This window comes from Hippopotamus amphibius, chromosome 13 (genome assembly GCF_030028045.1).
Source record: "Hippopotamus amphibius kiboko isolate mHipAmp2 chromosome 13, mHipAmp2.hap2, whole genome shotgun sequence".
NCBI classification, from domain to species: domain Eukaryota; kingdom Metazoa; phylum Chordata; class Mammalia; order Artiodactyla; family Hippopotamidae; genus Hippopotamus; species Hippopotamus amphibius.
Genome location: NC_080198.1, coordinates 73,510,741 through 73,654,919, shown reverse-complemented (window position 1 = coordinate 73,654,919; position 144,179 = coordinate 73,510,741). Strand labels below are relative to the sequence as shown.

The 144,179-nt window shown below is 39.1% G+C and overlaps 2 protein-coding genes and 1 pseudogene across 2 annotated transcripts; 2 read left to right on the top strand and 1 right to left on the bottom strand.

The window, feature by feature from the left end:
* Nucleotides 1–16,501: 16,501 nt before the first annotated feature.
* Nucleotides 16,502–16,891, bottom strand: LOC130834499 (60S ribosomal protein L34-like; annotated as a pseudogene).
* A 40,127-nt stretch (nt 16,892–57,018) lies between these two features.
* Nucleotides 57,019–96,096, top strand: LOC130835237 (cGMP-specific 3',5'-cyclic phosphodiesterase-like). The gene is made up of 4 exons (XM_057706663.1): nt 57,019–57,247; nt 78,428–79,016; nt 87,925–88,014; nt 95,974–96,096. Exons 1-4 carry the CDS (start codon nt 57,126–57,128, stop codon nt 96,019–96,021), a joined length of 849 nt encoding a protein of 282 aa, XP_057562646.1. The 5' UTR covers nt 57,019–57,125; the 3' UTR covers nt 96,022–96,096.
* Nucleotides 96,097–98,891: 2,795 nt separating this feature from the next.
* On the top strand, nt 98,892–101,897 carry LOC130834498 (mitotic spindle assembly checkpoint protein MAD2A-like; the record flags this gene model as incomplete). The annotated part of the gene is made up of 3 exons (XM_057704643.1): nt 98,892–99,043; nt 100,044–100,147; nt 100,872–101,897. Coding segments are annotated over 3 exons (429 nt in total), but the record flags the coding sequence as incomplete, so codon positions are not given.
* Nucleotides 101,898–144,179: the final 42,282 nt, after the last annotated feature.

Sequence of the window (144,179 nt, the reverse complement as noted above, 5' to 3'; positions counted from 1 at the left end):
ATCAAGCACACCAGACTCAAAATTATTTTTAATACTCAAAATCCAGATTTGTAAATAGATATCAAATAATCTGCAAAATAAGACTTTAAAGCTCAATACACCTATTGGATAATATTTTCTTTAATTTGGCAGTGCATACTGCTTTATTTTTTTTCTCTCCAAAGAGAAAAGTGCACAAAAAGGGAATTAGCTTAAAGTTCAGTAAGCTAATACCACTTTTCTATTTGTAAGAAAAAAATATATATTTATAACTTTAAGTAATGGAAGTTAAAAGTGTTTTGTCTGTTATAGTTTGTCTCCTCTGTATGAAACACCAGCATTAGCAATTCCACAAGCATTGTCTTCCACAAGCATCTCTTGTGGAACTTATCTTGGAGCTAAATATAAGGATTGAAAATAATAAAATAGAGCCTACTTAAGGTTTTTACATCTATGTTACTTATCAATAGTAGTTTAATAAATATTTCTTGTATTTTAATTAGAACTTTCATTAGGTGACTGGTTTCTGGGCCACATGAAACAATTTTCACTTTTCAACTCATACCACTTTTCCATGCTAAAATCCATTTCTACTCTGTGGTATTTCAAATATGGTGTAAATGATCAAAATGCAAGCAGTTGAAGTTATTGTCAATTCTTTATACTAGCATGAGTTGCATAGATTTATCATCAGTTCTAGACAACAGCATTACTTTAATATAATTTCTGCAGTTTTATGGTTTACTGATATGTTTAATTGCACAGAAGTTGTCCAGTAGTATAAATTAAACAGCTGTGTTTTTTGGTTGAGATCACCATGTTAATAAAATTATGAGCTTCTAAAATGTCTTGTCAGATTGTAGTAATTTAAGCTGTTTTTCAATTTACATGATCATTTGAAAATTTATTACTTTGAACTTTAAAAAGTATATGTGACAAAGCTCTACTTAAGCTTAAGAGAAAGTAAGCAATGCCTACTCAAAGTGTTTCTGATGAGCCTCATTGAAAGCAACTCATTTAGAAAGCAGACTAACCACCTACCTCATTAAAGTTGAAATAGTTAGCATAACAATGTATCAAGTTCCAAATCCTATCATCATCTCTCTGAAAACTAAAACAGTGGGTATGAAATATAAGTAAAGTAAAAATTGGCAGATAGAGATAATATATCTAATTATTGTTGCATACCCTAAATTGCTTATTTTGTCAAGGTACAAAATGTACTGCGCAGAAAAAAACTATCCATAAAATATATTTAACCAATTGTTTACACTTTCCTTTGCACAAACGAATCCCCAAAGCTCTAAACTCCTAAATATATACAATCCCAACAGCTCTCACAAACACAATACAAGCAAGACAAAATAGCTGTCTATGTAAAGTACTAAGCATATACCATTTACCATTTGAAAAAAAAAATCAAAATCAAAGTCATCTCCTGATATAAACAACAGGTTAAAAAATTGACTAAGCTCAATAATTTTAAATGCCCTCAAATGAAGTTTATACTTCTGAAATAGATTAAGGATAATTCTCTCTCTCTTCCCCCTCTTTTTCACACATGCACACAAACTTGATGCTAGTCATGAAGTAGCTGTACTTTAGTTTTCTGTTTCTAAATATATATATTTTCCCTGTGTGCCTAAAATAACCACCTTAAATAAAATAAATAAGACAAAGTCAAAAGAGAAATGATCACATGGAAAAAACATCTACTTGCAACACATACCACAGAAGAGGCTTAATTTTCTTACTATATAAACACTCCTACAATTAGTAACAAAAACACCAAAATCCCAAGAGAAAAATAGCCAGAGGAGAACCGAAGAATACCAGTAAAGGAATACACAAACAAGTCTTAAATAGATGAAAATCACCAGCAATAGGAAGCACTCATTTTTCCACCCCCACCACCCTGAGCCTCTCCTTAGTAGATAGTGTCTTAAGTTCTTCTTCCGGTTTTCCTGTGTTGGTATAGTATTCTCCCCTCCGATATGAGGCTTTAATAGAATCTGTTTTTATCAAGCAAATATCCACCACTTGAGTCAATTCATTCTGCCCAATAGTTTCAAGCTCCTCCTTAGATTCCAAATATCTTTCTCACAGCACATACCATTTCTCAGATAGTGCTCTATGCTGACCTTGCAGACCTTCATATACTATAATACTAAAGTGCCAGATCTACTCTGTTGGAAAATAACACTTTTTTTTACCCTCCTGGAAATGTGCTACTCTGGATCTTGCTGGATCCTAACTCCTCTACTTAGATTGGAAGTAGAGAGAAAAGACTTACAGAATCAGAAACCGGGGAAGAAACCCTTGAGCTAAGTAAATCTTCCCCATTTGGCCTGCTTCCTTTCTTGAAACAAGCTACCCATAAAGCATATATTCGGGTCTACTCCTTGGGAGAGGGGCCCTGTGGGAGGGAGTCCTGACCAGCCCCATGGCTGGAGAATAATGAACTTCAACCTGGGCTTTAGCATAGGAAAACAGACTCCCTGCAGTTAGGCTCATTCATACTCCATATCAGCATTTCCCATTGGTATTTTCTAGGGCCCTTGGTCTTGTTTGGTTTTGCCTGGTTCTGAGAAAATTTGACTGTACTCCCCCAAAGAACCAAATACACACAAGTTCCTCTCAAAAAGAGGCAGATGTTATTTTAAAATCAAAAGTATATATAAAATAGATAACCAATAAGGACCTACTAAATAGTACAGGGAACTATACTCAATATTTTGTAATAACCTATAAGGGATGAGAATCTGAAGAAGAATATGTGTGTGTGTGTGTGTGTGTGTGTGTGTGTGTGTGTGTGTGTAGCTGAATTCCTGTGCTGTCCACCTGAAACACGATATTGTAAAGCAACTATACTTCAATAAAAAAATGTCTCATTACAATCTACAATATTGTTGTGATTGCTCTTTAGTACTAATTTCTCACCCTTGCTTGTTTCTCATATATGTTACAATGAAAATTTCTACAAGAATTGTTATACCTGTACAGTTTTAATACTATCTCATAGCCAATACATTTCTCACAGATATAAAAATTTTCATGTACTTTTACTGTCTTCAATTTTTTAGAGCAATTTTTTTTCAATTTGTCAAAACAGACTATTAGTGTTAACCAAGTTAAATCAAATTTAAATGAATTCAGACAGCTTAACACAGGAATATATTCATATGCAAAGCACACAGTCAAATCAGAGAAGTTAATATAAGAAGTTTTAGAGAAAGGAAATCACATCAAGTGCAACTTAACCTAATTGAGACTGATTTTAAATCACTTTTATTTCAAAGGTAGATTTAATCTTCCAAGGATAGCTTTTATTTCAACATGAAAATCAGAGCCCTTTGACTCTTTTTCTCCCCCTCTTCATCTTGTTATTTTAATCTACTAGGTGGGTGAATTTCTGTCTGGCAAGATTTCATTATCTTCTGCTTTGATTAGGAATCATTACAATTTGTAGTATTTTCTTCACCTCCTTTGAAAGAACTTCAATTTCTGTTGGTTTAATAAATATGCTATCCCTTTCCATTTCTAAAGGGAAATTGTACCTAGCATTTTTGAATAATTCTTACAGAGTCAATAGCAGACATTTTCATTACATTTAACAATATGTAACAATTTTTATTGAATGGCTACTGTGTGATGAATGCTAAGTGCCACATGTCAAAATGTCCTCCTAATGCTAACACAAAAAAATAAACAATTACAACTAAGGACTATTCTGACAGTAGCATGCAGCAATTTGAAGGGGATTTGAAATATATATTTGAAGAATTAGTAAATGAAGTTTGAAAAATTGATGTCTAAGTCAGTTTCTTAAGATGAATATAGTTTATCCAGGTAATGTGTGTAGTGGGTCCAAAGAAATATGGATAATTATATAATAGTTCTGTCTATAATGTTAATAATCCATTGTTATTAACCATCTTTGCTCAGTTCCTATGACTTCGTTATGCACAAATTCTACCCATTTTTCTTTTTCTCTTGCTTAGTCCATATTGATTTGTTGATGTTGTTTGTATACACATATGCAAAAGGCTATGCATATATTGGTTAAGAGTGAGAACTGGGACTTCTGAACCACTACCTGTATCTGAATCTCAGCTCTGTCATGTGTAACCACTGTGACGTTGGGCAAGTTCTTTAACATCTCAATGCTTCAATTTCCTTATCCATAAAATAGGATCAACAGTGGTATCAATCACAAAGGGGAGATGTGATGATAAAAATAATTAATATATGCAGAATGCAGAGAAACAAATTTGTACATAGTAAACTCTTTATAAGTGTTTGCTATTATATTAGATACTAGATACTAATTTTAGTGGCAATCTGCCACTAAGAGCTGTCTAAAAGCTGTCAGACACCTTTTCTATATTTCAATTGAAAAGGAAAATTAGAAACTTACACTCAGCTAAAAATAACTCCATGCACCTTCTGCTTTTGTAAAATATGCTTGCTGTGCCAAAAAGGAAAAACAAAAACAGGATGACCTAGCAATCAAATGTAACCATGGGATGTTTTGCTAAATATGGAATGTTCTGCACCTGCTCTTGTAAGTTTCTGTTTGGAAACTGCCGTGCTCTGTAAACCAAGTAACCAATCTACCAATGCTAACTATAAACATGTGCACAGACCCCTATAAAAGTAAAGCTCACCCTGAGCTCAGGGCCCAAAACTTTGGAGTGTTAGCTCATCTGGGGCCGCCAGCTTAATAAACCTGAGTTCTCCAACCCTGCAAGTGTGGTGCTTGGTTTCTCGATGGACCGATTTCTGCAACATTTCTGGAGGCCCCAGCGAGACCAACCATGCTTGCCCCTTGAGCCTCCAGACTGGTGGCTCAGCTGAGTCAGAGCACAGGAGCTCTGAAAAGAACAAGGAGGCACACTACCTGACAGTATCCCAGGTTCTCTTTCAGAATGGTGCACTGACTCTCCGGGAGGCTGGGCCCCAACCGGACTCATTGGAGGGACAGACCAACTCACCAGGAACAGCCACAGGAGCAGGTAAGGCCCCAGGGCACTGAACCCAGTCAGGTCCCGTCTCCGGATGGAAGAGGAGCTTGATCACCTCCTATGGTCTTCAGTAAGAAGACCACCAGTTAGGGATCTTCCCAGAGGGGGGAGGCACTGTGATAAACTCTGGTCTGAATGTGTGTGTGAGTGAGCGCCCTGGTTCATCCTCATTCCAGGGCGAGTGTGTGGCTCCACGGCTTTCATGGCTAAGGAGTCTGAGTGGGCCCTAACCTGCAGTTCTGTGGTGACCTCATACGGCTCAGGGCAGTGTCTGTCTGGGGGACCTGGTCCCTCTCTGTGAGTCAGATCCAGGCCAGGAGTTTACACTGGCCCGCCAAAGCTAAGAGGCACCTAAGTTCCCCATGGGGACATGGCCAGGCGGGCACCTGAATGGTCTCCTCTTTTGTGGGGGCACCCACCCTTGTTTGTTTTTGCACCACCAATGCAGGGCAGGATAGACGGGTGGGGGAAGACAATTGATTACTGATTTGATTTAGACATTCTAAAGAACAAAAATTACCTACTATTATATCCAAAAAGACATTAATTCTATGAATATGCCAAAGTCAATGTCTGTATTTGTTGAACATGTTACAGACTCTGTTTACTGATTGATATCTCCAACTAACCTTCTATTTTTGCAGAAATGCACAATGTCTAATTGTATGCAACTGGATATAAACTTCAAAAGTGCTTACTTGGGTTATTCTCTTTTGGGAAAGGAAATTTCTATGAATATAACCAAGGTTTCTCTTTTATCTAGTTTTAAAATAGTTGAAAACATAAAGCAGTGGATGATCTATATTTGAACAGATTTCCTAGTGGGATCTCAGAGCTTAAATACTGTTACCAGGATTGCAGATGGTCAGTCTATGTGATACAGCCTATCAAATTACCGATTTCATACATGGGCAGATGGCAGAGGGGCCTGGCAGAAGCTCAGGTTTCAGGTTGTGAGAGAGAGAGAGAGAGAGTGTGTGTGTGTGTGTGTGTGGTGTAACTGCTAAAGAACAAAGGTCTTTTCCTCTGAAAGGCAAAAATAATTGCAAAGGTTACCTAGGCCATATTTGTCAGCCCAACACTGAAAACTAACTCTTGAGTCTTGGACTTATGCATGAAAAGAATACTTTACCTAACTAAAACAAAACAAAACAAAAAATTGTAAGGCTGCTGATTTACCTAAACTATGGTATCAATTTTCTATAAAAACCAAAAATAAAACAATGGTGAACACATGAAATAGTTGAAGGATGATTCAATTTGTAAAAAAAAAATTGGAATTTAACATTAATTTTTACTCTTTGAAAACTGGAGAATTATATTCTTCATTAGTGAGAAATAGATTGTAATTTTAAAAAATGTGCGTCTTTCCATGTATAAGAATCTAAAATACTCTTTTTTATAACCTCCCATTCTCTGTCTTTTTATGCTATTTGAAAATAGCATTTGAAACTATACATTTGAAACTATCTTCCCTTGACCTCCCAGAACTTGGATTCCAATCAGTCTTCTTCTAATTCTTTTTAATTCCTCTTGCTGATTGATCCTTTCACAATCAGTGAAACTTAGTGTCCAGCAGGGCTTTATTCTGGCTTATTTTCGCAGCCTGCATACTCTTCCTTACAGATTTCAAATTTCTAGTTCCAGAATTCACCTGCCTTCCCAGCTTCCCATCTATTCTGAGTAGGATATATATCATCTATTGATGAAGCCTAGAAGTGTTTACAAAAACTATTGGAATACAATATAAAATTCAACTAAAAATAAGTTTAAAAAAAGTTTTACCAGCATCAAGGAACAAAATTTGAAATCTAAGACTTTGTGATTAAACTTATTGACCTGTTCCAAGCATTTTTAAAATTCAAGAATAATAAGTTAAGAAAACTAACATGGTTATTATTAGCAGAAGGAGAGACGAACTCAAGGTTGAGGGGTTCCCTGTCACTGAAGTGAGCAGGACCAAAAAGCATCAAGATATACACTCTGTAAATATGAAATTGTCTGTTTAGTTCACTGCTGTAAGCCTGCCACCTATAATCATGGTAGCCTATAGTAGCTGTTTAATCAATATTTTCCCAATGAATGGATAAATACAATACTCGAAAGGAGGACTATTACTGACAGTGTGTATGATGGATATTCTAGCAAACTTTTTATTAAATTCCATTTTCTTTAAAATGTAGTTTTAAAAATGGCTAGTTTGGGAATGAACTTGTCCAGTGTGTTATTCTTCCTTCCTCTAACTGAATATAATCATCAAATTCTATGACAACATCATAAACCTTGTATCTAGCAAGGGTACATTTGAAGAAAGTGTTGAATGATAACATGTGCTTTTACTTCTTGACTGGATCAGATTAGTATCAATTGTCTTTGTGTTTAAAGCAAAATGTTTTATGCCTCTTTGAATTTATTCTTTCCAGCTCATTTATTGTTGATGGAGAACACAAAGTACCAATCATAATTTTCTTGTAACATGGATATCCTGTTATCAATGGCAATGCTGAGATTATCAGAGTAAAAAGGAAGTGTGTAGAGAGGTCCAATTAATAGTAATGCTTAAGCAATGCTTCGGTGCAGTTTTTAGAAAGCTTGCTTTGACAGATAAATGTGTTTTTTCTTATATTGTGCTTAGTATTAATTAAAATTTTGTAATTGGCTCTTTTTTTGTTTTTGTTTTTTGAGACAAAAAACAATTTTTTTATTGCAGTGTTATGATTGGGTTAGTTTGACCACATGCCCGGTCTCCAGTTGGGAAAAGATGGGAAACCTAATAGTCCCACTTGATTTTATCCAAAGGAAGATAAGTTTCCCGAAGGACATTGGGTACTAATAGAGAAAAGAATTATTTTTTGGTCTGATTGTTTTATTAAACAGCTGTTTTAATTATGTATTTTATATACAGTTAGAATTTCAGTGTCAGAGAACTAGGAAGCAAGAATTAAAAGAATGGAATGAAAATCTTTAGCCAAGTGATAAAAAGACTGAGAAGAGTTGGAGTTCATTCATTTTAGTGATATCACTTAATGATATAAAGAATCCATAGTATTTACACTGCAAGATTACAATTTTATGTTTCTATAATACTGACAGAATATAACTGATTTTTGTAATATCACTTATATAATAAAAGTTTGTCTGCAATTTTTTTTTAAAGAAAATTCAATATTGAGAACGTATGGTCATATATTTTTGACATTGTGTAAAGGAACTCCACACTGTTTTTTGGTAAATTTAGTTTTTCTGAAAACATTACCAAAGACAGGCAACTATGGCATCTATATTACTAAAAGTATTTACCTTCATTTCAAACAAGTTTTTTTGTTTTTAAATTTTATTAAAGTATAGTTGGTTTAAAATTTCTGGTGTACAGCAGTGTGATTCAGTTATACATATATATATTCTTTTTCATATTCTTTTCCAGTATGGTTTATCTCAGGATATTGAATATAGTTCCCTGTACTATACAGTAGGACCTTGTTGTTTATCCATCCTATGTATAATAGTTTGCATCTGCTAGTCCTTAACTCTAATCCTTCCCTCCCCCATCCCCCCGCCCCCCCACTCCCCAGCAACCACAAGTCTGTTGTCTACATCTGTGAGTCTGTTTCTGTTTTGTAGATATGTTCATTTGTGTCATACTTTAGATTCCACATATGTGATATCATATAGTATTTGTCTTTCTCTTTCTGACTTACTTCACTCAGTATAATAATCTCTAGGTTCATCCGTGTTGCTGCAAATGGAATTATTTGATTCTTTTTTTGACTGAGTAATATTCTATTGTATGTATGTATGTGTGTGTGTATATATATATATATACCACATCTTCTTTATCCATTCATCTGTCAATAGACTTTTAGGTTGTTTCCATGTCTTGGCTATTGTAAATACTGCTGCTATGAACATAGAGGTGAATGTATCTTTTCAAGTTACAGTTTTGTCTGGATAGATGCCCAGGAGTGGGATTGCTGATCATATAGCAACTCTATTTTTAGTTTTTTTTTTGAGAAACCGCCATACTGTTTACCATAGTGGCTGCACCAATTTACATTTCCACCAACAGTGTAGAGGGTTTCCTGTTCTCCACACCCTCTCCAGCATTTATTATAAAACAAGATTTTTTTTTGAGAGAAAAATAAGATTAAAAGAAATTTTTTTTGAAGTTACCTGTAGGAGGAAAACTTTGAACTCAGTGGCGTCTAGTATGTATGCTGAAGAGAAAAGTAAGGAAGATAACTTGTCCTGTTGTATTTCCTTAGGCCATTAGAAGCATAGCAACAATTACCTTGAGTTTTACAAATCCCTGGGCTAATCCTTCAGTGATTGGCTTGTCAAATTAGCTCTATAAATATTATGTGAATGAGTAAAAATTAAATTAATAAATACAGAAATTAAAATACAAACATAACTTTTACAAAATAAACAATGATTACTTCAATGAGGAATGACATTAATACATATGCATTGATAGTAGAAAAACATTACTTTTCACAATGTTTACTCTTTTGAAATTTATTTAAATGATTTTCAAAAATTTACACTTACATATTGACATAGAGAAAATAATATAACCTATACTAGACTACAAAATTGGCTGCAAACTCTTGCCCTCCCAAGAAGAGATAGATTTTCTTCCCTTGACTCTGTATTGGCCACACAGCTTTCTTTGGCTAACCACGCATTAGTAAGTATGTCATAAGCAGAGGCTTGAAACATGTTTATTAATTGGTGTTTATTCTTTTGTGACTCTTGGAAGTCTTCCAGCACTGTGTAAAAACACCCCTGGAGAGCCTGATAGAGAATGAGTGTTTCTTCTGAGCAGGGACACAAGCAGTCTCTACCCCTCTAGCCATGACCCTGCTCCCTGCTGTCCTGGTAGCTAACTGTAGTTGCAAGTGTAAGACCAGGTGAACCAGATGAACTGCCCAGCTGAGGTAAAGAGTCATTATTTTAATCTATCAAGTGTGAAGTAAAGTCGGCCCTCCATATTCATGAATGTGGAGGGCCAACTGTACTACGCCATTCTGTATCAGGGATTTCAGCATCTGTAGATTTTGATATCTGAGGGGTTCCTGGAAACTATCCCACCCCCCAACACTGAGGGATGACTGTAGTTTGTTACATAGCACTAGATAAGTGATACAGAAATTGGTACTTAGAAACAGTGTTCCCATAGCAGGAACAGAAAACTTGTGGTACTGGATGGAAGAACAATGGAAAATTATTAAAGATGCTGTTAGCCTTTTCACTCTCCTGGGCTCCTTCTTCTGTTCCTTTCAGACTCGATAAGGATTCCATCTATTAACTTTGGGACTGTAGTACACAGGGTTTCAAAAGCAGTGTGTTGCATTGCTAACAATTTCTGCCACTGGTATTCCATGTGGATAAGCGAGAAGAGGGACAACTTGTCACTTCTAGTTACCTCCTGACAAAGAGAAAACTTCCATAGTGCACATCCTACCAACTGAGATTCTTTTTAAAACACTCCTAATAAAAAACAGTTGTATCTAAATCATGACTGTTTAGTACTGTTAGAAACAGTGTCTTTTAATTACCATCAAAATGGTTTCTTGCTTACACGAAGGAATTAAGATCATCGAGGGGCACTGGGGAAATTCATAGAAGAAAATCAAATTCTCCTACTTTATATTTTGCTTTGAATTTGTCCACTGGCTATTTAATGGATACTGAAGATTACCTTAAATATAACTTGGGAGTTTTTGGAGTGAACTTGGGCTTGTTACATGAAGTATATCCATTAAAAAAATCACTTTATAATGTTTCTGTGAATATTAAATGAAATTAAGTGTATAAAGAACTTCCTGAAAAACTTATATTGTCATATGAATTTCGATGATGATATCAATGGACATGTCAATACCTGAAGTTATACATGCTGAAATTGTCTTAATTCCCACATATAATGTGTGATCATGTTAGTCAATAAATTTCTATAATTGGGGGAAAAAAAGTGCTGTTAACAAAGCCGGGAAAAATGTTAGGCAAACTTTGTGGATGCTGAAAGTTGTCAAGTAAATGGCATGATGAAAAAAGGTCAAAACTGTCAGAGACAATAACTTGAAGACTGAAATGAACTAATGAACTTGTCATTGGCAACATGATTTCCAAGCAGAATGCTGAAACTGTCTATTGTTTTCTTTTATCTGCCTAAAATAAATATGTTCCAGGAAGAGAGAGATGAGCTAAGGCAAGTATGATTCAGTTCGCAAGAAGAATTTAGAGGGAATGTAAATGGGCCAGAATGTGATGAGCTGGAAAATGAAACTGTTTGTCTTCAGCTAAGGGAAGATTCTTAAAATAAATAAAAAACTGGAAGATGAAATCCAAAGCATTACCGATGAAACTTGGCATTAGGGTCATGATGATCACAGCAGAGTCATGGCATCAGATCAAAACTAGGGTGTTAGCTTTAGACCCTTTGTTAAGACCTCTGAAGATTTAAGTAGTTGGATATGTTCAAAATAGAGAAAAGTCTGTCTGGAAAACAAATAGTGATGTAGCTTTTATCAAGTGCAATGGTCTATTATTTGATACATAGCTAGCCTACAAAGATTTTTAAAGGGAGTTTTGTCAATTAAAAGGATCCCAGCTTGAAATAAAGGGACTGAGAAAATTGCATAAAAGCCTCTGGACCTTTTATTTTCTATGGACAGAAAACAGGCTGAGTAACCCTCTCAGCTTTTCACATAGAAAAGGTAGAATTTCTCAAAGGACGAAGCCAAGAGCCTAGTATGTGGAGTTAAGAGCCAGCTGTGGGGAAAAAAAAGATATTCTTTTCTTTTTTTTTTTTTTAAATAATAAACATTATGATCAGGTTATTTATTAAGGAGGTAACCACACATACAAGTTTGGCTATAGAAATGTTTGCATATCAAACTTCATGTGATCTAAAAGGACCATGCATAATGTCAAAAATTATACTGTAGAGAATCAGTTGTGAACGGGGAGCCACTTGCAAGGAAATGGCTAGATCCTGTCCCCAGGGTAAGAGAACCTGGCAACATCTATCCAGGAGTAATTTATAATGGCTATGGACCAGTGACTGCTATGTGCCTCTCATTCATCCTCTCTGTGAACAGGTGTCAGTTGCAGTTATGTTGCCCCTCTTTCACCATTGTATCATGTGTATGTGTGTGTGTGAAGGGGACAGATAGCAGATAACTCGCCTTTTTAGTTCATAGCGCCATGAATTAAGAGGAACTACCATCTGTATTCACATTAATATAGACCATGAGATCCTTTACTTCAAGCTTGCAGTGCAATTCAGTGAAATTCTGGAGGATCCTGGGGTAGAAATGAGCATATTTCAGGCAGGAGGAATGTGAACAACTATGATGAGGAGAATTGCGACGTTTTTGCAGAAATGATTATAATACTTTGAGCTTCTCCCATCAACAGATGGAATCTATGTCCCCATGTTCACCTCTTGAATCTGGATTAGCCATATGCCAAAGGCTTTTTAGCAAGTATGGTACAAGTAGAACCTTGAAAGATGCTTGCACATTGGACTTTACCTCTTGAGGGCTTTGAATCCCTCCTTCCACCTTTTGAGCAAGCCTGGGGTAGCCTCCTGGCAGACAAAGCTACCCTAGATAGGGCCTCACTACAGAGACCAGACCCATGAAGATCTGGCAGTTGACTACAGATAAAAGTGAGCCCAGGAGAGACTTAGCAGTAGAACCAATCAGTTAAACTCATCCAGAAAATCAAGAGCTTAAATAAATGGTGTGTTTTGAGCAAAAGAAGTTTTGGAGTTGTACAGGAAAAACTAACTGTTTAGCATCATCCTCGATTTAAAGTTGCTGACATTTTGTTATGTTTTCCTCCAGTGTTTTTTTGTAAAAAAATAAAATAAAACATTACAAATTAATCTGAAGTGAGAACCTTCTCTTTCCTTCTCTACCCAGAAGTAACCACTATTGGGGAGTTGGCTTGTTTTATTTTTATGCACATAACATATTTAAAATTGTGTAAACAATACATAATGTTGTTTTATAGTTTTAACATGTTACATAAATGAGATCCACTGCACTTTTATTTACTCTATCTTTTAATTTAGAAAAATGAATATGGTTTGGAACTATAGCCATTCATTCATTCATTTTTTAACACTGATTGAAAGAAATTCACAGGACATGCAGTAGTTGCTGGAAATCTTAAAAATGTATGAAAACTGGTCACACTGGACCAGTAGAATCATAGAGCAGCTAGGGTGACATCTTTTACATATTAAGTTACTCTTTGGTTGGTGAAATTCTGTAGTTTCTGTTCATTTCATTCAGAATGAAAGTCAAAGTCCTTACAATGGCCTATGAGGCCCTTTGTGATCTCCCCAGTCTTTTTCACTTCTCTTACTTCATCTTCTACTATTCTTACCCATCCTTACTCAGACAATAAATAATGGAAGACTGCACATAAATTCCCTAGCCTCCTTTCCTTCAAATGGGCAATTCTAGAATGTACTCTATACATGTTTCAAAGTCCCTTCTGGACAGAATCCGTGTTGTCTATGGTAATGACCTCAGTAAGCTGCCTTTAATAGGCTTTGCCTTCCTCCCTGTCTCATTCTCCCTGCTCTATCATCCAGCTTCCTGGAATTACCTCTCAAGTAGACCCAATTTCCTTGCACTGGGTACCTTGTCTTTGTCACTTCCTAAGGTGAGACCATTCAAGAATCTTTAATCAAGCCAGGAAGAGACTCCCTGGGCAACAGGAGAAGCTGTTTCTACCAGGTGAGGTGACTTGGTGGGGTTTGAGGGCTTGAGAATTTGGAATTATCTCTGTCCTTCCAAAGCCTCCAGTGTGGTTTGTCATCTGACACATTCAACTCAATCCCTGAATTTCGAGCCATCTTCGACTCTTCTCTTTCTTTCACACCCTTTCTCAGCTCTGGATTAAAATATATTCAGAATCTGATCACTTCTCACTTTGTTGCAAACACTCTGGTCGAAAACAAAGATATCATTTCTCTAGTGAAATTTTGCGATAACCTCCTAACTGATTGGTTTACAATCCTGTCTCGCTATAGATTATATTTCACAAAAGAGCAAGAATGATCAAACATAATTCAGACCATTTCAAACATCTCATTTCTCAATACTCTGCAAAGGTTTTCCATCCCTATTAAAGTTCAACACTCTCATCATCAACTCTCCCCCACCCCTTTTAACCTATTGTATATGGCCCTACATGATTTTGCCTCTGCTATCCCTTGAACTTACCTTTTACACCTTAGCTTAGGCTGTTAGGTACATGTAACATGCCAGGTACATTTCCTCCTTAGCATCTTTGTACTTGCTATTTCCTCTATGTAGAATGCTCTTCTCCTATTGAAACCAATAGGCATCATTTAGGGGGGATCCAAGGAGCCCAGTCCTTTATGTCTCAGCACAGAAAGAATTCAGCAAGAGGCAAAGTGACAGATAAGAAGTGACTTATTAGAATAGGATGCTTGTGAGGCTTACAAGTGGTGGGCGAGAGGGTGCTGCCCCGAGAACCTAGTGAGCTACAGTTTTATAATCATAGGAAAAGTGGGGAGGGGGAAATGAACACTTTCTTCCTCATTCTTGAGTAGATGGCACTCTCCCATCTTCAGCTCCTCCTCTGGGTCGGGCAGGGTAGTTTTTTTGTCCCTACATGGACAAGCTAGGACTGTCACAACACTATGAAAAAATTATTTCAGGTGTCAGTACAATGAGTGTCTTTCATTTTGAAATGACACCTTTCCATAAATTATTTTTTTCTGTGCGCAAAAAGCACATCCTAGGGATCATTAACTTATTGAACTCACTGGGCAGGATGTGGGTCTCAAGCCACCATTGTTATTGTTTTGGGGTATGTCTTGTGCTTCTGTTGCATGGTTTTGTTGCTAAGCAAGCCTGGTTGATTTTGTGTTTAAGCAAACTTGTTTTCTTGAACAATTATTAATTTACAGGGGTGTCCATACTTTATTCTACTTACAATCCCCTAGTGGGATTAATTATTTAATCACTTACTTTGTCCCTTTACTCTGTCCCTATCACTATTATCTATATGACATAATGCCTAACTTCCTTCAGTTTTCTACTTTAATGCTATCTCATTAGAGAGATGTGGTAAACTGAAAATATGCTGCTCAGGTTTTGTACCCTTGGAAACATAACTGACCGATGTCCCTGACTGGTTCCACTACCATCTTGAGTCAAGGCTATGATTCCTGTGGTCTGTTTCAAGTCAGTGGCTGACTGTAATGGGAGTACTACTGCTGGCCCATTCCTGCAGAATGAGAAAATCCTCACACAGCTGACTTTGGCTAGAGAATTATCTGCCTTGGCATAATGTTTTTAAAAAACTGCTATATCCTGAGATTTCCTGTGCTCAGATATTCTTTCTTGGCCCTCTCTTTCACAGGTGGTTTGAAAGCTCTCTCTACCTTCTCTGGCTCTGCCTCTTAATCTTTCACAGGTATTTTCCTTAATACGTCTGTTGCTTGTCTAATCTCGTCCTGGTGTCTGCTTCACGGAGTATCCAGACTAACAGGGCATTCCCTGATAATTTTCTGTAAAATTTTATCATCATTCTAGTTTCCCTAGCCCGCTTCATTTTTCTTATTAATACCTCTCCTGTTATCTATTCTCTGATCCTTGAAGGCAGAGAACTTACCTATTTCTTTAGCTTCTATAATGCAGCATCTGTATTAGTGCCTTTCACGTGGTTGACTAGAGATATCTGTTGAATGAATAAATGCATAACGAAAAGAGGCCTAAAGCAGCTGTGGATTCTGCCTATCCTGAAACACAGTAATGACAACAGCAGGTTCTGTGTTGCTAAACAGTCCTGTTGCTAAATGACAAAAAAACATTTTAAGCACGTCATGAGAATCTTTTGCTTATCTGGTAATGGTCGAATAATAATTTAAAACTTTGAGCGGTTAAATTATTTTTTAAACTCTCCTGGGCTGCTAGAAGCAATCCGTGCACAAAAGAGCCTTGGTATTTTTGATACTCATTAAAATGGTGTAAATAGTAAACAATGAATCCTCAAAAGGTTGCTCTAATAGACACTTGGTTCGAAGGACCACAGTGATGAGTTAGGTCAATGTTTGGTCACTATGTGCTGTGAAATACTAACGTCCCTTTTCTAATGCTAATCAGTTCTCTACTTACTGACTTCAAAGTCACTCAAATGAGATGACCCATTTCAAATTCCCACTTTTATCTTTTTTTTTGGAGTGCTGGATGCCTGAATCTTCCTCTGAAGTCAATTACTCTGTTGGTCATCCTCCCTACTATAAGCCAACAGACTCCACTCTCACAAGTTTAAGCAGGAAGTATTTATCAACATATATTAATAACCTTCAAGGAACAATTCTCAGACCATACCACAGAACTAGGTAGTTGAGCAACTACAACTCTGACCCCCCACTACTTCCATCACAATTAGGAAAGGACTGTCATAATCATTTATCTTATTTTATTAGCTTTTAAATTGTTCTGTTACTCAAAAAAGGCTTTATTTTTTAATTTCGGTTTCTGATTCTGTTCTCCTGCCTTCATCACTTTCACAATGTTTCTGTTCCTCAATAAGGAAATCACACTTGACCCTGGCATGGACTTAATTTAGCACATATGCATCCAAAGTAGGCCCACTGACATTTTTTTCTTTGTTTTAAACTACCTTCTAAGAACTTCAGGTCTCACAGCATGAACCCCTTGAAGTCAGCCTGGGAACAGGCCATATGCAGATTTTGGTGCTTTTGCAAACTTCCTGTTATAAAGGTAAACAATTCTATTACCAGAGGTTTAGGACAACCTAGGTTTGTTAGAGGCTATATTGTCAGATAACTTACAATAATTATACATCAAACACTGGACCATTCTGAATGCCTTTAGGCATATCTCTGGAGGAACAAAGGGTCACCAGTATTGCCACCCTCATGAACTCACTGCCCTTGCCTCTGTGTGCTCCAGCAAGTTGGGTGCCTTATACCTGACTGGTTTTCTGATATAACTTACATATGACTCGGAGACTCACACAGGTGCATCAAGTTGGCAGAACCTAAGTCCTATGTCTGCAAGGTAGCAGAAAATGTGATTGGAAATGTAGGGTTTCAATTTGTGGAAAGTAAGATTCACAATTTAGGCAGCTATTGTGTTGCAAAAATCAGTCCATCAAGAAACCAAGCACCACACTCGGAGGGTTGGAGAACTCAGGTTTACTATGCCGGTGGCCCAAAACGAGCTAATGCTCCAAAGTTCTGGGCCCTGAGCTCAGGGTGAGCTTTACTTTTATAGGCGTCTGTGCACATGTTTACAGTTAGCATTGGTAGATTGGTTACTTGGTTTACAGAGCACGGCAGTTTCCAAACAGAAACTTACAAAAGCAGGTGCAGAACTTTCCATATTTAGCAAAACATCCTATGGTTACATTTGATTGCTAGGTCATCCTGTTTTTGTTTTCCCTTTTTGGTGCAGCAGGCATATTTTACAAAAGCAGAATGAGCATGGAGTTATTTTTAGCTGAATGCAAGTTTCTAATTTTCCTCTTCAATGCCCCCTCTTGATGCCCCTTAAATCTTGTAAGGCATCAACATGATGATCTTCTAAGCCCAGGGGCTGATAACCTCTCAGGGCTGGAAGGTGTGCAGTGGCCCTCCTATCTGTGGTGGCCTCAGCTAGGCTGGAAACTATCCTCATGAATAATGGCAAGAGGCAAGGTAAAAAAAGGCAGGTCCCGAGGAGGAGTAGGACTATCCCCACAAGAGTTTTGAATCCCCCTAGTTAAGAAAACCAACCCCCAAATAGCTCTTTGGGATCCCATCCCTTCCAAGTCTAGACTGGACATGAACTATTTTAGTCATCTTGTCAGTTATTTCTTCTATAACCTTGCCCTTATCATCTATCTGTAGGCAATAATTACTGAGGTTGAACTTCCCACAGACGCCCCCTTCTACAGCCAGTAAGTAATCTAGGGCTAGGCAATTCTGATAAATAGCACCATGCATCTTGGTTTGTTGTCCTGCCAACAAATTAAGAGCCTTGACCATTTCATTAGTAATGATTTCAACCATAGCCTGGAGCCGGATAATTCTGTTAAGCATGTAAATTGGGGTTTGGTAGCCCCAGGACCCATCTTTTGCCCAAGGGGCTGGCCCATAATATTGGATTATGCGTTCAGGAGGCCACTCATCATCTTTCCAGTTTCCAATCTGTAGAGACCTGTACTTCCTGGTGAGGCCTCTGCCTTCATAAGCTGGGACCCCTAATGATTCACCTTGGGCTAAGGGAAGTAGGAAAAAGGAGGGGCGGATAGTCCCCACTATGCATGCCCCTGACCAACTGGCTGGCAAAACTGAATATGCGTTAGCCCCACATAGCCAATATAATCCTTCTGGAGCAGGCCACTGACCTTCAGTGGACAAGTCATTCCATCTGGTCTTTAAATTGGGGAAGCTTGCTAGAGGGTGAGGATTAGGCTCTATACAGTTTGGGCTTCCCCACCAGTCAGAAGTGTGAGTAGTTGTGTTATAGTGTTTTTGGCCTAGGCAAGTGAGGTTTCCTACTGGAACGTTGAATAATGGGCCCCACCATGCCAGACAGTTCCTGCCGATTATGGAAGTCTTTAAATGCCAAACCCTGACCCTGGTTTTCTTGACTTCCCCTGAGTTGTTGAAGGGTCTCTGGGGATCTAATTCTTTAGCTTCCCAGGGCCAATTGGTCTCCCATATTAGTTCTTCCACACACATAGCAGGAAGTAATCATCAATGTCTGGACTATGGTTTCTGCTAGGGCTAAGAATAGGTTTTTAGTTTTGACTGAAACAGGAGGAGGACTACTTTCTATCTCTTCATAAAAAGAATGGAAGAGCTTGTGTGTAGAAGCCCGGAGTGGAACAGAAATACTCTGGAAATTTAACACAGTTCCTAGGTCAGCACCTCTCCCATTGATATAAATACCGATTTTCAGAACATTTTTCTATTTTGAGTCTTTGGGGTTGAAGACAATGAAATTGACAGGAGTACCTGTCCCTAATTTACAATTGGGGCCAACAGTTCCCTTTTGAAGAAGAGCTATTTTGCTTTGATTCTCCCAGTTTGCCCATGTGACACAGCTCCAGTAAGGGCAATAAACCCAGCGGTCACCACAGTAGGAGGAGTGGGCTTAGGCCTGTTCACACATATATTTGTCATTGAGCCTGTACTCCCATTGCCACGACAAGCCCCCACATCCTGTAGTTACCCAAGGGTTACCCTGCTAACAGCAGCACACACATCAAAGTGTACCGACACCAGACACTCTAGATTTGTAATTCGTGTCCGGCTGGTCAGAAGCCCCTTTGTTGGTGCTGGACCTCTAACCAGTCTTCACTGGAGGGGGATCGGGGGTCAAAACAGGTATATTGGCCTGCTTGTTGACAAGTAGAATAGGTTGTTTTGTTATGTTCACAGGTTCCTTGGACCTCCCCTTGGCAGGAGAAGTGAGTATGGTAAAGCAAGGTCCAAGTGACACCCTGACCTGATCTAGTCTTGCAGATGCATGGAGTACATGAGAGGTCTATTTTACTCTCCAATGTACTAGAGCTCAGTAGAATATAAATTGCTACTACACAAAACATTTGATCCCACTTAATAATTCCATTACTTTTGGGTAAATTGTAGCCAAAACAACCCCTTGTGTTCAGCCTACAGAAAACATCAAGGCCAGTGGTGCAACCAATCCCTACAAGGCAGAGTGTCACCGTCACCCTGACTCTCAGATGTCCCTGGTCGAATTCCTCAAGCTTCCGCCGTGCATAGACCAGTCAGCCCTGATGTGACTGGAGCAGGGCTGAAGATCTCAGGCATTATATGTCCAAATGGCCCTTTTGCCCTAGGGCCCTCCACCAAGATTATTTTCTTAAAATTTTAAGGCTCACTCTCCCCTTCCATCAGCTGACTCTTTGAGCCAATTTATTGAGGAATTAGGTTTTCCCTCAAAAGACTTTCCGCATTTGCTAGACAGACCTGTACCTCCCTCCTTCTTGGTCCGCTGGACCAGTCTGTGCAGAGTGGCACACTCTGATGTGTTCTTATATACTTCCGGATTCTCATTATGAGGCTTCCTTCCTCTGTCACCTTTCCTTCATAATCCCCTGATTTCCCAAGGATTTCAGGCTCTTCACTTAGGCGAGGAGTATGCATACTTGCTCCTGCCACCTGCTCAGTGCCCTCGAGAGGGTCAATCACCCTAGACCCCCTCTAGAGCCCCACCTGAAGTCATTCCTCCACAAACCCCATTACAAGGGACTGCCTCCTTTCAGCCCCATCTCCCTGAGACATTTAACGATCAGGGCCATCTTCAAAGAGGCATGTACGTGTGCTGTTAACATAAGTTTACATAGTTACTTTCAGTAAATTTAATCACTGGAACTGAAAGAAAGCTGCCTATGCAGCAGTATTGAATGGAGCACTTACAATGTATCTGTAGCATAAGTGGAATGTGCTAGGGAAAAGAAAATTCGAAGATAACTTCAGGAAGAGTTCCATGGCAAAAATAATTTCTACAAATCACATAAAGAACTGTTTGTTTCCTCTCATAAATGTACAGTGAGAATATCTGGTTTAAGTTGTAAAAGATACACACAAAGGCTATCCATAAAGTATTTAATTAATTATACATTTTACAAAGGTACATTTCTATGTCTAGTTACTAATAGTATCAAAATGCCTTAGTGTTCCCCAATCTTATAAAACTTAATATTCAAGAATGGGTTTGATTTCACTGTTTGTTGTCCATTAAAAAAAAAAAACAGCTTCAATTAATCCAAACATATTCCTTATATTATTAGGCATTAGAGAAACACTGAAGCATCTGTGGCTCCAACAATCCTTCTTTCTAACTCTGGGCACCTACGTGCCAACAGACAACGCAGAGTGGAGCAGACAGTAAACACCTGCTCTTCAGGATCAGTGATCATTAACCATGGAGCTCTTCCTAGCAATTCTCTTCCACTCTGGATCTTACCTCCTTACTTCTCTATTCCGCCCCCCCTTAGCCAACTTCCCTGATCACTGCTGTTTGTTTCCTTAAACCTTTAACATCTTCCAGCTCTCTCCTCTCATCTAGATTTCCTGTGGGAGCCTCCTGACCACCTTGCTCAATTGTCACTTCGTACCTCAGGATGACAGTCTGTGTCTTAACTCTCCTACAAGATTCAAAGCTCCTCAAGGGTATACACATTTTATGCTTCAACCATACAAACTATTTTGCTAATTACATTACTCAGTAAATTTAAGTCAGTCTCTAGGGCCATCTGATTTCAGCATCAAATTCACTGGACTAGATCAAAAATAGTCAGAAGATTTTAATCCGCAGGACCCTCCGGTTTATTGGAACTGGCTGCCTGAAAAAAGACTGCATAGCAATACCTGCCATGTCTGTGGGAGGCGGGAATAATGACACACGTGCAAATGTCTGCTCCCCGAGACTAAGTGATCTTGGCACGAATTAAATACAAGACGTTGCAGCTTCTCACCCAATTGTTTTCAGAAGATTCTGCAGAAAAAGAAGGCGGAACACTCCCAAACTCATTCTATGAGGCCACCATCACCCTGATACCAAAACCAGGCAAAGATGTCACAAAAAAAGAAAATTATAGACCGATATCACTGATGAATATAGATGCAAAAATCCTCAACAAAATACTAGCTAACAGACTCCAACAGCACATTAAAAAAATCATACATTATGATCAAGTGGGGTTTATCCATGGGATGCAAGGATTCTTGAATATACACAAATCAATCAACGTGATACATCATATCAACAAACTGAAGGATAAAAACCATATGATCATCTCAATAGATGCAGAAAAAGCTTTTGACAAAGTTCAACATCCATTTATGATAAAAGCTCTCCAGAAAATGGGCATAGAAGGAAATTACCTCAACATAATAAAAGCCATATGTGAAAAACCAAAAGCCAACATCGTTCTCAGTGGGGAAAAACTGGAAGAATTCCCTCTAAGAACAGTAACAAGACAAGGGTGTCCACTCTCACCATTATTATTCAACATAGTTTTGGAAGTTTTAGCCACAGCAATCAGAGAAGAAAAAGAAATAAAAGGAATCCAAATTGGAAAAGAAGAAGTCAAATTGTCACTCTTTGCAGATGACATGATATTATATAAAGAAAACCCTGAAGACTCTACCAGAAAACTGCTAGCACTAATTGATGAGTTTAGTAAAGTAGCAGGATACAAAATTAATGCACAGAAATCTCTTGCATTCCTATACACTAACAACGGAAGAGCAGAAAGAGAAATTAAGGAAACTCTCCCATTTACCATTGCAACCAAAAGAATAAAATACCTAGGAATAAACCTGCCTAAGGAGGCAAAAGATCTGTATGCAGAAAACTTTAAGACATTGATGAAAGAAATCAAAGACGATACAAACAGATGGAGGAACATACCATATTCCTGGATTGGAACAATCAACATCGTGAAAATGACTGTACTACCCAAAGCAATTTACAGATTTAATGCAATCCTGATCAAATTACCAATGGCATTTTTCACAGAACTAGAGCAAGAAATCTTATGATTTGTATGGAAACGCAAAAGACTCCGAATAGCCAAAGCAATCTTGAAAAGGAAAGACGGAGTTGGTGGAATCAGGCTTCCTGACTTCAAACTATACTACAAGGCCACAGTGATCAAGACAGTATGGTACTGGCATAAAAAGAGAAAGGACAATCAATGGAATAGAATAGAGAACTCAGAAGTAAGCCCAAACACATATGGGCACCTTCTCTTTGACAAAGGAGGCACGAGTATACAATGGAAAAAAGACAGCCTCTTCAATAAGTGGTGCTGGGAAAATTGGACAGCAACATTTAAAAGAATGAAATTAGAACACTTCCTAACACCATACACAAAAATAAACTCCAAATGGATTAAAGACCTACATGGAAGGCCAGACACTATCAAACTCCTGGAGGAAAACATAGGCAGAACACTCTATGACATCCATCAAAGCAAAATCCTTTCTGACCCACCTCCTAGAATCACGGAAATCAAATCAAGAATAAACAAATGGGACCTCATAAAACTTAAAAGCTTTTGCACAGCGAAAGAAACCATAAACAAGACTAAAAGGCAACCCTCAGAATGGGAAAGAATAGTTGCCTATGAAACAACGGACAAAGGATTAACCTTCAAAATATACAAGCAGTTCATGGAGCTTAATACCAAAAAAGCAAATAATCCAATCCACAAATGGGCGGAAGACCTAAATAGACATTTCTCCAAAGAAGACATACAGATGGCCAACAAACACATGAAAAGATGCTCAGCATCACTAATCAGTAGAGAAATGCAAGTCAAAGTCACAATGAGGTGTCACCTCACACCGATCAGAATGGCCATCATCACAAAATCTGGAAAGCACAAATGTTGGAGAGGGTGTGGAGAAAAGGGAACTCTCCTGCACTATTGGTGGGATTGTAAGTTGGTACAACCACTATGGAAAACAGTTTGGAGGTTCCTTAAAAAACTACAACTAGAACTACCATATGATCCAGTAATCCCACTACTGAGCATATACCCAAAGAAAACCATAATCCCAAAAGAAACATGTACCATAATGTTTACTGCAGCACTATTTACAATAGCCAGGACATGGAAGCAACCTAAATGCCCATCAACAAATGAATGGATACAGAAGATGTGGCATATATATACAATGGAATATTACTCAGCTATAAAAAGGGATGAGATGGAGCTCTATGTAATGAGGTGGATAGACCTACAGTTTGTCATACAGAGTGAAGTCAGTCCGAAATAGAAAGACAAATATTGTATGCTAACTCACATATACGGAATCTAAAAATGGTACTGATGATTTCAGTGACAAGAACAAGGACGCAGGTGCAGAGAATGGACTGGAGAACTCGAGGTCTGGGAGGGGCCGGGGGGTGAAGGGGAAGCTGAGACGAAGCAAGAGAGTAGCACAGACATATATATACTACCAACTGTAAAGTAGATAGCCAGTGGGAAGCTGTTGTATAACAAAGGGAGTTCAACTCGAGGATGGAAGATGCCTTAGAGGACTGGGACAGGGAGGGTGGGGGGGACTCGAGGGAGGGTGGGGGGGGAGTCAAGGGAGGGAGGGAATACGGGGATATGTGTATAAAAACAGATGATTGAACTTGGTGTACCCCCAAAAAAATAATAAATAAATAAATAAAATTTAAAAAAAAAAAAGAAAAGATGACTAGCTACAAATTTCAATATAACTTATTAAATAAACAAAGAAAGTGAAGTGACTGATAAGGTGGTCAGGATAGGCTTCGTAAGAGCAGGAAGGATTAAAAAATAGACATGCATGAACCCACTGAAATAAAGGAGTTGTACAGGTTTGGAGCAACTAGGAACAGACTTTTAAGTAAAGAAAAGCAAGTCTGAGGACTGACTCCACCTGACTTCAAAACTTACTATAAAGCTGCAGTGATCAAGACAGTATGATATTCATAAAAGAATAAAAAAATAAATCTATGAAACAGAATACAGAGCCTAGAAATACTTACACAAACATAGACAATTAATCTTTGACAAAGGCAGCAAAGGACAGTAGAAGAAGGATAGTCTTTTCAACAAATGATGCTGGAATAATTGGACATCCACACGCGAAAAAAAAATGAATCTAGACACAGACTTTACACCTTCCACAAACATTAACTCAAATGGATCACACTAAAATGCAAAACCACAGAACTCCCAGAAGATAACACAGAAGAAAATCTAGGTGACAAGTATGATGATGATATTTTAAATACAACACCAAAGTACAATCCATGAAAGAAATAATTGGTAAACTGGACTTCATGACAATTCAAAACTTCTGCTCTGCAAAAGACAATGTCAAGAGAAGGGAAAGACAAGCCACAGGTTACGAGAAAATATCTGCAAAAGGCAGATCTGATAAAGGACTCTCATTCAACATTTACAAAGAATTCTTAAAACAGCAATAAGAAAATGGAGAATCTAATTGTTAAAAATGGGCAAAAGGTCTTAACAGACACCTCACTAAAGAAGATATACACATGGCAAGTAAGCATATGAAAAGGTGTTCAATATCACATGTCATTAGGGAATTGAGATTTTTTATATATTTATTTATTTATTTATTTATTCTTGGCTGCATTGGGTCTTCATTGCTGCGAGGGCTTTCTCTAGCTGTAGCAAGGGTGGGCTACTCTTTGTTGTGGTGCACAGGCTTCTTATTTCAGTGGCTTCTCTTGTTGCAGAGCACTGGCCCTAGGTGCTTCAGTACTTGCGGCATATGGGCTCAGTAGTTGTGGCTGGCGGGCTCTAGAGTGCAGGCTACGTGGTTGTGGCACATGGGCTTAGTTGCCCCGTGGCATGTGGGATCTTCCTGGACCAGGGATCAAACCCATGTCCCTTGCATTGGCAGGCAGACTCTTAACCACTGTGCCACCAGGGAAGTCCCAGGAATTGAGAATTAAAACAATGACATACCACCACACACCTTTTAGGATGGCCAAAATCCAAAACACTGACAACAGCAAATACTGGAGAGGATGCAAAGCAACACAAATTCATACACTACTAGTGGGAATGCAAAATGATGCAGCCACTTTGGAAGAGAGTCTGGCAGTTTCCTACAAAACTAAACATACTCATCTCACACAATCCAGGAATCACTGTTCTTGGCATGTACTCAAATGCTGAGATCTATGTCCACATGAAAACCTGAACACGGAAACTTACGGGAAATTTATTTATAACTGCCAAAACTTGGACGCATTCAAGATGTCCTTTAGAAAGTGAATGGATAAGTACACTGTGGTATAAACAGACAATGGAATATTATTCAGTGCTAAAAATGAGTTACCAATTCATGAAAAGACAAGGAAGAAACTTAAACACATACTACTAAGTGAAATAAGCCAGTCTGAAAGGGCTGCCTACACACTGGATGATCCCTCCCAACTATCTGAATTCTGGAAAAGGCAAAACCATGGAGACATAAAAAAATCAGTCGTTGACAGTATTGCAGGGAGGCAGAACACAGAGGGCTTTTAGGGTAGTGAAAACACCCTGTATGATACTACAATGGTGGATACATATCATTATATATTCATCTAAAAACACAGAATGTGTAATACCAGGAATAACCCCTCATGTGAACTATGAACTCTGGATGATAAAGATGTGTCCATGTACCTAAATAGACATTTCTCCAAATGAGATATTCGGATGGCCACCAGGCACATGAAAAGATGCTCAATATCACTAATTATTAGAGAAATGCAAATCAAAAATACAATGAGGTAGCACCTCACAACAGTCAGAAAGGCCATCATTAAAAAGTCGACAGGGCTTCCCTGGTGGCACAGTGGTTAAGAACCCACCTGCCAATGCAGGGGACACGGGTCCAATCCCTGGTCCGGGAAGATCCTACATGCCGCAGAGCACCTGAGCCCGTGCGCCCCAACTACTGAGTCCGCACCCTGCAACTACTGAAGCCTGCCAGCCTAGAGCCTGAGCTCCGCAGCAAGAGAAGCCACTGCACTGAGAAGCCTGCGCACCACAACGAAGAACAGCCCCTGCTCATTACAACTAGAGAAAGCCCGGGCCCAGCAACAAAGACCCAATGCAGCCAATAAATAAATAAATAAATAAATAAATAAATAAATAAATAAATACATAAATAAATTTTAAAAATGGTGTTCTTCAAGGTTTAAAAAAAAAGAAAAAAAAAGGCTACAAATAAGAAATGCTGGAGAGGGCCTGGAGAAAAGGGAACCCTCCTACACTGGTGGTAGGAATGTAAATTGGTGCAGCTATTCTAGAAAACAGTATGGAGGTTTCTTAAAAAAACTAAACATAGAGTTGCCATGTGACCCAGCAATCCCAGTCTGGGGCCTCTATCCAGAAAAAACTGCAATTTGAAAAGATACACGCACCCCAATGTTCACAGCAGCACTATCTACAGTAGCCAAGACATGCGAGCAACCTAATGTCCATCTACAGAGGAGCACATAAAGATCTGCTACATGTATACAATAGAATACTTACGGGGCCATGATAAAGAATGAAATAATGCCATCTGAAGCAACATGGATGGACCTGGAGATTATCATACTAAGTGAAATAAGTCAGGAAGAGGAAGACAAACACCAGATGATGTTACTTACGTGTGGCATCTAAAATAGGATACAAATGAACCTATTTACAAAACAGAGACAGACTCATAGACATAGAAAACAAATTTGTGGTTACCAAAGGGGAAAGTGGGTGGGGAAGAGATAAATTAGGAGTTTGGGATTAGCAGATACAAACTACTATATATGAAATAGATAAACAAGGTGTTACTGTATAACACAGGGAACCATATTCAATCTCCTGTAATAGAGTGGGAAGACAAGGGGTAGGGAAATCAAAGGAGGAAATCTAAAGGCCTCAAGGAATGTTGTAAAAGTATAAAGGAAGTCCTAATCCTACACTTGTTCATTGATCCTGAGTTCATAATGATATAATGTTAATTAATAGTTTATTTAAATATTAATGAAGGGGGCAGAGTCAAGATGACAGCCTGGGAAGACTCAGAGATCACATCTCCCCACAAATAGATCAGTTGCCAGATGCAAGCGGGGGACCTGAGACCCAAGCAGACTGCGGGAACCCCGCAGCAACCAGGTAGGACCTGGGGCAAGTCAGGGGGGCGGGGAAGGGGAAGCCACACTGGACCAGCGCCCCTGGGGGGTGGCTGGGGGAGGTCTGGAGGGACCGTTGAGGGCTGGGGAGATCAGGAAACTGCAACTGGGTTTCTCCCACCCAGGAGGCCAGGAGGCCTGCTGAGCTCCCCAGCTGGAGGGCCTGCTGGGCCCCCCAGCAGGGTCCTCCACCCTCCAAGGCCCCCGCTGGGCTGCCTGGGTCCCGGGGGTGTGCGAAGGAGGGAGGAGGGGTGAGGAGGTGGAGAGGCGGACAGGTGGGGTGGGGGCCTTGGGGTTGGGGGATGGGGAGGCGAGAGGGCACTTTGCCTGCCCTCTTGGCCAGGGAGGCCGACTGGGCTCCCAGGCTTGGTCCTTTACTCTGCAGGCCCCCCTCCGGCACGAGGATCCTGGGGGTGTGGGGGGGTGGGGAGGCAGACAGTGGGGGTGGGAAGGGATCTCTCCAGGTCAGAAGAATAGGGGAGGCACCGCTGGGTATTTCTTCTGGGCGGGTCCTCCACCTTCCAAGGCTCCTCCAGGCCGTTGATCCTAGAAGTACAGGAGGGAAGCGGTGGGGGGAAAAGAAGAGCGACAGAAGAGGGGAGGGATGCTCTGGGATCAGAGGATCAGGGGAGGAGTGGAAGGCATTTCCGCTGCCCACTGGCCCAAGAAGCCTGCTGGGCTCCTGAGGCTGGTCCCTCGGTCTCTCTGGCTGAGTGGGTCGTACAAGCCTGGGAGGGAGGGAGGAGAGGAGAAGAGGAAGAGAGGCAGACAGCAGTTGGGGGGGACCTTGCAGGACCAGAGGATCAGGGGTAGACACTGCGGGAAATCTCCCTACCCACTTGGCAGCGGGAGGCCTGGTGCGCCCCCAGGCCTGGTCTTCGGTCCTCCAGGGGCCCCTCTTGGTCTCACTGGTCCTAGGGGTGTAGAAGGAAGGCAGGGAAGAAGAGCAGAGGCAGGCAGGGGAGGGGGCCTTCTGGGATTGGAGGATCAAGGGAGGCGGAGAAGGTATTTCCCCTGCCTACTAGCTCTGGGAAGCCTGCTAGGCTCACAGACCTGGTCTTTCACACTCCAGGCCCCCTCCAGCTGCTTGGGACCTAGGAGAGTGGGGGGTGGGGGAGAGGAAGAGAGGCAGACAGGAACCTTAGGAGACTGGGAGATCTGGGGAAGTGCCGCAGGCGTTACCCTAGCCCAGTTGGCCCTGAGAAGCCTGTTGGGCATCAGAGTCTGGTCTCCTGCCTTTCAGTGCCCCCTGCAGCTGTGAGGGTCCTAGGGGAATAGAAGAGAGGGGGTGAGGAAGAAGAGAACCCAAGGGGGAGCGACCCTCCAAGATTGGAGAACTAGGGGAGGTGCCTAGCATTTCTCCCACCAACTCGGGCCCAGGGAGCTCACTGGGTACCTTGACCTGGTCCTTTGCCCGCAGGACCAGAGGCATTCCTGGGCCCCTCTGCCTCATTGGGCCTAAGCCCCATTCCCCACCACCCCCAAGGCCTTTTCGAAGTGTAGGCCCTGCCCACTGCCTAACTCCACCCCCCCCGCCCCACCATCCCTTGTCTAAGCCCCACCCCCACAGCCAAGGCCTTTTCTGGCTTTTTTTTTTTCTTTTTTTTTCTTTCCACCTCCTCACTTAGGCTATTGCAGTTGTTTTACCTTCCAGCTGTTGCTCCATTTTTTTAAAAATTTTTTCTAACACATCTGTTAGTTTCCTATTATTGTATTTTTTATCTTGCTATTGTTCTGCTATTCTCCTACCTTTTTTTTTAATTGTTTTCATTTTCCTGCTCCACATGGCTTGTGGGATCTTGATTCACAAGCCCAGGGTCAGGTCTGAGCTCCTGAGATGGGAGCTCTGAGTCCAAAACATTGGACTAGCAGGGAAACCCAGTTTGCAGGGAATATTCATCTGAGTGAGGTCTCCCAGAGGTTCTCAACTCAACACGAAGACCCAGCTATACTCAACAGCCTACAAACTCCAGTGCTAGAAACCTCAGACCAAACACCCAGTGGGAGAGGAACACAATCCCACCCATCCAAAGTGGGGGAAAAATGAGGTGACAAAAAAATATGTCACAGATGAAGGAACAAGGTAAAAATACACAAGACCAAATAAATGAAGAGGAAATAGGAAAATTGCCTGGAAAAGAATTCAGAGTAATGATAGTAAAGATGATCCAAAATCTCGATAACAAAATAGAGAAAATACAAGAAACAGTTAATAAGGACTCAGAAGAACTAAAGAATAAACAAACAGTAGTAGATAACAAAATAACCGAAATTATAAATACTCTAGATGCTACAAACAGCAGAATAACTGAGGCAGAAGAATGAATCAGTGAGTTGGAAGATAGAAAGGCGGAAATAACTGCCACAGAGCAGGAAAAAGAAAAAAGAATGGAAGACAGTCTCAGAGACCTTAGTGACAACATTAAGCCAACCAACATTCAAATCATAGGCATCCCAGAAGAAAAACAAAGAAATGGTCTGAGAAAATATTTGAAGAGGTTATAGTGGAAAACCTCCCCAACATGGGAAAGGAAATAATTCATCAAGTCCAAGAAGTGCAGAGAGTCCCATCTAGAATAAACCCAAGGAGAAATACACTGAGGCACATATTAACCAAACTAATGAAAATTAAACACAAAGAAAACATATTAAAAGCAGCAAGAGAAAAGCAACAAATAACATAGAAGGGAAAACGCAAAAGGATAACAGCTTGTGTTTCTGCAGAAACTCTGCAGGCCAGAAGGGAGTGGCAGGATCTATTGAAAGTCCTGAGAGAGAAAAACCTACAGGCAAGAATACTCTACCCAGCAAGAATCTCATTCAGATTCCATGGAGAAATCAAAAGCTTTACAGACAAGCAACAGCTAAGAGAATTCAGCACCACCAAACCAGCCTTACAACAATTGCTAAAGGAACTTTTCGAAGCAGGAAATACAAGAGAAGGAACAGATCTACAAAAACAAACCCAAAACAATGAACAAAATGGGAACAGGAACGTACATGTCAATCATCACATTAATTGTACATGGATTAAATGCTCCAACCAAAAGACATAAACTGGCTGAATGGATACCAAAACAAGACCCTTACATATGCTGCCTACAAGAAACCCACTTCAGACCAAGGGACATATATAGACTGAAAGTAAAGGGATGGAAAAAGATATTCCATGCAAATGGAAGTCAAAAGAAAGCTGGAGTAGCAATACTCATATCAGACACATTAGACTTTAAAGTAAAGACTATTACAAGAGACAAGGAAGGACACTACAGAATGATCAAGGGATCCATCCAAGAAGAACATAGAACAACTGTAAATATCTATGCACCCAACATAGGAGCACCTCAATACATAAGGCAAATGCTAACAGCCATAAAAGGGGAAATCGACAGTAACAGAATAATAGGAGCAGACTTGAACACCCCACTTACATCAATGGACAGATCATCCAAACAGAAAATAAATAAGGACATGCAACCTTTAAATGACACATTAGGCCATCTCGACTTAATGAATATTTATAGGACATTCCATCCCAAAACTACAGAATACACTTTCTTCTCAAGTGCACATGGAAAATTTTCTAGGATACATCACATCTTGGGTCACAAATCAAGCCTCAGTAAATTCAAAAAAATTGAAATCGTATCAAGCATTTTCTCTGACCACAATGACATGAGACTACATATCAATTACAGGAAAAAAACTGGAAAAAATACAAACAAATGGCGACTAAACAATATGCTATTAAACAACCAAGAAATCACTCAAGAAATCAAAGAGGAAATCAAAAAATACCTAGGAAAAAATGACAATGAAAACACAACAACCCAAAATCTATGGGATGCAGCAAAAACAGTTCTAAAAGGGAAGTTTATAGCAATACAGTCCTACCTCAAGCAACAAGAAAAATATCAAATAAACAACCTAACCTTAACACCTAAAACAATTACAGAAAGAACAAAAAAACCCCAAAGTGAGCAGAAGGAAAGAAATCATATAGATCATATCAGAAATAAATGCAAAAGAAATGAAGGAAACAACATCAAAGATCAATAAAACCAAAGCTGGTTCTTTGAGAAGATAACAAAATTGATAAACCATTAGCCAGACTCATCAGGAAAAAAAGGGAGAAGATTCAACATAGTTTTAGAAGTTTGAGCCACAGCAATCAGAGAAGACAAAGAAATAAAAGGAATCCAAATTGGAAAAGAAGAAGTCAAATTGTCACTCTTTGCAGATGACATGATATTATATATAGAAAACCCTAAAGATGCTACCAGAAAAGTGCTAGCACTGATAGATGAATTTAGTAAAGTAGCAGGATACAAAATGAATGCACAGAAATCTCTTGCATTCCTATACACTAACAACGGAAGAGCAGAAAGAGAAATTAAGGAAACTCTCCCATTTACCATTGCAACCAAAAGAAGAAAATACCTAGGGATAAATCTGCCTAAGGAGGCAAAAGATCTGTATGCAGAAAACTATAAGACACTGATGAAAGAAATCAAAGACGACACAAACAGATGGAGGGACATACCATGTTCTTGGATTGGAAGAATCAATATTGTGAAAATGACTATCTTACCCAAAACAATTTACAGATTCAACGCAATCCCGATCAAATTACCAACGGCATTTTTCACAGAACTAGAACAAGAAATCTTACGATTTGTAGGGAAACACAAAAGACCCCGAATAGCCAAAGCAATCTTGAGAAGGAAAGACGGAGTTGGTGGAATTAGGCTTCCTGACTTCAAACTATACTACAAGGCCACCATGATCCAGACAGTATGGTACTGGCCCAAAAATAGAAAGTGAGATCAATAGAACAGAATAAAGAACTCAGAGGTAAACCCAAGCATATATGGGCAGCTTATCTTTGACAAAGGAGGCACGAATATACAATGGAAAAAAGACAGCCTCTTCAATAAGTGGTGCTGGGAAAATTGGACAGCAACATGTAAAAGAATGAAATTAGAACACTTCCTAACACCATACACAAAAATAAACTCCAAATGGATTAAAGACCTACATGGAAGGCCAGACACTATCAAACTCCTGGAGGAAAACATAGGCAGAACACTCTATGACATCCATCAAAGCAAGATCCTTTCTGACCCACCTCCTAGAATCACGGAAATAAAATCAAGAATAAACAAATGGGACCTCATAAAACTTAAAAGCTTTTGCACAGTGAAAGAAACCATAAACAAGACTAAAAGGCAACCCTCAGAATGGGAGAAAATAGTTGCAAATAAAAAAATTGAGGGAGCAATACTCTTCCATATATACAGAATTTTTATTCTGCAGCTTTAGAATTTTTCGGTCAGGAGATTTTTGCAATCCTGTCTTTCAAATTCATGGTGTGTTTTCAGCCTCTTTGCAAAAAAGAATTATATACCAGCTTGGTCACTCTGTGGCTGCTGCTTTTTATGTCAGGCTATAACTTTGGAAATAGTATCAGATATTTTATTTGCCTCCCGCATTTGTTACTGTTCATTTCAGATTATGTTTTTTTCTAATGTGTTATTCAGCCAGACTTTAACAAGCACTATCCTTACTCAAGGTACTTTTTACACATCTTTCATATATTATTGGCACATATGTAGTTCATGAATTTGGTGGAGGAGATAGAGTTTAAGGCGAATATGCTGGGCTATCTGATAAAACGATTTGTTTGGAGTGAGGGATTAATTAGAACAAAATCGGAGCTATGCAAACCCTTGTTATATTACATTTTCCATTTATATTAAATCTTGACTGTGTTCCTAGACTAGCTATATTCAAGCATCTGACTAATATTCTTGCTTCACTTGCCATTTGATTCAAATGTGATCATAATTGATGCTTATAAACCCAATAATGTGGTTAGAGACTCATCTCCTATAACCAGCTAGGAAAAATTCCTGAGCCTTATAAAGCTATCTCCTCATTTATAAAAAAGAAAGAAAAACTACCTCACTGAATTGTGGGAAGATTTAAATGCGATGAACTGTGTAAAATCATGGAGCAATGTTTGACATAAAGTAGGCCCTCCATAAAGGTTAAGCAACTTCTGGAAAAGGCCTGTTGCTGGAGTGTCCCAATTAAAGAAGTTAACCTTCAAAGGAAATGAAGCGTATAAACACAAATCCTTTAATCTTATAGTATTGCAAGATTATTTGTTTGTTTTAGTGACGGGCAAGAGTAAAGAATATATAAATTGGTATAGTTTCAAATTCCCAAAAATACATAAAGAGAAAGGTAGACATCTTTAAAAATTTTTTCTAACCGAACACAAACGTGTATCTACTATGGCCTACTCCACAAACCCAGAGGGAAAAAAAATTATGCATATCTCTTATTTGGTTCCTGTTAATCCACTGGGTCGTCTTTGGTTACCTGCATCCCTCCCTAAATGCCACAGCTCTTGTCAGACACCCTCTACAAATAGCCACCCTCAGAGTTCTGGTCACTTCTCCCTTTCCTTCAGACCGGGAACAGGTAATGGTTCTCCGCTGTTGCTAGTTCTGAAGTTCTACATAATCCTTATTTTTGGTTTCTTTAAACACTCCCACAGTTTTAAAAATAATCCTTTGAATCAGTTGGAGTTTACCCTATATTTTCTTCAGAGATCCTGACTGAAACAATTAAATAAGGACGCAAGCCAGGTTCTCCAAAATAAGAACTCCTACAGGTGAAACCACATTTCATTTTGTGGGTAGCATTTCCTCTAAGCACCCCTGGAATCAGAAGGAGGATAGGGAGCTGTGAAGGGTATTCCAGGCTACAGACCCACTAGGCCCGCATAGGAGTGAACGAGCCTTCACGTGGTTCCCACCCCGGCCTCCACGTCTTCCACCTGGGACTCCAGGTGTAGTGGATTAGAGACCCTGCTGTACCCCATCTGAATTCCTGACCCACAGAAACCATGAGACAGAAATACTTATTATTGTTGCTTTAAGCCACTGCACTTCGAAGCACCCTGTTACACAGCAACAGATAACTACTACGCTTGTCCTCTCCGGCGTCTGTCCTCTGAGGAGGTCCCAACCTCTTCCTCTTTTTCACTGTCCATCATCTCTGACACCTGTGAGAATAGGCAGCGCCAGCGCTCACTGACCCTAATGACACAGCAGACCAGGGTGACTCATTTCTCCTGTTCTCTAAGCCTTTCCTGACAAGACTTCACAGCATAACACAGTGGTAAAGAGTGCACACCCTCTAGCTGAACTGTGTGCCTTCAAGTAAGCTCTGCCACTTACTAGCAGTAAGCCCTTGAACCAATTATATAACCTCTACATACCCCAGTGTCTGCATCTGTAAAATGGCGATAATAATAGCACATGGTTGATAAGGTTATTAGGATTAAACAAATTATTATTTGTATATTGTTCCAGAGTGCCTGGAATATAGAAAGTGTATATTTTATAGAATATAAAATAATATAAAACATATATACTATATAATATAAATATGTTATAGATATAATTATATCTATATATAGATTACATACATATATAGATTCTATCAATATAATATTATATAGCTACGTAGTCTATATAGACTATATAATATCTATCTAATTAGATATATCTAATATATATATCGAATCTATAGATTATATTGATAGAATCTATATATAGATATAATTATATCTATAATTATATATTAAAGATATATAATATATATAATATAAATAAAAGAATATAAAATAAGACAGTATGCCAGAAAATGACCAATTTCCCCACAAAGCAACAATGGGAAGACTCACTGAATCCAGAAAACCTAAATAAAGGATGGCCTGAAAAACCTGGTCTCTTCTAAAATATTCTAAAGTATTTTGTTAAGGGTAACATGCTAATTACCTGATATGAATACACACACATATGCTTGTGCTAATTTGTCTCTGGCTTTCTAAAGCATAATTTTGGACATCCTTAACATAGACTGTTAGCTTTCTCCTCTGTTCTTTAATAAATCTTGAGATATGTACATCAGCTCTGGTATATAAGCTAAGATCCTGACAGGAAACAGATGCCATTCTCAAACTGGGTAATTCAGGAGAATTTAATTAAGGGACATTTTTGAAAGGTGGACAAGATTTCTAAAAGTCAATAACAAAAGACAGTACAGTTAGAAATGGCAGGGAGCCATTAGCTCCCATAGGCGGTAAGGCAAGAGTAGTTCTCTGGAGAGGGCTGTCTTGAAGAGATTTTGGCAGAGGGACACAGCCAACCAGGGCTGACCCAGTTGGGAGGTTACCAGGTGTTTGGTTATTTATTGCTGTGAAACAATAATCATGTATTGTACTCACAATATTGTGGGTCACTAACTCTGGCAGGGCATAGCTGAAATGGATTATTTTTGCTTCACCAAAGCCTGGAGTCTCAGCTGGGGTGGTTTGAACAGCTGGAGATGTTTGAGACAGCTCAACAAGGGTCATATATCTGGGGCCTCGGTACGGTTGTTGGCTGAGTTCCTTCATTCTTCTCTATGATATATCTGCTGGGATTGCAACGTCCTCCAAGATGTTGTCTTCACTCACGTTTCTGCCTTGGAAGGCTGGAACAGCTAGGGGATGGCCAGCTTCGCTCTTTCTCCATGATCTCTCCCTATGGCTTCCTCCAGCAGGGAAGTCTCAGGGTAGTCGACTTCTGACAAGACAGCTCAGAGCTCCAAGAGTGAGGGCTCCAGGAGACCTAGGTAGTAGGGGCTGCAAGGCTCCTTGTGATGCCCTAGCCTTAGAAGTCTCAAAATGTTACTTCCACTACATGCGATTGTTCAAGCAAGTTACTTAGGCCAGCTCTGATTAAAGGGGAGAGGGGAATTAGACTCCACTCGTCAAATCTTCAACTGGAGAAATAGCACAAAAACCCTTGACAGCATGTTTAGTTTAGCATATCCGGTTATTAAAGATTCTGAGCTCATTTCCTCCTGGCCTGCCATCTCTTGCTGATGCTCTCTATAAACCAAGACAACCAATACCCAGAGGGCAAAGGAGCTTGTTTTTTTTAATCCTACTAAAATTTAAAAATTTGAGAAAATTTACAAATTTATAAATATACAAATTTATATTATTTTACTTTTATAATCACATGTCATATATTTATTGTTTGTTAATATTGGGTTGGTCAAAACATTCATTCGGTTAGTGAATATGTTGTTCAATAAAGTGCTCTGTGAAAATGAAAAATGTCTTTTAGTTTTACTTAAAACCAAATGAACTTTTTGGCCAACACAATACATTCTTATATTCATATTATTTTCTTCATTGAAATACAGTTAATTGACAATGTTGTGTTAGTTTCGGGTGTACAGCAAAGTGATTCAGTTTTATATATATATGTGTATACAAACACACACACATATATATTCTTTTTTCAGATTCTTTTCCCTTATAGGTTATTACAAAATACTGAGTATAGTTCCCTGTGCTACACAGTAGGTCCTTGTTGGTTATCTATTTTATATATAGCAGTGTGTATATGTTAATCCCAGATTCCTAATTTATCCCACCCTCCCCCCTTTCCACTTTGGTAACCATCAGTTTGCTTTCCATGTCTGTGGGTCTATTTCTGTTTTGTCAATAAATTCCTTTGTACCATTTTTTTAGATTCCACATATAAGTAATAGCATATATTCATCTTTGTCTGACTTACTTCACTTAGTATGATCATCTCTAGGTCCATCCATGTTGCTTCAAATGGTATTATTTCATTCTATTTTATGGCTAATATTCCATTGTATATATGTACCACATCTTCTTTATCCATTCATCTGTCGATGGACATTTAGGTAGTTTCCATGTCTTGGCTATTGTAAATAGTGCTGCAATGAACATTGGGGTGCATGTATCTTTTTGGGTTATAGTTTTCTCCAGATATATGCTCAGGAGTGGGATTGCAGGATCATATGGTAGCTCTGTTTTTAGTTTTTTAAGGAACTTCCATACTGTTCTCCATAGTGACTGTACCAATTTACATTCCCATGAACAGTGTAGGAGGGTTCCTTTTTCTCCACATTCTCTCCAGCATTTATTGTTTGTAGACTTTTTGATGATGGCCATTCTGACCGGAGTGAAGTGGTACCTCATTGTAGTTTTCATTTGCATTTCTCTAATAATTAGCAAAGATGCTGAGCATCTTTTCATGTGCCTGTTGGCCATCTGTATGTCTTCTTTGGAGAAATTTCTATTTAGGCCTTCTGCCCATTTTTTGATTGGGTTGTTTGTTTTTTTGTTATTGAGCTGTATGAGCTGTTTGTGTATTTTGGAAATTAATTTCTTGTTGGTCTCATTGTTTGCAAATATTTTCTCTCATTCTGTGGGTTGTCTTTTTGTATTGTTTATGGTTTTCTTTGCTGTGCAAAAGCTTTTAAGTTTAATTAGGTCCCATTTGTTTATTATTGTTATCTCCATTACTCTAGGAGACAGATCCAAAAAGATATTGCTGCAATTTATGTCAGAGTGTCCTGCCTGTGTTTTTCTCTAGGAGTTTTATAGTATCCGGTCTGACATTTAGGTCTTTGGTCCATTTTGAGTTTATTTTTTGTATGTGGTGTTAGAGAATGTTCTAACTTCATTCTTTTACATGTAACTGTCCAGTTTTCCCAACACCACTTATTGAAGAGACTGTCTGTTCTCCAGTGTATATTCTTGGCTCCAGAGGAGCTTGTTTATGTAGTCTTTATGGGTCAGCCTTCTGGGAACAGAGTAGGACCTGAAGGAACAAACAGAAGATATCCAGCATATCCAATGACTCTCCAAACCCTCAAAAAGGCTTTCAAGCACTGTGCTAGAGTTATATAGGAGTTTGTTCTTGAGAACATGGGAATGACCAAGAGGAGAGAATCATATAAGCCCTTCATTGCATTTGTATTTCCTATTATTGTACCTTTCATTCTTCCAGACTTAATCTGTGTTCATATAGAAGTGTTCTTTGGTGTGGGCTAGAATTTCATTCCCTACATACCGTCAATTATGGTACTGCAATTTCCCATCTACAGGGAAAAAATAGACTTACCTCCAACTGGAATCCCACCATTGGAATATTCTTGCAAATCATTCTTACACAGGGTGGGTAGCAACATGTTAGTCTGTGTGTGCTAGCATGCTGAGGCTTGGGATGCAGTACATTTGTGCCTCAGGAGTCTAGCAACATTAGATACTGTGTCCCCTTCCATCGTGAGGTTCTATTTAAAAAAATTTTTTTTGGACGGAAGGCAGGGAACGGTAGAGTATCAGGTGAAGGCCTTAAACTCATACTGTACATCATTTTCTGTTTGGTTTATCTTCAGAATCAAATAGTTACTTCCTTTTTCAGCAAAGACTAGTAAAGGAGCATTCTCCTTCTATACCTTCCAGAATGTTTTGCTGTCCAGTAATTTTTAAATATATTATAGTTTCCTTTTAAACTAAGTCTTATCACAGTTTTCCAGATTCCCCAAGTCAGAAAGAGCTTTTTCCTCCTGAACTATCCACACACTTCCAGTAACAAGTGATGTAAGGCATATTCATTTCGCAACACGATGTCTGACCCTTTTCATCCTGGAATTAGGTGATTCTGAAGAATGTGTGGTAGGAATATTCATATAAGTCTCTCCCACACCAGGGCAGCGAGCAAAAACTTCACAATGAAAAGAATTGACTTTGAACCAGATAAAGATATCTCCCTTAAACCAAACTAAATGTATTCCTAACTGAACGTCCTCTTCGCTGAATCCCCAAAATGCCTTCAGCCACTCCAGTGATATTGCTGACATCTGAGGAGGAAATTTTGGGTGTAAAGAGTCCGTTGGGGGGAGAAAAAGATGGCGGCGAAGTAGAGAGACGTGGAGTGCATCCCTCTCCACAGATGCATTGGGAATGCACGGAAGGAGGCAGTCATTCCCACAGAGAACCAGCTGAACACCAGCAGACGGCCTCGGACACCGGAAAGGGCTGCGGAGAACCTGACATAGCCGACTGAATATTCGTCTAATCCAATACTTGGACATTAGTCTGAGGCTTGGACAGTCTTCTATAAACACCTCTATCACCAGGACAAGCAACCCCAAAAGCTTGGACAACCATGAGGAAACAAAGAAACACCATGCAGGCAAAGGAGCAGGAAAAAAACCCACAAGACCAAATAAATGAGGAGGAAATAGGAAAAATGCCTGAAAAAGAATTTAGAGTAATGATAGTAAAAATGATACAAAATCTCGATAACAAATTAGAGAAAGTACAAGAAACAGTTCATAAGAACTCAGAAAAACAAACAGCAATGGATAACAAAATAACTGAAATTAAAAATACTCTAGATGCTCTAACCAGCAGAATGACTGAGGCAGAAGAACGAATAAGTGAGTTGGAAGATAGAATGGAAGAAATAAACGCCACAGAGCAGGAAAAAGATAAAAAAATAAAAAGACTAGAAGACAGCCTCAGAGACCTCAGTGATAACCTTAAACGTACCAACATTCGAATTATAGGCATCCCAGAAGAAGAAGAAAACAAGAAAGGGTCTGTGAAAATATTTGAAGAGGTTCTAGTGGAAAACTTCCCCAACATGGGAAAGGAAATAATGAACCAAGTCCAAGAAGCACAGAGAGTCCCATACAGAATAAACCCAAGGAGAAATACACCAAGACACATATTAATCAAACTAATGACAATTCAACACAAAGAAAAAATATTAAAAGCAGCAAGAGAAAAGCAACAAACAACATATAAGGGAAAACCCATCAGGATAACAGCTGACCTTTCTACAGAAACTCTGCAGGCCAGAAGGGAATGGCAGGATATACTGAAAGTCCTGAAAGAGAGAAACCTACAGCCAAGAATACTTTACCCAGCAAGAATCTCATTCAGATTTGAGGGAGAAATCAAAAGCTTTCCAGACAAGCAAAAGTTAAGAGAATTCAGCACCACCAAACCAGCCTTACAACAAGTGCTAAAGGAACTTCTCTAAGTAGGAAACACAAGAAAAGGAAAACACCTACAAATACAAACCCAAAACAATTAAGAAAATGGTAATTGGAACACACATGTCAATAATCACTTTAAATGTAAATGGATTAAATGCTCCAACCAAAAGACACAGACTGGCTGAATGGATACAAAAACAAGACCCTTCTATATGCTGCCTACAAGAAACCCACTTCAGACCAAGGGATACATATAGACTGAAAGTGAAGGGATGGAAAAAGATATTCCATGCAAATGGAAGTCAAAAGAAAGCTGGAGTAGCAATACTCATATCAGACAAATTAGACTTGAAAGTAAAGACTATTAAAAGAGACAAGGAAGGGCACTACATAATGATCAAGGGATCCATCCAAGAAGAACATATCACAATGGTAAATATCTATGCCCCCAATATAGGAGCACCTCAATACATAAGGCAAATGCTAACAGCTATAAAAGGGGACATCGACAGTAACACAATTATAGTGGGAGACTTGAACACCCCACTTACATCAATGGACAGATCATCCAAACAGAAAATAAATAAAGACACACAAGCTTTAAATGACACATTAGACCATCTCGACTTAATTGATATTTATAGGACATTCCATCCAAAAACGACAGACTACACTTTCTTCTCAAGTGCACACGGAACATTTTCCAGGATAGATCACATCCTGGGTCACAAATCAAACCTCAGCAAATTCAAGAAAATTGAAATCATATCAAGCATCTTCTCAGACCACAATGCCATGAGACTAGATATCAATTACAGGAAAAAAACTGCAAAAAATACAAACACATGGAGGCTAAACAATTCACTATTAAACAACCAAGGAATCACTACAGAAATCAAAGAGGAAATCAAAAAGTATCTAGAAACAAATGACAACGAAAACACAACAACCCAAAACCTATGGGACGCAGCAAAAGCAGTTCTAAGAGGGAAGTTTATAGCAATACAGTCCTACCTTAAGAAACAAGAAAATGATCGAATAAACAACCTAACCTTACACCTCAAACAACTAGAGAAAGAAGAACAAAGAAACCCCAAAATGAGCAGAAGGAAAGAAATCATAAAGATCAGAGCAGAAATAAATGAAAAAGAAAGGAAAGAAACCATAAGAAAAATCAATAAAACTAAAAGCTGGTTCTTTGAGAAGATTAACAAAATTGATAAACCATTAGCCAGACTCATCAAGAAAAAAAGGGAGAAGATGCAAATCAACAGAATTAGAAATGAAAAAGGAGAAGTCACAACGGACACCTCAGAAATACAAAAGATCATGAGAGACTACTACAAGCAACTATATGCCAATCAATTGGATAACCTGGAAGAAATGGATACATTCTTAGAAAAATACAATCTTCCAAGACTGAACCAGGAAGAAATAGAAACCATGAACAGACCAATCACAAGTACAGAAATTGAGGCAGTGATTAAAAATCTCCCAACACACAAAAGCCCAGGACCAGATGGATTCACAGGCGAATTCTATCAAACATTTCGAGAAGAGTTAACACCTATCCTTCTCAAACTCTTCCAAAATATTGCAGAAGGCGGAGCACTCCCAAACTCATTCTATGAGGCTACCATCACCCTGATACCAAAACCAGGCAAAGATGTCACACAAAAAGAAAACTACAGACCAATATCACTGATGAATATAGATGCAAAAATCCTCAACAAAATACTAGCTAACAGACTGCAACAGCACATTAAAAAAATCATACACCACGATCAAGTGGGGTTTATCCCTGGGATGCAAGGATTCTTCAATATACGCAAATCAATCAACGTGATACATCATATCAACAAATTGAAGGATAAAAACCATATGATCATTTCAATAGATGCAGAAAAAGCTTTTGACAAAGTTCAACATCCATTTATGATAAAAGCTCTCCAGAAAATGGGCATAGAAGGAAATTACCTCAACATCATAAAAGCCATATATGACAAACCAAAAGCCAACATTGTTCTCAATGGAGAAAAACTGGAAGAATTCCCTCTAAGAACAGGAACAAGACAAGGGTGTCCACTCTCACCACTGTTATTCAACATAGTTTTGGAAGTGTTAGCCACAGCAATCAGAGAAGAAAAAGAAATTAAAGGAATCCAAATTGGAAAAGAAGAAGTAAAATTATCACTCTTTGCAGATGACATGATACTATATATAGAAAACCCTAAAGACTCTACCAGAAAACTGCTAGCACTCATTGATGAGTTTAGTAAAGTAGCAGGATACAAAATTAATGCACAGAAATCTCTTGCATTCCTATACACGAACAACGGAAGAGCAGAAAGAGAAATGAAGGAAACTCTCCCATTCACCATTGCAACCAAAAGAATAAAATACCTAGGAATAAACCTGCCTAAGGAGGCAAAAGATCTGTATGCAGAAAACTTTAAGACATTGATGAAAGAAATCAAAGATGACATAAACAGATGGAGGGATATACCATGTTCCTGGATTGGAAGAATCAACATCGTGAAAATGACTGTACTACCCAAAGCAATTTACAGATTTAATGCAATCCCGATCAGATTACCAATGGCATTTTTCACAGAACTAGAGCAAGAAATCTTACGATTTGTATGGAAACGCAAAAGACCCCGAATAGCCAAAGCAATCTTGAGAAGGAAAAATGGAGTTGGTGGAATCAGGCTTCCTGACTTCAAACTATACTACAAGGCCATAGTGATCAAGACAGTATGGTACTGGCACAAAAATAGAAAGGAAGACCAATGGAACAGAATAGAGAACTCAGAAGTAAGCCCAAACACATATGGGCACCTTATCTTTGACAAAGGAGGCACGAGTATACAATGGAAAAAAGACAGCCTCTTCAATAAGTGGTGCTGGGAAAATTGGACAGCAACATGTAAAAGAATGAAATTAGAACACTTCCTAACACCATACACAAAAATAAACTCCAAATGGATTAAAGACCTACATGTAAGGCCAGACACTATCAAACTCCTAGAGGAAAACATAGGCAGAACACTCTTTGACATACATCAAAGCAACATCCTTTTTGACCCACCTCCTAGAATCATGGAAATAAAATCAAGAATAAACGAATGGGACCTCATGAAACTTAAAAGCTTTTGCACAGCAAAAGAAACCATAAACAAGACTAAAAGGCAACCCTCAGAATGGGAAAAAATAATTGCCTATGAAACAACGGACAAAGGATTAACCTCCAAAATATACAAGCAGCTCATGCAGCTTCATACCAAAAAAGCAAATAACCCAATCCACAAATGGGCAGAAGACCTAAATAGACATTTCTCCAAAGAAGACATACAGATGGCCAACAAACACATGAAAAGATGCTCAACATCACTCATCATCAGAGAAATGCAAGTCAAAGCCACAATGAGGTATCACCTCACACCAATCAGAATGGCCATCATCACAAAGTCTGGAAACAACAAATGTTGGAGAGGGTGTGGAGAAAAGGGAACTCTCCTGCACTGTTGGTGGGACTGTAAGTTGGTACAGCCACTATGGAAAACAATTTGGAGGTTCCTTAAAAAACTACAAATAGAACTACCATATGATCCAGTCATCCCACTCCTGGGCATATACCCAAAGAAAACCATAATCCCAAAAGAAACTTGTACCATCATGTTTATTGCAGCACTCTTTACAATAGCCAGGACATGGAAGCAACCTAAATGCCCATCAACAAATGAATGGATACAGAAGATGTGGCATATATATACAATGGAATATTACTCAGCTATAAAAAGGGATGAGATGGAGCTATATGTAATGAGGTGGATAGAACTACAATCTGTCATACAGAGTGAAGTAAGTCAGAAAGAGAAAGACAAATATTGTATGCTAACTCACATATACGGAATATAAAAATGGTACTGATGAACTCAGTGACAAGAACAGGGAAGCAGATACAGAGAATGGACTGGAGAACTCGAGGTATGGGAGGGGGCGGGGGGTGAAGGGGAAACTGAGAAGAAGCGGGAGAGTAGTACAGACATATATATACTACCACCTGTAAAATAGTCAGTGGGAAGTTGTTGTATAACAAAGGGAGTCCAACTCGAGGATGGAAGATGCCTTAGAGGACTGGGGCAGGGAGGGTGGGGGGGAATCGAGGGGGGGGCGTCAAGGAAGGGAGGGAATATGGGGATATGTGTAAAAAAAACAATTGATTGAACCTGGTGTACCCCCAAAAAAAATAAAATAAAATAATAAAAAAAAAAAAAAAAAAAAAAAAAAAAAAGAGTCCGTTGTCTTAAACAGTCAGCAGTTAAATAATTGCAGCGATGTGGCCATGTTGCTAGAAACCCACTCAGAGATTCAGAAGGGGCCCTATAAAGGAATGATCCGGAAGCTTCTGTAACGTTGGGGTACATCCACCTCTGCCCTTTTTTGCAGATGATGTTTCCTCAGGAGGCGCCGTTGCTCTTCTCTGCCTCTGTGTCTAGATCAGGGACATCCTGAGTCAGCTTGGCACACAGTACACCCCAGCCCCCGCCACCCCCGCTGCCTCCCAGTGCTGAATTACAGCTCATAAAGAGACGTGGTTTCGTTCCTCTCTTCCAGAAGCTCCAAATTCCTTATGAAAATTAATCTAACTCCATCCTAGGGACCTTGTGTGTGATGAAGGGGTCCCAGGGAATGGCAGCCTTTTGTTTCAACTGTCATTCCCCCTTCAAACAAGGGAACCCTTCCTATACCCCATGTACATAACTAAAGGGAAAATGTCACGTGATTTCTAGCAGCCGATCCGATTCAAAGAAACTGTCTGTCTCCTTTCTTACAGGTTGGAAGTGCTCACTTAATTTTTAATACCCCCGCCCCCCTCAAAGGCTATCTACAGGTATTGTCTGCCTCAAGAGGCACCCTGTTACTTTTTTTTAGGTGACTAAAACAAATACATGTACATATATTTATCAATTATATGCTATAACATTTTAGGTTATGATGTGGATATACACAATTTACTGTTCTCAAGGACCGTATAATCTGGTATTCAATGCTTAACATTTAGCACCTAGCATGTACCAGAGAGTATTGTGGGAGCTGGCGACCCAGTGGTGAATAAAACAAACTCCACTTTATGGAGCTTACAGACATCTGGAATAAACAAACAAATAATATAGAATATAATGTCCAGAGTAGATAAGTGTATCAAGAAAAATACAGCTGTGTTTGGCAGTGGTCTGATTGTGTGTCCTATTTACTTACTCAGAAGACCCTTCTGAGATGATATGTGAGCAAAGATCCACATTAATTGAGATGTGGAGCTATGCAACTATTTGGGGTTTTTTTTTTTTAAGTCAGAGTGAGCAATCTCCCCAATTTGGGAGATTTTTTAAATCTTAATAACAATAAAAACTGTTAATGAGTCACAAGAATAGTAAATAAGACATAAGAAACCTTACTCATTCATTCATTCATTTATGTTCCTAGGGATACAGATATGAACACAAGGTCTTAGAAGGGTGTGACTAAGACTAGCATGAATAAGACACAGGGCCTGCCCTCCAGGAGCTCATATCCTGATGTGGAAATAAATTTCAAGTAGAGGATTACAGTACACTGCAAAGGTTGGGCATGTGCTATGAGATTACTTAAGAGGTATACTAAATGAGGCTTGGGTGAGAAGTGGGGCCTGTTAAGGCCTGGGAGTATGAGTTTGCTGGAGAACTTAATCTCTAAATGAAATTCAGAGGAAACAGTAGGAGTTAGCAAGAAGCCAAAGAGAGCACATTTCAGCCTTGTGCAAAGTCCTGGGAAACTGAGAATATGCTACATTTAAAGAACCGTGGCACTGATGCTTCTGCCAGTGTGAACCAGGTTCAGGCCACACATGGCTTTATATGTCCCACTGAGAAGATTGTCCTCTGGTTAGAGGGGATAATGGGGAAACACCAAAATGTTTTAAGACGGAAGTGACTCCAGCAGGCTTACACTTTGGAAAGATCACTCTGCCTGCGACATAGAGAACGCATGGCTTCAGGATTGAAGACAGGAAGTGGGTTGGAGAAAGGGGATGGATTTAAGAGCTATGATATAAGATCAGTCTTTAGGACTCCATGATTGGCTGGAAAAAGAGAAAATTACAAAATGAATTATTTACACCAAAAAGGTGGCTTCAGAGAATGGATTTGGAGTCAGTTTTGAACCATATGCTGGATTTGAATAGATGGAGTAAGGAGTTTAATAGAAGGGAGAGGGCTAGAAGTCCCTTCATGTAGTTATTCTCCAGGTAAGAACTACGGAGCTCTAACTGAGTGCTGGGCACTCTGACTACTAAGGTATATTTATTATATCACATAATAGTCAGAACAAGTCTACGTGAGCCATTGTTATTCCTGTTACAGAGAAGGAAGCTGAGGCACTGGGCAGTCACCCAGCTGGAAAACAGAATGATACAAACTTCCAATCTAGACTATAAAAGCCAGAGCCATTATTTTATAACCATTTCTTATTTTACCAAAAAAAAAAAAAAATGTATTTCCCACCAGACCATCATAGGTGAAGTAACTTCTGACTGTTTAAGATATACAAAAAACCAAATTCACTCTCAGCATAAACTAAACAAACCAGAATATTGTTACTACTGAAGAGATGCAAAAAGTCTGCTGCAGACTCTGAAAGCATTCAAAGAAGGATTTCCCAAAATGTTTTGAGCAAAGGCAATACCATTCATAAAATCATATGGCATTCCAAGGTAACTATTGCAGAGAGAAAATCACTTGCATTGATCAATTCTAGAGTTTTAAGACATTATTGAAATGTTTTTCGGTTTCGCAGACCTAATATGAAAGAAATTTTGCAGGTTTTACTCTCATGCTAGAATAGCTTGCACAATACTTCTAATATATGCACCACCTCAGTGATTTCATGGACAGGGAAGAATGAAAACAAATGAACTGAAGGAATTGGGGCCTGTTCTGTGGAGTATTTCCTTCTTTCAATTGATTTATTGATTACTCTTCTTGGAAGTGCTATTATTTAAAGAGAACATTTTATGTAAGCATAGCTGGAAATTTTATCCTAGAACTTCCAGATTGGAACGGCTGCACATCATCTCCTGTCAATATATTATTCATTTCCCTGTAAGAAAGGAATGGGAAAATTCAGTCACTGTGACTATATCTATTAATATAAAGAATGAACTTCTGGCTTCATCTAGATCTTCATACAGCCTTTGTTTACTTAAAAAATGGAGTATTTTCAAGGCATCTATCAAAGTTGAGTGAAAAATTTTGCACACTTATTATCCCTAATTTGGGGGTCTTGTTTGAGTTTTAATTGCTTTTGTTAAATTGTAAAATGTTGATTTTTGTTTTCAAAGAATTGAGTCAAAGAAGTTTATCCAAAAGCTACTCCTAAAAGATGAAAGTTATCTCCAGTCATGAGGTTCTTTCTTTTTCTCTGGCATAATAATTAAACCACACCTTTCCTTACACATTTGGAAAGAGGCAGGCTTCACAACGGTGTCTATGCAGCCATCCGAGGTTTTCTAAATGAGACTGAGCATCAAGTAAAAAATTTTCATCTGTAACTTATAAAGGAAAAACAAATGATTCTGTAGGCTAGACTCAAGATCAACAAAGCTATCTCTTTTTTTTAATACACATTTTGTTCCTTTAACCTTTAAAGAGTCTATTTTAAATGACTTTCTTTTAAACTGGTTTTCAGTTAAGTGTGTCACACCTGGATGCAGTTAACTTAAAAGTGTTTCACTCCTTGCTATTTCTTTCTAAACTAATTATTTTATTTTTAGTCACTCTGACTAGCACAGGATATCTTCTCTAGAGAATGAAATCTTTTCTGTAATATGAAAGTGGATGAAAAGAGTACAGATTTGTTCTGGATATAGGTGTTTTAGGTTATTTTACGCTTCTGTGAATGGTTAATATTATTTATCAATTAAAATGACATCATTCCTCTGTTTAACATATTCTCCAGATGCAGGTGAAAGGGCAGTGAGGAGCCTCGAGAGTTCCTGAGGTTGATCTGCCCTGAGACAGGACTTCAAAGCATTATCAGAAGATGGTCATCCACCTCATTTGTAAAAGTCTCTAGGGAAAAATTCCACAGTTGGTTTTCATCACGAGTCCATCTGTGTTGCATCCTTCTGTCAGGAAAGTGTGTCTAGTATCTGTCCGGAATCTCTCCTGTTTTAATGTAAGTCCATTTCCTCTACGTGTGACCTTCCTTGATACAGAAAACAGCTGCTTGCCATCCTCTGTGTAGTATCCTTTCACATGGATCAGCCTTTGTATATCAAACTGAATTCTTGGCTGCTTCAAGGGACTTAGGTAGAAAACCCTAGGTTTGATTTGAGGGGAAAATGCTGTGTACTGATTGGAATCATTGCACTGCACTATAACATAGTTTTATTATTCATAGTTTGGCTCTGTCTTTGAAACTTAGAATTATGATCTGATTTAAATTCACGCATTTAAGATATTAGGCTGATCTCTACTGTGTGACAACTTGAAACATGTACTCCAACACTGTCCTCAGAAAACTGCTATGTCACATGAGCTTAGGGCTGCTAAGAATAAACAGTGATGTTAAGTGTGATATGACTTCCAAAGACTACTAAAAGAAATAACCCTTCCCCAGAGATCAGTTGCTGACATATTTACATACATACAATGAGCAAAAGTATTTCCAAAGTACTCTAAGGAAAAGCCCAGGACTTCCCTGGTGGCACAGTGGGTAAGAATCCACCTGCCAATGCAGGGGACATGGGTTTGATCCCTGGTCCGGGAAGATCCCACATGCTGTGGAGCAACTAAGCCCATGTGCCACAACTACTGAGCCTGCACTCTAGAGCCCGCAAGCCACAACTATGGAGCCCGCATGCCTAGAGCTGTGCTCTGCAACAAGAGAAGCCACCCCACTGAGAAGCCTGCACACTGCAACGAAGGGCACCCCCCGCTTGCCACAACTAGAGAAAGTCCATGCACAGCAACGAAGACCCAACCAACCAAAAATAAATTAAAAAAAAGAAAAAGCCCACATTTCTTTTTAAAATGACCCAACAAATATCTACTGAACCCATGCTATGTCCCAATCACTGTGCTTTATTATACAATATTATTCTAGATGGATTCCTGAGGTGGTCTCCATGATCCCCTCATCCTGCTGTTTACACTCAGGTATGATCCCTTCCCCTTATGTGAGGGCAAAACCTTGACTTGCTTCTTTCAACTGAAAAAAAATGTTCAACCTAAAAGTTGAGAATTATGTTTTAATCAGTGGCCTTATGGAGCACTATAGGATGCATCCTCTCAAACAGCTCTGAGGAACTATTCCATAGAGGTAAGGGAGGATCCAGGACATAGAGGATTTTCTGCTGGGAAAACAAAACAAAACAAAACCATGCAGTCAAACATCAAAAGACCACTGCTAATCACACCCCTCCCCCCCCAAAAAAAAAACAAACAAAAACCCCAGACATTTCAACGTAATGATTTTTAGTGCTTTGCTATATATGGGAAGATGCAAGAGTCTGGGCTTATAGAAATTATTCCTTTGTTATGCATCTTAACTATCAATATCTAGGGCCAGTATTCTGCTTTTCTCCACGCTGTATTCCCCTCTGGGCACACTGTTGGGGCAGCTGCAGTGGCTGATGGCTCGATGGCAGGCAACATTCATTGTTTACTGAAATGGCAGGCAACTTTTTTCTGTCCACACTTCCACAAATATAATATGGCAAAGGTACGTATGCATGTATGTATGTGATTGTGTATATGTGACTGTTTGATTATATTTTTATAAGTTTATACTGCTCATCTTGCTGGAGGCTCTCTCCCTTGCTGGCTTTGAGGAAGCAACTGGACATGTTGGGAAACTCCGTGTGGCAAGGCACTGACAGTGGTTTTGAGAAGCAGAGAGGGGCCTCCAGCCAATAATCTAAAAAGGCCTTCAGGAAGCAGCCAGCAAGAAAAAGAATTTCTCAGTTCTACAATCACAAGAAATTGAATTCTGCCAACAGCCTGAGTAATCTTAGAAGAGGATCCTTCTCCAGTTGAGCCTCAGATGAGACTGAAGCTCTGGCTAACACCTTAATGCCTTGTGAGACACCTCTGAGCAGAGGAGCCAGCTCAACCAACCCAAACTTCAAATTCACAGAAACGGAGGTAACAAATTTGTGTTGCTTTAAGCCACTAATATTGTGGTAATATCGTTGCATAGCAATAAATAATAAGGAGCTCCTCGGTCTTTGTCTTTCTTGACCTTGAAATCTTTGAAGCATAGAGGCCAGTTATTTTGTAGAATGTCTCTCAGTCTAGGTGTGTTTTATATAAATCCCTCCATCTCATCCTCGTGATTAGATTCATGCTTTTGGCAGTAATGACATAGAAGTAATGTTGTGTCCTTCTCAGTATATTCTATTAAAAGGTGTATACTGTTAGTCTGTCCCAGTATAAGTGATACTAAATCAAATCACTTGGTTAGAGAGGTATCCAACAAGTCTCTTTGTTGTAAAGATACTATTTTCCCACGATAAATAATAAGCAACCTGTGAAGAGATACTTTTATTTTAATTTTTATTTGGAGTATAATTGATTTACAATTTTTATTTGGAGTATAATTGATTTACAATGTTGTGTTAATTTCTGCTGTACAGCAAAGTGAATCAGTTATATGTATACATATATCCACTCCTTTTTAGATTCTGTTCTCATATAGGTCATTACAGAGTATTAATTAGAGTTCCCTGTGCTATACAGTAGGTTCTTATTAGTTATCTATTTTATATATAGTAGTGTGTATATATCAACCCCAACCACCCAATTTATCCCTCCCCCCCTTACCCCCTGGTAACTATAAGTTTGCTTTATACATCTGTGACTTGTAGATAAGTTCATTTGTACCTTTTTTAGATTCCACATATGTGATATCATATGATATTTGTCTTTTTCTGTCTGACTTACTTCACTCAGTAGGATAGTCTCTAGGTCCATCCATGTTGCTGCAGATGGCATTATTTTATTCTTTTTTATGGTTGAGTAATATTCCACTGTATGTATGTGTGTATACACACACACACACACACACCCCACATCTTCTTATCCATTCCTCTGTCAAAGGACATTTAGGTTGCTTCCACATCCTGGCTAAATAGTGCTGCAGTGAACATTGGGGTGCATGTATTTTTCTGAATTATAGTTTTCTCCAGATATATGCCCAGGAGTGGGATTGCTGGATCATATGGTAGCTCTGTTTTTAGTTTTTTAAGGAACCTCCATACTGGTTGTACCAATTTACATTCTCACCTACAGTGTAAGAGTGTAAGAGGGTTCCCTTTTCTCTACACCCTCTCCAGCAATGGTTTGTAGAGTTTTTGATGATGGTCATTCGGACTAGTGTGTGAGGTGATACCTCATTGTCATTTTGATTTGCATTTCTCTAATAATTAGTGATGTTGAGCATCTTTTCGTGTGCCTGTTGGCCATCTGTATGTCTTCTTTGGAGAAATGTCTATTTAGATCTTTTTCCCATTTTTTGATTGGGTTGTTTGTTTGCTCTTGAGCTGATGAGCTGTTTATATATTTTGGAGATCAATCTCTTGTCAGTCACTTTGTTTGCAAATATTTTCTCCCAATCTGTGGGCTGTCTTTTTGTTTTGTTTGTGGTTTCCTTTGCTGTGCAAAAGCTTTTAAGTTTCATGAGGTCCCATTTGTTTATTTTTGTTTTTATTTTCATTGCTCTAGGAGGTGGATGAAAAAAGATCCTCCTGCAAGTTATGTCAGAGAGTGTTCTGCCTATGTTTTTCTCTAAGAGTTTTATAGTATCTGGCCTTACATTTAGATCTTTAATCCATTTTGAGTTTATTTTTGTGTATGGTATTACAGTGTCCTACTTTCATTCTTTTACATGTAGTTGTCCAGTTTTCCTAGCACCACTTTTTTTTAAAATTTTTTATTTTTTACAATAAACTGCATATAGAGTGTACAATTTGTTATCCCAATCTCCCAATTCATCCCCCCCAACCCTCCCCACTTTCCCCACTTGGTGTCCATATGTTTGTTCTCTACATCTGTGTCTCTGTTTCTGCCTTGCAAACTGGTTGATTTGTACCATTTTTCTGTAGTCCACATATATGTGTTAATATACTATATTTGTTTTTCTCTTTCTAACTCACTTCACTCTGTATGACAGTCTCTAGGTTCATCCATGTCTCTAAAAATGTCGCAGTTTCATTGCTTTTTACAGCTGAGTAATATTCCATTGTATGTATGTACCACATCTTCTTTATCCATTCATCTGTTGATGGACATTTAGGTTGCTTCCATGTCCTGGCTATTGTAAATAGTCCTAGCACCACTTTTTGAAGTGACTGTCTTTTCTCAATTGTATATTCTTGCCTCCTTTGTCATAGATTAGGTGACCATAGGTGTGGGGGTTTATCACTGGACTTTCTATCCTGTTCCATTGATCTATATTTCTGTTTTTAGGCCTGTATCATACTGTTTTGATTACTGTAGCTTTGTTGTATAGTCTGAAGTCAGGGTGTCTGATTCCTCCAGTTCCATTTTTCTTTCTCAAGATTGCTTTGGCTATTTGGGGCTTTTTGTGTTTCGATATAAAGTGTAAAATTTTTTGTTCTGATTCTGTGAAAAATGCTATTGGTAATTTGATAGGGATTGCATTGAATCTGTAGATTGCTTTGGGTAGTCATTTTGTAGTCATTTTGGGTAGTCATTTTGTAGTCATTTTGACAATATTGATTCTTATGTGAGGAGATGCTGTAAGCTATGAAAATATCCCATCCATCATCAGTCTCATTAATTAGTTTTAGTAACCATTAATATTTTTCTAATTACGTGATTCTTTTTATATTTATTTGTTGGTGTTCTACTGTAAGAAACATCCCTTTCTCTTCTGTTTATTTGGTTATCTAGTTATTTATTTATATCAGTATGGAATCACAGTTTCTTATGTTAGTCAATGGTTTAAAATTTGTTGCAATCAATATATATTTTGATATTCCAATTGCTTTAGATATGTACATTGGAAGCCCCTTTCAGATATGTTCTCTGTTCTGATATGTTGGCATCATTTTTATTTTCTTATTTTCTGTCAAAACAAGATTTTCCAGGCACATTTTGTACTTTTCCTGACACAAACCTGGAATCTTTTCTCCAAAGACTCCTGGTTTCTTTTAAAGTGAATAATGGTATTTAGAAACCAAATCTGGGACGAAGTGTACTCATTGCCACATGAATGTCATTGCTTCTAGTATCTCTCAGTGACAGTGAAGTATATACTGAGATAAGTTTAACAAAATACATGCAAGACGTGCACTAAAAACTACAAGACATTGCTGGGAGAAATTTAAAAGATTGGAATAAATGAATAAATATACTATGTTACTAGATTCTAGGACCCAGTGTTATTAAGATGCCAATTATGAAGCTGTCTTCTGCTTAGCATCCCAGAAGGCTGCAACCAGTTTATTGGCTGGCATCGTGGTCTTATCTAGGCTTGACTGGGGAAATATCTGCTTCTGCACTCACTCCAGTTGTTGGTGGAATTCAGTTCCTTGCAGTTATAAGATTGAGGAATTCATTTTGTTGCTGGATGTAGCTCCTTGTAGGCTGTCAGCTGGAGGCTGTCCACAGCTCTTAGAAACTGCCTGCATTTCCTTGTCATGTGGGATTTCCCCACATGACACATGCACACACACACACACACACACACTTAATTTTTAACCTCCAATTCCATTTCAACACCACAATGTACCTTCTAGGCTTCCCCTTCAACAATGAGAAACCTAGATCGCATTATATGTGCAAATGTGTTTACTCAGTTTTCTCAAGCCTAGAGTATATAGGTTCGCTGCAAGGACACAGAAGCTGCTATGTGGTATTTGAACAAAACAAAACAAAAGGCAGGAAAGATGTCATGACTTTTATAATTTGTGTTCTCTTTTTTGGAAAAGGAATTTGATTATCCATGGTTTTGTTCGTTTTTTCTAGTTGTATGAATAAAACCTTTAGCAGCAGAGGTCGGTAAAAATCATGCAGAACCTTTTAAGCCATGGTAGAGAGTTTGGGTTTTATTCAATGGGAATGCATTGGAGGGCTTTCTGTTAAGTTGTTGCATGTTTGTTTGTTGTAAGTAGTATTAATATCATTTTCCAAGTTATTTCCTAGTAATGTTTATCACTTACTCATTCTTCAACTTACTCTACAACAAGATAGACATGCTTAGAGCAATCCATACCACAAAGTTAGAAAATACATAAAATAATGGAGCAAATAAATGGGATAAAGAATTAATGGAGCTGGAGAACAAAAGGCCAGGGTGAGGCCAGTTCAAAATATGCTTAACTTTAAGTACTTTAAAGTTACAAGACGTACTGTTTTCTCTGAGTTTTCTAGAGACTAGAACAGTTTGAAGTGCCTCATCCCCCATCCCTTGAGATATACTCACTCAGGTAACAGGCCTTCACAGTAACCCTCAACCCAGCATCTATGCCACGCAGAATTGAGACTCACTGATGGGAGAGTCCATGGATTGTTTTGCTTGCACAAATTTTTCGGAAGCCTTCCTGGTTGCTGATAATTTAACCCTTTGAGGTTAGGAAAGAAAATGGACATTTGGATAACGCCTGTTTAGTTAATCACGGGAGCCAACCAAGGCAAGAAATTCAAGCCAAAAATTCACTCCATCTTTAGTAGGACATAGAATTTTAAATTATAATTGACCTCTTGAGAGGAGAAATGCATGGCTTTCCACAGGGAAAAACTGAGCACTGAGGAGAAAGTCTTTATTCCATGAGCACCATAATCACTATGATAGTAACAAATTAGAAGAGAACTTTCATTTTAAAATCGGATATAATTTATCATGCATTACTTCATGCTATACTCCTTTGCTTGTTATTGGTTTGTGGCTACTTGCATACAATAATGAAGTTTCAAAGAAACTGAAGTTACAAAAGGACAATTATTTAATGCAGGAAGTATAAACCATTGCATTGGGGGACTGGAAGACATTTTTTAAAGTTCTCATATTATCTGTTGAATTATGTGTTTCTACACAGTGAGTAATGTCTTACATTCTTGCCAAGAGTGTTTTGAAAGGAGTTTGTTAAAAGTATGTCAGCTAAATCACTTTTAGGATATCACTGCTAATGGTGTCGTTCACACGTTGTGAAACACACAGCTCCAATTTAATTCTGCCCAAAAAATTAGGTCATTGCAAAATACCATATGAAAACTGCAGGGAGACAGGGATGAGGATAAAGCAAAGGAAGACACCAATTCTTTTTTGTAAAGCGTAATAGGGATAGGACAAAACCGGGTAGGAAGGCTGAGCCCTTTTAAACAGATACTTTTTTCCGTGGTGTGTGTGTGTGTGTGTGTGTGTGTGTGTGTGTGTGTGTGTGTGTGTGTGTGTGTATGTATGTATGTGTGTTAATTCCAGTTGAGTACAGATGATGAATTAATTTAAAATTGGGCTAACTGGCTGTTCTGCACTGTACCTGGGTAGTTCCTGTACCTTCAAGTTCACCTAATGGTACGGAGATGCCCTTGTTTTCTGACTTCATACAGAAACCATCGTGATTATTGTATCTCAATTTACTTTTTTCTTTTTCCAGTCAAGAAAGGGGGCTTAATGCAAATTAAGCCTTTGATGCGAAGGCACATAATTTATAATCATGATTGTTATTATTAACATTAAATCGCGGGAATGGCTTTGTTGGAAGTTACCCACCAGGACCCGCAAATCTATTTCGGTGACACACGCCCCAACTCTCCTCACCGAGGCGTGGTGCTTGGCTGGGGCGCTCTGAGCCACTGCGCTGGCTGAGCTCCGAAGGAGGTGGTCCCCGCTCCTCCCGAACCCACGCGCTGGGCTGGGAGAAAGCGAGGCGGGACAGTCATTGTTCTCCCTGGCCCGGGCTTCCAGCACCTCTCACTTTCGGGAGAAACTTCCCCCGGCTGCCGCTCTCTGGGCTTGGGATGGGTCTCCACAGCGCGCCCTTCCCTGTCCTGGAGTGGGACGCTCAGCGAACACACACACCCACAGTCACCTTTGCGCGCTCGTCCCGAGCCGGCCGGCACACAGCGCACCCCAGCGGCCGCGTGGCTGCCTTCTCGTCCTGGCCACTAGGCTTCCGCAGAGCTCGCCAGTCGCCGCCGCGCGCGCCTCGGAATCTGGGGACTCGAGAGCCTGCGAGAGCCAGTCTCAGCCAGACCCCAGGGAGAGCGCGGGGCTGCGGCACCCCGCCCCGCCCGCCACACCTGGGAGCGGTGAGGACCGGGAGAGGCGGGACGCGGCAGAAGGCTGGCCCGGTGCCTGAGCAGCGCTGCCGAAAGCCGGCCGGACTGGAGCGGGGCGAAGGGGGAGGGTCTCGAGGCCGAGTCCAGCTCCTCCGAGGGAGGGACCCCAGCTGGGGTGGAAAACCTGCACGGGGGAGCCGCAGAGACGCGCCGCGCTGATCATGGAGTGGGCCGGCCCCGGCTCCGCGCGGCCGCAGCAGCAGTGGGACCAGGAATCGGTCGAAGCGTGGCTGGACGATCACTGGGACTTTACCTTCTCTTACTTTGTTAGGAAAGGCACCAGGTAAGAAGAGGACCCGTGGAAGCCCCGGCCGGGGCATGGAGCGTAACCTGGGGCTGATCTCTGTCCCTTATTGAATTTTCCCCTTCGTTAACCATTAAACAGTCTCCACTCTCAGGCCCTTTGCCTTTGAAGTAGGGCCGTGATCCTGTTACGGTGTAGAGACCTCGACTTTAAGGCGAGTACAGCCGAAAACCCCAAGCGTCGGATTCGATCCAACTTGCACAAAGTTCAAATCCAAAAATGAACGTGCCGGACCCCCCTCTCCCTCCCTCCCTCCCCCCAACACGCTGGCAACCCTGGTATTCCCTGGGAGCAAGACTATTTTCCTATGCCTGCGCTCACGGGCCTTCCTCTAGCCCTTCTCTAGCCTCCTGGTTCCCCTAAATCTCCTTAGCGAAACCAAAAACAGTTTTTGAGCCCCTTCCCTGCCGCTCCGGAAGCACCCTTTCCAATGCGGTCCCTGTGGCTCCGCTCCTCCCCCATCCCCCTTCGCCCTGGCCCTGGCGGGGCGGGGAAGCCCGGGTAGGGCACGAGACCACGAAGAAGCCCCAAGGGCAGCAACATGCCGGAACCTTCCCAGAGTGAGTGCTGTCGGTTTTTTGCCCCCTTCCAGTCCCCTGGTTGTCCCGCGCTCCTCCTCTCGGCCGCTTTTGCGCGCAAGGCGGCGCCGCCGAACGGGCTCCGTGGAGGGGTTCGCGGCGCGCACACAAAGGACGGCGCGGAGGCGCGGCGGGGAGCGGACCCTGGGGGGCGGGGGGTGACAGGTCCCGCGGCCCGGGACAACCCCAAAGGCCAGCTCTTCCTGGTCCGGAGCCAAGAGCCAGGGCGGCTGCTGCGGAGGGCGGGGAGGAGAGAGAGACTATCCTTCGGGAGGCGGCTGCTCAGCGGGCAGTTGGGGCGCGCGTGGGAAACGCTCGCGGGAGACTTGGAGAGGAATCGCGGCTGAAGCCGAGGGGCTAGGAGGGCGAAACGCAGAGTGCCCGGCGGCCGGGTGCCCCGAAGCCGGGGGAGTTGGTGGGAAGCCCGGCCGGCCGCTGCGCGCGGCGTGGGGCTGACTCCAGACGCACCCCTTTGAAGGAGGGGCCGGGATCTCGGCGTCGCCGGCTCCCGGCAGCGGCCCTCGGGCAGCTGGCGCTGGCCGCCTCTCCGGGAGGGAGACGCGAGCGGGGCGGTGATGCTGAAGGGGCCGGCCGGGGCTGGACGCTGGGCTCCCACCCGCCGGTGCACCGCCGCGACTCGGCCGGGCGCTCCCCGCCAGGGGGCGGCGCAGCGCGGGGCGAGCGGGCGGCGGCGGGCGGCGGCGCGACGGCGGGGGCGGTAGGGGAGCCGGCTTGGAGTCGCTGGCCTCCCCTGGGCACGTCGTCGGCCCCCAGCCCCCACCCCCACGGCGCCTCCTCGAGTCCAGGGTCCGCCGACGCCGCCTCATCTGCATCTCCAACTCGCCACGTTTGCTATGTTGCCTTTTGGAGACAAAACAAGGTACTTCCTTAAGCATCCTCCCCCTCTTTCCCCACTTTCCCCGGGGGCGCGGTGGGGGCCGGGTGCAGGGTGCTTGCACCCAGGTCACACCGGCGGGGCGATGCTTCGTTGAAAATGTGCTCTGTGACATTTCTGTCTTCCTCTACCTTCCTGCAGATGTAATACTCTGAGGTCTTAGATGGGGCGCTTTTTAACTCCGTTGCTCCTAACGAATGTTCAGTGGGTGTCGATTTGATCACTTTTGGGGGGTTTTAACAGAGGCGATGGCTTCTGGACAGATCTTATCTCCTCTGTTTAATTACTCAGCCTGCCTTTTAAAATCCTCTTCCCGCTTTCGCCTTCTATCAAAATAGTAAATCTGGAGCGAGCCAGGGGATAAATCCTGAATGGAAAGTGGTTCCCTTTCGAAGGGCACTTTTCTGCGGGTTTGGGGTGAGGCACTAAGACCATCTAGGTCTGGAATTATCGATTGCTGGGAGCCAGCAGTTTTGAGAGGTCTCCTCCTCCGAGGCCATCTGTCCCCGTTTTCCTTTCACCCTTGTATACTTCCAGCCTTCCGCCCTTAATGAATTATAGCGCATAGTATAATGCGGAGTGGGCAGGAGAACGGGGCTGATATTTTAAATGTGTAGAGGGATGTTCTTTAGGCAGATTATTAAGAAAGAACAAAATTATTTATTTTAAACTCAGCGTAAATGTCCTTTTTCTTTTTTTCTCCCCTCTCCCTTTAAAGACATAAACTTGGGATTGTTTGGTGGTAGCTTTTAACTCATACATAACAACACTTCACTATGAGAGCCCGCCAAAATTTTGAGAGTAATGTCTTTTTGGGTTTTTTTTGTTGGTTTTTTTCCGGAAAATAAATTGAATGAGTTGTTACATTTCTTTTCACATTACTTTTTTCTCCCAAATAGCATAGGATTAAAATCCCAGTTCTCAAAATTACACTGCTTAGCGTAAAATGTAGATCATCTGAGACTTTGTTAAAGGTTTTCTCTTCAGTTAGGGTTTTTATATCATAGTTGATGTGGACAATACGCTGAAACGCTTTTTGTGGTATCTATGTATGTGTATGTAATCTTGGGAGAAGAGTTTATGTTGAGTTCAAGTTGAAAAACGAAAGTGTAAGATAATCAAGAGTAGTGTAGGCCCTCAATTTTAGGAGTTATACATAAAGCGCTGAAAGTAGTCAGTGTGAAGAATATAATCTGTCTTGTCTGTAGCCAGAGATTTTTCATGGAACAGTACTCCAGTTTGGGCTTCTATTTGATGGCATGACCTGGAGACACAGAATGAGAGGTTGAACATTAGCAAATTATAAAAATGCCAACCTGCTGAACACAGTGTGATTCACATGGTTGTGGTAAAAGCTTATTGGAGACACTTTGTTTACAGCTGTTTTTTGTTGTGGTTTTTGGTTTTTGGTTTTTAACGAAAAGCTCACATTACTTTGCTTTTTCCCCTTTTGTTAGACTATGTATAAAATGAACACTGTATGTGATTTGGGAAAGCCTTGAAAGAGAATAGTTCTGTAGAGGCATTTGATGTGTTTTAAGATTTAAAATAAATTTGCATTCACTTAGAATGGCCACCTGTGCCTGTAAACAGGCTCCTTGGTAGAATTATTTCTACCTTATTTGATTTAATTGTTGTTTGACATTCATGCATGCTTCTCTGTTCTCTCCCCAAACTGAATGGTCTGCACTCAATAGTAAGTCATTGAATAGAAGGAAGGTTCTGGCCCTCCTTAACTCTCATGTAAACACCTGTGAATTTTGGTTGACCTTGAAAGCAATTATCGCTGCTATATTTTACATTATTTCCTATAATTATCTTTCCTTAAAAGCTATAGCTTGTAGCACACAAATAGATGCTTTTTAGCAATCAAAACCTGTTTCAGTGAATTTTGAGAGTGTCAGTTGAACATTTCATAATATAATCTATTGGCATAAAAATTAATTTGAGACTAGTAACTAAAACCTATGGAAAACTTCCACCCTCGCTATTATAGAAAACTTTGCAGTCCTGCAGGTTTGGGATGCTGTGTTCATTAAGGGCTTTAATGCTTGTACATTCACAGATGGAGCCTTTTTGGTGCTAATGCCACTTTAACAGCTGTTGTTATTCTTGACAGCATATTAGAATAGTTTATCTTTCATTAGTTACTAATCAGCTCTGTGATTGTGGGCGATGCTTTTGATTCTTTAGTAATGTATGGGTAATATGATTGACTTTTATTGCTTTGTTTTGCACTAGGCAAAAGCTTGAGAATATTTGGCATATACTGGAAATAGGAGATATTAAGTGAGGACAACTTTTTATGACTACTTGGATCAAAGTCCAGAAACAGAAGTTTTACACTCCCATGTAGTTTTCTATGATAGACTTTTTATTTGACATTGCAAAGCTGTGGTGAATTAGTTGATGTTTCAGGTCCTGTGTTTGGGATTTTCTTTTTCTCTTTCTTTCTTTTTCTTTTTTCTTTCTTTCTTTCTTTCTTTCTTTCTTTCTTTCTTTCTTTCTTTCTTTCTTTCTTTCTTTCTTTCTCTTTCTCTTTTTCTTCCTTCCTTCCTTTCTCTCTCTCTCTTTCTTTTTTTCTTTCTTTTTCTTTCTCTTCCTTCCTTCCTTCCTTTCTTCCTTTCTCTCTTTCTCTCTCTCTTCCTCTCTATCTCTCCTTCTCTCTCTCTTTTTCTTTCTTCCTTCCTTCCTTCCTTCCGGTGTCTGTCTCTCTCTCTGTGTGTGTCTCTAAAAGCTATAACCTTTTATTTGCATGATATTTATCTTCAAGTCAGATGATGGGTGTAAAATAAATCTTGCTATTCGATCTTAAAAATGATTGTTTCTGTGATCGTATAGGAATATAAACTTTTCACAATTTTCAAACGAGTTGCTAAGCATATTTTGTTAAGCAGTCACTAATACTGAAGATAATAAAGTCCTGTGGGCATTGACTCAGTCTGGCTTTGATATTATTTCTATTTTCATTATGGTAATTCTGGTGTAATAATGTCCTTTTATCCGTGTATTGCTTTTGACCAGGGTCCTTATAGCCAGCTCTAAGACACCTTTTAGTGCCCTAAAAGTACTCATGTGGATTGAATTTGCATAGGATTGAATCTGGAAGAATCCATAGGAGCCCCTGAAATGTTTCTCATTGCTCTTCTATCACCAGTGTTCTCAGGGTTTCATATTCAGTTCCATTTTGAAAGCCCCCAATACAAGATCATGATTCCTAAAACTGTGGCAGAACTAATCAGTGGCAATTAGTCATTCAAATCTATTTGCTTAGTGTAACACTTAAATAGGCTTGTAGTACAATTCAGTAGCTTTTTTTGGTTTTTGATCTGAAGATCTATAGAAATCGCCAGTATTTTCTTAATATTGTTTTCAGTACCTAAAGATGAGCAGTTTTTAGCATTTTGATTATGTTGTGCAACCAAATTTCCTTTCTAAATAGTTCCACCTGAAGAAATGACTTGAGTCTGGTTTCTGATACGATTTCTTTTAAAATATATGAAAATGCTTTCAAGTTGTATGGGTAAAGTTTGTACCTTCACCCTTATCTGATTACAGAGAGTATGTCTTACTAAGATGCATGCTTCCCTTCTTCTAGATTTGAAAACACGAATTAACCTAAACATGCTTGAACTTCCTAATACTTTTTAATAATGCTTGGGAAAGAGTTCTTTCGTACGAGAAAAGTCTTTAAAAAAACTGCTTGGTATTTATTAGTTTGTCCCTCAAATATTTTTCAAACTAACAATTTATTAAACCCCTAACTGTTGCGTTAAGTTAGATTTTTTCTTTGTTCTCAGGGCTAATTGTAGGATAAAACCTCTTGCTTTGGTAAGGGCTTCAGGGCAATTAAATAAATCACTGAGTTGATTGATAGTGGGCGGTTGAAAAATGACTAATTTTTGAATTTAGACTGCACACTAGCTACTGACTTTGCAGGACTTCCTATGAGATTACTTTAGCTGGACAGATGTTGATTCAGTTGATCAATGTTACAGCTGATTGATGTGGCCTTGGAAATATCTGTTAAATCAGATTCTCAGTAAAAAAAAAAAAAAAAAAAAAGTGCCTATGAATTACAACCTAAGAATAAAAATTGAAGAAACTCTTTCCACATGAGTCATTCGTTTGATATTTAGCTCTGTAATCTTATTTACTGACTTGGTATTCTCACTTTATTTTGAATCATATTTTTTTTTCATGGTGTGAGTGCTTTATTCATTTTCTCTAACTGGTAGGAATTTCTACTTATTGCCAACTAAATATTTAAGGCAGGTAAGGTAAACTAAGTGTTACGTTCATAAGAATCATCCTGATGAATAGTCTAAAAAGCTTTATAAAACGCCTTCTGTATATGGATGTATACATAGATGTATATATACACATACCGCATTTGTAGTTTGTAGTGAACATGCTTTTTAAAGTCTTAGGTGCCATTGTTAGCTTCTGTATTCTTTGAGACCTTTCCCTTATTTCTGAATTGTAAAGTAAAATTAACTTTTTGCAAATTGTCTTCTCGGAATAATTTTATTATATCTAAACTTGAGAAAGAAAAGATCCCTGTCTGATCTCATATCCCTGGTAATAATTATTTTTTAAAAAGTCATCATTTCTACTTTCTGTTGAATAAGTATACTAAGGTTATAAGAAGAGAAAAAAACCCTGATTTTTTAAGCTGATGAAATAATTAAAACACACAGGATCTTTGAACTGTAGAGTTAGAGGAGATCATGTCCAGTGTTTCTCAAATTTAAGTAATGTTTACCTTGTAAGAAAGACATTCTTATTGATCCCCAGTATCTTTGTTAAAAAGCTTTTGGTCACAAGTGACAGAAACGCATCTTAAACTCATACAAAATTAACTGACAATTGACATTCCTGGAGTTTGGTTTGGGTGTGAAATTCACCTGATGAAATAATCTTGTCAACATTCTTTTTGTCTGTATATCTATCTAATCAATCTTCCTTCCTTCATTCCTTCTCTCCTTCCCTCCCTCCCTCCCTCTCTCCCTCCCTCCCTCCATCCCTGCTTCCCTCCATCCCTTTGGCCCTATGCAGCTTTGGCTTTATTCTCAGGCAGGCTTTCTTTGTGCCCTGGAAAAGTTTCTTCTTGGCAAGTTTATGTGGGTCTTAAGCTTCTGATGTTTGAGAAGTACCTTCTTATCCATATCAGTCATCTCAAGATTACTTGGCCTTGCTTGCATGACTTGCCTGCTCTGGACCTGTCACTGTGTCAGGAAGAATAGGGGTGTCTCACTACTTTGCTGGGGCAGGTCGCCCATAGTGTGATACGTCAGTGGGGGAGGAGAAATTCCCCAAAGAAAGTGATGTCAGCACCTCCAGAGGTTCCAGAGATCTGCCATACCTAGTACTGACTTTCTCTTATTTTAATGTTAGTTAAATGTGGAATTCTTAAGAGTAGGTATAAGTTAATCCTAGTTATACCAATTATACAGCTAATACCAAAAAAAGTGTATAAGTTAATTATGAATTAAATGATAAAACTCTAGCCAAATGTAAATTGACAGGCTTCATTAAATCATCCTGGTAAGGGTGACTGTGGCCCTGATTCCCCTGCGGGGGTCTGGTGAGGTCCGCTTGCCTTGGCTGCAGTTGCCTCCTGATGACTGTTTCTCCCAATGGGGCCCTCTTAACAGTCGTGAAACTTTTAGTGCCATAGCACAGTACACCAACCTTACGGTTTTATTTGGCTTGAAAGCATATTTGCATATTAAATCTACTTTTTTTTCTCTTTACCCCAGAACCATTGGGCTGCAGTGTGATTGTAAACAGAAATATAAACTTGACTGCTAAAATTGCAGGATAGTATTTGGTTATAAGGTGGTCATCCCAATCATTTAAAGTATGTCTTTTACTTTTTTTTTTTTAGGTTTTAATTGTCATTAGTGTGAAAACGCAAAACTGAAGCATTTCCATAGAAAAACTACAGATCTTCAAAACATACTTGCTTTGGACTGTCCCGGCTTCTCGTACCTTAGATTGAGACATGCCAATCTAGTCCAGTCTTTCCCATATCTAAGCTGCAAAACAAATCGGTTTACATATTTACAGTATAGATTTTGCTTATTAGGTTTTCTTTCAGATGTAAGCAGGTTTTCCATGAAAGAACATTTTTCATATATGTGATTGTGAATGCATGGAAAATTATAAAACATGTCTCTTCCAACTCTTGGTCAAATTTGAATGTAAAAATATGAAGCAGTTGTGCATTTTATTTATGTTTGGTCCCAGTAAGCGTCTCAGATGTTTTCATAGCTGGAGAACACTTGGGAACATCAAATAACTTTAGGCAGCATTTGTTTCTAAACCATGCCAGAAGCAAAGGAACTACTCACTGTAACATCAGAGTAGAGATTATTGGAGGAATCACTTGGAGGTGTCCCAGATCGCCCCTGTTTCATTTAATACCCTGTTATAGTATGTTAATCTTTTATTCATCCAAACCATTGCTTTTTTTTCTTTCCTTTTTTTTTTAATTGAAGTATAGTTGATTTACAGTGTTGTGTTAGTTTCAGGTTTACAGCGAAGTGATTCATCTTTTTCAGATTCTTTTTCATTGTAGTAAACCATTGCTTCTTAAAGGGGATGCTGTTTGGCATTCGGTAGTGATACTTTTTGTTGTCATGAGAAACTGTTCCGCGTGTTGCAGGATGTTTAACATCCCTGGGCCCCAGAAACTAAATGTCAGGAGCACCCCGATTATTGTGACACACATTTCCACATGACCCCCAAAGGCTGGCACCACTACTTGGTTAGGAGCCACTGTTCTGAACCCTTTAAAATTTACTTCTATTTATGGTGGTTAAGGGCCCCAGATAAGATAGATTTAAGCTTCAACCCCAGAACTACCACTTTCTTAAAAGTACCTTTAGGTACTTTATTTGCTTTCTCTGCAAAATGGGAATAATAGCATTGACTTCTAGTGTTCTTAAGGAATTTAAAGGAACTAATACATATTTCCTTATCTTTTTTAGACTGATTTTCAGTAGGTTACTGTTTATTTTACTGAGAATCATCAGTGCCTTAATTATAATTGCAAACTTTGAGAGTCACCCCCTTATTCTGATAAGTGGGAATTAGAACAACAGAACAGGGACTTAATAGACTTTGTGTCCTTCTCATTTTTTAGATGAGTTTTTAATTAATGGTTGGAACAGAACCTTTTGTGGATTGTGTAAGGTACTGGAAAGGGAATTGAAATGGGAGTCCAGACCTCCTGCCTGTGTTCCCAGCTTTGTGACTGGCCCAGGTTAATAAATCTTGGCTTTAAAATGGGAGATAGGAGGGGGTGAGAAATCAAAGCAGAGAAATTCATAAATGAGTTTAACAATCTCTTTCAGCTCTAAGCATTCTTGATTCTCACCAGGAGAGCAGAATATCAGCTTCTCAGATTGAATAGTTTCCTTCTTTAAGTATTTTCCAAGTATGAGTGGTGGATCTAGGTCAATTATGCAAACAACACAACTAGAACTGTGTAAAATTAGGATCCAAGAGCAGAAGAAATATCTAACATTATATTTTATGTGAGTTATTTTTATGTTTTTCCTACAGATCATTTTATCACATTTCCCTATGTTATCAACCATCCCTTTTTAGACAGGAAATCAGTGTACTCTTTGTAATTCTGGTTTTAAGTGGTTAATTCCCATCAGTGATGGAGAAAGGCACTGGAGAGAAAGAGAAAGGGGTCATGTTTTAATAGTAGACTTAAAAACATGATTGTGCACTGTGTTTGTGGATCATTCAGGGCCTGTAACTGTTTCCTTTGTTTTGTTTGAGGCACCCTGCAAATCTCTGTAATGTTACTCAAGGGTAACATCCTTGAGGCCCAGATATCAGCCTACCTATAGAATTCCCCCAAGTAAGCCCCCTTGGGTGGGAACTAAAGTGGACCAATTTTAATCCCCAGATCTCCTGTAGCAGAGTGTTAAAGCATTGTTTTTATCAAGTGTTGATATTTAAAACCATTCTCCAGTTTAGAGGTATGGTTGTTATGAAATATTGCTATGGTTTTTATCATAAGTAATTAGTTGTATATTTTATCACATTTGTTGTCAAACAGTTTTATTATATCTGTGATGTTTTGAAAAACTCATCACCAAAATTCTATAACTTATTTTTAAAAATTAAATTCTGAGTAGTAATAGAAAGACTGATTTTTCTCAAGAAACAAAACACAACACTGTTCAGCTCTTAATCTTTGTGCATTATTCAGGAAATTATGTCATATGTAAGTGTAGTTATTGGTCTAGGGAGTCTATGTTTTTTCAGTTCTAATTTGAGAAAATACCAACATTGAAACAATTTTTTTTTTTTGCACAAGTGTTTCTATAGAGAAATTAGTGCTTTTAAACTAGGAGCTTAAAAAGAAACAAATGGGTAACATCTCATTATTCTGTAGAAACCCATGAATACATTATTTTTATTTTTACAAAATAAATTTTGAAAATATATTTCAGTTAATGTTCGATTAACTTGGGAATTTCCTGGTGGTCCGGTGTTTAGGACTCAGTGCTTTCACTGCCAATGGCCCGGGTTCGATCCTTGGTCAGGGAACTAAGATCCCACAGGCTGCATGGCGTGGCCAGTTAACTTAAAAACAGTAATGACCACATATTAAACACTGTGTACTAGACTCTATGCTATTACTTTATAGGCATCATTTCCCTGAAGAACGCGATGAGGGTTAATGCCATTATCTCTATTTTATAGAGAGTGAATAATGCACCTGAGGTCTTATCTCAGAAGCAGCTCTGGGGTTGAAGCCTCAGTCTGTCCCACCAAGAGCCCTTACCCACCAATCTCTGCTGAAGTTCAATATTCAATATTAACAGAAGCAAAGCAAAGACTCATAGATTTAATGGCGTGAGGAATTTAACTCAGGAAGAGGCTAAAGTTTCTCCTAGGGCCTCTTAATGTGCAAGCACGTTACTAAATGAGGTGCCTAAAGACTTTGCCCAAGTGGATTTCGTTTCCATATATAATTTTAGAGTATGAAAAGTGGGACCTCGCCAATGACATTTTAAAATAGAATGGCTGAAAACTTGGGTACTAGACTGTTACCATTGTATTTTTAGTATTAGAACACAAATACCCTAAGTACAGTATATTTTCAAAGAATTTTTATCCTCTGATACATTATTTTAGGCAAGAGTATGAAACACATTAAACTAGTTGCTCTACAAGTAGATTTCATCTAATTATATTTTTAACCCGTGAGAATTATGTTTACATCAGAATTTTACACTGCTTTGTAAATTTTTCTTTTCCTTACTTTTCTAGATGCCAGGAAATAGTCTATAAAACCTAGACAAAGTATTTAAATTATTTTTCCCTTTCAAGGCATCTGGAATACTGAATATGTACTTTAAGGTATTTCTGTCTTTTTAAGATGAATGAGCACAGTAAAAGCTATTGCTTCGTGGAGCCCCTTTGTACACAGTTGCGAGTGCATGTGTGTGTGTGTGTGTGTGTGTGTGTCTCCCTTTTGCTAACCGTATTTGAAATGGTATGTGAGAATTTGCATCCCACTATGCAGTAAGTTTTGCATATTCTATTTAATACTTCTAGATAGTAAGCATTTGGAAGAAGCTATGACTTGTTTAGATTAGTGGGAAATTTCTAGAACACAAATTATAAACTGTAGTTTTCCTCCCTGAGATAGGTAATAATATTGAGTGAAAATTAGAAATTGCAAAAGGGGGAAAGTTGTCATTCGTAACAGAGTATGTGCCATCATCTGGTGACATTCCATTTTTTCAATGGATATTACTAATCAGTTTATAAAATTTTTGTAGAATATGAGATGAAGCATAGCTCATATCTAAAACTTAAACCTATTTAAATATCCCGCAAAAAGATATTCTTAGCTTGGTACCATTAAATTTAATCATTAACTTAATTGAATCTATCATTTTAAGAATGATACACTTTTCATCTTCTTTAAAAATATGAGCATGTCAAGCTCAGCCTTTTCCTGCAGCAGCTGCTAGAACCTGGCCGCCTGGCCTTTTGAGTGCATGAACTCATTTAGTTTTGTAGGGTGCTCCAGCCACAATGAACATTGTCTTGAAGGATGCAGTGCCGTTAGGGCTTTACAGAAGCCTCCTGAAATCAAAATATGTTAAACGTTATTCCTCATGACACTGATTTTTGTATTAAATCATCATTGCACGGGTGGGACTCTTGAGCTGCAAGCGTCTTCAGTAAAGTAGAATACTAAGATAGTAGACTTCTGATTGGATTCATTGTTTTAAGAGATTGGGGGTTTAAAATCCAAGTCACATTTATGATAACTCATGGCACGTTTTGATCAGCTTCCAGTGGCTTTATTTCCGGCTCTCTAATTAATTTCAATCTTTTGGGTTCTTTACTTGCTCAGGAAGGGAAAGGATCCCTTCGTGAGCCCTGAGCAGCATCTCTGGTACCTGTACGTTTGAAAGCACAGATGGTATTCACATTCATGTTACCTGAGTGAAGTAACTCCCAGCATTGATTTTGGCACCCTCCAGGGTTTCTCCAGTTATTTTAAGACATATTGTAGAAGTTTAAAAACAAAAATACGTCGAATTTACCCATTTTAAAAAGGTGTATAATGCAACTCATTTATGAGGTGAGAAATTTTGTGTGTAATAAAATGTGGAAGGAAATAACTGACTGGAGAATAAGAAAACAGATTTCGGTGAGGAGAGAAGGAATGACTTAGATGGGGTGTTAAACATCAGGATCTTGTCATCGATTATAAATTCTTGGCGTTAATTTTTATTGCATTTCCCTTGGCTGTGGGTTTTTTTCAAGGGTCCAGGGCCTGTTGTCCTTCATTAATCAGGGCCTGTTGTCTTTCATTAACAGCCTTGTAAAAGTTAAATCAACTCAAAGACTTCAAGAGGTCTGTTCTGCTTTCGATTGCAGGGCAGTTAGCAAGGACTTGCTGATACCTGAAAGCAGAGTCACTAAGTTATCAGTGCTTGTAGGAGAGGGTAGAATACCTTTGTGGGACGTGCATCCATTTTGTTCTTTTCGTTCAAATGGCTAGGATGTAATTTATGTAGAGTTATGATGTAACTCTTCTTTTTAGAGGGAGAACTCAGTGGGATTCTATAATGAGTGACAATCTGCAGTATCTGCTTTGGACAAGTACTCTGGATGCTCAGGGTGCAGGTAGTCAGCCTGTTTCCAAACCCTCTTAGGCCCACTCAGCCTGTGGGCCTGTACCACCAGGAATACAACCTTTTTCTCCCTCACTTTCTCTGATTCTCTTGGCTGGACTTTAGGAGGGAGTGAACAGCCATGGCTCCTTACCCCAGCCCTACGTCTCCACTGGAATGAATCCTAAGGGTCTAGGAGATAGCAACATCTTCAATATATGGAAGAGATTTTGAAATGCTTCCACGTGCGTTTTCTAACTTGACTCGCACACCAACCCTGTGCGGTGAGTGAAGGAGGAAGAAGTCTTTTGCCTGTTTAAAAATGAGGAAGCTGAGGGGCAAAAGGAGATGACAAGAGTTGACCAACCTAATCCTCATCACCTACTGGCCCGTTCATCATGTAAGCAGGCTTCATGACCTATTCATATGGCTGACCGTGTGTACAATGAAGAACTTGTACTCTGGAGAAAATGAACTCCAGAGAAGTTGTGATTGGTTCAGCCTCACGTCTGTGTATTCTTATAGTTGGAACTAGAGTTCTCTCCTGATGGCCAGTTTGGTATTCTTGACTTCATACTCTGCTGAAGAAAGTCAGCACCTTGCGCTTCATGAAGAAGTTAGAATAGGCAGTATTTCCCCTATTATACAGAGGATGAAATCGAAACTCAGAAGAAGAAAATTGTTTGCCACTGGTCACAAATCCCACTGGTAGCAAAAGCTAAGATACAGATTGGAATTTAGGATTTATGGCTGAAAAACACAGCTTCCCGGGGTGTGGTTGTAAGTCCCAAGAGTTTTTAGCACTTAGTCAGCCTCCCTTTTATAAGTAGATTGCAGTTTGTTTTTTCTCTATTAAATATATGGTATAGTTTGGACAGTAAAATGAAAAAGCTTGATTTAAGGAAGACTTTTATGCCACAAATTATTAATCCAAGAGCTTTCAAAAGGTTCAGTTATCTTACACAGGATCCTTTGTGCTCTTTCAATGATAAAATTAGTATTAGTGATTTGATAGCCTGGAGCTCATTAGCATGCTGCATAGAACCTGCTTTTTTCTTTGTTGTCTACCTGCCAACAGTGTCACTTGGGAAAAATAGAATATCGAGTGACTAGTGTGGCCAGCTAAAATATAGGACACCCAGTAAAATTTGAATTTTAGATACTGCTGATATTAAAAAATTATTCATTGTTTACCTGAAACTGAGTTTTAACTGGATATCCAGGATTTTTATTTGCTAAATCTAGCAGCCCTGAGAATTATTCTTCTCTTGAACACATTTATTATATATTCTTTTCAGTGAATCATTTTCGGTTTGTAAAACATTTTATGCTTTCAGAGAAACATAGGCATGGGATTCAGTCAGATTTTTTTTCAGGACACTATCCTTAAGAATCTTGGTTCTCTGAATCCCTTGAGGCAGTGTTTTTACCTCAGTGGTTAAGTGTGCTGTCCTTTTATGATCTGGATGGAAAGAATTTAGTTAGAGGATGTGTATTATAGGTGATTTTATTTTCTCTATGCCTTGTGTGTTTAAATTTGATCTTTGACTCTTTCAGATGCAGCTAGACATTATGAAGTGTCTTCGTGACAAACATTGATGTTCTGGGAACTTTTAGGTTCTTGTAGGCCGTAAGACTTGGATTAGGAGACCCAGATTTGATTCCAGGTTTTGTTACCAGCTTGCAGAATGTGTTTGGTTCAGCCATTTAATTTAGCTTCATAATTTAGAAACTGGGATTGTGCACGCCTGCTTCACGAGGTTTAAATAAAATGGTGCTTTTTTTTCCCTTCCAATATCACTAATGTAAATACTTTTCAAAATCTCAGAGACTCAAGGAAGAGAAAGAAGGGAAAACAGAGATCCTGTCTCAGGCCAAAGAAGTGATTTGCCCCATCAGAGCTACCAGCCAGGTTTTTTGAATCCCATCTGGTATATTACCCTCATATCTGACATGTTCATCTTTCCATCTTTTTTCATTCACATGCAGTTACATATAACTTCATATGACAGCAAATTCAGTGTGTGTGTAAATTAGCTGCTGGACACAATATAAGCTTCAGTTTGGGGAGGAGAGGTCTGGGCTTGCTCACTCCTGTATCCCTAGTGCCTGACACACTCAAGGACCTTCATGAGGATAATTTATTCTAGAAAAAAAAGGACACAGAAGTGAATCCAATTAACACGGAAAAATATCAGTGAAAAGGCTTTGATTGGAACTTTATCTTGAAAAATGGAACCATGGGTTATAAGAGTAAATTTACCTTATTTTAGATTTAAGAATATTTAGATTATAATGAAAACTCCAAGCTATTAAAATAAACAATTTTCTGGCAAGGCTGTATCGTAAACACAAGTATCTTTACTTCTTATTTGGCATTCGCAGCAGGATCCTAAAGAGAGTCTTTTTTCCTCAAATATAGTTTTTTAAAATTAATATTTGACGTTTTTCTAGCAGCCTTTCTTAATCTAGACTGCAGTTCTTTGAATAGAATTCTCTTTTCACGTGTTTGTTATATCATGATCCTTGTTGATTTTTTTCCAGTTGTTAGCTGTTTTTTAATTGGACTTAACCCTTAATTATCAGTGGCTTTATGTAATATTAGAATAGTTCTCCAATATCACCTTGGTTTCCTTCTAGAAATTCTATATCTTACATAAGAGTGTAAAATTGCAGTCTGCAGGTGATTTGTATTTGCAGAGATTAAAGTATTAAAAAACAATCAACAGGAGATGATAGATATTAGTCTTAGGAAGGAAGGCCCACTTCATACAGCCACGTAGGTCATGCACTGCAAAACCTCAAGGGATGCCTAAAGAGAGAGAGGTGTGAGAGAGGATTTAATTTCATTTATGCTTGGTTTATAAGTGATTGTTTTGATGTTATGATAACATATGTTTTCCTACACAGGGACATATCTACAGGGACTCAGATGATCAATAATGTGGTCGTGAGAAAACCCTTCCCTCCATGACTGGTAGTTAATAAAAATTGTTGATTGAGTCACTGAATATACCAGATCTATTTTTCCTGTGTCATTTAATACTGAGTTCATCTCTCCAAGAAAATATCTAGAAGTGAAACACTTGTGACACAATTAAATATAATACAAAACACCTAACAAAGAATTTCTGGACACTGGCTTAGTTTAAGACATATATTAGGCCCTATAGGATATCCTATAGGGTAAATTAGCCATGGTCAGTTAGGAGACTCACATCCAAAGGAAGATGAACATTAATAGCTAAAACACAATGTTGATTTTCTGTAACAAATATACCAGCATTCACATTTTCAAAGGACTATTGTCCCTTTTAACGCAGTTAATTTAGGAGGCTTCATTTATTTATTCATTCACACAAATAGTTATCAAGGACTTAGTATGTGCAAGGCATTTTCTAAGTACAGACATGCAGCCGTGAACAAGATAGACAGACAAGTATGACATTTACATCTCCTCGGAGGAGGCAGACAATAAACCAACAGATTGATAAACAAGAAAAATAGACGATAGTAAGAATTCAGATAGCGTGGGGGGAGAACATAGTGTGTCGAGGCCACTTGAGGTGGAGTGATCAGGGAAGACCTGTCTGCGCAGGGGATGAGGAGCTGCGATCAGCCGGGTGCAGGTGAGTAGAGTGGTCCAGACTGGGGGCAGTTAGAGTTTGATGTGATGAGGAGTATCAAGGGGCCGGCATGGGCGAGAGGGGCTATGGTAGGGGATAGAAAGAGTTTGAGTTTGAGTCTCAATTCAGTGAGAAGCCAAGTAGGGTAGTTAAGATGTTAAGGTTTTCTTTGTTCAAAGATGACTCTGGCTGCTGTGTGGAGAATGGATTGAAGGGAGGCTAGTATATCAGAGAGACCAGTTAAGGGGCTGTGGCCACAGTCCCAGGTGAGAGGTGGTGGGCTTGGATCAGGGAGGTAGTACAGGAGATAGAAATGAACAGACTAGAATATAGGGTTTTGAAAGTCACGTAGACAAGACTTGGCTGCTGGATTGGACGTGTGAGTTGAAAGAAACAGAAATTCAGAGTAACTCCTAGATGTTTGGTTGAGTAGCTAGGGAGATCATGGTGCTACTTATTAATATGAAGAAAACTGTTAAGGAGTGAGGTTGAAGCAAGACGAAGGATGGGCCATTAGGAATTCTGATTTCACAATTTTAAGGTGTCTGTTTAGATGTTCAGATGGAGTTGTCAAGTAGGTGGTTTGATTAAAAAATTTAAAAGTTGATCACCATTTTTCAATGAGAGGATAAGAAATAAGTTGAGGCTGTGTTTCAGGTTTGTAGCTGAAATAGTTAAAATGCCTATTTTTGTATGCATTTGAGAATTTGTTACATGTACACACTTTTAAATCACATGAGATGTTAAGTTAAATGTATTGCTTTTTTCTGTCTTACATTTTATGAAACAGCTTATTCAAATGCTTCCTTTGCATTTTTCACATACATGTCTGACATCAGTGTCTTTGGCACTACTGCTGTGATTCTGGAGGTAATGCAAGCATTTCCCAAAGTATGTCCCCCTCATTTCTGTCGAAGTTTTTGAGATACAGCATTATTTTATTATCAGTGTATGTTCTCATCGCTGGAAATTTTGTCCCAAGCCTTGTCATGAATTTATAAAACATTAGGCAATTATATTTTAAAAGATTCTGTGCTGTAGGTATACACCGGGGATCTGTACAGTATACTTACTACATTGCTTTTCTAAAAATAATTTTATTTATTTATTTATTTATTTACTTATTTATTGGCTGCGTTAGGTCTTCATTGCTACGTGCGGGCTTTCTCTAGTTGCGGAAAGCAGAGGCTACTCTTCGTTGTGGTGCATGGGCTTTTCAGTACAGTGGCTTCTCTTGTGGCAGAGCGTGGGCTCTAGGTGCATGGGCTTCAGTAGTTGTGGTGCACGGGCTTAGTTGCTCCATGGCATGTGGGATCTTCCCAGACCAGGAATTGAACCCATCTGTGTTCCCTGCACTAGCAGGCGGATTCTTTTTTTTTTTTTTTTTTAATTTTTTAGTTATCTTTGTGTCATTTTTTTAAATTTAAGCTCTTTTTTGGAATATAATTGCTTTACAGTGCTGTGCCAATTTTTAAGGTACACCAAAATGAATCAGCTGTATTTATACACATATCCCCACCCTCCCGTGACTCCCTCCAACCCTCCGTATCCCGGCCCTCTAAGTCATCACCCATCATCGAGTTTGTCTCCTTACGTTATGCAGGAACTTTTCATGAGCTATATATTTTACATTTGGTTGCGTATATATGTCAAAGCTACTCTCTCACTTCGTCCCAGCTTCCCCATTCCTTCCCCCTCCCCCAACCCTGTGTGCTCAAGTCCATTCTCTACATCTGCATCTTTATTCTTGCCCTGTCACTGGGTTCATCAGTACCATTTTTTTTTTTTTTTTTAGATTCCATATGTATGAGTTAGCATACAGTATTTGTTTTTCTCTTTCTGGCTTACTTCGCTCTGCATGACCGACTCTAGGTCTATCCACCTCATTACAAATAACTCAATTTCATTCTTTTTTATGGCTGAGTAATATTCCATTGTATATATGTGCCACAACTTCTTTATTCATCTGTTGATGGGCATTTAGATTGCTTCCACATCCTGGCTGTTGTAAGCAGTGCTGCAATGAACATTATGGTACATGTTTCTTTTGGGATTATGGTTTGCTTTGGGTATATGCCTAGTATTGGAATTGCTGGGTCATATGTTAGTTCCATTTTTAGTTTTTTAAGGAACCTCCAAACTGTTTTCCATAGTGGCTGTACCCCAACTTACATTCCCACCAGCAGTGCAGGAGAGTTCCCTTTTCTCCACACCCTCTCCAGCATTTATTGTTTTTAGTTGTTTTGATGATGGCCATTCTGATTGGTGTGAGGTGATACCTCATTTTGGCTTTGACTTGCATTTCTCTAATGAGTAGTGATGTTGAGCATCTTTTCATGTGTTTGTTGGCCATCTGCAGGTCTTCTTTGGAGAAATGTCTATTTAGGTCTTCTGCCCATTTGTGGATTGGGTTATTTGCTTTTTTGGTATGAAGCTGCATGAGCTGCTTGTATATTTTGGAGATTAATCCTTTGTCCGTTGCTTCATTGGCAAATATTTTCTCCCATTCTGAGGGTTGTCTTCTAGTCCTGTTTATGGTTTCTTTCGCTGTGCAATGGCGGGCGGATTCTTAACCACTGCACCACCAGGAAGCCCTACATTGCTTTTTTAAAAACTAATTATTATTATTATTATTATTATTATTATTACTATTTTGTCCCATGCTGCGTCACATGCAGGATCTTAGTTCCCCAATCAGGGATCAAACCTGTGCCCCCTGCACTTGAGGGCATGCAGTCTTAACCGCTGGACCACGGGGGAAGTCCCTACATTGCTTTTTAAAGAGAACTTTAAAATTTATAAGTGTATCTAACACTTGGAATTATGGGGTAATCCTGATCATATCTGTGTTATCTTTTTTTTGACCCATTTCATTCTAGACTGGTGTCATTTCAGGGTAGTACAGTATTTACCAAACAATAGTTGCTGTTCAAAATAAAATAATTAAGGGAACATTCTATAAGTGAAAGACTTAGTAGAGACTCAGAAAAAAGGCTAACTCTTCTTTCTCCCTTCTGGATCTTCTTTTTTCACTTAATAAATTGTGATAATTATTCACATCAGTACCTATGACCATTTTTAAATGTCTGCCTAGTGTTCCCTTTATAAATGTGCCATGATGTGTTTTTTTTTTTTTTTTTTTTTTTTTTGGCACACGGGCTTAGTTGCTCCGTGGCATGTGGGATCTTCCTGGAGCTCCGATCAAACCCGTGACCTCTGCATTGTCAGGCGGATTCTTAACAACTGCGCCACCTAGGAAGCCCGCCATGATGTCTTTATGCCAGGCTTCTGTTTGTGGTATTAGGTTGCTTCTTATCTTCGCTATAACAAAAAGTACCACAGTAAATAAATACCCTGGTACTTCTTTTCCCACATGCGTAAAATCTGTGGAACAAAGGATAAATGCATTTTAAAACTTGTTAGCTATTGCCTACTTGCCCTCTGAAGAGGTGTTATCAATTTCTATTGCATTCAGAAGGATTAGAGAGTGCCTGTTTCCCTGCACTCTCCAAAATGATACACTGTCAAACTTTTTTATCCTGGCTCCTTGGTGAAGATAATCAGTAAGTCATTGTCAAGTGGAGATTGCATTGCTTTTATAGGCCAGTTCTTTTAAGTATCCTCAGTGGTAGCAAGTTTCTGTCTCTTGAAAGTGAATTTGAGTTTCAGAAAAAGTCAAGTCTAATGCATAAGATATACATTAAGTTAGCTTTTACTCTAGGTTTTTGTGGTTTTACTTGCTTGTTTTGAGAGGAAGGCTTAGTGAAAAACAAGATCTAACTTTAAGATAAAACAAATATTCTTTCTACTCAATACTCTGTAATGGCTTACATGGGAAAAGAATCAAAAAAAGAGTGGATATATGTATAACTGATTCACTTTGCTGTACAGCGGAAACTCACACAACATTGTAAATCAACTGTACTCCAAAAAAATTAATTAAAAAAACTAATATTCTTATGTGGCTCTTGAAAATTTTTAGAAGTTAGTTTCAAAAGAAGAGTTCCAAAAATGTCTAAAGTAATGGCACCATCCGTTGGCATGAGAATGCAGCTTCCCAAGAGGAATTGTTTGACCTGAACAACAATCATTTGGATGTGTATGATCTCTGGCATATTTGTTTTAAAAAATCACCCACTGTGAAGGCTTTAGCCCAGATGGGTTCTTTTCATGGGATGGCACATTAATAACATAAATAACTTAAGTTTTCTTGGACTGAATTTTCTATATGTTATTACCTACCTTTTTTGTTTTCTCCTTTATACAAGGAGTAGATACTTTAGAGGAAGAGATCATCTTTACCATTAATTGAACAAATCTTATTAGGATGATTTTAATGGAAATCTATAATCTTTCATACCACATACCAGATCAAATGGTTTATATTTTCCATTTCCCTTTCTAAATCTAATCTATATGTAGCGATATAGATTAAAACAACTATCTACAATTAAGCACATTAGCTAGCCAATGTTATATAAATTTTTAATAATTTTTAAATATTTAACTTCAGAAAAAGTTGTATGTTTTAAATAGCAGATAAATTTCCATATTTATATTTTCCTAAGACTCTTGTCAAATTTAGTGTCTTTTACTTTAACACAAACTGATTTGAGAGGAGCAGACTTGACAATGTGTTATAAATCAGATATCTGAAAATACACGTTATAGGAGTTAGGCTTTATTAAAATGTTCACTGAAGCAATTGTCCTCTAGAGTTTTTCAAAATAAAACTGTCTTAAATAAACCATCTTGTTTTTATTTTCTATGACAAATCAATCATTACCACATCAGTTTACCATGAGCGGCTTTTTAGAAGCTTTCGGGGGTAGCAATATTTAAGAAGGGGTATTCCTCAAACATTTACTGTGTCTACATGTTCTTTTCTGCAGAGAAATGGTCAATGCATGGTTTGCTGAGAGAGTTCACACCATCCCTGTGTGCAAGGAAGGCGTCAGAGGCCACACGGAAGCTTGCTCTTGCCCCTCACAGCAGAGTCCCCATGCAGAGAGCAGCGTCCCTGGAACACCAACCAGGAAAATCTCCGCCTCCGAATTTGATCGGCCTCTTAGACCCATTGTCGTCAAGGATTCTGAGGGAACTGTGAGCTTCCTCTCTGACTCAGAAAAGAAGGAACAGATGCCTCTAACCCCCCCAAGGTTTGATAATGATGAAGGGGACCAGTGCTCAAGACTCTTGGAATTAGTGAAAGATATTTCTAGTCACTTGGATGTCACAGCCTTATGTCACAAAATTTTCTTGCACATCCATGGACTCATCTCCGCTGACCGCTATTCCCTGTTCCTTGTCTGTGAGGACAGCTCCAACGACAAGTTTCTTATCAGCCGCCTCTTTGATGCTGCAGAAGGTTCAACACTGGAAGAAGCTTCAAATAACTGTATCCGCTTAGAGTGGAACAAAGGCATCGTGGGACATGTGGCTGCTCTTGGTGAGCCCTTGAACATCAAAGATGCATATGAGGTAAGTAAGAAACAGAGGCGGGGTGGGAGGTGGAGCGTGGGTGGGGCCTTGGACAACTACTGTGAATTGTGGGGATATTTGAAACTGAGATGTAAAAATGTGCATACTTGTTAAAAATGGGACTGTATGGTAAGGACCTCCCCATCTTTTAAATGCCAGAGTTTCTTCACTGGGGGCTGAATCAAGGATAGAGGCCTGAGGGAAATATTGTCTTGTTTTCCTGCTTAATGATAATTTAACATAGCTCATCTCACAGTTGTATTCTTTCATCTTTTTACCTGATCACTATACATATCCCCTATCTATGTTATCTCCACATGAACTTCTGGGGACTTTACTAAGATTCTAAAATGATAGGTCCAAAAAGTGTCAGAAAACCAAACCCATAGTCTTTTTAAATTCATTCATTCAATTCATCATATTCATTCATTTGAAGTCCCTTTGACACCAAAGTCTGAGTTTCTTTCTTTCCACTCTTCCGTTTCATTAAACAAATAAATGTGTGGATAGCTCTAGAAAATGGACATTTTTGCCCTACAATATTTCAATGGAAAGATTTGATATTTCTTCCACTTTTGCTTCCATTATGAACAGATCTTTATTATGGACTTAAAGTTTACACTGTATGATTTTTCAAATTTCCCATTTAAAATGATTCTTTTATTAATTGAATTAGAGGTTTTAAACAAATCATCTTAATTGAATGACACTTAGTATGTTTATGAATTATGTTCTGGCATCATGCTAGAACAATTATGCTAGTTACTTATCATGTGGTACACTTTGAAGATTCCATAATAATACCAGCTTGAGGCTCCTCTGTGTCATTTGAGGGGTCATAGATGTTTTATTCATTCCTGTACTCCTGATGCCTAATACAGTGCCTGGAACATAGATAAGTGTTAATAAATATTGATTGGGAGAAAATTATAGTAGATGAGATAAATAAGTAGACTAGATAGCAGGTCATAATTGATCCAGGGAAAATGTGTTAGGTTCAGGGAAGCAGGAGATCACATATAATTGGGGAGATGGAGAGAGGTTTCTTTGAGGAAGCAATGATTGATATGGACCCTGGAAGATGGATAAGATTTCAGTAGATTGAGTCGTGTGAATATTGAGATCCAGTTGCAAAAAGAAGTTTGAGGAAGAAACAGGAAGTTGGACCATGGGGTGCTTGTAAGGAAATGTGTGGGTGATAGTATAGACGTTGAGGAGCTACTGGAGATTACTGGGGTCTTAAATGCCAAGCTGAGGAGTATTTATTTGATTCAGAGCCATGAGGACTAATTAAAGATGGTTTGAAAGGGGGACTGGCATGATTCAGACTGTGCTTTAGAAAGATGAATATTATGGTGGCCATAAAATGAATTAGAGGGAAAAATACTGGAAACTGGGAGGACAGGTTAAATAGTCTGAGGGAGTAAGCACCTGAACCAGAGCACTGGCCTTTGAGACCAAAAGGAGGGAATGGATTAAAGATGAAGAAGCTGAATCTGCTAGACTTGGCAGCTAACAGGAGGGGGAAGTGAGGAGAAAAGAGGAGTTGGAGAAGACTCAGGTTTTGAAGTTGGGTGAATAAGTAATAGTAACTGGTGAGAAATACTGAGGGCAGGTATCTGGGGAAAGATGTGATAGTTCAGATTGGCTAAATCCTAAGATAGCTTTCAGAATCCACTCTATACCAGCAGTCTTTTCAATTTTGATTCTTCACGGAGCCATCTCCATGACCTCTTTGAGCTCTGTAAGTAATGTCACAGCATAGCAGACTCCAAGAGGGGTATTAAGGACACAGCTGAAGGATCGCTGCCAAATTTGCAGAATTCCCTTCCTGTCTTAGGTGACAGCTGGGTTTCCGCTTTTCAGTGGCACTATAGTCCCAAGTACAGTAGGACCATAAATATGCTACAGCTTTGCTGAGAAAGCCTTCATCTGTTTGCATGGTCCTAAATTTCTCCAGCCCTGAGAATTTCTTCACTTATATGCACGTTATTTAATCTATTTACCATCTTTAGAGTTTTGATGGTGTAATCTTTGTTTTGCAGTTAGTAATGATTTAATTCTTGTACTGCCATCTAAAATAGGCTCAGTGTCCTTGATTTGCAGTGACCCCAGACTGAAGCCTCTTAGTCTGTGGATTTCTCATGTTGCTGCTTCACCCTTGACACCCTTGATCTGTGTTTATAGAGGCCTTGCAGAAGTTATTCCCATCCCAGGAATTTCATTAGAAGTTGTGGGATTGATCTGGGCCATAATTTACATTGGTATTAACAGTGGAAATCAGTTGGCTAGTCGGTAATTCATCACTTAGCCCACTCATAATTTGAATAGTCAAAATACTGTCTCATAGCCGTTTATGAAAATAGTCAGACTATGAAAGTACGTTCTATGTTTTCTGAGTCCTACTGCTTTAAATACGTGTCAGTGAAAATGACACATTTCTTCAGCTTATGAGACCACAGAACACTTAAAAATTAATAATGTAGCAGTAGAAAACCAAGAAATGGCCGTGAAACAAAGTAGTGCTCAGATTGAAGCTAAGAGTAAAAAAATAGTCTGCTAGATAGATTAATTGTAAGAAATGGTCAACTTTTGATTCGCTTTTTAAAACTTTGCAACAGAATGATATAAATGTAGGGATTCAACTATTTTATTATTAATAAAATAACACATTCATATGTTTAACATAGAAGACAAGGTCCACAGTTTAGACCAGTGAGTTTCAATTAGACCACAAATACCAATGGTGTTCAGTCACACATCATCTCCTCCTTCATCAGCCCCATCATTCGTGCAAATTTCTTGAATGTGGCACAGTATTTATTAATAATAAGATATTAACACATAATAATCAGAACAACTATATAAATGTGTTGGCATTATCCTCATATGTGAAAACTAGATATCATCCAATATCGAGATTGAATTGTGTATTAGTCAGTGTTCTTCAGAGAAACAGAACCAGTAGGATATCCAGAGATAAATAAGTGATTTATTGTAGGGATTAGCTCACTTGGATATGGAGGCCTAGAAGTTCCACAGTCTGCCCACCATCTGCACAATCTGGAGAACCAGATAAATTGATGGTATAATCAACTGAAGGCCTAAGAATCAGGGAGGGGTCAATTGTGTAACTCTGGTTTGAGTCCAAAAGCTTTAGTTCCAAGAGCTCTGATGGACAGCAGGAGGGCAAGAGAAGATGGATGTCTTAGCTCCGAAAGCAAATTCGTCCTCCCTCTCCCTTTTTGTTCTGTTCAGGTACTCAAGGGATTGGGTGATGCCCACTGCGTTGATGAAGATCTTCTTTACTCATTCTCCTGATTCAAATGTTCATCTCTTCTGGAGACGTCCTCATAGACACACCTAGAAATTACATTTTATCAGCCACTTGGGTATCCCTTCGCCTAGTTAAGGTGACACAGAAAATTAACCATCACAAATTGCTTTGAACCCCTGGTTCCATGTCCTGTGGAAGCCATAAGCCTCCCCAAGATTTCCTGTGTCAAAGGATTTACATTGGCTAAACAACCCTTTTTCCTAAGTCAACTGGAATGCAAAACTTGTACTCTTCTCTTGTTTCCTGGAGACAGCCTTTCCATGGATACCATGATTTCTAGGGAGGAAGCTTGGAAGGTCTTAGGGAACGGTCACATTGCCACTCATGTGGCCTTCACCCACCCCTACTTTATTCCTCCCTTTTCAGTCCTTCTCCAGATAAACAAATCTTCACCAGCTCTCATCCTACAGGTCTCACTTGCTACTCAAGTGAATTTCTGATGAATGAAATTATTTCTAAAATGAATTTTCAGAGGAAAGAAAGAACAACAGCAACTGTTTTAATTTTGATGTCTTTAATTTATCAAAATTATTAATTGTGATAAATTTGATAAATTTGTCATGGCATAATTGTACTCCAGGAAACACAGTTCGGGAACTGCTCTATCTTTGTTCAATGTTCTAATAATCTTTAGGTATTCCACTTTGTGGAAGAAAACCGACATATAATTTGGCAAGTCTACTGTGTTATTTCCGTTTTCGTTTTCTTTTATCTTTTATTTTTATATTATTTCAAGCTTACAGAAAGGTTGCAAGACCAGCATCACAAACTTGTGTATACCCTTTACGCAGATTCTCCAATTGTTTATATTTTGTGCCATTTGCTTTATTATTTTCTTTTTCTATGTATAATGCATGTAAGTAATATATGCATATTATTTTTTTCTGAACCATTTGGAGACTTTTTTATGAGTATATATTTTCTAACAAGAATATTCTCTTACACAATTGTGATACATTAATCAAAATCTGGAAATTTTATGATACAGTACTCTTATCTGACATTCTATAGTCAAATTTGGTCAGTTGTTCCATGATGTCCTTTATAGTTGTTTTTTCCCTCTGATCAAGGCTCTAATTCAGGACTGCATATTGCATATACTTGTCCTATCTCTTTAGTCTCCATTAAATCTGGAATAGTTTCTCAGGGTTTATCTTTCTTAACATGTATTTTGGAAGAATACAGGGCAGTTATCTTGTAGAATGTTTTCCTTGAATAGATACAAGTTAGGCACTTTTGGCAGGAATACCACAGACGTTGACCTTGAGACCTTGTTTGGTTTTACAAACAACAGTCAGTTCTTCACTTCTCCTGCACCAGCTTTGAGCTACATTCCAGCTCAATTCAGACACTAGCTACCTGGAGTTAGTGCAGACCCCACAGGTTAAGGACTCAGTGCCACAGTATTCTCCCCGCTTCAGATGCCAGCCATACATAGGATCCCCACATCCATGTCTGGCTAGCTACAGATTCAGGAGTTCCCTGCTCAGATTTAATGATTTCTTAAAATGACTCAGAACTCAGAAAGCACTATAATTAACACTACAGTTTTATTATAAAGGATACAATTCAGAAATAGCCAAACAGAAGAGATGCATAGGGCAAGGAACGAGGTGGGGGACACAAAACTTCCATGCCCTCTCCAGTGGGAGGAGGGGCAGTGCATCACCATCCCAGCACACAGATGCCATCATAACCCAAATCTCTGACAAACGGGGCAAGAATATACAATGGATAAAAGACAGTCTCTTCAGTAAATGGCACTGGGAAAACTGAACAGCCACATGTAAAAGAATGAGATTAGAACATTCTCTAACACCATACACAAAAATAAACTCAAAATGGATTAAAGACCTAAATGTAAGACCAGACACTATAAAACTCCTAGAGGAAAACAGAAAACACTATAAAACTCCTTAACATAAATCATAGCAATATCTTTCTGGATTCATTTCCTTATTCTTTATATATGTGTGCATGTGCTCAAGCCATGTTCCAAGCTCTTTACTCCTCTCTGTAGAATCTCTTATCTTTCTCTTCAAGCTGAAGAGCTTTCATTAACTCTTCTTTAGTACCCGTGTGGTGGTGACCAATTCTCTGATTTCGTTTATCTGAAAATGCCTTTATTTTGACTGTAATCCTAAAAGATATTTTCACTGCCTGGACAATTCTTAGTTAATAGTAGTTTCCTTTCAACACTTAAAATGTTCTCCCACTTTTTTCTGGTTTTAATTTTTCTTATGAGAAGTCAGCCAGCCTTCATTTTTCACCTTATGAGTTTCACAATATATGTCATTTTCACACTATGTGTGTATGTTTAAGGTTTTCACTAATGTTGGGAAATTTTTGGTCATGTGTTTAAATATTTTTTCTGCCCCATTCACTTCTCTTTGAACTCCAATTGTATATATGTTAGACCATTTGATGTTGGACTCAGAGAACACTGAGGCTCTGTTAACTTTTTTATAGATTTTTTTTTTGTCCTCTCAGTCCTTTTGACTAGATATTTTCTGTTGATCTGTCTTCAGGTTCACTGACCCTTCTGTTGTTTCCAGTCTGTTGTTAAATCCATCAATGAACTTTTGTATTTTTCAGTTCTAGAATTTCCATTTGGCTTTTTTAAAATACTTCTTTCTTTCTACAGAGATGTCCATCTGTTCATTATTACCATATTTTCTATTCAGTCCTTAAACACACTTATAATAGCTGCTTTAAGGTCCCTGTTTGTTAATTCCAACCTCTGAATCATCTTGAGGTCATTTTCTATTGACTGCTTTTTTTCTTTACTGTGGGTTTCAATTTCCTATTTCTTCACACATGTTGTGATTTTTAAAAAATTTTTTTATTGTAGGTTGGATATTGTGAATGTTTTGTTGTGGGGCATTTGGATTATATCAACTTCCTTTAAAACAGGACTGACCTTTGTTGTTGTAGGCAGTGGAGTTACTGGAAGAGGCTTTCCGTCTTGTCAGGTTTGGTATTATTATTTGTTAGGATGGATCTACTTTAGTTTTAAATTTAGTCTTAGGAAATGTTGTCTGAATCTAGGGTATGGTCCTTACTTCCAAGGAGTGGCCCTTCTGTGTCTCAACTGAATGCCTGAGGTGCCTAGTAAGGTATCTCCTCTGGTGGGTGGGACCCCAGTGTCTTCAAACATTGTTATAATTGGTATCACCACTTGCTTTCAGGCTTCAACAGGTAATTTTTGCTGCTTCTCTTAGAGTCTTGCCAAATACATGTCTGAAGTGACTAGCCACTCAGTCTTCTGCCACTCCTTTACACTCCCTACCCCCACGCACAACACTGCCTCTCTTATCAGGTACTTTGCCTTGCACATTCCAGCCACTTTAGAAGCCCTGAATTCAGTTCCATTTGGAACTATTACTCTGGATACCAATTGTCTTCTCCTCCTGGGGGAAAAGTGCCCCCAGGAAGAACCAGATTAATGCAAGTCAGTGGTGTGTATTCCCCTCTTCACTGTGTGTGTTTTAGTTATTGCATGTATGTGGTCTAATCTTATATTTTTCAGCTGGAGGGCAAGTCTGGTACTAGTTATTTTATTATGAGAGATGCGTATCTAAGCTTTGTGTTTTTTTTACACTGTCATGTTCTCATAAACAGTGAAAGAAATAATCACAATAATAGTTGTGCTCTATTTTTCTTTCGATGGGGCTTAGAAGTTCTCTATGTGTTTACAGCCCCTGCAGTGGGTGCATTGTTAAAGGAGAATTCTTTGAGATGCTAAAATTCGCTTAAAGTGATTTTGAAGCATACATTCCTCCTACCTCCTTCAATAAAGAGTGAAATCCAGGGCTGCTGTTTATTTTAAACTTCCAGTATGCACAAAAAAATTCTGTGAAAGTCCTTCTAATTTCAGACTCTTGCTTTGCTTAGATAGTTGGGTTGAATCCTCTTTTCTATAAATTGGTCTTGTAATTCAGATATTCATTAACAAAATAATTGCTGAGGATGCATTACTATTCATATTTTGATTATTAGCTTGTAGAATAATTCACTATATAAATTCATAATTTTTAACTTCTTTTACTTCATCCATGTCAGTATCCTGTCTGCTCTCTTTAGATACCTAGCAATATAGTATGTTATTTAAGAACTGCTTTTTGGAAACATTCAGCCAAGGTTTTCTCTGTCTTTCAATATAACTTTGAGCACTTTTGCAGAAAAATTAAAAATGCAATAGTGTTTATTTATAATATAAAATATTCATATTGATTTTCCACCATTTTATAACTTTTCTTCTGAAATTTTCTTTACTGCCAGAGTTTGGCCCTCTCAGGGGAAAATTGGCCTCATTTCTGACCCTAGTTGATGGAATCTAGTGTAATCATTTACTTCATTGACAGCTTTGGCTTTGCGTGACTTTAGACTAATTAAAAAAAAAAAACAAACAGAAATGACCTTCAAAGATGAGGATTTTTCCAGTGTGACTATTCCATATTCTCTGAAGGGAATTCCAAAAGCAGAGTTTTTAGAACAATAATGCTATTATTAGGTTGAGCATGTAAGTTCCCAAGGCAGTTGCTTTGAAGGGAACAATATGCATTCAGATGTTTATGTTCTGGTATGTTTGCTTCCATTCTAATTGTAGCTCATATACTGGTCTCTGTCCATTTCCTCAAGTATATTTTTCCTCCTACCTATAAGATTTGCTTTAAACTATAGTAAGCTAAAAGTGATCACATTGGATAACTATGATATCATTTGTTAATGATATCATGATTTCCTTCATTTATTGAACAAATGTTTCAGAGTTCCTGTGCTAATATTGGGAATACAGTGATGAACCAGAAAAAGCCCCTCGTAGAGTTTACAGCCTACCTTTAATCTTCTCAATCTGGTTTAATGGAAAATAGCCTGTATCTTTCTTTCTTTAAGCCACATTTAGAAATTTTACACTTTTCAGAAGTCCTTTGTGATTATTGAATGTGCAAGGATGTATTTTGTAAAAGGGGAGAGAGATTCAAAAGATTGAGAAATTGATTATAGATGAAGGCCATGCAGTTTTATTAGATACAAAAAAGGTAAGATTTTAATTCTTATGCACATCTGAGATAGAAATACAGAACAGGAAATATATAAAGGAAATATATAAACAGTCATTATGAGGGAAGTCAAGTCAGTATTGGAATGGTCATTTTGGAGGTGATGGGTTTTATAGGAAAACTTTCAGACCAAAGATGCGTTTCTTTTTCAGAAGAATCAGTGAGATGGGAATAGGCAAACGGTATTACAGAGGGGGAGAGTTGCCACTTTCCCCCGAGTTTAAGTGAGGCTGTCTAAATTGGTTAATATTTTGAATTTCCTTTATTTCTTCACATTTGTTTCCATCTGTATTTTTTCATAAATACTAGCTGCTAAAAAACCCTTAAATTTATCTTTGTCCAAGATGATGTGTACTTATATGCTTTGATGCCTCTTACAATGATAAAATTGTCATTCAGAGCAACAAGGTGAGTCAAAGGTTAGATTTCTCTAATCCTATAAACCAGAAAAATCAAATCAGTCTTTGAACAGGTCAGTCACTAAATTGAATTTCTTCTTCCTTACTAGGATCCTCGGTTCAATGCAGAAGTTGACCAAATTACAGGCTACAAGACACAAAGTATTCTTTGTATGCCAATTAAGAATCATAGGGAAGAGGTAAGCCAGTTTTCCATTTTATAAAAGGTCATTTGGAAACATTTTTCTTTTTTGAAAAAAAATTTTTCACTTTGCGCACTTATGAAATAACGCTATAGTGACAAGTTAACTATAAAGTGCTTAAATGTTCTGCTTGATGTGTTTTATTTAGACTTGAGTAATAGGGTTGAATCCTGATACTTTACTTTGACCTAGAAATAAATTTTAGACATGTCATTTCTGTACCTCTCTTTCCTGAGGACCTTACTGACTCCTAAGATATATAATTGCTATTGTGGTTGTAATCAGTTTATTTCATATTATATTTTAAACATCTCAAAAACGCTTATTTCATAAATGGTTATCCATTTGCAGTGATCGTCAGCTGATTTTTTTGTTTGGATGCAAAATGTGGTTTGAAAAAATGGAAATTGCAGCCAAGTCCAAGCAAAATTTATTGTGAAATTATAACAAGCCATTGAAAATAAGTTAGTTTATATTTCATCTAACTAGAAGGTTTGGATTCTGTAAGCACTGAATTCTCTCTTCATTTTACATTTATTTGAAAAAAAAATAGTTAATACATTATCATTTAAACTGAGCGCTTCAAATGAATGTTCTCAGTCCTGTCTGCACATTACAATCAACTGTGAAACTCTAAAACGTTACCAATTAAACCAAGATCTCTAAGAGCTGGGTCTAGATACTGATACATTTTTAAAGCTCCCCAGATAATTCTGAAGTGTAGCCAGAGTTGAAAATCATTTCTTTAAGTGAAAACAAATAGATTGGAAGAGCCCATGTTTGTGGTTCTTAATCTTGGCTACACATTAGAATCACCTGTGGAGCATTTAGAAGTTCTCATGCCCAGGTTTCACCTTAAATCAGAATCTCTGGGGTTGGGACCCAGGCACATCAGTATTTCTATTTTTTTTAAGCTCTTTATTGGAGTATAATTGCTTTACACAGTTGTGCCAGTTTCTGCTGTACACCAAAGTGAATCAGCTGTATTTATACATATATCCCCGTATCCCCTCCCTCCCACAACTCCTTCCTGTCCTCCCTATCTCACCCCTCTAAGTCATCACCCATCATCCAGTTGATCTCCCTGTGTTATGCAGCAGCTTTCCACTAGCTAGCTATTTTACATTTGGTAGCATACATGTCAGTGCTACTTTCTCACTTCGTCCCAGCTTCCCCTTCACCCCCCACCCCATGTCCTCGAATCCGTTCTCTACATCTGCATCTATATTCTTGCCCTATCACTGGGTTCATCAGTACCATTTTTTTTAGATTCCACATACATGAGTTAGCATACAGTATTTGTTTTTCTCTTTCTGGCTTACTTTGCTCTGTATGACAGACTGTAGGTCCATCCACCTCATTACAAATAACTCAATTTCATTCTTTCTTATGGCTGAGTAATATTCCATTGTATATATGTGCCACATCTTTTTTATCCATTCATCTGTTGATGGGCATTTAGGTTGCTTCCATGTCCTGGCTATTGTAAACAGTGCTGCAGTGAACATTGTGGCACATGTTTCTTTTTGGATTAGGGTTTTCTCAGGGTATATGCCCATTTCTCCAGAGAAGACATGCAGATGGCTAACAAACACATGAAAAGATGCTCAACATCACTCATCATTAGAGAAATGCAAGTCAAAGCCACAATGAGGTATCACCTCACACCAGTCAGGATGGCCATCATCAGAAGATCTAAGAACAGTAAATGCTGGAGAGGGTGCGGAGAAAAGGGATCCCTCTAACACTGTTGGTGGGAATGAAAATTGGTACAGCCACTATGGAAAACAGTATGGAGGTTCCTTAAAAAACTAAAAATAGAACTACCATATGACCCAGCAATCCCACAACTCGGCATATACATCAGTATTTCTTAAAGCTCCCAGGTGGTTATCATGTGCTGCTAGGGTTGAGAACCACTGCCAAGAATACGAGAAACACTTTGCTGGTTCTACTTGATTTATATTCGGATTCTGATATCTTTCCTTTCCCTCCCCCATCCAGTCCTTTACCAAGTCCCATCGCTTTTTTTTCTGTTAGTGTTTCTCATTTCGATTTCTTTCTTTTCATTCCTGCTGCCTGTACCATAATTCAGATCTTGAAGTAATGCCTAAACTTTTAAAATATTCTTGTAAGGGGTTTTTGTACTTTAAGTCAATTTTCCTTTAATCCACCCTGCATATGCCCTTGGGAATTTTCCTGAAACACAGCTTTCTAAATCAGTGCTTCTAAAACAGTAATGTGCATATGACATTTTTTTTTATTTATTTATTATTTTTTGGGGGGTACACCAAGTTCAGTCATCTGTTTTTATACACATATCCCCATATTCCCTCCCTTCCTTGACTCCCCCCACCTCGAGTGCCCCCCACCCTCCCCGCCCCAGTCCTCTAAGGCATCTTCCATCCTGGAGTTGGACGCCCTTTGTTAGACAACAAGTTCCCACTGACTATCTATGCATATGACTTTTAAAATGCAGATTCTGAGTTCAGGCGGTCTAGGTGAGACCTGAGTGAGGTTCTTTTCTAACAAGCACCAAGTTGATGCCAGTGTCCGCAGATCACAATTTGATGAGCAGGATCCTAAATCAGTCACTTCTCAGTCGTCTAAGATAAGTTCTCAGTGCCCTAGAGTTGCTATGTGGTTTCTTAAGAGGGTAGTTACAGCCACAGTTACTGAAAATCCCTGTAGCTAAAACATGCAAATGAGCTTAAATAATTGACTAGCTAATTAATTGTGAATGAATAAATAAAATTGAAAAGGCCATGCATGGACCAGTAGTGTTCTTAATCGGATCACCAGATAAAGCAAATAAAAACCATGTCTTATGCAATATTGGGGACATAGTTATATTAAAAAATTATTTGTTGTTCATCTAAAATTAAATTTGACTGGATGTCCTATATTTTATCTGGCTGCCCTAGTTATAAACCAAGGACTATGATTGTGTGCACTTAAGAAGATGATGTTCAGCTTTTAATTTGTAAGTATGTTTTAAAACCATGGCCTGAAAAAACAACTTTGTACTGGCCGAGAGACTCAGCTTGAATCACACTCTGGTGAAATATCTCTTCCTAAGTAGCATGAACGGTGGGGATTGGGGGAGCCATGAGCAACAAAAACCCCAGGGTGAAGCAGGTGAGACTGCCCTTCTGTAAGAGAGCGTCCTCTGGATCCGTGCACTTCTGTCTTTATGGTTACCCAGTGAGGGTGATGTAAACTAAAACACCAATAACAAAACCCCCTGCTGTAGTGAGGTGTAAATTACGTACCATATAATTCACCCATTTGAAGTGTATAATTTGATGAGATTTTGACACATGCATGTGTAGTCATATAAACACCACTGTCATCAAGATACAGAACATTTCTGTCACCTCAGATATTTCCCTGTACCGCTTGTAGTTGATCTGCTCCTCCTCCCTCAACCCCCAACCCCCAAGAATCACCGCTCTGTTTTCCATCACTATTGTTCTGCCTTTTCTAGAGTGTCATAGAAGCCATATACATGGAATCATACAGGAGGTAGTCTTGTATGTCTGGCTTCCCTCACGTAGCATAACGCTTGTGAGATTCATCCATGCTGTTGCATGTGTCCGTGGTGTGTTCCTTTTTATGGTGGTTATTCCATGGTATGGGTGTGCCACAATCTGAATATCCGTTCATCCATTGACAGACATTGAGTAGTTTCCAGGTTTTGTCTTGTTAGGAGAAAAGCCGCTGTGGATGTTTGTGTGCAAGTCTTTTTGTGAACATGTTTTCATTTCTCTTTGGTAAATATATGAGGGGAATTTCCAGGTCATGGGTGGGTATATGTTTAATTGTATGAGAAACTTGCAAGCTCCTATCCAAAGTGGCTGTACCATACACTTTCTTACCAGCAATGAATGAGAGTTCCAGTTGCTTCACATCTGAGGCAACACATGGTATTGTCAATTTAAAAACATCGTAGCCATTCAGTTTGATTACGTGAATGAATAACCCCACTCTCAGTCAAGAGCCGTCCGCTCACCTACAGACCTGATTAAAATGGATTCAGCTACAGGTCCCCAGATTGGGATTGTCCAGAGCTCTCCCTAAGCGTCCTGCTGGGTTCCTCAGGATCCTCAGGGCTGTCTGCCTCCACACTCCCTCATCCTCTCCTGCTGCCTCTGTTTTACCCTGTGATGACTTGATATAAGGCTGGGCTCTTCACTTGTTTCCACAAAAGTTTTTTTCACACGAAGCATTTCATGAGATTACAAAAAAAAAAAAACCTTCAGTAACTTCACTGGAGTCTTAGTAACTTTACTGATGGGAAGGTTTCCAAATACAGCTTTTTAAACATCTTGCTGACCCTCCCCATTCTCTGTCCTCTCCCCCTTGTTCCCTCTCCTCCCACGCTCACACTGCCCGGTTTGAAATTATTTCCTGTGAGAATTATTTCTTCAGAAAAAAGGAATGAAGAGAAACAGTCGGAAAAACAGGCATACGCTCAGCATGGCTGTTGTAGTATAAAAAGTAATCTGGCTGACTGAGAACCACGGCCCCTAAGAAGATGCAATATATGACTTCCAGAATTATCTTTAAATTTACAGCTACGTAAACAAACTCAGGGCAATGTTTGCTGTTGTGTACACACAGTAGAAAAGTACTCTTTCTCCCACGAGCGTTTGAAATCAAAATAGAGAGTCACAGTAAGGCTTTTGGGAGTAATTCTTAAGATTGCTTGCTGTGGGCTTGAATCCCATCTTCACCACTTACTTGATGAGTAGCCAGGATGGAATTGGTGAATCCCTTCGTTCTTCAGTTCCCTCATCTGCACAATGAGGGTTATAAAAGGACCCACCTCCTAGGGTTGTTGTGAAGATTACATGCGTTTGTGCATGCAAAGGGCTTAACATATTTCCTGGCACACTGGAAGTGACTGATAAATGTCAGCTGTTACTTTTGAAAGGAGATCTAGAACTAAGCAAACTCTTAGGAGAAACAAGGAATGATAAGTTGTATGCAGAGGTCATCAGCCACATTATAACCAGTCAGCTGAGATCAAATGACAACCCAGCACCGTCCCTGACTTCACTGGTCTGTTACCCTCTAACACACTTTACGCTTAAAAGAAAATGACTTTTCATTGTTTTTCCTCATAAATGAGGCAAAGTGAATTTGGTTTCTTCTCTTTGTGTTAGTCCAATTGTACTCATTCCGACTAATTACCAAGGAACCTAAGATGAAATGTGGTTGTTCATAACATGTCTTGGTACCTTTTCGTGACTCTAATTTCTTAAGGTGCCACCTCTGAAGAGCTGCTTGAATGGAGCAGTTGACTATTGAATGCTAAAGTCTGAACTACAACACAGTCCAGAAAATTCAGAAAGATTTTTAAGATTCAGTAAAATCTGTAATCACTGCATCTGCCTCTCTTCTTGGGAAGTATTTCAACTAATTAAAATTTTTCGAGAGTTCTTTTCATCCGTGTTATAACCATAAGTGTAATAGCACAATGCCTTTTTAGAAGTCAGGATCGTAGATATTCCTAAAACCTCTATGACAGAATTATTTTTGAATCATAAAGGATAAGCTTTTGCAATTTTCTCCTCTCTGTACTCCCTTCTAAGACAGTGGAATTAATGGGCAGTGTGGTGGGGGTAGGGTGGGGACTGGAGAAGCTAGAGGAAGCTAAAATAATTTATTTTGGAAAGGTCACAGAGCTATTGGCTAGAGAAAATGAATGAAGACAAAAAGTAAAGGGGTCAAGGGAGAGAAGAGAGACAGCCCAGGCTGTATAATAGAATAGTTAGAGGAAAGACAGGGTAGGACTTTGGAAATAACTGCCTATCCTGTGGAAGCTATTCTAAGGACTTGACATATATTCTTTCATTTAATCTTCATAACAACCATAGGAGGTAGTTATTATTTTATTCCCACTTAACAGATGATGAAACGGAGACACGGGACATTTAGGGAACTTGGCCAAAGTCACAGAACTAAAAACTGGCGAAGCTCAGATTCAAGCCTAGACAAGAGGGTTTCTTAAAATCCTGCCGTGGATGACGACTGCACTCTCTTTTCTTCCCCCTCAGTGTTTTCTTGAGCCACTGCAGTCAACATGTAGATTCCTGTTGATTTGGGGGTGGGAGGTACACTGATGTGAGATGCGGCTTCACATATTGTAGAAGCAGGGCTCGAAGGGGGAGACAAGGAGAGCTGGCTGCATCCTGATGGTTCTTCAAAGTCAAGTGTTGAGACCACTCTGCAGACAAACTTTTTAAAAAGAGAGAGAGGGGTAGCAGGGAGAAAGAAGGCAGGGAGCAGGGGCGGGGGAGAGAAAGAGGGATCAGAGTCACATCCTCTGTAATGTCTTAAGAGGACTCCATCTAGTAAACAAGAAGAAATTTTTACCAGGGATGAAAGAGTTACAGGAGCATGTTTCATGTTCATCTGGGCCAGTGTGCTCTGTGATATGCACAGGAAGCATCATGAAAAAAATTTGCAGCAAGTGTGTGAATTTTTGGGGCTGCTGTTACATTTCTTTCAGGCTTAACGCTGGATTTTTCAGACCTGGGCACTTGGATCCGTTTTTTATTTTTGTCACGTGCGTTACTTATTTCTATAAGCAGACGTTTCTTTTATGTTTAGTAAAGAAGTGCAGGGAAACTCAACTCTTTCTAGCTCAGATGACCTATTTCTGAAATCCTGCCCTCTCTTGAAGTATTGCTTGTTATGACATGGTAGCGATGAGTGCTTTTTTTTCTTTTTTTAATTTGTAGGGGCTGCACCAATGAGGTAGAAGCCAGGACATTGTGAAATAATGCAAGTTCTATGAAAATTTTGTATTGATCTGAGGTAGAGATTCTATCCAATAATATCAGGCTAGGCATAACCTGTTTTCTCTTGGTTGAATGTCAACTCCAATTTTTATTAAGTAAAAATCTAACTTGGAATCAGAGCTCTTATCCTCCTCTGTTTTTATCATTTTGATTTTATTTTATCATATTTGATGATATACTTATAATTCTTTGATGAAATGTAACAGTTATAATAAAAGATTTATGGTAAGTTTTTTTACAGTATAAGGGAGCATTTTTAGCTAAATATCCAATTGTTTATATATTCTTTTAAAAGAAAACTGAAAAACTTCAAAAAATATCAGCTAATTTTATGAGATTTTTATGAAATAAGTACAATACTTTGATGAATCAGAGATTAAATGTCTGCTGAAAATCGTAAAGTAAAGCATTAATGGAATCAAATGTGTAATTCTAGCTGCAATATACAAAAGTAAATGTTTTCTAGAATTTAAGGTACATAACTTTATCTGCTAATCCCCTCCTAAATTATCTTGCTTTGAAAGTAATTGTTGAATCACTGCACTAAGTAGAGCCCTGGTCTAGGCAGTGAGGATATGAAAAAAAAATGAAGCAAGGAAGATACTTGAAACTTTTTTTTTCAGTTTCAATGAGAGGGAGACCTTATATACCAAAAAGCAAATATCAATGCAAGGTAGCAAGACAGATGTTAAATAAGTTCAATATTCAACACATAAGTTCGAAGGAAAGTCTGTGGATTTCAGGAGCTGGAGGAATCACAGAGGAAGGCCGAAAACTGTGGTTTCATACAGCAGATCCCTGCTGTGTTTATCCCACAGGCTTAAGAGAGGAAGCTGGAACATGGTTTCTGTGAGAGGGTGGAGGCAGGGTGGGTGCTTGCCTATGATCTTCAGCTCGCAGTACTGACTAGGGCTTTTCTTAAACTTGACCCGTAAGCTTGGAACAGATAAACGTTACAGCTTTATACATAATCCTACAATTCGAAGTCAGACTAGATGAAAATAGAGCTACAAGAATAAGCAGAGTTTAATTGCAGACTGTCAGTTGATCTAGATCTATTTTAGTCTTAAAGAATTGGCTACTTATGTGTTTTTTGAAAACTTATAAATTGTGCATTGCATTTATTCCCCTGTGATATTTGTTTTAGAAACAAAACAGAAATACTCCGAAAAGTTTCCATTGGTACTGGACTTGATATGGTGATGGTGAAGATCTTTTCCTTTTTTTTTTTTCCACATTACCCTTTGAATAACAAACAAGTGTATTTTACAAAGAAGAAGATGGTAACCACTTTCCTAAGGAAAAAAACATTTCTTAAGAGCATCAGATGAAAAACATAGTGCTAGTAAGTTAAACCCCTGAGGCTACACTGCTGATCCAGGAGAAGAAAGAATGAATAAAAGCTTGAGACTGAAAGTTAAGTTAATGGTAGGCTATATTTACCCAAATCTTATTTTCAATGCTTAGAAAATTTGGTTCAGACTGAATGCTATGTTTTATTCAATATAAAGTTAATCTTCATTGGTACTTTTAGAATTCCAGCAGTTGTTGGAATGCCTTGCATTTTTCATTTGATAGAGCATTTGTAAGTTTAATTTTGAGAAGTTTTATATAGATTCTGAATTATGGCTAGTAGAGGTCTGGAACCAGCTGCAGGTAAGCGAAAATAATTTCTTTGTATAATATCTGACCCAGAACCACATAATGAGACCTTGGGATGGATTCTGATTATTAAATAATGTTCATGCATTCTTAAAGAGTTAAGGTAGTTGTCAGTGAAATTGCTGCTCTCAATAGATATATGTATGCAAACATCTTTATTCATCTAAGAGCTAAGATTATATAGGCAAAGTGCTTTAAAAACTATGTACTCTGTATTCCTTCTTATTAAATCCTCACCTAAAAGTTCTTACTTGTTTCTCTTCTACCATAAAGTGAAAATTAATATTCTGGGTGGAATTCAAATAAAAGTATAGAGTTGGTGATCTTATAAAATTTTTGAATCATATCTTATCTCTCTCTCTTTTTTTTTTTTTTTTTTTTTTTTTTTTTTGCATCACTTGGTAGCAGTGAAATAAAGTGAAGATGACCTGGATTTAGAACTTCCAGATGCATTTGATTATTACACATTATTTGATGATCCTGTGTATGACATTAGTGATCTCTTACAGCATAACAGATTACCCTAAGCTTAGTGATTCTGAACACGAGCCTTTCCTATCTCGGTTTCTGTGGTTCAGGAATGCCAGAGCGGCCTAGCTGGCTGGGTGGTTCTGGCCCAGGTTCCCTGCCCGTGGCTGCACTCAGGATGCAGCAGGGAGGCCTGACTCACGCTGGAGCGTGCACTTCCCAGAGGGCTCGCTCGCGTGGCTGCTGGCAGGAGGCCTCAGTTCCCGGCCAAGCAGGCCTCTCTGTAGGTCACTCTGTGTCCTTGACACACGGCAGAGGGTGAGCAAGGAGGAAGCAGCAGCGCCTTGTACGTCCAAGTTGTTCACCTTCGCTTCACGGTAGCTGTTCATTAGAAGCCAGGCCTCACGTCCGGCCCAAACTCAGGGAGGGCAGTTAGGTCCCACCTCTTGAAGAGAGCAGCATCAAAGGATGTGTGGAGATACTGTGAAACCACCAAAAGTCCTAAGAGTACTTTGAGGCTTTAGTTTCTTTCCTTAAAACTGGTCAGATGATAAACGAGGAACTCTGCTTGTTAATTAAAATAATATCTTAAACAATAAGGACCTACTGTATAGGACAAGAAACTGTATTCAATATCTTCTAATAACCTATACTGGGAAAGAATCTGAAAAAGACTATACGTGTGTGTGTGTGTGTGTGTGTGTGTGTGTAAAAACTGAGTCACTCTGCTGTACACCTGAAACATTATAAACCAACCATTCTTCAATTAAAAAGATCTTAAAAAATAGTGTTTTCTCAACCTTTCATGTTCTAAAAATAACATCAGCTACCAGAGACAACATAGACTGGATTTAAAATAAGGTGGAAAATTGGAGTGTGTGCCCTGCCGGATTGGCTTGAATCAAAGGGAAAAGAGCAAGTAGAATTACAAGAGGAGAACTGAGGAGGAGAAGAGGAAGATCCCTGCTGTTTGAGCTGCGACAAATGATTGGGGTATTAAAAGTCTTCTAAAATATTATGTCACAAATGCAGGTCTTCGTGAGGTCACTGTTTGTGTGTAGCTTAAGTACTTTGCTTCTTAATACCTATGGAAAATGCTCACTGGTATATCCTTATTATCTCTCTGCACCATTGTTTTCCGCCTCCCTCGTGGATCAGGATTGGAGGGAATGTGTCTAGTATTTCGGCACAGTGTTTGCTTGGGTGTAAACTGGAGGCGAGGCCATGCAGGCAAGCTGAGGCGGGATTGTGAAGAGTCGGCAAGTTGCCATGCAAGAGAGGTGCTGGATTTTTTTTTTTTTTTTAAGCCAGGAAACATTTGCTGTCATTTAAAGATCTGTGTGGCCAGAGTGTTAAGGATGAACAGTTTTCTTTGTTTAATCTCTAACCCAGAGCCACATGATTTGACATGATAGATTTTGATTTCCATATTTGTTCATATGCAGGGAAAACCCTGGGTCTGGAAGCAGGGAAGCTGGTAAGGAGGCTTTTGCATAATCCAGACTAGGGGTGGATTTGTTGCACTTCTGTTTGGGCGATTGAGGGATTGATTTGATGGAGGGTTAAGTAGAAGGAAGAATCTAGAATACTTTCTAGGTTTTTTATGTAGATGTAATGGGGTAGAATTGTGATATTCCCTAAAGTGAAACATGCTACAGAGAGAATTGGTTTGTGGGGATCAAAACCATTAGCTCTTTTTTGGGGGGTATGTTTTGCTATCTGTTCCTTTCTCCTCTCTCCTCAAATCTCAGTGCTGCATCCCCATCCTCACTTTCAGCCAGTGGTCTTGCTTACTGAGAATTTGAAAACAGGAGCTAGGTTATTGATGGGGCAAGTTTTCTGTATAATTTGGAGGAGATCCATAATAGCAGTGGTAGAAATTTGCTGAGGATCGGAAGTAGGACCTAAGAAAAGAATTGCTTTGTATTTCCGTGAACCAAAAAAGATGCTTTGTTATGCATTACAGAATGGTTATACAAGTGTTCAGTTCAGAAATTGGTGGTAGTCATCTCAAATATTGAAAGTGGGGAGGTCCTTGAAAGATGGCAGTTTGATATTGAGTGTGACAAGACTGCAAAAGATGACAGGTGAGTAGGCATTTAAATTATTTCCACCTTAATATGCTTGTTCTAAAACTTGTTGTCTTTACTAAATGAGTTCTAATGATATTGAACAAGTTTCATATAAGGTATAGTTTTTTCTACAATGTTTAATTTGATCTTCAGTCTCCTGTGGAAAAGAATTGTGCTTATGACTTTAGCATGTCATTAACTTCTAGTACTTTTAACATAATTGCCTTTAGTCTAAATTGGTGAATTTCAGATTGTAGTATTTATGGTGGTATATGCAAAACTACACATGATGTACTAGGTGGCCCATTTAATGAATTGTTTAAAACTACTTTTAACCATAAGGGATTATCCTAGACTCTACCAGCTTAAGGTGCAACTCTGTTGCATTGCACTTAATGCCACAGATTTCCTAAGACACTTCATAAACCCTGAAGTTTCCAGACCACCCGAATGGGAAATGCGCATCATTATATGCTGATGTCTAGCATTGTCCTAGGCATACTTACCTGTAAATTCAGAACCATTTCTCATAATGAAATGTAGTTTGCTTCTGAAGCCTTTGGTCTATTTTAGGAAATGTTTAGCTTATAAAAATGATTTGATATACAATTTAATATCTTATTTTAGACAATAGGGAATTAGACATTTAGGCATTACTAAAAATGCCAAAATGACTATATCCGTTAAACATTTTAGATACCACTGTTATTTTTATTTTTTAAGAGGTGCTGAAGCTTTCCTAACTTGAAGCACTTGGCAAATTTTCTGGTCATCTGATACAGAATGACCTGATACTAAGACCAACCCTAAAAAAATGATTAGAAGGATAAATGAAATAATAAAAATACATAGTATGTCTACTGTGGTATGGGTCCTAATGATACACTCATTTTTTAAAAACACTCCTTTTTAATGTATTACTTCTTTGATTTTGGAGTCATTAAATCAGATAAATAACCTTACAGATGTTTTCAGTAACTCATTAAAACTTAAACTGATTTGATCTCTTTGATAGTGCACCCAGAGAAAAGTCTCAGAAAGCTATCCAAGATGAAATCCGTTCAGTGATCAGACAGATGACAGCTACAGTGACATTTCTGCCACTGTTGGAAGTTTCTTGTAAGTATTATACAACTTCACATGGACTTAAATTTGTTGGGGAAAAGACTAAGCTACTATTTTAAGAATTACCATTTTATTAAATTTTTTCTTAGTTATCAATATCATGTAATAAAACTAAGGAAGCATTATAAAGGAAAAGTAATGTTATATGCATTCTGTAAAATTTGGAAATGCTGAAAAGAAAGGAATTAAAGTATTCCACAGTACTCACCCTTGAATGTTTTAATGTAATTCCTTCCTTAATTTCTTATACATTTTTATGTATTGATATATATTTAAGACTACAGCTATAATTGTGTCTTACTTGTCTACCTTCCTTACTCCTTGAAACATCACATGTGTCCTGAATACCTACTATGTGCCAGACTCTGTTCTAGGCACTAGGATACTGCAATCACAGAACCAAGATGTCAGTTCTCCTGTAGGTTATATTCATGTTATCCCATGTTACTGATTATACACTTTCTACAAATATCTTTAACGGGTTTCCTCTTTAAAGAAAAGAAAAAAACTTGAAGTTTTCATAAGATAAAGTGAAAGGAGTGCAATATTTTCTGTACTACAGTAAATTTCCATTGAGGAAAAGCAATTAACTAGTTATTACAGACCAGGCAAAACGACTTTTCTAACACTATGAGTGGTTCAAAATGTGAGGGAGATAGGGCAGGCAGTTTTACTTTTGAAAAAATAATGTAGTTCAATGATTTTATCTGCAATTTAGGTTCATTTGATCTCCTGATTTATACAGACAGAGATTTGGTTGTACCTGAAAAATGGGAAGAGTCGGGACCACAGTTCATTACCAATTCTGAGGAAGTTCGTCTTCGTTCATTTACTACTACAATTCACAAAGTAAATAGCATGGTAGCCTACAAAATTCCTGTCAACGACTGAGGATGAGATAAAGACAGTATAATGTACTTGTATTCTCAAATGTGGTTTTCCTGAAACCAAATCAACTGTAGTTGATATGTTTTATTTCATTGGTTAATTTTTAGATGGAGAAAACTTAACATTATGCTTTACTGAATCTGTGCATAATCGTTCCATTCCTTGGTACCTGTTTCACGTTCCATAGGGTTGACGTAAGTTATTGCACACTGTTCCAAAGGGAACTAGCAGATTACATCAGCATTGTAATGTCAGTTCCTTTGACGATGGTAACTGTAGATGGAAAAACTTTTGCGATACAGCTAAATGTCTTTCTAAATCAGACCTTTTGGTCAAGCACCTTGACTCAGAGTATACAGAAATATCTAAATATAAAATAGAGCAAAAGAAATATGACTATTGAGAACATGTGTTTAGATCTTGAAAGGAACTAATGATAGTCCATAAGTAATGAAATATTGATCCTGTTAGGTCCCTTTGCCATTTATTTGTATAGTTTCCATATTGAAAAGTTTTCCAATTATTTGATTTTAATTTATATAACTCGAATCTATGAAGCCATGGATAGTCCTGCTATTCAAATTCCTGTGATACTGAACTTTTCAGAATGTCTTTTTATGTTTTATAAAATCAAGCTTTAAATGACAATGATGAAATAAAGTTAAATGTGTATGTTCTAAATTTGTCTTAAAATATTCTTATATTGGTGTGGTGTTGATACAGTTAAATAGTTATAATGGATTCAGTGCAGCATATTATTTCTTGTGCCTACTATGGTTAGCCTAAGAATTCAAAGTTGAGTAAGTCTTGAGGTACTTTCACTTTAATGGACAAGCTTTTATTGTACCCCCTTCATCTCAACAGTACATTTAAAATAAATGTTCTTTTTATGAAATGATAAATGTCCTTTGGAATTAATTCAGTTTAGCAAATGTTGAGTTGTAGAACCTTTCTGTACTCTTAGCCTACTACCAGTCTAATGTTCCATATACAGTTGACCCTTGAACAGGGCAGGGATTGGCTCACTGACCCTCCAAGCAGTTGAAAATCCCAGTATAACTTATAGCCAGCCCTCCACATCCATGGTTACCCCATACCCATGGATTCAACCAACCACAGATCGTGTAGTACTGTAGTATTTATTACAGTACTGAAGCTTGAGATCTTATGAAGGAGAGGAAAATACACAGCAGAGGACTATGAAGTAACCAAACAGTTTACTTCATTATGTATTGTCTTTGTTGTTTCACCTGGATAATCTTCTCTCTGATCCAACAGTGTGCTTGTTAAGAATAAAGGGCAATGTCTTACATTCTTCCATCTCTTAGAGCTGCTGGACGAATAGGTGCCCGTTTTTGATGATGGGTATCATGAATGCTGTTGCAAAAGCCAGTCTCTGAAGCGTTGTTGAAGCTATCTAACAGGTTCACCCACAAGTCTTCCTAAATAAGAAAGTAGTTACTCGGAAATACTGTTGATTTAGGGATGGTCAAGAGTCAACATTTGAATTCTTGAGCTGTTCATAATCTGTTAACATTTGAAATATGCGTTGAGAAGGAAAGCAGAAATAGAACTTGAGTAAAAATATGGAGAGTGTTGAAAATCATGTTTTTTTTTTTTTTTTTCCTGTTTTTAGGAAATACGCTTGAACGTTTTTATAGAAAGCAATGACTGCCTCAGGGAACGCCGAATGCGCCCTCTGTTAGACAGTGGGAATAATGATGTGGTTCTTCCCCTCCCCGCCCCCAAAAAAGCTCACCATTGTATATTACTGATGACGCTTAAATTTCTATCATGGGTATTTTTGACAAATTAAGTGACCTTTAATATTAGTACTTTTCATTTGTGATTTATTATGTTACTTCTCCTTTAAGAGTTATGTCCAAAAATTAATGCTGTGGATTTGAAACTCTCAATAACAAGCTTCTGCCATACAATCTGTTGCCCACAGGTTACTCTATAGTATCAGGTCTGCATCAGCTAGGCTCTTGTTTTTTTGAAAACAGCAAAAATTGGTGCTGAAAAATTTAATGGAATAATATTAGCTACGTAAAGAATCAAAGGGAAGGCTGAAAACCAGAGGACTAGGGCAGCCCCAGGGATTTTCAGTGACAAATTTGTGCGATCTGTATATCTTTATGTAATAAATGGGTCACTAGTGTTACTCAGTGATCTATCCAAATGACTCAGGTTGATGGTTTAAAAAAAAAGTGACAATGAAAAGCTTTATTTCCATTTTAACAAGTTGAGATGTAAGACTAAGAATTCTGGGAAATTGCATTTTAAAATACCTTGATCATTTCATCTCGGCCAACATCCTTAACATGGTTAAATTAGACTTACCACACCATTTGCATGTTAATATTTACTCTTGTGAGAATTCTGAGGAGCTAGTCATGATCTCTCTTACCTCTTATAGATTATATGTCAGTTCAGAATTACACATATTTGAGTTGAGTGGGAGCCAAGCTATAAGCTTTAGTGATTAAACTAGATTGGGAAAGCTTTGGTCTAAGGTTCCAACTGGACTTGTTCCACCCTCTTTCTATATCATGAGGCACACCCTGGGAGGGAGGTACTTAAACCAACAGATGAAAGAATTGTGACTGACTTCCACACCGTGTTAAATATAGAGAAGCTAAGATCCCAAGAGTCTGGTGGGCCTCTAGAGCTGCCTGGGCTCTGACTCAGTTTTGCTTACCAAGTAGGTAGAGGAATGAAACCAGGTTCCAGGGGAGCCCATCAAGTTCTGAAATAGAGCCCCAGAAGGGACTGAACCATACCTGGTCTTCAGGATCCTTCTCCCAGTACCATCAATCCGACAGAGAAGCCAAGCCTGTGGGAATTTTTACACATAGGTTTAACAATCTCATGTATCAATTGGCTTTTGTTGTAGAGCAAACAACCATACCATTAGCAACAATAAGCATTTTTTCCTCAAGTCTGCAGGTCAGCTGGGGTGTTTATCTCATTCTCAGCTAAGCCTGCAGGTCATGTGTCTTGTTCTACCACTGAAGGGGCAGTGACTAGCCAGAATTCTCGAAGCTTTGGTTCAGAACTTGCACACTGACACTTCTCCACATTCCACTGGCCAAGGCACGTCTTATGGCTAAGCCAAACGTCAGTGGGGAAGGGAAGTGTACTCCTCCCAAGGAGATGGGGGGAGAGGTATGACAATCCCATGACAGGATCTAATAGACCAGGGGTTGGCGAACTTTTTCCGTAAAGGGTCAGATACTAGTTTAGGCTTTGCAGCCATATGGTCTCTTGCACCTACTCGAGGGATTCAGTTGTAACTTGAAAGCAGCCTTAGACAACAGGTAAATGAATGAGCATGGCTGTGGTCCAATAACAAAAACCAGATGGTGGGCTATATTTGGCCCATGGGTTGTAGTTTGCTGACCCTGTAATAGATCTGTTTGCTGTTTTGTTTACAAATATTCAAACCCCTGCCTGGTTCAGAGCAATTGATTCTATGATATTCAAGGCTCACATTTAAAACAGCATCATTTGTTTTTTCCATCCATGGTACCTCAAATGGGACAGCTCTCTGTCTTATCTCAATCCTGTATTCTGTGAAACACAACTGGCTATTTCTTTAAGGTACTCCTCAGGACACCCCACAGTGAATTATGATCTGAAAACTTGGGAAGGGAGGTTCTTTAGCACATGATGCATACAGAGATTCCAAATAGCATAAAGACATAGACATTACCTTCTGCTACCATTTAATTGCTTCATCTGTGAAATTTACCTTAATTTTATCTGTGAAATATCAGAATAGCTACAATGCTATATTGTAATACCTGTATTTTCCACCAGGTGTCACTAATGTTGTGATCCTTAAAGTGAATTTCCTCTGACTCTAAAGACTACAATATTCAGCTTTTCTTACTGGAAGTTAACACTGGTATTTCTGTCTACAAAAATATAAAGATATCGGGGGGGGAAACACAGCATCTGTCTTTTGCTAGGCACTTCACATGAACTATTTCATTTAACTCTCATGCTTTAGTGCACAAACAGAATTGCAGAGTCAGTGCGCATGCAAACGGCACCATGGTTTTTAAAGTTTAGATGGTCTCTTTTGACCACAGCCAAGGAAGCTCATCTGACTCCACAACAAGCACATCAAAAGCAATTCTTCTTCCGCCTTTTCTTAATGGTTCTTACCTTCTACATCCTTTGAGCAATTGAGTGTCCTGAACAAATTACTTTTTCTTTACTGGGCTTTAAGTTTCATTGGTGAGTTTGTATTTATGCTTTCCTCAGATGACTTTGACCAATGAATGGAAAGAACCAAAACACAGAGGACTTTATCCTATACCTTATCTATACTGTTTACAGAATAAATCAAGTATGAATTTTCAAGCATCTGTGAAACAGTTTTCCAACTAATCAGGAGAATTGTCCATTTAACCATCTCAGTTACTCCTTGGGGAATTAATTTTTTTGCTTAACTTGTAAATAATAGTTTCTCATTCTTTTTCTATTCAGTGTATGAAATTGTAAAGTTATTTTGTTCAATGTAACCATGATAAAGGTTTGTGTTGGAATAACTATGAAATAGAACCTGTCTGCTAAACTTCAAATTTTATGAGTTATATTTTCTAAAAACAGATCTTCAGTGATCTTTCCGTTCTTGAATGTGGCTTTGAAAGCCAGCAGTATTAACCTACGCTTATTAAAAAAAAAAATCTAGCTGGGAAAGCTACTTAATCTCCATTAGAGTTGACAATCCTGTTCCAATCTGGCAAAAACACTGTAGCCCTAGCAACAAAACTATTAGAAGAGGCCTAGAGAGAAAAATGTCAGAGTTGACCCTCTGATTTCACAAGTCAGTTTATGCTACCACTTCACCTATTTTTGTCCTCCTGCCATTTGATCTATTTTTATACTAGAGAAACATAATATAGTTTCATTTATTTGTGTAAAGTCCGTTTTCATCCACGTTTATCTGCATCATTTTGCTATGCAAGCCTGTTTGCACCAAGGAACTTGCATGAGATCAAAATCTTTATTATCTTGGAATTTTATCTGTGCTGGAAAAGGCCGCTGAGCATAAGGAGGCAAACCATACTCTTTCTATGCAAGGGAAAGATCTCAAAATGTCTTTAAAAACTATCTAGATATGGACATATTGAGTGGATGCCTAGACATGGATATGATTTCTATTTGAATGGTAGTCTCACTAAGTGCAGAAGTTAGTGGTTTTAAAGATTGAGTCAGTGATATCCAAAATATTTCATTTCTAAAATACAGTTCTTGGATCACTGTACTCAATCATAATAGTCAATACAGCTCTGTAGAAAACAGTTCAAAGCTTCCAGATCTAAGAAAAGAAATTTATAGGTAATGAGCATCTACTGTGTGCCAAATACCAGTTCGGTGCTTTACACCTGTTCAGCCTGGTTCCTTCTAGGTGGGGAAGTGGGAGACTTGGGCTACAGCCTGTGGTCTTGGAAACTGGTGATGGGACATAGGCAGAGCCACGAAGCAAAGAAAATGATGAAGTCTGAGTTCCAAATGACAAGTCCTCCAGAGTAAGGAATAGCTCCAAAACTTCAGGTCTGTGAGGGGAGAAGAGTGTGGAAAGAGAAGGACTGGATCCAGAATGAAGGTTGTATAACTGCTGATCCCCAGTAAGTCCCAGAGGATAACCGTGAAGGAACACTGAGTAGGGAGAAAGAATCCTTCCTAGAGTATCTTTAGCTCAATTTGTGGGCAGGGAGGGGATCCGGCATCAAGTTAGTACATTACACATGCATTATCTCAGTCCTCACAACAACCCAATGAGAGTTACTATCCCCATTTTATACCTGTAAACAGTGAGATTCAGGAAGGTTAAGTAATTTGCCCAACTTGAAACATCCAGAATACATCCCCAGACCCGACTCCAAAGCCCATATTCTTTCTACTGTATCTCATTGCTTCTCAGAGACTGGGGAACAAAGAAGGGTTCCCCTGTTTCCCTGTGCAGACTCAGCCAAGGAGACTACAATACCACACGACTCTAACCCCAAGCTGGAGAAGTGAAAACTCACAGCCACAATATTTGAGTGTCAAGGAACATTAACTTTTTAAAAAACTCTTTTGCATAATAAGCTATCACTAAATGTTTATTAACACAAAACATTTTGTTGTGTAACAGGAGCTTTCGTTTTCTTCAGTCAACATTTTCTTCTCTCATTTCTTTCACTTGTTTTTGTAACTAAATGCTGTGTTGGAATTTGGGCTTCTGCTTTATGGACTTTAGCCAGGTTGAGAAATAGACCCAGGAAGCAGAGATTGAAATGTATGTCTTATCATCTAAATTATGGGGTTCCCTAGTAAAGCTGAGTAGGAGAATGAGGCTTAGGCCTAAAGCAGAAATAGGTTTGCTCCAATTCTCCACAAATGAACTTCAGTCTTCCTCACTCAAGCCCAGTTCCAGCGTGGGAGTAAGAAGTACTGCTCCCTGAACGCCAAGGGCAGAATTAGAAAACGCTGTACCTGAGCTCCTGCAAGTCTTAGAAACTGAGTTCTTCTTTGTTGCCTGGGAAGGTGCGAGAGAGAAGGTGTAGAGAGGGGCCCCAAATATTTATCCAGTACCACTTTCCATCATCAGGATTAGAACAGAAACCTGAAGAGTGAAGCAACACGCATCCCTCCCCTTCTCTGCCAGGTTTCTCATCTTTTAGCATATTACAGTGTGTGTCCCACTGGCATTATGTCAGTTGATTTCAGGTAGCAGGGTGATGGTGACAGGCATTTTTTTTAATTTTAGTAATTATGCATTTTAATCTGTATTCAGAAAAAAATATATTTTAACATATCGTGAGCTCAAGAATTTTAAAGTACACACAATATTTTTAAAAATGTATCAGTATTAGCATGGGTGATGCGCAAATAAAAATCCCAAAGCAGCGGGTATATGAAGGAAGGCTGGGAAACGATGTCATAAGGCATTGTTCTTAAGCGAGTTAGAAGTCAGCCGGGGCTGCAGTCCTCTCAGCAGGGCAGGCAGCTGCTCACAGTGCTGCTGTGCTCTCACCATCATACACTCTGCTCCTTTCTACACAACGTTCCCCTCTGGAACTGCTGATGGGCATTTCACCTTTTGCCCACAAAAGACTCTAGCATCATGAGTCAGCCAGGATTCCATGCGGCACCCTAAGCTCAAAATTCACTCCCTATTCTATTCTTATCAGTAATTATCTCCTGTCATGTTGTCCAGAATAGATCCACCAGATTTTATGAAATGAATACAAAGACTGGATCAACAACATAAACATGTCCCAAATTTGAACAATAGGAAACTCTTATTATTCAACGTCCTCAAAACGAAATCCCCTTGCAAATAAAAGCCCACAGAAATTAAAGTCCAAATGCCTTCATTCCCAATTTTATACGACTGGCTCCGTCTCAGCCAGAGGGTCTTACTTACTTGTCTGGGTTCCCACATCTGCAGCTGTGTCCCAAGCTGTCTTTCATAGGTATGTAGCTTCTTCAGCCTCTTTAAATTCAAATCTCTGGTTAGTTTTACTCTCCAAGGGGTCAGTAGCCACAAAGGAAACTGCAGCTCCACTGCAGAAGTTATCACAAACAAAATTATGATCCCCAAATTAAATGAATGGTGGAATGTCATTCGATGTTGCTATTCTCAGCCAAAGAGCATGGCAGGTCACTTAGTGGTAGCTGTGTGGGAGACAGTGAGAACCTGAGAACACCTGGTTTCAGTCCCATGGCAGGCCAGCCAGCTGCACCAGTGTTGAGTCCACAGCCTGGGCATCTGTGTGTACTGACCAGAAACTGCCCAACAGTTGTATTTCTACGTGTATAATATATGTATTTCTGTGTTTCTTCTTGTTTTGTTTTGTTTTGTTTGGGAGATGCTTGTGGGGATTCCCCCCGTATGTGTTGCCTACTTTCTCTCAGAGAGTGACATGCGAGACATTATTGCCTTCTTATTTAGATATTCTGGTTTCTTCATTTCCTCCTGTCTGTTGTCTCATGCAAGACTGTGGTCTAGAGAAAACCTCTACTCCCAGATCCTTCCAAGTGTGTTCTCTGTAGGGGTGAAGTACACTATTCTCCATGAAAACATGAGGAATGGAGTAGAGACCATCACCCTACTTCCTTAGCACTATGTTTTAACTTAATAATGTACACTGTTTTATTTACTCTGATACTAGTAATTGTCGTCACTTTTCCATAAATGTTTCCTTCCTACCTAGGCAGGCTGAGTTGGACCCAGGTGGGCAGTAGGTAACTAGAGTCAAAATTAAAAAAAAAAAAAATTAAAACACTAGGATCAGGACTTCCCTGGTGGTCCAGTGGGTACGACTCTGCACTCCCAATGCAGGGGGCTGGGGTTCAGTGCCTGACGGGGGAACTTGGTCCCACTTGCGTGCTGCAGCTAAGACGTCTGCATGCCATAACTACGTTCGCATGCTGCACCTATGACCTGGAGCAGCCCAAATAAGTATTAAAGAACAAAAAACAGAAACAAACAAAAAAACACCAGGATCACAAGAGAGGCCAGGGAGTCAGGATTACTCTTGTGCACTGTTGGTAGGAATGTAAACTGGTTCAGCCACTGTGGAAAACAGTATGGAAATGCCTCAAAAATTTACTAGAACTTCTAAATGACCCAGCAGTTCTACTTCTGGGTATTTACCTGAAGAAAACAAAAACACTAATTTGAAAAGATATATGCACCCCTATGTTTACTGCAGCATTATTACAACAGCCAAGATATGGAAACAACCCAAACGTCCAAGGATGGGTGAATGGATAAAGAAGATGCAATGTATATAGACACAACAGAATACCGTGTAGCCATAAAAGAAGGAAATCTTGCCATTTGCGACAACATGGATGGACCTTGAGGGCATTATGCTAAGTGAAACAAGCCAGAAGAAGAAAGACAAATACCATATAATTTCTCTTTTATGTGCAATATAAAAACCAAAACAAACAAAACGAAAGCAAACTCACAGATTCAGAGAACAGATTGGTGTTTACCAGAAGGAAGAGGGTTGGAAGAAGGGTGAAGTGAGTGAAGGAGAGCAATTGTATGGTGATGGATGGTAGCTAGACGTACAGTGCTGATTATTTTGTAGTGTATACAAATATTGATTTATAATGTTGCATACCTGAAATTTGTATAAATGTTATATACCAATTTTACCTTGATTGAAAAAACAAAAAAAAGAAGAAAAAGTAACAGGAGGATACCAAAGTTTAGCAAAACTTTAAGGAGATTCTAGATATCACAGATGTAAGTAGTCAAAAGTTAGTATTCCAAAAGGTTGGGCCACTGAAAAGACAGAGCACAAGCACAGACAAACAAAAAATACTTAAACCTAAACTTCAGGGTAGAAACTTTTCTGTTCTTACGCATTCCTGTCTCAGTAGGATCTGACCATCAGTGTAAGGAGAGAGACTGCAGCTGTGGAGGAAAATGGTGCCAAGAGCTGCAGCTGCAGAATTTTTTTTGGTTGTTTTGTGTGTGTGTGTGTTTTTTCACTTTTTACTTTAACCTGTAAAATTAATACATGCACAAGTTAAAAAAAATAAAACAGTACAGAGTGGTACTAAAAAATGTAAGTTCTCTACCTGACCTCGTTCTCCCACGGCCCATTTCTAACCCAGCTTCCTACTTTTTTAATTAATTTTTATTGGCGTATAGTTGCTTTACAATGTTGTGTTAGTTTCTGCTGTAGAGCCAAGTGAATCAGCTATATGTATACATATATCCCCTCTTTTTTGGATTTCCTTTCCACTTAGGTCACCACAGAGCACTGAGTAGAGTTCCCTATACTATACAGTAGGTTTTCATTAGTTATCTATTTTATACTTAGTAGTGTATATATGTCAATCCCAAAGTCCCAATTCATCCCACCACCCCTTACTCCCTATTTTTAAACATCTTTTATTCTGTTGCTGGTTATTACCATACCTCTGAAACTTATGCTAATTCCTCCACTTCTCATTCATCAACTTTAGATAGTATCTATTGAAAGACAATAAACTTAGTTCATATTTCCTTATCCATTACTAAGTTTTTCCAGTTATAGTGCTTTGGTTCTTCTGGTGGTTATCTATAATTTTAAAGAATATGCTTAAACCCCATATTTCGTTACATCAATTTTAGATAGTATATCTGATTCATTACTAGATAATGTGAGAAAAATCTGTCTGATATTACCTTCCACATCTCTCTGCTGCCTTAAAAGTCAGACTTCCGTTTTTATACATTATCAATGTTATTAATATTAGATTCTCTTTTATAGCTACTATTGTCTTCCAAGTTTTGTTTATATGTTGATTCTACAAACTGAAATAGCATTTACATTATTCCGATTATTAAATTACTCCTTGTTGAAAGACTGAATAGCTCTACCTATTGAGGAAAAAAAGGTAATCTATATCATTAAAATGGAAAGATGAATGTTCCAAGTGTCAAGCTCAAATGGGATTCCTTAAACCCAATCTTCAAGACTTCCTACTAAATTATTCATTTAGCCAAGGATACCTTTAATTTCCAAGAAATCTTTCTTCTTTGATTATTCTCTTTTCCCAGCCACCTATTCTTTGGCTTCTTGACTCTGAAGATGTTAGGGTTTGGGGGTTTTTTTTTTTTATCAATTTTTTCTTCAGTTCTCTTAATTAACTGTTTTCTTCAGGAGTCAACTGTTATATCGGTTCCACTTGGACCCTATCATTTTTGCTGCTGGTTTCTACTACACTTTCTGGGGTTTTTTTCTCATACACATGCATGATGAAAAAGACTGATCAATACTGTTAGCATGATTTTCAACTCTGCTATCAGACCTGTCCCTTGAGTGAAAAGATGGATGGTAGGGTCTATGTACATATAAGATGGTACAGTCAGCCCTATGCATCCATAAGTTCCACGGATTCAACCAACTTAAGGTCCAAAATATTCCAAAAAAATTCCAGAAATTTCCAGAAAGCGATACTTAAATTTGCTGCACACTGGCAACTGTGTACCTAGAATTTACATTGTATTAGCTATTATAAGTACTCTGTAGATGATGTAAAGCATACAGAAGGATGTGCATAGGTTATATGCAAATACTATGCCATTTTACATAACAGACTCAAACATCCGTGGATTGTAGTATCCACAAGGAATCCGGGAACTAATCCCCCACAGATACTGAGGGATGACTGTATTCTTTAAGGATACATTGAGATATTTTGTTCATCATGTATTTTTTTTGAAATTTGAAATATATTTTAAAGTATTTTTTTGAAATTTGCCTTTTAAAAATAATGCATGAAAATATCACTTATTTTATTTACTTAGTTTTTTTGTGTGTGCCAGGATTCACTCACTCTTTTAGGAATCTGGCTTGGACCAAGGGCCTGGGGGTTAAACATAATTCCCAGGTATGGTCAGCAGGGGGCAGAAAAGGGTAGTGGAACAAGTACTCACTGCCAAGGCCTGGGCATCCCTCTCTTTCCCCTTTCTGCGGAGGTAAAAATCAATTAGTAGGTAGTAGACGGTCCAGAGTGCCAGAATCAGGAGAGAAATTACTCACAGAGACAGTGACCCAGAATGGCGAGTAGGCTGAGGAGGCAGGGGAAAGGTTTAGCCACCATTCACAGCCTGGTCTGTGTCACAGAGACGTGGACAACCAGACATCAGGAGGTGAATCATCAGACCACTTTCACAGTCCTGACTGCTACTCCCAGCCTGCCTGAAGCCCAAGGTCTGGCTCCTTAAAGTAACAGGAGTCGACGATCCACCTTGGGAGCTGATATAAACTTCCTGTCTGAGAGCTAGTCCATGCTGCCAGCCAAGGGTTCCACAACCAGCCACTTTAAGGAGGACAGAGTAGGGTATGGGCACCAAATGCAAATGCTGACAGTTAATGAAAACACTTAGATACATTCCAATTAAATAATTTGGGAGCCAACCTAAACCTGATGTGGCTTAAATATATTTTCTTCCCTCCTCCAGAGGGGAAACATTGTTCAGTTGTGCAAACATTTTGACTTTGAAATGAGACAAACGTGACTCTAAACTGTTTGGTATATGGTTCTCAGTTACTTAACCTTTCTGAGCCTCAGTTTCTCCATCTCTAAAACTAGAAATAATGATTCTCACCTCACAAATCTGCTGCAAAGAAATGAGATGCTGTACATAAACTGCATGGCAAAGAGCTTGGCAACTTGTAGTCAGTCAGTCAACACTGGTAGCTGTTCTAGCTCCCTGTCTTTGTCTTGGAAGAATATCCACCATGCTGCTTGCTATCTTTGAATACAAAGTTTCAGTCTCCTAAAAGTATGACTAACATTAACTGAGGGATTACTGTGTTAGGTACCACAGTAAGTTTCCTGAAGTATAATCTCACTTAATTTTCATGATGTACTTTTATCATCATCTCTATTTTACAAATAAGGACATTGCACCCCGATTTTCCTAGTCTTTCCACATGGTAAAGAACAGGGAAGGATTCAAAACTACGTAACTGGATTCCAGAACTCATGCTCTTGACAATACCCAATCTGTTTTCCAATACAGACATTTAATCAAAGAGTTAAAAATCTAAAGGAAAAAACAGAATAGTCTCATCTTTGCAACGTGTTTAAATGTTGGTACTATTGTCATAGGATCACCTCTTCTATTTGATACTTAGGGCAAAAGTTCAGTGTTCAATGAAATAAATGAAAACGCAACTTGTCGCAGACACAGAGGATGGACATGTGGACACGGAGGGAGATGGAGAGGGTGGGACAAATTGGGAGATTATGATTGACATATATACACTACCATGTGTAAAATAGATAGCTGGTGGGAACCTGCTGTATAGCACAGGGAGCTCAGCTCAGTGCTCTGTAATGACCTAGATGGGTGGGATTGGGGGTGGGGGTGTAGGGAGATCCAAGAGGGAGGGGATATATGTATACATATAGCTGATCCACTTCATTGTACAGCAGAAACTAATACAACATTGTAAGGCAACTATACCCCAATAAAAAAATTAAATAAAGTTAAAAAAAAAAAGAAAACACATGTCACTGTTTTTCCATTTAGAATTCTTTCATAAAATTAAAAGAACTAACAATGGTATTTTGGAAGAAATTCAGCTTTAGCTATTACATTTAAAGATTACTATTACATGACTAAGGAACCCTTCCTTGATCTTTCTGAGAAGTGTTCTCTCTTTTGCTTCACTAGAAAGGGAAGATGGTGTAAGAATACTTCTTCCTCAACTGATGCCTAAAAAAACAATCACAGTCCTGGTCCTATGTAAGGATCACGCAAAACACTTTTTATAAATACAGGTTTTCTGCATCTGGTAACTCAACATTTCTGGGAGAGGACAGCCTAAAAAGCTCCTCGACGAATATCAGAACTGATTACCAGTGACTAGATTCTAGAAGGGGAGACGTCTTCCTGGCCCCTAACCTCTCCAAAAGGGAGAGGCAGAGAATGGAGATAATTTGGGAACTGGGGAAGGTGCAGAGATATGTCTGCCTACATTTCTTGCCTTAAATAGATTCTGCCAAATGCTTGATGAGAGGCCAGAAAGTGTTGCCCAATGAGCCTCCACGGTTCTAATCACAGTCAAGCATGTCCAGACCAGCACTGTCCCTTTAAAAGTGCTGAATAGTCTCTGGAGGCCACTGTCTATATGCCGCTTCTATGCTAGTTCATTTTAAGAGTGAAGACCTTAACAAAGTCACAAAGGACTAATAAGACCCGTGCTTCTGGCCTCCACCCACCTTTCCTGACTTACTTCACCTTCCCGTACCTTCTGTTAGTGTCTCCAATCTACCAAACTCTTTCACGTCTCTGAAATGTCATATATTCAGATTCTATCCCTTCAGCAAGAAATATGAAACATCCTCTCCCAACACACATTTTTCTCTTCTCTTCCCTTCTTCTCCCTCTTTCCCTCTCTCTCTTTCCGCTCCTTCCCTCCAAACCTCTTTACCTCTCTCCTTTCCTCTCCACCCTCCTAATTAATTCCAAATTATCTTTTTAAAAAATCTATTATTTATTTTGGCTATGCCGGGTCTTAGTTGTGGCATGTGGGATCTTTAGTTGTGGCATGTGGAGTCTTAGTTGTGGTATGCATGTGGGATATAGTTCCCTGACCAGGGATCGAACCTGGGCCCTCTTCATTGGGAGCACAGAGTCTTACCCACTGGACCACCAGGGAAGTCCCCCAAATTATCTTGTAAAGCTCATTTCACAGGAGCTGTTCAAAGAAGCCTTCCTTGCCTGCCCTCTCCACAAAGTCAGGTGTCTGGTCCGTCTTGTAATTGCTCATCTCACTCTTTAATTTTTCTTTGTAGTACCTACCAGAGTCTGACATAAGAGTTATTGGTGAGATTCTGTTTAATTTCTGTCTCCCCCATTTAAATCTAGGTTTTGTGAGAGAGCTGGGCCAGAGTCCCTTTTGCTCCCTGCTGCCCAGACCTAACCAAGTGCCTTTCCTTCAGTACGGGTTCAAATACTCTGTGTTAAGTGAATGAAGTAAAAGGAAGAGAGACTTCTAGATTCTCTCTTTTTTTCCTTCATCCAGGGCAGAAAGCTATATCATTGATTTACTCAATAAAATGTTTTGAATTCCTCCAATGTGCCAATGCCTGTGAGAATTTAATGATACATCAAAAAATAGACTCATTCCTTGAGGTCCTTAGAGTCTAGTGGGGAATAAAAGACATGTATTCAGATAACTATTACAGGAGCTTGCAAGGGAAACCACAAACTTTCTTACATAATCAAATTTCAGTCCTTCACTGTTGTCAGAGCAAAGAGACCATCCCTGTGAGAAAAGATTAGGGGCCTCACTGCCCAGAGGCTGTGTGACCTCCAGAGTCAGCGGGATTTGAATCCTTCCATTACACTGTGGCTGCTTGGGTTCATGGTACCTAAACTATCTGTGCAGCAGCCTCCTCAACTGCACAATGGTCAATTTTCTAGTGGAAAGAGAAAGGTGTCTTTACAGGAAATGTTTTTAGCAGATTACCGTAGGTTCGTAAAACTGAAGAAGATATACAGATGGCAAATAAGCACATGAAAAGATGTTCAGTGTCATTAACTATTAGGGAAATGCAAATTAAATCCACAATGAGATGGAGCTACCCAGCTATCAGAATGCCTAAAATAAAAAATGACACCACCAAATGTTTGTGTGGATTTGGGGAAACAAACACATACAGTACTGGTGAGAATGTGAAATGGTACAGCCACTCTAGAAAACGATTTGACCGTTTCTTTAAAAACAAAAGGTACAACTACCATACAACCAGACATTTGCACTCCTGGGCATTTAGCCTAGAGAAAGGGAAACCTATGTTGACACAAAAATGTGTACACAAGTTTTTGTTGTGGCTTTATTTGTAACAGGCCAAAACTGAAGACAACCCAGTTGGTTAAGCAAACTGTGATACATCATTATCCTGGACTACTACCAAGAGTTACAAAGAAACGAACTATTATACCTGCAACAATCTGGATGAATCTCCAATTATGCTGAGTGGACAAGAGCAAATCCCAAAATGTTACATACTGTATGATCCCATTGGTATAACATTCTTGAAAATGGCAAAAATTAAAGAAATGGAGAAAGATTAGTGGTTGCCAGGGATTAAAGAGGTGGTAAAAGTTGGAGGGAAGTCTACATAGCTGTAGAAGGGTAATTTAAAGGATTGCTGAGGTGATGGAAATGTGCTGTATCTTGACTGTTTCAATGTTAATATCCTAGTTATGATATTGTATCATAGCTTAGAGACATGTTACCATTGGGAGAAACTGAGGAAAAGGTTATAGACTCTGTATTATTTCCTATAGCTACATGGGAATCTACAGTTATTTCAAAATAAAAAGAGTAATTTTAAAATATGAAAAGGTGGAAGCAAAGTCAGCAAAACAAGTATGGCGTTTCTCAGTTATAGCATAAGCCTCAAAACTCTGACATCATAATGGCCAGTGATCTTGACTACTACGGAATCCTGAGCTTTCGTGGATTTGTCCACAGTACTCTGCCAAGTGCTGTAGACATACTCTGGTTTCAGTGCCAAGAATTGGAGAAAAAACGATGTTCGCGTCAATCAGAAAGCGCTTTGAGCTTTTTGGTGGTCATTCAAGGTTTCGCCGCCTCAGGTAGTCTTTTAATATACTATTTTTGATCATCAAAACAGATGGTGGTCACAGGAAGTGTTTTGTTTTATTTCCTCAAAGACATATGAACTAATTTTTAACTTCAGCACTGGTTTCATGAAAAGCTACTGGTGTTCATAGGATTCAGTGCTGCTGAACACAAGTGAGCAGCTTTACATTCCTGGGGTGGAGTGGGGAGTAGGAGACACTTTTTTGGCTCCACGGGGGAGAACTTTCTGTAGATCTATGAAAATGTCTGTTCTATTTATCAAAGAGTATTTTCTGTTCAACTTAGTTGTTTTACCCATCATGACCTGAGAGTTATGTTAGAGCGTAGTCATAGCTCAACCAAATAATAGCTAAGCACTACCATACTTAGAAACTTTTTGATGTTTCCAGCATTATTTGCTGATCTTTGAGAATTTTCCCCCAAATTGGAATACTTAGATAAGATTGGGGTCAATCTTCCAGAATCCTCAGTTATCTAAAGTTTTATGTTCACGTGAAACTGAATTGTAATTACTTCTTTGCAAATCTCCATATCCTTTTATTTTATCTATATGAGGCCACAAATTGTCCTGTTTTGGGTGGTTGTTGTTGGTTTGGTGGTGGTGGTGGTTTTTACCTTCTTGTCATACTCTCTACCTTTGGCCTCTTGGTTCTCCTCTTCCTAACAGTTCCTGAGCAGCTTTGCTGCTTTCTTCTTTTCCCCACCTTTAAGAGTCCACATGCCCCAGGGTTTTGTTCCTGAAACTGTTCTCTGTCCATATCAACTCCCTAGGTGACCTCATTTCTTTCAGTAACTTTCTATAACTTACTGACTCCTGAGTTTGAGCTATGAAGCCCTGTTTGGGAGATTGAGTCTAATTTTTAGAGATGTGTCGAGCTTGACATTTAACATAAACTCCATCCCATATCTGACCAGCGACTCGCTGTTCTATGGTGTTTGTGTTTTGCAGGAGAAGCCCTTCCGTTGAGGTGGACACCCACAGCCAAAATACTACATCCTCTGAGGGAGCCAATCATACCCTGCTGATCCACAGCCCCGTAGAACTCAAAAGAGGCTGGAGGAGGCAGAAGCAGCACCTCTTCTTATACAGCGATGTGTTGCTTATATCTAATACCAAGTGCGTATACATGGCATGCTCTCCCGAGGATCATAAAATTGCACATTCGCTAACCCTTATTGTAGGAAAATATGACAGTGTCTCTCTTGCCTGGGGCTTGCAGACAGATGATAAAAATAAGAGGGGGAAATTACAGATTGTGATGAGTGCTTCTGATACAAGGGAGATAGGGTACCGTGTAGAAGATGGGACCATCTTAGGGAGGGGTTGTGCAGGAGAACCTCTCAAGGCGGCAGCCTCTAAACTGGACCTGTGGGGTGAGCAGCAGCCACCATCCCCAGCCAAGGTGCATGAGTCTCCTAGGCATCTAGGCCCAAGTGGGTGCGGCTCAGTCCCCTGGAGGGAGGAGTTCAGGGAAGGCCAGTGTGACTGGAGCCTAAAGCAGGGGGCGTGACATTAGATGTGATATGGTAGTCAGGTCACAGAGGGTCTCCACAGGCCTGGAAGGGGTTGAAATACTATGCTGAAGGGTATTTAACTAGGATAGGAGCCATATCTAGTGTATATTTTTAGCAGAATGTTCTAACTATTGGAAGATGATGGGCTTTTGGGTAAGCAAGAGTGGAAGCAGGGAGACTAGTTAGAGGAGGCAACAGTCCTGATGAACAGGAACAAAGGCTCCATCGTGGGGTTGACAGTGAAAATGAAAGATGAGGCCAGACAGACCTGGAATATATGTTGGAGACAGAACCAACTGGGTGCACTTTGCTCTCAACCCTGAATACAAATGCAACTAATACCATAGACTTGGTGGCTTAAACAACAGAAATTTATTTTCTGATAGTTCTGGAGGCTGGAGGTCCAAGATCAGGCACCAGCGTAGGGAAGTTCTAATGAGAGCTCTCTTCCTGGCTTGCAGATGGCTGTCCTCTCACTGTATGTTCACATGGCATTTCCTCAGTGCATGGATGTGGGGAGAGTGGAAGAAAGCTCTCTCCCTCCTCTAACAAGCCCACCCATCCTACTGGATTAGCATCTTAGCCTCATGACCTCATAAGCCTTAATTACACCCTAAAAGCTCCATCTCCAAATATAGTCGTGTTGGCAGTGAGGGCGTCAGGGTGTGAAGGTGTTGGCAGGGAGCGGGGGGAACACAATTCTTCCATTGCAATAACTAGCAGGACTGAGTGCCGCCAACCTTGCACACATTTTCTCCACAATTTTTAGAAAACTACCTACAAGATCATTCCCATAATACATTTAGGTATAGTCATGATCATTAATATGAAAGAAAAATTGTTTTTTTTTATTCCAGAAAGAAACAACAAAAAAGAAATAGCCTTCTGTGATAACAAACGTACTTCTTCCCTGTCGTGCCTCATCTTTTTAGATGGAGGACCGTGTTATGCCCTGAATCAGTCTGTTCCAATTAATAATCTGAGTTTAGCACCCAGTTTTTCCACTTGCCGTAAGAAGGGGTGGAGGGACTGAATGAAGTTTCCTTTTACCTCAGCTCACCTTCAGACTTCAGGTGAAAACTCACTCATCTTTAGACTGATGCTACAGAAATCAACACAAATGGAATAAACAGCTGATTGCTACCTATGTAGTTGGTCAGAATAAGTAAATTTTAGCTTGTATGTAATAATAAGGGGGATTAAAATGTTTATTTCTTCACAAAGAAATTATATTTCTCCAGTTGTGTGGGATGTTAATATTCAGTGAAAATTGTTTTGAGGTTTTTGTCCTTTCTTTTTCATACTGCATACACTAGAAAATTCTGTTCTCAAGAATTAAACTCAGATGAAACCTTCAATATCACTTTTGATATTTATTAGAATGCTTAATAAGTTATTTTTCAAATAAAATGATTACCTCTGTTGTTTAGAACAGGATCTGCTTTGTAAATACTAAGATATTAATACTAGTAGAGGTCCATGAGGAATTTACAAATGGGAAGGGACTGTACGTAGCTCACACCGTCTTTAGACATCACTATCCTCATGTTTAGTTATTGAAGAATACAGAAACAATGAAAAAATGAATTTTATTTAGGTCAAAAGATGACGATTACTATTAATTTACCAGTGAAATGACAGATACTTACAGAATACACCACAATCCCTTCTCCTAAGCATCTAAGGGGACACCCCTGTGTAAAGAGAAATCTCCCTAGACTCCTATAAATTCCACAAACCATTGGGGCTTACTCCCTGGTATAAAGGTTGAGGTAAAGGAAAGGAGAGGGGTATCCATAGTAAGGGACACACGATAGAAATTAAAACTGCAGCCCTCCTCTCCCTTCTTCTCGAGTTAGTTTACATTAGCTTTGTTCTTTCTGACCTCTACTGAGAAAATCTCATTGAGTTGTGACTGAGTGTGAAGAAACACAATGAGACCCTAGGAGAATCACTGTAGTATAAAGCTTTGTTGTGATACAGTTTAAACATTTCCAAGCTAGCGTCTAGCTCTGTTGGTATAATATCATGAGATACATCATCTCACTCCACAAATAAAAGAACAATCCCATCAGAAAGCCTGGTGGCTCTGTGGGAAGAGGTGGGGCTGAGGACAGGCAAGAGGAGGAGGCTTCTTCAGGGACCTACAGGTCAACACCCATGGAGGCCAAGTGGTTACGAGCACAGGCTCATGAGTCAGGTTGTCTGAGTTCAAACCCTGTTTCTGCTGCTTTTGGCAATTCACTTAACCTCCCTCTGAGTTTCCTCCTCTGTAAAATGGGGCTAAAAAAGACTGCCTGGTGTGGTTGTTTGACAATTAAAGGAAATAGTGTTTATAAAATATTTACAACAGTGCTTGGCATATGGTAAGTGCTCAATGTTATAGGAGAGTGGAAACCATGCTCTGGACTTTTGGATAACTCCTAGGTTTGGTTTCAAGGGAGTGGATAATTTTGGCACTTCATTTCACTAAGAAGAGAATTACTGAAATGACTTTTGCAAGGTCAGTGTATTGGGAAGTTTCTGCACAGTACTTTGGGTGTCAATACACATGGATATCTACATCAGAAAAAAAAAATCTATAAAATCCAGCAGATATGTGTCTATCTTCCCCATTGGCCATATATTTTTTGCTTCATAATATCTTTAGAATTACTATGTAGAAAAAGAATTTTATCTGATAATTGTGTTTCATAGAAATCTTAAAATACACAGACATAGGGTAAAACTGTTGAAATTAAGTGTAGAAAAAAGCCACCTTGAATTATAAGGTATGTTTCCATATATATATATATATTCATAGTGCCCACTGAATCTAGATTATCCTTCAAGTGGGCTTCCTGCAAAATTATTTTCATTTCATAAATCCCACTGAAGAGTTGTAGCTTTAACTGTTCCATGAATCAGTAGAGTCACAGGGATTTCTGCACGTGAGGTGTCTTTGATCTCATTCTACCTTTAGTGTTTCTACATGTGGTTCTGGCTAGTGGGGAGTTCCAGAGCAGTGTGCCCAAGTCCCCTAGGCATCTTTCATAGGACTTGTAAAGATCTAAATCCTAGGCCCACCTAAGTGTTCAATTTGTGAATTAACCAAAAGATATGGTAGTTTCCATATCAGAAGTCAAAAGAGAATCAGCAGAAACTGTCAGAAAGCAGTTGCACTGGTGACAATCACCTTCTGACTCCCCAGAGATAAATGGGAAGTATGTCTATCACTTACACATGAGACACCCTAGCCACTGGTCTGAGACTGACTGACTGAGTTTTCAGTTGGGGTTCAGCCTGTATGCTAACAGTTTTTCAGTTTTAGCTATAATCAAAGAGAAAATTGTATGAACAACATCTTAAGAAAGGAAACTTAAAATAACCTATACTAAAAAATCTTTTTAAAAATTAAGGTTGAAAATGTATTTTAAATCTCTCTAATCCCAGCTTTTATTTTGCCTGTCTCTGCTAGGAAAAAGACTGTATAATTATTTTTACAAACCATGTACCATGTATCTTTGTTCAGCCCCTCAATACTTTTTGAAGTAGGCAAGATGTGAATGTATAATAAATTATAATTACAAAAATACATATATAATATATAGTGTCATAAATAACAAATATAAGAATGAGTTAATGGTTCTCTAAAAAAAGCTCTAAAATATAAACGATGGTCCATACTCAACACTCAACATTCAGAAAATGCCTATTTCCTGCCATCGAGGAAGTGTTTTCAGGGCCTTCCTGGACCAGCCTCTGCTCAGCACACACTTTGAAAAGGTCTATCAAACTACTCGCTATGCTGTGCACACAGAGTAACAGAGATGAAGGAGACATGCTTTGCCCTGGAGCAGTGAGAACTAGCATCCTTAGCATGAACACAGCTTCTCCCATTACATTTAAGAAACAGACTAACAGAAGTGTTGTTTGGTTCTTTCCAGGTATAAAAAGAACTTGAAGGTAAAAAATGAAATACCACTGAGCACCATGTGGACTGCCAACTGTACAGACAAAGTTGGTGAAGCCAACATTGGTGCCAGGAAGGCCTTTGTCCTAGGCTGGCCCACGGTGAACTTTGTGGCCACCTTCAGGTAAGACCTACAGCTTGGTCCTGTATTTGTAAGGGTTAAAAAAGGAAAACATTTAAATCTGATCCTATATCACGCCAGTGACTCACCTTTTGACAGCCCATGACACTTGTATGCCTTGTACTTTCCCCAAAAACGGTTTTTATGTGCAAATACGTGCATATTGATCATAAATAGTGGGAACTACTGGAATAACTTCCTTTGGTTTTGACCAGCGGTTTTTCAATGGGCCATGTGAGCTTGGGAAGTTGCATCTTCATGTGTTCATGGTGTTCGTGTATCGGGAAGGAGGAGCATGAGAGCAAGACCCTAGGAACCCGCTCCAACTTCCTGCCCCCTAATCTCAAGGGAGTATCTGTGTCTTTAAATCACTAGAATATCTTTCTTGAGCAAGTACAATTACATTTGAAAAACTGACTTTATATTCCCAAATTAATTCCCTTAAAAACAGGATTTAATTAGACACATAACATTCATCATTTCATCAAATACTAGGTCGCCTAAATTGCTGTGTACAGGTTATCTTATTTGGTGTCTGCAGAGGGGTGACAGTCTAAAACAAAGGTATGATTTCATGGAGTACAGGTCAGTTTTCCAAGACGCATCCTTAGGCTGGAGTGAGGATGGGGAATGTGGACATCCTAGGTCGACACTGCTGGGTTCCCAGGGGTCATGCAACACTTATGCCTGCCCTTCGGGAACAACCACACCTCAAGTCTCATTCTTATGCACACTGAGTGTTCATCACAGGCACTCAACACTCCTCTTTCTCGTCCCCCCCACCCCACTCCACCAAAATCTCTGGCACCATCACAAAGACAGGACAACGAAAATGTTGCCAAGTTGTTAATTTATACTCTATTCTAGAATGCAGCTGTTGACTTCAGGAACATTTTCAAAGCTTTTTGGGAAGAAACATGTATTTGTGTCATTCTCTACATGTCTACTTTCCATGACTTACTTCTCGAAAGATTATCAGCTCCTATGGCTTAACATCTTTTCCATGTTGCAAGTGAAAGGAAGCAGTTTCAACTGGGAATATTCAAAGATTATGATAAGGGAGGGTCCAAGATTCTTGTTTTCTAGTGAGGGGGGAATGCGAAAGGCAGGTTCACACGTGTCAAACTGGCTAAAAATCTGTGTAAGAACATATACGGCATGTATGACAATGCCTGGCACCTAGCGCTTTTGCCATTGGCTGTTTTGCTCTCCCGCAGACTGCCATGAGTAATTAGAAGCTGTGTCATGTACATATGTCGGTTGCGGAGATAAGTGGGCATTTCCACTTCCTGATTAAAACACGTCCTGAAATGGTGATGGAGGGGGCAGGAGCAGCGTTGCGGACAGGAAAATAAAATGTGGCAGCCCCTGGAGAACATATATATTCTGGGTATATACCCAAAGGAAATGAAAACACACATCCACACAAAAATTTATACACACATGCTCACAGAAGCATTATCCACAATAGCCAAATAAACAAGCCTAAGTGTTTATCAGCTGATGAATGTATAAACAAAATGTGGTCCAGGGCCTGAGGGTGGGGGGATTGGGAGTGACTGCTTAATGGACACTGGGTTTGCTTTTGGGTGACGAAAATGCTCCAGAACCAGATAGTGGTGAGGGTTGCACGATACTGTTAATGTACTGAAGGTCACTCATGGTCAATTTTATGTTATGTGAAATTTACTACAATAAATAAAAGCTAGTAAGTGATAAGTCCACACATGAATGAGACTTAAAACATTTTCAGCTTTGGATAGTAAATGCTGCACAAACTTTAGCAGACAAACTACTACTCTTTAATAACTTAGCAGTAGGTAGACTGATCTCGATCAGAGGATCACAGTACTGAAAAACGTGTTTTCTAGAAACTAATTTAATGTATTACAATCTGCTATACGCTATACATATAAAGGAATAAAATACTGTAGGGTTTTTTCCCTAAAAAGATACTCTTGTTTCTGGGACAAGACAGTTCCATCCAAATGCCAGTTCCTAAGTATGATGTAATCTGAATAATAATGTTCTTTATACCTGAATCGCACTTCCAGCTGCAAGAACACTCTGAGGTATAATTAACCCTTCTTCAGTTCTGAAAACTGAAGCTCAGAGTGGTTAAGCGACTTGCCCGTGATGACACAGCTTGCATCACACAGCTGCAATCAAGTGTTTAGATTCCAAACCAATTTCTCTTAAGATCTACTTGCGATCGCTGTAATACTGCTTGAAAAAGAGCAGAGTCCATCCATCAAAAGCCCAGTTATGAGGAAGGTACAACTTACACATGCATACACATCGGTTAACAACTGGCTGCTGATATTTTTATCTGGAATGGCACTTGATATGTTAGTACAAGTCTTAATATGTTAGTGTAAGTATTTCATGTAATTTTTTTCTCCCACTTTTTAATATTACAGTTTTTCCGAACTAAAGGAAAAATGGCGCTCTTTCCTTCAAAGGTATTTTGTATACATATCTTAAATCTTTAATCCATGATAGAAGAATACAAATCTCTTCAAGGCAGTGCCCCCAAACTTTTCTCCCTCTCTTTGGTAGGAATTGTTAGACTACCCTCTTGTGTAGATTTATCATGGCTCCTACTGCAAATACTGTTCTCTCATTTACATGTATGTTCTGCTTATTTTTGAGGAAGTTCTGATGATCACTCTCATCTTTCCCTTTTCTCCATCCTTATGGCCGGAGCTAACATTATTCTCAAAACATATATTAAATTTCCATAAGTGCAGGTTACTGACTGTACTGAATGATTCTCAACGCAACTGCTACTTCCTACCCTTGAACCCAGGAAGGCACTGGGCCTGCCAATCTAGGCAGGAAAGCTTTGAGGACTGGATCTGCTGCCCACATCTCACATGACAAAGGAGACCTGTTATTTTCTGGGTCATATCTTATTTTCCGGAAACATTTTTGCATATTTTCTTCCAACCCCTAATTTGATTTTGTTGAGTCTATCTATATGCTTTGAGAATAAAAAAGACTATTTAAAATATTAGCAACACAGATTGATTTGAAAATAAGCTAATAGCTAATTCGTCTACTCTGTTTTGGGTTATTACTGAATTTTATTAGGTACATCAAGTTAGCCAAAGAGAAGGACCAGCCAAAAAACATTCCCCTCAAAATCTTCACTGAGGACATCAAGAACTGTGCCTGTGTAAGTGTTTTTAAGATCAAACAAGAAATTCCAAGTTCTTGGCTTAGCAAAATGAAACTGATAGAGATATACAGGAGAGAGAAAGAGAGAGAGAGAGAGAGATGGGATGGGTGGGAGGGAGGGAGAATGAAAGAGAGTGGAAAGAGAGAGGGAGTATTTAGAAAGTACTATGTGGGAACATGTATTTTCCTATAAAAATGTGTGTCTTCACACACACACACAAGGGTGAGTCAGAAATGATCTGCACTCTGGCTGTAGAATTTAACTTTCAGAAAAGACAAATACATCATTTTTCGATGTAATCTCCTCGCTTTTCAACACACTTTGTCCATCTGTCAACAAGCTTTCGTATTCCCTCATTAAAAATGTTCAAATGCACTGCTGTCTTCACTTCTTCATCAGAAGTGAATCTGGCTCCTTCTTGATGGCTAACACTTGTGTGACCTTCCTTGAACTCCTCTATCCATTCATACACACTTCGTCACAACAAAACACTTTCTCCATACTGCGCACAAAGTCTTCGATAAATATCGGCACCGGGTACACCCTCAGACCACAAAAAACAAATCACTGCACGCTGCTCTTCTTTTGTGCAGATCACAAGTGGGGCATCCATTTTTGCTTGCACTGAAGTTACAAATGAACTGATGTAACACGTTCACACCTCCATACCAGTGACTGCGGAGACAGTAGCCTTGAACAGAAAGCGCTGATAAGACAGTACAGCCAACAGAAGTTTTAATATAACCGGAGTGCGGATAATTTTTGACTCTCCCTCATAAAAAGTGAATCCTAGGCAATATGAAGCAAGAGGAATCCACGACAGCTACACTGTTTAAGCATGGAAAGAATACTGACCGTTAAGTGTCCATAATATTTCTCTGGATTCTTCTAATAACGACTTTAGTGGTTCACTGTAATAAAGTAATTTTCATAAGCAGGTATTTCCTATCGAAATTAAACATTTTTTCTTCTAATTGTTGCTACTTACATACATTGTGGTTTGGATTGTTTCCACAGTTTTCTTTTTTTCCTGTGATGTTTTTATTTGGAATAATTGCAAACTTACAGAAAAGCTACAAAAATAAAAACAGTGCAAAGAATACTCCATATACCCTTGACCTAGATTCATCTATTTATGAACACTTTGTTCCATTTGCTTTATCATTTCTCCCTCCCTCTCTCTCTCTCTCTCTGTAGGTGTATGTGTCTAACTATTTTTGAGGGTCATACATACACCATGGCCCTTTATGCTTAAATACTGAGGTATCTCCTAAGAATGAGGATCTTCTCTCATATAACCACCACACAGTTATGACCTTTACTAAATTTAACATTGATGTAATACTTTAATCAACCATTCATGTTCCCATTTTGTCAGCTGACCTCAGTGCTGTCCCCTTTCCAGTACAGGATCAAGGGGATGGTGTTGCTTTTAGTCATGTCAAATGCAGAAAACTTCTGAAAGGTCTTTCATTCTGAAGAATGTCAGGATCGAATTGAGCTGAAAGGGATGACACTCTGAAATTACCAGCATATTTCTACCTGATTTTGTTTCCGCTGTTGGAGAAAAAAAAAAGTCACACCATTAGCCCCAGTTATCTGTATATCATTTAATTTCTGAACGTGTACTGTAGTAGCCAAAACATTTACAGTGACAAGATATTCTGGGTACTTTTTATGACATTCTGTTCTGCTCTAGTTTACAGTAGCTCTAGATCACACAAAATAGTATTTGCAGACAGAAGAAGAGGTAGTTTAAGACAGTTATTTCCTGGCCAACAGCAAAAGCCATGCAAATATTCTGATCTGTTTCTGAGCACCAGATAAACGCAATGGTTGAGGGAGATGAGACGAGAGAGTTCTCCTGTAGCAAAGCCCACTCTTTATCTCCGCCAGCTTTGATTTGTGGCAGCGGGTTACACTCAGAATTTTTCACAGAAAATCACCTTGAAATTTTAAAAAATCAACTTTATATATAATTTACACAAAATAAACATTTCTGATGTTTTTCATTCCTGAAGATCCAAGTTTCCCTCTGGTACTACCTCATTTCATCCTGAGGAAATTGTCCTTAGCTTTTCTTGTACAGATCTGGTGCTAACAGATTTTCTTAGTTTCTTTTATCTAAAAATGTCTTTACTTTGGGAGACTTCCCTGGCAGCCAAGTGGTTAAGACGTTGCCTTCCAATGCAAGGGGTGCAGGTTCAATCCCTGGTCAGGGAGATAAGATCCCACGTGCCTCAGGGTCAAAAAAAAAACAAAAAACATAAGACAGAAGCAATATCATAATAAAGTCAATAAAGACTTTTTAAAAAGTCTATCTCACCTTAACTCTTGAAGGCTATTTTTGCTGGCTATAGAATTTTGTTTGCAAATGTTTTCCTCTCAGCACTTTAAAGATGTTCCATTGTCTTTTAGTCTCTGTGTTTTCTGATGAGTATTCTGTGCTCAAACATTAATCCCCTGTATGTGATTTGTCATTTTTCTTTGGCTGCTTTCAAGATTTTTTCTTTAATTTTCGTTTTTAGCAGCGTGGCGATGAAGTTTCAAAGCATGGTCTTTTTTGAATCTGCCTGTTTGGCATTTTCTGAACTTCTTGAATTTGTAAATTTATGTCTTTCACCAAGTTTGCAAAATTTTAATCATTATTACCTCATATTAATTTTCTATAAATTGTCTTCCTATTTTTTTGGAGCAGTTTCTTACTGTGATGTGTGGTAGAGCTATTATAAATACCCTATTCACGGGCAGAGTTCGGAATGGAACTGGAATCTTTAAAATTTTCAATCTCATTTCCTAGATTCATTGATTTTATTTAATTGACTCAACAGATTTTTTTTAATTAATTAATTAATTTGTTTGTTTTTGGCTGCATTGGGTCTTTGTTGCTGTGCACGAGGGCTTTCTCTAGTTGCAGCGAGAGGCGACTACTCTTCATTGCAGTGCGCGGGCTTCTCATTGCGGTGGCTTCTCTTGTTGCAGAGCACAGGCTCTAGGCGTGCAGGCTTCAGTAGCTGTGGCACACGGGCGGAGCAGTTGTCACTCTCGGGCTCTAGAGCGCAGCCTCAGTAGTTGTGGCACACGGGCTTGGTTGCTCCTCGGAATGAGGGATCTTCCCTGACCAGGGATCGAACCTGCGTCCCCTGCATTGTCAGTTGGATTCTTAACCACTGTGCCACCAGGGAAGTCCTCAACAGATTTCAATCATGAAAATCTTAGTAACCATGATACCTGACACAGAGAAAGTACTAAATAGTAGTTTTTTTAGAAATATATTTTATAGCCAGCTCTTATTCTAATTTTACTAATTTACTTTACTATGTAATTGCAAAGCAATAAAACCACACTATAAAAACACAACTCAGGAAGAGAGAAGTTGGTCCAGATCCTTCTTTTTAAACTATCCTTCCTCTATTATAGACACAGCCTTAAGGTGCTGAAGACCAGCCCATGTGCCCTCTCAGAATTCTGTCTTTCTCTTTCTTACTTAAGCTTCTATATTTTGTGTGCCACAAATCCTTTAAGAGAAATATCTGTTTTACTGAAATGCTTTCTCCTAGCTAGCTTCATGTTATATAAAGAAATGGAAATCAACTATAATTAGGGGTTTGTGTTCTACATGCGCTTTACATTGTCATTACCTGAAAACAAGCTTTGCCTTTAGAATATGGATAAATAATTTGACAATAGTTATTTACTCACCTGTTTAAAACTTATTTATAGCAATTTTTCTTGCTTCTTGCAGTCTGTAACTATAACAGTAACAAATTCAGACACAGTGAATGATGTTATCAACATGACACTTTCAAAGCTAGGAATAACTGTAAGTACCTGAAAGTTATTTTTAGTTAAAAACCAACTTTGATTTTTGAGATTCGTGTGTATGTGTGTGTGTGTGTGTGTGTGTGTAATGTACCTACCATCATAAGACAGCTGATTATTACAGATATGTAAGTCATTTTTTGTCCCCTAAATTTAGAAGTTGAAGGCAGCAAAGCTATATTATTAGCCTATGCATGTTATTCTTGTATTCTCATTTTAAATTTTGTGTGAGTTGAAAGTCACAGCATAATGAAATCGGGCTATAATTTTAGAGTGCTAATGAAAACATGTGCTTTTTATTGTCTATATTATATATATAGACAATAAAATCTTATAAGATTCTAAACATCTCCTCCTCTCTAGGACTGTTCTTTCTGTATCTTCATTCCTGATTCCTCTAGTCCCATCCCTGTTTATCCTGATTGCCACCTGAGGACTCAATCTCAGCATCAGAAATCCTAAATGATATGTTTTGTTGTAAATTTGACATAAAGACCACCTGGCTAGACACTACATCCCCTTGATGCAGGTCCTGAGAACTAGATGGCTAATGCCACCTGTGAACTGGTAAAGAAGAGAAGTTCTGAGTAAGACCATGGATCTGGGGGCATCTGTGTACACATCACTTTCATCTTGTTTTGCTTTCAAGTGTCTGTTCCTTTTTTTTTTTTTGATATTTTGATTATTTTATTTGTTAAAGCTCTTTATTGGAATATAATTGCTTTACACTCTTGTACCAGTTTTTGAGGTACACCAAAGTCAACCAGCTGTATTTATACACATATCCCCATATTCCCTCCCTCCCGCGACTCCCTCTCCTTTATGTTTTGATAGGACTGTTATGGCTTGTAAGAATTTTTTGGTGAAAGAGATGGCTATGGGGATGAGGGTGCATAGGGGAAAAGAGAGGGAGAGGGACATTCAGATGGACAGAATTGAAAAAAGCACTTGTAAAGCACGGCTCCTTATATAAAATTTATATATACAAATATGAATATATATATATATATATATATATATATATATATACACATAAATGTGAAAATGTCTTGCTATTGTGAAATGACATAATTAAAATGTTTGTATTTAAGTTTTGTCTGACTCAGTGGTGTAATAAAGCCCCTTAAAAACTCAGGGCAGCCAGAATTTGATATAAGAAAGCGTTGATTCTGTAAAGATCGAATTTAATAATACATTATAAATAAAATTGAATTTATATGCACTGGGTGAAGTACCCCTCTGCATTGATTTCTAACCTATTTGATACGTATGTCCTGAATAAGAATTAACTCTTACAAGAGAGTGGTTTTAGGGATAAGGCTGGGGAGACTCATTAATGTTAGAGCTCATTTTATTTCATTTTTGTAATTTTCCTTTGCTTAAAGTGATCAATCTCACTAGATAAGAAAAAATTTCTATTTTAATGAAGAATTGGGGTTATTTGCCTATATGTGTATGCCTGATTTAAGGGATCCCAACACAGTTTTTTCAATCTTTACCTTAAAAGAAAAGATTTTTTATTAGCTTTCACTTCTTATTTGCAATACAATTTTGAGCAGGTTTAGCTGTGTGTGTGTGTGTGTGTGTGTGTGTGTGTGTGTGTGTGTGTGACTGCTTCCACTACCTGGGACCTTGCCTCCTTCATGGCAAGGCCATGGTTTTTAATCAGAAGTCAAGGGCAAGCATAGTACCTATCACCAACAACTCTATTTCAAACATTTTTTTGCTTTATCCTCTCCTGGAGGACTCTTTAATTCAGCATTTTTTATAATTTAGGCTTGTTTCAAATGGGATATCCAATATTCCTAGGCAGTGATTGTTTTCTGCATCTGACACTCTCTAGGCTACAGTCCTTGTCCCTTCTCTCCCTTGAATGGCACTCATCTACATCAGAGCCAGTGGGCTGACTTGATTCTGCCATCTACTCAAAGCCTCTTGGGCATCTGTCTCCTTTTGCTCATGGTTGCTGAGCTTATGATGCCTTTCAAGTTGTACTTTGCTCAGGAATGGTCATGGCAGAGTGTGTGGCTCTCTGCACAACATGCTTATCTGGGCTGGGATATTCGAAGCCAAAAGCCAACATTCTCCAAGGAATCTAGAGACAGCAGAAAGCAGGACTCCTGAGATTAGACTTCTCCTCCACAGCGAAGGGGCATTACTGCGATTTTTTTTATGCCATGGGCCGCCCACAAAGTGAGGGGCTAATTGCACTGTGGTACCATAGATCCCCACCCTTTACCAAAAAGGACAAGAATCTCAGAAGGTCCATTGGAGGCTGCGAAAGAGACAGGAGATCCTGAAATCAGCATTGTTAACTCAAAAATTGTAGCCACCCCCATGCACCACATAGCATTTATACTGGCCCAAATTCTTTCTCTTTGGAAGTATAAAAGTGCTAAGGAAATGGGTTCTTCAAGTACCTACTGGGAAGATTTGCTGTGACACACAGTTCTTTTTGTCTCCAAGGGCTCTGAGAAAGATTACCAGCTGTGGGCCAGTTCTGGTAAGAAAGAGGCCTCATACCCACTCATCGGTAAGTGTCAGGGAAAACCCAAGATGGGCTTGATTGGGTTCAAAACTGTAACTCTAAAGTCTCAAAGCAATAGCTGATCAGTCTTGAACTTAAATACCCTTAAAAATGAAAATCTCATGCAATATTTACTCATACATTTATTAACTAATTCCAAGCACTTACTCTATCCTGAGCACTAATAACATCTCTTCATTCAGCAACTTACGGTCTAGCTGGGGAGAGAAATGGGAATTTTTCTTCTTTACTTTTTTCACTTGACAAACAGACTTGTCTTGAAAACATTGATTTACCTCCCTACGTACTTACTTACTTAGGTATGAAAGCAACACAAACTGGAATTTCTTTTTCTCATACATTACTTTTCTTTTCTTAAGCTCTTTATTGGAATATAATTGCTTCACACTGTTGTGCCAGTTTTTGCTGTACAACAAAGTGAATCAGCTGTATTTATACATATATCCCCATAGCCTCTCCCTCCTGCGACTCCTTCCCACCTTCCCTATACTTTTCATATTCCAGTCTTGAAGTCCTCTGATCCATTTCCTAACTACTAAGCAGTCTCTATTTTGTGAGACTCTTCTAAAATCCAGCCATGCCTCTGTACCCGAGTACATTTATTTAATAATCTGCTCTGTGCCCAAAACTTTTCTCAGCATCATAAAGAGAATGAGATAATCACACTCAGATTCTTCAAGTCTTCACTGACTAAACCACCTGTACTTTGCTGTTTCTCAAGCTGTTTACCAGCATTGCTCTTGAGGTTTCTGATACGTAGATTCCATCTTTCCTACAATAGTTATTATATAATAGTTAGAAATAATAATAATATAATAATAGCTAAAAATAATCTAGCTTTTCTAAAGCTAGGAAAGACTTGCTTTTCTTAGATCAGCAAGTCTGTCAGTGTGGTCAGTGAAAAAAGGAGGGAATAAAACAAAGGAAAGGACAAAACCTGTAGCAGAACTTGCAATACAGTAACGGTGACAATGATTTCTGCTAGAAATCTTAGAGCATTCCCTCTTTTTTCTTTTTTTAATCTCTTCAATAATCCTGTGAGGCTTTTACTCTTTCAAGTGACCTGAAGAACATTTTCAAGTGATCTAGAAAATCTAATCAACTGAGCTTTTTCTATGATATGTATATTCCCAGTCTCAGAAATACATGGAGTCACCAAGCACCAAGCTGAGGACAAACTCCCCTCACCTATTTCATGTGTTTTTCTTGTTTAATGTTGACATTTTTGTAAAAGTCCACCAGCAATAAGGTGAAAAAAATCGAATACTTAAATATATTTATTTTAATGAAATGCATTCATTTAAACAAAACCATGTAAATGACAATCTTTAGGCTTAGAACAGCTTCACGCACCGTGGCTGGCTCTAAGGACTCCTAAGAGCCTGGCCTTCATGATGCTACCTCAGCAGTCACCCTGAATGCATTTCCTAACCTGCTCTCAACTCACAGTTACGGATTAGCTCCTGGTTATGCTGGTGATTTGGTTGTATTTTATTGCTGTCATGGAAGCTTCTTTTGCTTTAAAGGATGGAAGTCACTGTGATTCTTGCTCTGAACAGAACGCTGACATTGCACTTATGTTAGATGAAAAGCAAAAGCAAGAGCTCCCCAAGTTACATTCAATAATAAATCAGAAACAAAAGAAAAGGAACTTTCCTTCTATTCTTAAAAAATGAAATCCACGTCACAACACAGGGTCTTTGGGCATTCTATGGAGAGGAAGCACTGTAAAGCATGAAAGAGCAAAACAAATCCCTTGGCAGGCACCTCCTGAGGATTTCTGGTGTGGTTTTCCACTCTGTAAACACTGGTTTGCACTTTGCTTCCGGGTTTCCACCACCGCGCAGCCTTGCCTCTGATCACTGCCTCGCAGGAACCCCCCCCACGGAGGGAAGGCAGCAATGGGAGGGAAACATAAAGGCAAACCACCCCGCTGCTCTGGAATAGCTCTGGCTGTTGAACTGACAAAAGGAAATGAAAAATCTGTGTGTTAAACTGACATGTGTGAGAGAACAGTGATCAGAGCAATTCTTAACGTATATAGTCCAATCATTTTAAAAATATTAAGCACCAATGTTTATTCATATATTTACTTTGCTCCTTATCAGTCTATGTGAGGGTGAGCATTTCAAAGGAAGAACATAAGGCTTGCCTGAGATGTACAATCTAGTGAGTGTCAAGGCAGAAACTAGAAGGCCTTCAATATTCTCAGATGGAAACACAACAAAAGTCAACATTGTGCAATGCAGGGATGGATATATACATTCCAAACCAAGCAAGGTGTCTCAAAACATTCTTCTCTTTACTATTTAAACTCATTTGCTTGGGCACCTGCTTTTTGCCGGGTGTCCCCCATGACAGTGCACATCCTACTCAGAAAGTACAGCCTTCTCTACCCAGAAGCCCCAGAAGAACAGCAGCCACACCAGTGTGGGGCACTTGCTCACGGTAAGGTAGGTTTGACTGTACCCATCATATCAGCCTGAATCTATATGTAGATTTTTCTCCACATAGGGCATGAACATCCCTATGGAATTAAAATGAGCCATCTTCCAGCTACTGTGCTCCTGCAGCGGGGATCGGAGGACTCCACCTCTCCTTCTGCCCTCCAGGAGGCCTTCCCACTGCAGCAGGAGTCCCAAGAGATCCAAGGCCGGTTTATCCTGAAACCCAAGCACACAGCCAGGAACCAAGCCAGGAATCAGCAGGGGAAAGGTGAGCCCCTTCCTTTCCTGTAAGTGTCTTCCCTTGGCTCTTGTCTCTCCTGCTGTAAACAAACTCATGACATACAGCCGATTCTCCATGTGGGGTTAAGGGAACCATATAGGCAGGCCCCAATACCCACAGAATCAAGCTCAGAGAAACACCAAAGGTCTGAAATCAAGATCCAACTCACTTCCAGGAAGGTTTTGGCTTTTGGTTTTTTGGTTTTGTTTTGTTTTTTAATTCCTCCAGGTACACATCTCCCTTCTCTGTATCCCCAGAGCACTGCCTACATATAATTACATCTGTACACATCTGTGTGTCTTATTAGAGTATGAGCTTCTTATGGCCTGGGAACACATTTTCCCCATGTTGTGTCTAGCATCTCGTGCCTTCACAGGAGGTGGTTAGATGACTGTATGGCTTAGAAAAGACTTCAAATCTATTCTGGACTTAGGCTGAAGTGGCTCTGGGGGTTCTGGTTAGAATTGAACTCTTAATTCTACCCCCACAGCAGTCTCATTTCCACGTTTGCTTCAGACCCAGGTTGCGATTGGAACTGAACGTTTATGGCTGGGGTTTTTAAAAATCTTCCCTCTTGCAATTTTCTCCCCCTACCATTCCAATATTGTCCCACTGATATTTCTTTCTCTGAATAAAATGTTCTTCATTAATCTGGGAAGTACTGGGGCCAGAATAGAATTCCTACTTAAAGTATTTTTATTGTTATGATTGTTATTCTGTAAGCAAAAAGTTTCAAAAATTATATATTTTTTTAATATTCAAACCCTAATCTGAGCATCAGGAAACACTAAACTACATCTTGCCAAGACTGTGTAAGAAAGATGAGGTTGTAAGGTTAGCTTGTTTACTAGTCTCCATATTTTTCATGGCTATGGCATATATTTTTATTGGTCACAGAGGCAACATGAACTTTAATGTACATTATGAGAGGTCCAACTAAGCCTGAAAGTATCTTTGAGAAAGTATAGGACTCAATGTCTATTTTGCTTTCTGTCTATGCTCATAGAGTAGCTGGATATATAGCTTTATAGCAAGGGATAGAGCACTCTTCTTAGGAGTATTCTTATTAAAGCTGAACAGTGAATGAATACGGTTGTAATACATGAGTACATTTGGATAGCTTTAAAAATAATACAGTCAGGTTAAGAATAGGGAAACCAGGTTGCATAAAACAACTCAACCTATCTAAACATGTATCTTAAACTTCTGTACATGTTAAGGTAGAAAAATCTCCTCCTGGATTTAAGAATGTATTTGCTTTCTTCATTCTCTCCTTTTAAAATGATGGAGGTATACATGCCAGGGCAGGAAGAGCCTAAGGTGGACTGGTGGCATTCGTTCATGAGTGCACATCTGCAGGCTGCAAAATCAGCTGAAGAATGGGGGTGGGGTCTGCTTTGCAGGGAGGAGACTGATGTCTAGGCTGCCTTAGGCTCTCTGGGGGCGGGGGGGGGGGGGAGAATTACCTCTGCTAAGGCTGCTATGAGCCATGTCTTGTGTTGAGTAGTACATTACATTATGTAGTTCAATGAAGTGTAGGTAGCATCATTTATGTTAAATTTGAGCAAACCAAAGCTCAAAGAGTTTAAAGTAACTTATCCAACTAGCTGGCAGAACAGGAGCCTTCTGGTTCTCTCATCCAGAACCAGAAGTGTTCCGTCCACATGAGTGGACATGGTGATGCACTCACTATGTCTCAGGAAAGCCAAGTGGATGGGTGTTTAAGGATATTTGGTAAAATGTTGCTCATCTGTTTATTTTCCTACAACTTGGCACCTCTGTTGACTTTTTTAGTTGGTTATTTCAGCAGGTTTTTTAAGTAAATGTTAAACAGGTTACTTAAGCAAATATCCAGAAAATACTCACAGTTAGGCAGTAGAAATGTTGAACTCAGCTTTTCATTGATGATCACTTTTTCTTTAAAAGCCTGTCTTCAGCTTTCCTTTGACAGGGGCCTGGGTAGCTGGGTAGGGTGTTACAGGAAGATGGCCACCTGGCATCTTACCATATAGCCAGCATTTAATGACTACTTCCCAAGGACCCTGACTGCAGAAAGTCATCTATAGAGCTGCCAGAGGGTTGTGGCCACCCAGAAGAGAGGTCCAGAAGCTGGCTGAGAAGTGGGGTCAGGCAGGATGTGTCATGACAGGCAGATCCTTTTGACGGGAGAAAGTTGACCATGGTTGGGTACTCAGCCAAACAGGAAATCTAAGAGTGGGAAGAAACCTACTACAAAAGTAAATGATTACCAAACTCTGCTTGATTTGAATACCAAATCTTTTTAGCTTTTAAAATGAGATCTGACACCTGAATCCACTGATAACACTTAACATCAGGAAATGTGTATAATACAGGTTAAGTGCCTCAGGACACAGTTAAGAGGCAGTAGATAGCACTGTCTGGGGAATCCTGTCACTGGGAGAATCAGTCCTGAGTCTAATCAAGCCTCTAAGTTTAAATACTGGGTTGCAGGATACGTTGAAGAAGAACACATGAACACCACAAGGATGCAAGTAGCCAATTTCAGAATGTGGGAAATTCTGTACAACAAATGACTCAGTTTTGCTCTCTTCCGGCCACTGCAATGAATATGCTGTAAAATGTAAACCGTGGAAATCAGGTTAAATAAACTACACTGCTATTCGTAATAATCTCACTTCTTCCTTAGATGCAGGCCAAAAGACAGTCAAGAAGAGTTCTGCCAAAAACTGGGCCTTCTGGCGGAGCTTCAGGACTCGCCGGGACAGCCAGGGCCCAGCCCCACCGCCCACAAAGCCAAAACCGCTCTTCGGAGTTTCTCTGGAGGATGTGTGCGATGATGGCAGCCTGCCCACCCCAATCCGAGTAGGTCTCATTTTGGGCTTCTGCAGCCCTCCTGAGGAGGGGAGCTCTGAGAGATCAAGTGTTCTCATCCAAATCCACCCTCAAATGGAGACATCATTAGACAGCCCCTGGCTCTGACTGAGAAGTTTTGTTAACACTATTTCAAAGAATAGGATCTGATTTAGGTAGCGCAGAGTCATAAGGCAAATACAACATGGAAAAGATGTTCTTGGCCATTCCACTGGTTTCAGCAAAGACCCACCTGCACCTGGTCAGATCAACTGTAACGGGCTCTGTGCATATGAATCTCTGAAAACCCACCTCATCCTCATAGTCTCATCTCCTTCCTTGAACTCCATACAAGTCTCAAGTCTCCTTCAGTTGAGTCTACTCCACCTTACCACTCAAAACATCTCACAGAGATTTCATTTGTAATTCACATGCTTAAGCATAAAGATATCCTCTGGCAAATACGAATCATTTAATCCTGACAGAATGTGTCAAATGAAAGTCACAGAGTTTGGCCTCTGTTATCTCAAAGTAGTGTATTGAATTGTCAGTGTTAACATCTGTTCACGATCCACTATCCCTCCAAGCACTGTCCTAGATGCAGGGATTCTTACGCTATCTATGAAGAAATTTATCACGCTATTAATAGGTACATGCTAGCTCCTACCCCAGTCCTTGCACCTTTCACAGCAAATTTGGGGCTAACTATGATAATTACCATCCCCACTTCATAAATGAAAAATAAAAAAGCCTCAATAAAGTATGTGCTGTGCCCATAGTCACACAGCAGATGAGTAGCATACCAGAGTTCAGAGTGCTTGGATTACCTGACTCCAACATCTGTTATCTCTCTACCCTGTAAGTACAGGACCTGAAGACACAGCAAAAGGAAATGAAAGACTGATGGGAAGGGAATGTGATCAGAGAAGGAGGAGAAGGGTTTTGAGCCTGTTTTAAGAGAGGGGAGGAAATACCGGAAGTAGAAATGGGGTGTACAGTCACGGAAAAAAGAAAAAACAAATGGGAAATGAGTATGGAAAAAGATTTCTACACTTAGGAAGGAGCATCTATATTAGGTAATACTGAGAAAGGAACAGTGGAGGAGGAGAGGATGATTCTACTAACGCCTCAAAGCAGAGAAGTTTGACTTAGTGTAAATTTACTAAAAAGGAAAATCTGATTAAGCAAGTGTGTCAAATGTTTCAGTGTATGAATGTAAAATGGATTGTTGGGTAGAAAATATATTTAGAGACACTGAAAAAAAATTTCAAATTGACTCCAGTCCTTGCAGCTCTAGCACTGTACCCTCATACACCTCAGCTCTGTCAAAAAGGGGGCAAGCCTGTGCTCTGAGCTTGTAGATATGAAATGCTGCACAGTTTTCTTTTTGTTTCTCTATAGGATATACTTTACTTTATCAATCAAAAAGGGCCACTCACAGAAGGCATCTTCAGAAAACCAGGCAGTATAAAATCATGCAGAGCCCTACAGGAGAAGATAAACTCTGGGGACAAAGTGAACTTGGATGAGGAATCCGTTCTTGTGGCAGCATCCGTCTTCAAGGTAGGGAAATTTCTAGCATTATCCACATAGAGTAACTCTGAAGCTATATGACTGGTGCTGTATCATGACTGCCCAAGAACCCTAACAGGCGTAATATAAAAACACTTCACTCACCTCACCGGTTAGAATGGGGATCATCAGAAAATCTAAAAACAGTAGATGGTGGAGAGGGTGTGGAGAGAAGGGAATGCTCTTGAACTGTTGGTGGGAATGTAAATTAATACAGCCACTATGGAGAACAGTTGGGAGGTTCCTTGCAAAACTAAAAATAGAGTTCCATATGACCCAGCAATCCCACTACTGGGCATATACCCAGAGGGCACCATAATTCAAAAAGACACATGCACTCCAATGTTCACTGCAGCACTATTTTCAATAGCCAGGACATGGAAGCAACCTAAATGTCCATCAACAGATGAATGGGTAAAAAAGATGTGGTACATAAATACAATGGACTATTACGCAGCTGTAAAAAGCAACAAAACGGGGACATTTGTAGAGACATGGATGGACCTAGAAACTGTCATACAGAGTGAAATGAGTCAGAAAGAGAAAAACAAATATCGTATATTAACATATATATGCGGAATATAGAAAAATGGTACAAATCAACCGGTTTGCAAGGCAAAAATAGAGACACAGATGTAGAGAACAAACATATGGACACCAAGTGGGGAGGGTTGGGGGGAATGAACTGGGAGATTGGGACTGCCATATATACATTACTAAGAAAAAAAATACCAAATTGTACACTCTAAATATATGCAGTTTATTGTATGTTAACTATGTCTCAATAAAAGTTCTTAAAAAAAAAAAAAACTCCACCAAGTCAGAATTGGAGGAAGCTACTTTGGGTGTTAAAAGCCCCACATGTTAGATATACTTTCCTTTTTCATCACACAACACCCTCCCCCATTTACTCCTGAACACTCTATGCAAAAGAATAAAAACAATAACTTTCAAAACACACACTTATACACACAGAGTGTTTACCAAAACAAGCTTCCTGCTTGTAATGACTTCCTCGCCACTAATGAAGGCAAAGTTCATAGTAAAGAAAATTCATATTAAGCTTTTGGAAACAGTTACAGAAGTTTACCACAGTAAGTAAACATTTGCCTTACCATAAATCAAAAAATGCTCAGTGAGGCCACTGAAATCGCTGACCATTTCATCTTCCTTCCCCTGTCTCTCAATGCCTTTTACTTTAAAGTTAGTGTAGGGATGACTCCACCCTTTGTTCCTCCTTTTTCCTCCTTGTACCACCTTTGGCATCCTTTGTTAATACTTGTTATGTTTAACCCACCACCTGCGGCGGTTATAGTTACATGGTAACCAGCTCCTACCCACGTGCCTTTTCCTATAAATCTGACTTTTAAAGTGGGTGCAGCAGTCAAAATCAGTTTGGAATTCTGAAAATTCAATAGATTCATACAAAAATAGATTGAGTTTGAAATGATACAGCTGAATTACAAGTGTCTAGTTACATTCTACTTGTTAGTAGCTCTGAACAAAAATATGTTAATGTAGTAATGACTGTAAACAGGTTATTAAAATTATCTTAGGAACTCAGTAACATGTGGTCTTTCCCTGTCCCCTATTACTGTTCGGTCATAATTCAATTATATGATAAAGAGCGACAGTTTAGAAATGACTTAGAGTTGACTGCTAACTACACTCGCACCATAATAATACACACTAGGTAGGCAAACAGCAAGCTAAGTGTTGCCCTCTGTAAGGTACACACATGGAACTGACTTGATTTTCTAGCAAGAGTTAGTAGGCTCTTACCTATTTCCGTGTTATAAGCACAGACTAGCAAGAGGGTGGCTACTCATGGGTACGGTTCTTAGAGATTCCCAAAGTTTTCTCTTCCTAAAGTTGACGGACCTTGGTGGAGGATCAGACTTTGCAACCTTGACCTTGATGATACCACGTGTCAAACTAACCAGAGAGTTGGCCTCAATCAGAAATGAATATATCATGCATACTGCACCGAGTTTGCCATTAAACTTTCTGTAAACAGAGGTCCAACAGCAGATACCCTTGGCATATTCTGCATGGGTCATGTTCTGGCTTAATGACACTCAGCCCCACCAGTGGACTCTGCAGCACAGGGTCCAGGAAAGAGAGGAGACACACACTCCAAGTGCATGCAGTTTGGTACACATGAGGCAAAGGCCCTGCTGCACCCTCCCAGACTCCCAGAACCAGCCAAAGCTGGAGTGCTGCTTCTCTCCAAAGACACTGGGGTCACTCCGTAGGAAACAGTGAAGAACTTAAAGACCGTGAGTGGGTATTGTATACCAATAACACAGTGAAGGTTTGAGAGAACTGAGACTTTGTCCGTTGTCTTCACTGCTCTATCCCCAGTACTCAGCAGAGTGTCTGGCACCAAGAGTAGCTCAATAAGTATCAGAACAAGTGGACAGTTACTGGATTATAATCATGATAGTTGCCTAGAAGCACTTCCTGGACAAACTACTACTAAGAGAAGTCGGGCTATATATTAAGATCAGTGGAAGCAAGGTGTGCCTTTGAAACTAGCAAGGCAATGCAATAATTTCCCCTCAGTCTTGCACAGAAGATTACAACTTCATAAATTTTAATGGGCCCAATTCTATGATATTAAGACTTGTTCCTCAGCCCTCTAAAGGGACAAATTTTCCAGGCCTCCACTTGGGAAACTTACATTTGCATATCACTAGCCTGATACTCAGAGGCCTGAAGCTGCTATATATCTAAATTTTTAATTTCCTTTTTTTAGGAGGATGTGTTCCATTCAAGGAGGTGTAAGAGGTAACATGTAGTTACCCACTGGGGATTTGGATATATTTCAACACCTGCTGCTTAGAAGTCTGCAGAACAAACTTTTATATAGTTATAAAAAAAAGGAAGACTGAAACTATTATTAGAGTAGTTTTTTCCCAAGGAGCACACATACCTCAAGTCAGAAAGCCCAGTTCTCTCTTAATATGCAAGAGCATGTGGGAGTGTGTTTTTTGGTTATTTTTTTGTTTCAGAACTTCTCTTGCTTGAATTAAGAGCAAGCACTGTGTCTAAAGTAAACAAGCAAAATGGGTATGTGCATTTCTTTTCAAAAAACTAATACGATTTAGGATGAGCTATCACCAGACCTTGTCAGTTTGTGCTGCTGTGCTAACATGTACACAAAGAGTAAGTTCCAGGGTCTTAGAAGGGGCTTTAGCTTCACTCTCTCTACAGCCCAGACTCTACTTTTATGCTTCTAATTTCAGTTGCAGAAAATCCAAGCAATGCTTCTGGATGTGCAAGTCTATGGAGAATCAGAGCCAAGCTCTGTGTGGATCACAGTTTGTGTAGTTGTGAAGGAAATGGGCATTGAACTCAATTTTGCAACTAAATGTTTTCTCTGTAATTTCTCCAACATATTTAACTTAAGACTAATATATATTTTTTTGCCCACGTAAGGATTTTCTTCGAAATATCCAAGGAAGTATATTTTCGGCCAGTCTCTATGATAAATGGCTTGGTGTTATTGACCAGGGGAACGAGGAGGAGAAAATAGCTGCAGCCCAGAGGTAATGATGCAATAATTACTCAACCCTGTTCACACCTCAAAAATGCAACCAACATACTCTCAGGAAAATCTTAGCTTATAGTTTACAGCTTTGTCCACTAAAATAATGACCAATGTCAAAGGGTTCCACTTGATCCTAACCATGGCAGCCAGTATAAAAAATAGACACATGCCTTACTGCTGATATTGAATTCGTGTTTTTCTCCTAATCTTATTAATATGGAATCCTTGACCATTTTATACCTTCTAAATACATGAAACTGCTGGAGATGAAATCCACTGGTCTAAAAAGAGATGCTAAAGGACCAATCTGCCAGGGGTATATGATTTTAACTTTGTCAAACACATAAGTAACCAGAGGAGTTCTTATCTGGATCAGGAATTAAATTCAATGAAACATTTTTGTATGCATTCACGCCTGCAACTCTGTGAGAGTGGAATGTGTACATAGTATACAAAGAAGTCCTCTATTTTCTGTCTTTGTATTTCCACTTCCTAAGCAAAATGACTTGTTTTATTTAGAAGTGCATTCTTCTGCCTTTAGTCTTTTAGGCCAGCTGCCAAGAGCTAATGTAGTTCTCTTGCAATACCTTTTTGGAGTGTTACGCAACATTGAGCAGAATTCCTCATCCAATCAGATGACAGCTCACAATTTATCAGTGTGTATAGCCCCAAGCATTCTTTGCCCACCTCATTCTGGCAGCTCAGCATTAGAAAACGACTTCAGAAAAAAGGTAATAAGATCTCTCATTTTTATGCCTTATGGGAAGGGGTCCCCGCTTTGAACCTGAAGTTTGTGGTATTAACTCTGATGGACCAGTTTTTTAAAGTGCACATTTTAATTACACTCCCCTGGAGTGGCAGAGTCCTTCTCTGGTGGGATATGGGAAGGTGGGCTATTAAGCGGGAAGCTGAGAGCAGTTGAGTCACTTCTCCTTTTCCATCTAGGAGACCCAAACAATAGAAAGATGAGAGTAGGATGATATGATAGAAAAGAATCTGGGCTTTGAAGTCTGAGAGCCAAGGTTCAACTCTCAGCCTAATCACTGAACGATGTGTAAACTTGGGCAAAGTTTCCAAGCCATGGTTTCATCATTACATAGTGATGCCAACACCTTGCGGCTCCGGTCACTGCTGGCACATCCTAGGTGGCTCGGGCAACGTGAGCACCTGTGGCTC

Coding starts and splice junctions, on each gene's coding strand:
- LOC130835237 (XM_057706663.1), top strand. CDS start 57,126: ATGGAGTGGGCCGGCCCCGGCTCCGCGCGGCCGCAGCAGCAGTGGGAC. Junction 57,248..78,427: donor TTTGTTAGGAAAGGCACCAG/GTAAGAAGAGGA, acceptor TCTTTTCTGCAG/AGAAATGGTCAATGCATGGT. Junction 79,017..87,924: donor ACATCAAAGATGCATATGAG/GTAAGTAAGAAA, acceptor CTTCCTTACTAG/GATCCTCGGTTCAATGCAGA.